The sequence below is a fragment of the Schistocerca nitens genome, chromosome 8 (assembly GCF_023898315.1).
Source record: "Schistocerca nitens isolate TAMUIC-IGC-003100 chromosome 8, iqSchNite1.1, whole genome shotgun sequence".
Taxonomy (NCBI): Eukaryota; Metazoa; Arthropoda; class Insecta; order Orthoptera; family Acrididae; genus Schistocerca; species Schistocerca nitens.
In genome coordinates this window covers 467944539-468088717 of record NC_064621.1, presented here as the reverse complement: position 1 = coordinate 468088717, position 144179 = coordinate 467944539, and positions in this window count along the sequence as shown.

The window sequence follows — 144179 nt, the reverse complement described above, 5'->3', positions numbered from 1 at the left end:
GCTCTTTGTGGGTGACTATGAAGTTGTCCGATGATGTTCCATATGTACTCGACTGTGGACAGTTCTGGTCATAGAGCTTGTAAGGTGCAATATTTTTGGTTTACTTATTCCAGGATTGAACAAAACTGTGTAAGTTGAAATGACATGTTTAATGTCGCAAAATTAGCACAAAATTACAGGCTTTTACAAAGTTTTAAATGTGACAACAAAAAACAGTTATCAAGATAACGTATCTTGTCAACATCAAAAAGTGAAACAATCCTTAAAACAACAATATTAAATATTAACTCTAGGAAGGTTAAATTTTCCTAAACACGACAATGTTAAAATTTAACCAGAAGTTTCTTTACAAAATTGTTCCTACACTTACGGTATGATGTTGGTCAGTACTACGAAAATCGTCCAATTCTTGTTCAAAGTTCGGTACTATTTTTAGGATGACAATCAAGTCTACTGTGGATGGTTAGTTATGTGACAAATTGAGCAAAAGCTTACCCAAGGTCGCTCGAGTTTACAGTGGATGCAAGCTGGTGATCCAACACAGACACCTCAGCATGCGGTATTTACCTTAAGCTGCGATGAGCTGACGTCTGCTAGACTGCTCTCTTCTACTGAAATTCCTATAATACGAATTACACCTTTGCTGAATTTTCCAGCAGAAACTTTCCCTATGTTTCTCGTTATTCGATAGAACATGTACTCATACCTAGTCATAGAATGTGGCAATAAAAGCATGCATGGTTGGAGCAGCATGCATATTTTAATGCCCTCTCGAACAATTAACTAATTGGCTGGTTCGTTTCTCCACAGTTGGAGCTACATGATGCTACAGCTAATTTCTAGCTGGATATCAGCCGCTGTAAACGCAGTGTTCACGCAAATTGCTCCTCTACGTCATACAGAGTGTTATGCGCTCCATTCTGCACTTGACGCCAGTTCAAAGAAGAGTCCCCCAAAATTTCAGTCTTGTCTTACTCATAGCCGAACTGTCTCCCCACCTGGGTTTTTTTGTTCACGTCACGGCTTTTTGCGACCAATAGGAGCATTCCTCTTATTTTGCGGGCACTCTCTCTACCAATCTCAAGGTCCATACCATTAAATTGAATCTAAACTTTGGCTCTTTTCTCCTTCCTAGCGCATTTCCACCAATCGGACGTTTTGTGCCCATTCCAGACGCCTAAATGCGTACATTGACTCTCTCACATGTGCACCACTCACTGGACATGTGATAGAAAATGTGTCACTGGTCTTGTTTCGTATCCATTTGGAATTCCGATACACAGTTTTCTAAGAGTTTTCTTTCCTGTCCTCCCTCAGATGGGCTGTTATACTCGCTCTCCCTGTCTGAGTCACCTGGTCAGTCACTGACTTTGAAGTGTTGGCAGAAGAGCCAACACCGTGTTGCTAGAGGAGGCCGAAATGCACGCTTTTAAGCTCACGTAGATTGGCGTAAGGTCTGGAACAATTAAAGGAGTTGAGTCTAATAAGAAAAGAACGTAGTTCTTGGAATACTTAACTTTAATCCATATTTGGAGTACATCGCTCTTGACTGTACATGCTTCACTATAAATATCAATTGAATACGGAGCCTTGCTAGGTCGTAGCAAATGACGTAGCTGAAGGCTATGCTAACTATCGTCTCGGCAAATGAGAGCGTGATTGTCAGTGAACCATTCCTATGAACGTCGGCTGTACAACTGGGGCGAGTGCTAGTATGTCTCTCTAGACCTGCCGTGTGGCGGCGCTCGGTCTGCGATCACTGACAGTGGCGACACGCGGGTCCGACGTATACTAATGGACCGCGGCCGATTTAAAGGCTGCCACCTAGCAAGTGTGGTGTCTGGCGGTGACACCACAGACTTTCTGCCTGGGACACCCCTTTCAGTGGTTTCCATGGTACCCCTGTAGCGCGGCCTTGCCTCTGCGTTGTCACTCTGAATTCCAAACTAAAACGCCTCTCTCTGCTTGTTTCACCTTCCACTCAAACATGCATTATAGGAACACTGTGTTAATTACTCTCGATTGAATGTCATCCCTTTTTGCATTACATATTGCTAGGCAAATTTGCTCACTACCGCCGAATTAAGTTAGGTGCCATATTCGCCTTCCTGTTGCGATGTATAAAGCTCTCATGTAAGGTGCGAATCTGACCTTCATTTATTCTGCCACCTTCCAAGCTGACCAAGACAGCATCTTGCCACACTATACAGCATTTTGGGTTGCAACAACGGTATGTGGGCGAGCGTTACCCTGCTAGAAAATACCCCCTGGAATGCTGTTCATGAATGGCAGCACAACAGTTCAAGACACCAGATATACAAACGTGGAGTGAGGGTGAGTGGGATAACCAGGAGAGTGCTTCTGCTGTCATACGAAATCGCATCCCAAACCATAACTCCAGGTGTAGGTCCAGTGTGTCTAGCACGCAGACAGGTTGATTGCAGGTCCTCAGTTGGCCTCCTCCTAGCCAACAGACGGCCATCACTGCCACCGAAGCTCAACCAGCATTCATCAGGAAACACAACAGACCTCCAACCTGCCTCCCAATGAGCTCTCGCTTGACACCACTGTAGTCACAAATGGCGGTAGTTTGGGATCAGTGGAATGCACGCTTCAGGGTGGTTGGCTAGGAGATGTCCTTGAAGTAATCGATTTGTAACAGTTACTTGTGTCACTGTGGTGCTAATTGCTACTCAGATTGCTGCTGCAGATGCAGTATGATGCGCCACAGCCTTGTGACAAACACTATGGTCCTCCCTCTCGGTAGTGCCACGTGGTTATTCGAAGCGTGGTCTTCCTGTAATCATACATTCTCGTGACTACCGCTGCCCGAAATCGTGTACAGTGGCTACGTTCCTGCCAAGTCTTTCTGCAGTATCGCAGAAGGAACATCCAGTTTCACTTAGCCCTACTACAAGACCTCGTTCAAATTCAGTGAGGTATTGATGATGGTGTCTTTGTCACCGTAGAGGCATTCTTGACTAACAGTAACTCACCACGTCCAATTTCAGAGGTGACTAACGCTCACGACCGTTACAACGTGTATGTAAACGAAACCTGATTTCCATCCATGTAGTGGCGCCGCTAGCGCCACTCTTAGGCGACTGGCGCGAAATCCAAATAGACATCATCTTCTTGATGATGTAGAAACGTACCTACAAACTTCCGTTTATGCCGAAAATCAATGGTGTTGCGATTTTTTTCTGTCAGTGTATATAAACGATCTTCCGTTCAATATACAACAAGCAGAATTAGTTTTTTTGCAGATGACACTAGTATTGTAATCAGTCAAAACACACACACAGAAACAGAAGAAATAGGAAAGAATATTTTTACCAGTATCATTGACAGGTTTTCTGTAAACGGTCTTACTCTTAATTTTAAAAAGACGCAGCATATAAAATGCAGACACCTAGCGGTACCAAACCAATAATAAGGGTTAAAATGGCGAGGAAATAATGAATAGAACGGAAACTAAAATTTTAAGGTGTCCGTAGTGATGGGAATTTAAACTGGAAAAAAGACATTTTGGAATTTGCATTTAGAATCATTGCAAATCTTGTCGACAGACAAATCAGTAAGTGAACATATTTTGCATGTTATATGTCGTATGGAATAATGTTCTGGGGTAACTCATCTTTAGGAAAGAAAGACTTCATAGATCAAAAACGTGCTCTAAGAATAATGTGTCGTGCTTTACCCACATTATCTCGCAGACATCCGTTTAACGAATAGGGCATTCTACCTACTGTTTCACAGTACATTTATTTTCTCATTAAGTTTATTGTAAGTAATCCACTGCTGTTCAAAAGGAACAATGATGTACATAATTACAATAGCGGACGAAAAATGTCATTCAGTACTCGACGTTAAGCTTGACTTTAGCACAAAAAAGTGTTCACAAGGCTGCACCTAAAACTTTTGATCATTTACCCACTTATATAAAATGTCTGATACACAGCCAAGTAAAATTTGGAAATAAACTGAAAAAGTTTCTCCTTGACAGCTACTTCTACTACGTAAAAGAATTTCTATTATTATAATGCGTAAAAGGTGGTGGGTAGGAATTACTAACTCTTATCTCCATATTCTTTTTTTTTTTTTTAAAAAGGCTATTTCCAGCATGTAGCCATATTCACAAGTTAATTCGTGGTGTGAATGTAAAATGATTAGTTCTACATCATTACGATTTACCGTACAAAGTCATCCATGGAACTTGAAACGAGCTAATTAACTATGTAATTTCAGGGCCGATTTAGTATGTTTTGTGGTTCAAAATACTTGAATATTCTTTTACAATGCTTTAAGAGTACAGAGAAACAGAAACTATACATGTAATTTTTCACTGTCACAATAATAACTAGAACTTCTGTGAAAGGTATCTTATTGTGCAACGAAAAATTCATACTGATCTAGTGAACCCAAGATGACACACAATGTATTTCTGTGAATCTCTGACGTAGTAGAAATCTGTTTTCGTTTTACACATCGACATACATAGAAGTCTCATTTAGATGATTTCCACGCTTACTAGAATCCGAACACAGAGTTTTTAAATGATGTTCTTTTCACAGAGGTTAGACATAAAGCGAGAATTGTGGTACAATTTTGTTGTATTCTTCGCTCATTTTGTCGGCTCAGGCTGTCTCGGCTTTGTTCGTTCCTTCTCGGAAACCACAGCGCGTCATTTCACTGAGTACTGCGGTGTGGAATTTTTCGGTCGGCACAGCTATCTTTAGTTCGGTAGAATCGTGGTGCAGGCGCTGTTTTTACCCTTCGCTATTTGTTCTTGGTATGGAGGACGCTCACAGGTTCGGTGGATGTTTTGTACAAAAAGAGGCAGTCTAGCGATCTACTGTCACAAAATTTTAAAAATGAGTGGGAATAACGGAAGAGATGGTGTAGCAATTACGCAATCACATAAGTGACGGATACTGCGAATTTGTTATGAAGCAATATTGGACTATCGTGCAGAAGGAATTTAAAGATTTAATTGACATTGAGAGAGCAAAATATTATAGCAATGGACAGACGCGATTCATTGTTCAGTACATCAAGAAGCACTTTGTGCTAAATTTTCAGGCATGCAGCCGTGAAGAGATTGGAGGTACGAATAGTAAAATTTCTTAAGTCGCACGTATTATTCCACTGTCAGTTACTACAGTTATCACTGAAAGTGGACGAAGACTTTGGAGAGTATATATATTAGTGCAAAGTACATGTCTGAAGCGATTTTTCGATGAAACAGGAGAGCAGAAATGAAAATTACAACATCCGGAATTGATTGCAGACCTCGCATTTTAAGTTGACTGCACACTACCCACAGCAACATAACGCAAGGTGACAAACAACTTCTTAATGATCTGATGAGGATGTGTTTAAAAAGATACCCGCATAGAAGGGACACATGCTGACAAACACAGCATATGCTCACTGCCACTAAAAAGAACGCAAGGTCTCAAGAATTCATTGTGGCCTTGAAACAATTACAATGATAGTTTCCTAAACGATCTGAGGACACTATCGATCTTACGTCTGGTTTCGGCCTGTTTTCTTGACCGTTTGCTCTTTCTGTTGAAAGCGCTCCCGTGCGCAAGCAGATGTAACTGATTGACTTACAAGGTATTTCACGTTTTAACGACAAACCACTTTATGTTAAAACTGGCCAGGACGTCTATATTCCTTTCCCCAGGTAGCGTTTCCACGTCTCCATAATCAGGGTGCAAAAGAACTACAACATTGCGATCGTCGTATTTGTGTGAAACGCCTTTTTTCGATTATAAAACTAAATGAGTCACGATTACTTAGCAAACTGAGTCTGAGAATTTGTGAAAATACCTGCGTCTGACCGTACGCCGACAGTTTGTAAAATATAAAAATTATATTATGGATTGTGCATGCCAAAAATGATTAATTAATACGGAGAATTTGTTTCGTTTGTGATCTATGCTATTGCGAAATGTGAGATGCTAAACGAAATCGTATGCAGTGATATTGCAGTGCCACTTAAATGCGACGCGTTCTCAGTTTCTCCCTTTGCCCCCTTCAAGCGCCCAGATAGCGTGGCGTGAAGGTGAGGGAAGTGTGCAGCAAGCCTGAGCGCTATGGCACGCGTACCAGTGCACGGACCACAAGCCGATATATTGACCGCCCCTACCTAAACCATTGCTTGCAATTGGTCTGTATCTAATAGTTTGCTTCAGACAAAAAGCTCTTTTACTGGTTCTGATGCATTGCGACGTACACATCAGCTTGTAACATAAAATAGCTTTATATATATATAAAATCTGCTTATATTTACACTAGTAGCTCTCATCACGTTAATCAGTTTTTTTTTTTTGCATTTGGTTTTCCACTTACAAATTGTCCTTACGACTACTAACATTCATTGGAAATCAGAATTGTCTCTAGTGACTTAACTGGTTCAAATGGTTCAAATGGCTCTGAGCACTATGGGACTTAACATCTGAGGTCATCAGTCCCCTAGAACTTAGAACTACTTCAACCTAACTAACCCAAGGACATCACACACATCCATGACCGACGCAGGATTCGAACCTGAGACCGTAGCGGTCGCGCGATTCCAGACTGAAGCGCCTAGAACCGCTCGGCCACTCCGGCCTGCATTTAACTGGTTGTGTGGGGAGAAAACCTTCCATGAAGTAATCCCAAGAAGCCTAGTGAGAGAGCACTGCTCGCAAGGGGACTGTAAACATCCCCTCACCGATTTGAACCTTTGTACGAGGAAATGAAACTTGCCTGGATAGAGAGGGTCTGGCAACGTGTAGTAATAAAGTAATTCCTCCAAAAAGTACTGCGCTGGTGGAGCCTTGCGACGTTTATTTTTACAGGTGGGTAAAGAACCATATAAAACGGCTACGAAACTGTGCATACATCACCGAGCAGGAAAGAGAAATAGCATTTAGAGAAGGCTACATAAGAATTCAATCAATTCTACACCATCAGATGTCTGCACCTATATTCCACGACACAATTTCGCTGCGTAAAACGCGTCTCAAAGCATGACTATGACCTAGAACCGTTTATGAACGTGCAGGCACGTCTCGATCCCTGAGTCAACAGATGGGGACGTTTGCTAAACAACCATCTGCACGAACAGTTCGACGACGTTTGCAGCAGCACGGACTATCAGCTCGGAGACCATGGCTGCGTATACCCTTGATGCTGCATCTGCGATGGTGTACTCAACGACGAACGTGGGTGCACGAATGGCAAAACGTCATTTTTTCGGATGAATCCAGGTTCTGTTTACAGCATCATGATGGTCGCATCCGTGTTTGGCGACATCGCGGTGAACGCACATTGGAAGCGTGTATTCGTCATCGCCATACTGGCGTTTCACCCGTCGTGATGGTGTGGTGTGCCATTGGTTACACGTCTCGGTCACCTCTTGTTCGCACTGACGGCACTTTGAACAGTGGACGTTACATTTCAGATGTGTTACGACCTGTGGCTCTACCCTTCATTCGATCCATGGGAAACCCTACATTTCAGCAGGTTAATGCACGACCGCATGTTGCAGGTCCTGTACAGCCCTTCCTGGATACAGAAAATGTTCGACTGCTGCCCTGGCCAGCACATTCTCCCGACCTCTCACCAATTGAAAACGTCTGGTCAATAGTGGCCGAGCAATTGGTTCGTCACAATACGCCAGTCACTACTCTTGATGAACTGTGGTATCGCGTTGAAGCTGCATGGGCAGCTGTACCTGTACACGCCATCCAAGCTCTGTTTGACTCAATGCCCAGGCGTATCAAGGCCGTTATTACGGCCAGAGGTGGTTGTTCTGGGTACTGATTTCTCAGGATCTACGCACCCAAATTGCGTGAAAATGTAATCACATGTCAGTTGTAGTATAATATATTTGTTCAATGAATACCCGTTTATCATCTGCATTTCTTCTTGGTGTAGCAATTTTAATGGCCAGTAGAGTAATTTCATTGAAAGTCGTCATGTAATCTTTCTAATTTCTAATCTCTTTCCGGAAAAAACTTTTTTTCCTTTTTTCACGATAAGTATTATGAAAATAATGAATGATTCATTAAATACTGATATATTTCGCAGTCATAATAAATCATTTGTTACAATTACGTGGGACTGAAGGAAAAGGAGTAACTGAAGGTCATGAAACTAAGCCATTACGCGCTCACCTGTGGACTTCATGACGTTTAGCGACCATATAAAATAAATACAAGCACGCCAAAAGCTCTCAAACTCGATTTTCACGTAAACAGTTGGCAGCTGCGTCTTACTGTTTACATATCTTTAAGTGCTAGTCGTACCCTACACCCTCTGAAAATGATTCATATTGGTGAGACGGAATTTATATGGCTCCATTGTCAGCATAGTTTTTCAAACTTTCTTTAAGAAACTTTCTGATGGTGGCAAACAGTGTGTTCTCCACGAGGTCTAGTACTCAGTACCACCAGTAGAGGACGCTGTCATCCATTTCCTGACATAAACCAAGATATTTAGGGATAATTGTGGCAAGATGACTCAACCTGCTCTGGGCTGCTGGGCAGAGTAAGGATAGACTGCACTCTATTTATTTTGAAACAACTTATTTAAGCCGGCCGCGGTGGTCTCGCGGTTCTAGGCGCTCAGTCCGGAGCCGCGCGACTGCTACGGTCGCAGGTTCGAATCCTGCCTCGGGCATGGTTGTGTGTGATGTCCTTAGGTTAGTTAGGTTTAAGTAGTTCTAAGTTCTAGGGGACTAATGACCACAGCTGATAAGTCCCATAGTGCTCAGAGCCATTTGAGCCAACTTGTTTAACGATAGACTATATCTATCACACTGATACAAAAGACCCACTCTGATGTGCCTGGGGCCATGTTACACAGCCCACAGACACGTAACCAACTCGTAATTTCAGTTCACAATAACAAACTGGTCCTAAATAATTCTTCACACTGATGTGTAGACACGCTCAGTACTCTTAAACTGTCCAAATTGTACATAGAACGGCCTACAGCGCCACTCGCGAAATAATGCAATCAACGCACGCAAGCACAGTCCACCGCCCCCTGTCCAGTAGAGTACACAGGAGGTAGCGATCAGTGACGCATCAGTCAGATGTCAAACCACGCGCAGCCACTGCTCGGCTACCAAAAGCATGAGGTGGTGGCACCCCCATTCATACGTAACACCTCAGAAATTCCTACCCGCTACACACAGATGGTAACGCGATCGCACGTACGGTCGACGTGGCCGTCGGCTGTCAAAGCACTCACAGAACTCCATTTAGCGCCGCTCACGCCACCACCCCCGCGAAGTGAGGCAACCGCAGCTCGGGTCCCGCGCGCTCCGTCACAGTCCCCGAGCTGGCGTCGTCGAACACCGGTGAAAGTTGCATACCTCTATACAGTCACTGTTATACTGTCATAGCATTCCAAAGCGCGCTCACGCCAGTCTCATATTCGAGGCATCCCCAGGCGCCACTTGTCTTTACCATTGAAGGCAGAATAGCATAGAATGTGTTGACACACGTGTTCAACAGCACGTACTCGCCCAGCATAGCTGACACATCGACATCTAAAACATTCTCAATGTTATATATATATAAGCGAAATCCAACTCTCTGTAATTTTATAGTGCCCCAGAAATAGTTAATGCTCGCTTTCTTGTTGCCTCAGCTTGTATGCGCCAAAATTCCTACCATAACAGAACCTATTTACCAAAATATTGTCGAATCCAGTGTTCCTCCCAGACATAACGTGATAGCCTCCCTGCTCTCAACATACGCAAATGTTCTCACCGCTCCTATATCCCACAACAATCAATCGAGCATTCTCATTGGCTCTTATCGAATTTAGCAGTCGAATTACTAACGCCGTCGGTATTGAAGCACCATCCACCTTTTCTTTCTGGGGCTTTCTGTTGTTATTTTGCAAAGATTGCTAAATTGCACCGCCAGTTCCCTCAATCTATACACCCCCAACCTGTTCTTTCTTTCTACAGACGCTACACTCAGTGGTAATAAAGTATTTTACACTGATCACCATTTTGCACCGACAACTAAACATCGGAAAGTTGTCTACAGGTCATCAAATACATACGATACTATCAAGAATATTGGAGCGTCAAACCGATCTCCAACCAGGGACTATATCACCGAGTACCGTCTCGATCTAGTAAACATGCAGTTCATATCCCCCACCATACCAAATCATCCGCTTTACATCAGCGAACCGAAGTCACTCTCAGAACTGGTTTCGAAAGACATGATCGCTAATGCAACATAATGCAAAAGATATAGACTGTAAATTATTTCTCCACAAACATCAAACTTTAGCGAGGTGCAGCGTGCTGTAAACCATTGACTAACTAGAAACAAGTAGAGTAAACTGATATTCGCACTCTCGAATACCGAAGTCGGTGATCTAACAGATTCCAGATGGTCAATATTCTTTACAAACCAACTAGGGTCTTTCCCACATCTAGAGAACAGGCAAACGTGTGTCCAACACACCACAATAGATCTTCCCTCAACTAAATAAAGGCACCAAATGTGCAGAAGCAGTCGACCGAACAATTTACATGTGAGGGAATAACGCTCCACCGCAAACGCACCATCTTCTCCAAGTTACACTTGATCACAAAAGCCGCCCAGCACATACTAAGTATTAGTTCGCTATTCGGTCGTCTAGAAGATGGTGGAGTTAACTCTGATACATTCCTACAATCAAGCAGACCTCTACATTCACATGGATGCAGCTGTTAACAGGAAATGTGAATCAGTGCCACCACAGACTTTGCATACACGGACACATTCTACAAAACCCCTCATGTATATCTTCTATATTATACTTACAATTAAATCTTATGATCGCGGTCTCAACTGAACCGTATTCGGCAATGACCGAAGTATCTGAAATACACCCTCTTGTCGGCAGTGGCTCTGGAAGTAGCTGTACCTTCCTTACAACTTGACATACTCCCCCCATTGCTATCACAGTACTCCAAGTCAAATCCCTACCCTCTCTACAACAGCACATAGACATTACCTTTACACAAACGCATATACTTTATAAACCTGATCTTCAAATGCGATCATATCACACAGCCAGCACTAATACCAGGTACAATATTACCTCGTCAATAACTGCATGCACACAATACCAAATAATATTGATCGAAAATCAACGATGAGTTTCCATGTCTCTTAAGTTCTTCTTTCGAGTCCTACCACCCTGTCGTAGACGTAATCGAGCAGATGTTAAAGAAAAAAATCCCGATCCCAACAACTACTGCTTCTTACTCTCACAAGCGCTCTTGGTTCTACAGCTGCACCCAAGTATCCACGTTAAAGCGTATAACCACTTTACGAATCGAGGTACGATACTACCTCTGAATGAGGTGATGTTTTCCGGACAAATACCGTGACGGTGATCGTAGAAGTGTGTGTATTAACAGTCAACGATGCAACCTCGGGATAAAATCACTGAATTTTGAAAGTGATTCGGCTAAGGAACGTGGTATATATTCGGTATTTGCGACTCCATCACACCGCACCCATCTGGGTAATTCATTAGTTTTTGCAGCGCATGCTGTCTCGAGACCATGTCCCAGGTTCCTCGATATATCCGCTGAGTTGTAGGCAACGACAGACAGTAGTAGTAGATGATGCGCTGCTTAAGTTCATAAGAAGGAAAATATATACTAACCACTCAGATCTATAGCGTTACGCTATATGTTAGAAATTATGTCCATTCAAACACATACTTGCACAGGCTCACACCCACAATTCAATCATATTTCATGCACTCTCATATCTCGAAATGAGTCACCTTTCCCGAACCTAGCTTCTACAGTAAAATTCTGATCCCATTTCTACAGCTTCGCGCATGTGATCGGTGCAGCTAAAGTCTGAACTGGACACAAGTCGGAGAAAGACACATCCACCTCATTCAGCAACCTCTGTAGAAACAGAACGACCTGAATTACTGCAACAGGACCGTGTTTTGACCATTAGGTGGAAATGCACGAAATTTCGTACGTTCCCCAAACTAGATACAAGTACGACAGATCCACGTCCATTCAAATCAATCAGCCCAACAGATAAAAATTACGAACTATAAAAGCTCATACGAAGTTGACGTCACCAAGGCACTGATGTGGACTCAATGACACATAGCTGCAGCTCGCCTCCAGCGTGGTGAAACACATTTCACAATACTTCCCACGATAGCGTAGCGTGCAGCCATCCAAGCATTCCTAGCGGTATAGCCCCTTCCCCACCGGCTCTCACCTCAAACTGCTTCTCCTACTGCTGCTGTACGTATGACATGATTCTATTAAATATACAGACACCGCTGAGGACACTTTAAAGTTTGATCACCTTTACTCTAGGCGAATTATCGTATGACGCGCTCCCTCTGATCCTGTTTCGTTGTCTCAAACACTGTTTTCTAACACGCTTTTGTACAAAGCCAAACATTTCATTTTTCTGCCACGAGTTCCATGCCTGTCTCATGTTCTAAACTAACAGTAAGACGCCCAGATACATGGCCTATCACAGAAAACTAGACATCACGCTTTGTAAATCATTTTGTTACTGCAACTACCATAACACACCACACATCTGCTTATTTTAAATAAAAACCTACTTACAACATAAGGAAATTAGGAGACTTTTACAGCGTTGGCGTAAGTCTCCAAACTGATGTCCGAAAGCGAATGACGACCTATACATTTAGAATCATCTCTCACACAGACGGAATAGCTGACGACTATGTGTCCCCTTTCGACTCATTCCTCATGTTGCACTCATGTACCCGATCACTGTTTCGCTGCTAGAAACCCCCACAAGTTGCCGTCCATCCAGGAAAACTTTTTCCCCAATTCAAAAAAACCATATCAGTCAATGATTATCTGCTAACCAATGCAGTGATGGCATGGAAAAGGCATCATCCATGTACTCTAATAATAAACATGAAACTTGATAGAGCGAACAATTTTACACTAACTTCAATACTGGCCAATCTTGTGACAGCATGTTTCCTCAATTTGAGTGTCATACCTAACCACCCCTTCCCTACATTGCGAGTATCATTGCTAACATGGATAGGTGACTACTCAGTACGCCCATTCACAGTTAATTCTCGAACACTTAAATCATCAAAGTATACCAGACAACACTCTACACATTTCTAAGACCTCGAGCATAGTACTTAATTTACGAATCATCTCTCTGCATATGGGAGTCACAGAGCATTCTCCCCATCTTAGGGTAAAAGACCAACCTCACACAGTCATTGACCAACCCACCCTGCAGCACCGTCAGGGAATTGATCTCCTACCGAACAGAGGAAGAGCGCTACACTCCACGCCTCGTGAATGATTGTAGCTTTCTAAGTCCCAACCCATCGAAGTGCACGAGATTTCTCGAGATGTGACCACGTCGAGGAGCTTAGCACTCCTTATCAATGTATAGCAACAGATTTCAAAGTGCCGTAATGTAATATCATACAGTTCAGAAGAACAAGAAAAGACTTGATTTTATTTGCGATGTAGTTCGAGACGAATTGAGTTGGACACATTTTTACCTAAATCAACGAAGCTATCAACTCTAAATTATTGTTCTAGATTCTAGGATCTGTACCTGAAAGGTATTGGTAAGACGGAGAACATAAACACACACGCTCCTAAGACTACAACGTTCTGCACTTAAAAAGGGGTATAACGTTAGATCGAATACCTTTCCGGCCTATCAGACATACATCCTTCTTCACAGTTTCTCTGCGCTGAACTATCTTATCGAATCATAAAACATTTGCTTTGCATGATACGAGCACAATATAGCTTTGCGGACACGAGTGGTGTCCATTGTTCACATCCGATCACGGTTCAGAAATTATACGATGCATGCATCAGGCCTATATAAAATGATAGTTAGTAGCAGGGGACACATCCTACAAGGAAACATATAAACACATAGCAGCAGCGTCCGACATGTGAAAATTACAAGTCATTCCGTCACTAACTCTGTAATCAGCACATCAGTCGAGCAAATGTGTACACAGGGCTTGCAGCGGATCACATGCTCTTACCGCTTAGTTAGTTATGAACCTGAAGTCTCGATTTTACACCCAGGATTCGACAGGGGCGATCGTATAACTCAAAGCTTCTTCAGAGGAGTGTGTCAAGTTTCTTCGTACATGAGATGGAAGGCCTCTGATAACCGACAAGTTTACCATTAACGATCGCAAGTAGACAGTGCTTTAACCCTGCTGTTCTGTTCACTTTTACTTGACATATATACTGTTCGGGTCAATATGACCCGACATATCAAAATGCTTTAGAAACATAAATTTTGGTACAGTTTTAGCTATCGACATTGTTGTTCTATTCCAGTACCTTGTTAGTAATAATAATAATAATAATAATAATAATAATAATGGTAATAATAATAATAATAACAATGCATACAACTTTATTGAGGGATATTTTTCATTTAAATATGCACATAAATTTGAAACAACAGACAGTTTCCATTACAGGCATTCAACTTAGAAAGCACTACAGTTTTTCCATACTTCTATTCTTATTGTTGACAGTTTAGACGTAAGTATTGACATTTTCTAACAACAGACAGTTGTCATTACAGATATTCATCTTAGAGCACACTACAGTACAGAACACACTACAGTTTTTTTATTACATTCCAACATAGAAAGCACTACAACTTTAGAATCCTCTCTTCTTACTGATTGTAGTTTAGGCACAAGTATTCACATAAATTTGAAACAACAGAATTTTCAATACAATCATCTTATAAAATACTACAGTTCTTTTCTTACTGCTTGCACTGTGGACACAAGTAGGTTACATGTTTCTTGCAAATATGTTTACTACATTTTCCACACACCATGTTTGTTTTATTGTCATTACTTGATGGACAGAACTTACAGCGTGCACGTTTTGTAGATTTTCTTGTTGTTACCGATTCTGACACACCACCCACATCATTCGGGTTTTGGATGCTTGTGACCATTCTCAAAGAATCTTCTGTTCTTGGGAAATGCGTTCTTGATGCAATATGTTCTTTTATCAGTGACTTTCCAAGTTCCTCCAAGAATATTCTCCTTCTAGTCAATTTGCTTGCATTCCAATTAGGGTCAACCGAAATCCACAAAACGTATGCATTATAAGCAGAAACATCAAGAATATTGTAGAAAACTATCATTGGCCACCTATTACTTTTTCGTTTGCATGTATATGTACCTAATAACTGATCAAGCGTGTCTACAGCACCTTTGGTTGAATTATAGTCCAAAATCATTTTTGGCTTCTTATCAGCCCTGTCACTGATTTCCGCATCATGGTGGAGAGTGCTCATAAGTACAACATTCTTGTGTCTCTTAGGAATATAATTAACCACAGTAGTGTCATTTGTGAAGTAAAATGAAGAGCTGTGTACCTCCTTGTTGGTCATTTTGTGTGGAAGCTCCGGCTTATTTTTCCGTATAGTTCCCAACATAGTCAATTTCCTTTTCAGAAGCAGCTGCCCCAAATTGTACGACGTAAAAAAGTTGTCACACGTGATATTCTGACCACGTAACTCAGAAGTGAGATCAGATACCACCCTCATTCCCTGATTTCTTTCTGGTGCCGCTCCACTCACCTTTCCTGTATAAATTTGGGCTTTCAGTACGTATGAAGTTTTGCTGTCACACATGGTCCATATTTTGATCCCATATTTTGCCGGTTTACTTGGGATATACTGCTTGAATGGACAGCGACCTCTAAATGCTACTAACTGCTCGTCAACAGTAACATTTTCTCCTGGATTATACAGTTTAGGAAGGACCTCTACCCACTTCTCCCAAATACTACGAATTGCGGCAAGTTTGTCAGTACGTCGTCTTTCCTCTCTAGTAGATTTCTTGTCAAATCGCAGGACACGTGATATCTTACAGAATGTTTCATGAGACATGGTTGCTCGAAATATGTTTCGCCCAGTATCTTTATCCCACAAACTTTTTGTAGACTCCCCATGAGATCGATATACACCCGCTAGGAGTAAGAGTCCTAAGTATGCATGGAAAACAGAACCATCAATATCTGTCCACTGTTCACCATAAACTCGCTGCCCTTCAATATTTGTCATCTCTATTATTTCATTTTGAAGCGCTGTGTGAAATACTGCTTCAAATGAACATTTTACATCAGATATTCTGCTGACTGCATACCTGGTAACTCCTGGGGTACTCTTGATGATGTTCGAAGCTGGTAGGCGACCATGTTGTGCTGGTGGATGCAACTGCCATTCTATATTCCCATTTTTAGAAAGAAAAGTCTCTACACTATTTTGTATGGGCTGTGGACTGTCGTAACTGTCATCGGAACACTCGCTTTCAGATGCATTGCTGATGTGATCTTCAAACTCAGAAAGTGATCCTTCATCTGGTGAGGCATTTACTATTTCTTCCAACTCACGATCATTCAATGGTCTCATCGCCATGGTGTCACAAGTCAAACTGGGCAGAAACAAAGCATTCCAATTATTGAGAACTGCCAATTATTATTTCCTGGGGAAAGCAACAAACAAGCCCATTGTTGTGAACGCATGGAGCTTTAGGTGATTGTTGAGAGTAAGTTGGAATGATGCAGTCACTATTCCCACACAACACAACAAAAATAATTTTCGCCATTTCCAGATTTTAGAAATAAATACGAGTTACACTAAACATATTTGTGTCGGGTCATTATGACCCGAACATTACATATGCAACTATTACAGTTGAAGCCCAAACTTCTTAAACTTTTTTAAAACCTTTTAAAACACATGCTGCTCATCCATTTTCAGACAAAGTCACAAAGTTTCATAAATATATATTGGTATTTACATAATGTAAAATAACGTTCATATTCGTTTCGGGTCATATAGACCCGAACAGAACAGCAGGGTTAAAACACATACGGACCACGTAGCTGTATACGAGTAGAAGGCAGGCTATGTCATGTGACTGATGCATCCGGAATCAATGGCACCTCAATAGACATACAGTATAATGCTGCCTCAATGGGAAAAATTTAACTGCTTCCCTTATTCCCTTCGTTTTGATGTCTACGTTTTCCCGGATTCCTCCTGTTGCAGCGTACTTGGTCCCATATACAAATTGTTTGGTACAAAGATGGTGCGTTTGCGGTGGAGCATTATTCCCTCACATGTATTTGTTCGGTCGACTGCTTATGCACATCTGGTGCCTTTATTTAGTTCAGGAAAGATCTATTGCGGTGTGTTGGACACACGTTTGCCTGTTGTCTAGATGTGGGAAACACCCTAGTTAGTTCGTAAAGAATATTGATCATCTGGAATCTGTTAGATCACCGACTTCAGGGATAACTGTACTTGTGTCATCAGCTGGTGTCACGGAGGCATCCTCTGGCGGTGACGAAATGTACTACAGCCGGCCGTGGTGGGCGAGCGGTTCTAGGCGCTACTATCTGGAACCGCGCGACCGCTACGGTCGCAGGTTCGAATCCTGCCTCGGGCATGGATGTGTGTGATGTCCTTAGGTTAGTTAGGTTTAAGTAGTTCTAAGTTCTAGGGGACTGATGACCTCAGAAGTTTAGTCCCATAGTGCTCAGAGCCATTTTTGAAATGTACTACGCCAGTTGGGGTCTGGAGCTCATGGTGAAGCCACTAGGTATCGCCATCTTAGATTACAGTACTTGCGTCATCACCTGACATCACTACAGCGCCCTCTAGTGGCATAGATATGAACGAAGTAAGTTGGGCCATGGACTCAGTGGCTAATACAGTTGGTGGTGGTGCTAGCTCTAACTATTTAAATAAAGAGTGATGTATGATTTAGACAGTTGACGATTGGGAAGCAGAGTGTTTTAGATGGATTATTATTTTGATAATTCAGGAGTTGTTTGGCTATCTGGACGTAAATGTTTTGCATTATTTACGAGTGGTTTTCACGTCTGTAGGCTGTGCAACGCCTTATTTTTGAAGGTTTAAAATTAGCAATTGTGTGTGTAGAGCCTTTATATATGAGTTATGTAGGAGTAGCTTTCAGCTCTGTATGCCGTGGGGCATGTGGGGCATGTCAGAGTGTGTGTTCTGTGATACATGTACTCCATCCCTAAATAAATTGCGCCCACATAAATAAAAAACATTCCTTCCTCTCTCCATCAGCCTAGTGTGGGCTGAGTCCTTTTACCAGCAACCCCTATGAAGAGGTTGCGACCTGAAGGCTTAGGTTAGTGGTGGTGAGCTTCGTTTTCAACAGTTTTCTTAGGTTGGTAGCAAAAGCCCAAGTGACCTTTCTTTACTGCCAGAATTCAAACTCCGTGTCGGTTCCTAGGAAGAGGTGGTGGTCTGGACCTTGAAAAGTAGTTGAAACTAGGTAGTTGAAAGTATAGTGAACACCTTTTCTTACCTATGCGAAGAGGAATAATATGGCTAATGCAGTCTAGGTCATGAATGAACACCGCGCTGATAGTGGGAAAGTGTGGAACGTCTCATTTGATCACTGAATATTGAAATTGCAAATTGAATTATTGAATATGATTAAAATTGAAATGGGATTAAGTACTTAGGTAACAGAAGACTATGTCCAGCGCATGTATGGATGTGGCGGCTGAGGGTGTGTGTTGTAAGTGGTCAGACACCCGTGGGCTGGTGGCACGGCATGTGTCCAGTTATAATGCATGCGCAAGAGAGAGAGAGAGCACACAATCTTGTGTCATCACGTGACTTCATGGTAGCACCCTCTGTTGGGCATGATACAAACTAAGTCAGCTGGGCTATGGAACTCGCAGTGAACACAACGGGTGCCGTCATCTTGAATACCGGTACTTGCGTCATGATCTGACGTCATGGTGGCGCTCTCTGGTGGCGAGGATATGAACTAAGTCAGTTGGGCTTTGGAACTCGTGGTGGACACATCTGCTTGAAATTGGTTAAATAATAATGACAAGTCCCTTTTTCACGCCATTATCGTGCTGGAATTTGTACTTCCCGCCATTTTCTGAGGGCAGGGGGGTTAGGTTAGTGGAGGTAGCCGAACTGACCTTCTTTCTGTCAAAATCAACCATCTTGAATGATGTACAGTGGCACTCTCTGGTGGCGACGATGTGAACTAAGCCAGTTTGAGTCCAGACTCAGTGGCGAAAACACACATGCTTGAAACTGGTTAAATAATAAAGACAAGTCCTTCTTTTCCGCCATTTTCTTTGCTTAGTAGAGATAACTAGGGTGTGATGCATTATCATGTTGGAATTTCAAATTTGTGCCATTTTTCTGGGCATTGGGTGGGTTGTACTTTCTCGCCAAAATTCAAATTTCCCACCAAAATCAGCCATCTTGATTGACGTCATCTCCGTCATCTTGGATAACGTCATCACCACCACTTTGGATAATGGTACTTCGCGCCAGAATTCACCTTGTCCCAATACTGTTGATTAATTTAAACATCGATGAAATTTACTGATATCTTTGGAGTTAATTTGTTTCCTCAGAGGAGCTGCATTGGTGATCTGGCCACTGGTTCATAATTTCCACACTACCGCCTGTGATTTCTTTCAAGAGCCAAAAATTTTACATCTAAGACATTGTGGTTTTAATGTCAATACTCTGGAGAATTAGATAAAGCAATATCAGAAATTACATTTATTTATCTATCTATGATAGTTTAACAGCAAATATTTTAACATTTGACATTCTGCTTGCTAAACTCACAACTCACCCTCTTCCTTCAAGTGTTGTACAATGGTTCCACTCATATCTTACATCTTGCCAACAGTTTTTAATGACTGAAGCAGAAAGGTCACTGTAGAAGGATACAGTATCGGGGCTTCCACAAGGACCAGTATTAGGCCCAATACTCTTCTCATTGTATGTTAATGATGTGTCAACTATTCTCTCCCTCTGCAAATGTCACCAATACGCCAACGATATTCAGTTGTATCTAAGTGGCAAGTCCAACAAATCTGTGCACGGCCATTCAGCACGTAAATGCTAACTTATCAGAATGGGTGCAGAGTATAGATTTGAATCTTAACCCATCTAAAACGCAAGCAACTTTATTCGTTCACAAAAGACTTATTACCTCTCAGTCCAAGGAATCTCTTCCATTGTTAATCCTAAACGGCACAGAAATAACATTTTCTTCTTCTGCAAAGAATTGAGGGATATTTCCAGAATGAGATTTTCACTCTGCAGCGGAGTGTGCGCTGATATGAAACTTCCTGGCAGATTAAAACTGTGTGCCCGACCGAGACTCGAACTCGGGACCTTTGCCTTTCGCAGGCAAGTGACCGCGAAAGGCAAAGGTCCCGAGTTCGAGTCTCGGTCGGGCACACAGTTTTAATCTGCCAGGAAGTTTCAATTGAGGGATAATTCTGGACCATTACTTAGACTGGGCTGAGTACACAACTGCAGTCTATAAGAAGCTCTCAGAGTCATTTCACTCACTACAGAAATATAAAAAAGTATTTCCTCTTGAGCTGAAGAAGAAGCTCGTTGAGATAGTAATATTCCTTGTACTTGACTACGGTGATTATGTTTTCCAAGGACTTTCGTATGTAAGCTTACGCAGGCTATGACTGACGATGAATGTTTCTGTACGATGCATTTGTGACGCACGCATTTTCGATCATATCATCCCACACTACGAATAATCATGGCGACGTGCCAATAAACGTGGAAACTATCACACTCTAAGTTTGCTTTTATCGCCTTCTAAATCACTGCACTCCTTCCTATTTGTCTTCAACTCTTACTTTACTGTCTGCACAGTACACCAGAAATACTCATTCTCAAGTAAGTAGAATTCTCTCTGTACTGCTATGCTCTCTGAATCATTTTCTGTATTAGGAACCCGTCTTTAGAACAATCTCTCTCATAATATCAGAGAAATTAAATTCCTTCCAAGTAGCAAAGGGCAGCTAATGGTCCAGCTTCTGTCAGCCACCTCCCCCACATTCTGTGCAGCTCATTCTCGCCAGTCCCCCACCCCCATCCCCACAACTTTTCCCTACCTCTTGCTGGTAAAGTTCTCTGTTTATAGTCTCATATTTCCTAACGGCCAAAATCACTGTTATTTTAATCTTCTCTTCTTCCTTTATGCATTGCACTTCTAATAACATTAAAGATGACTTCAAATGTGCTGAGCTAATCTATACTATTCTAAATGTCCTTTGCTATTATTATTAGTGTCAGTTATTATTATTACTGTTATTATTATTAATGTTTTGTAATACCTTTGGTATGTGCTGCACTTGGTCAGATGTAAGAGAGGGCCTTAAAGCTCTAATCTAACTATGCAAAATAATCAATAAATACACAAATATTACAATAATTTGTCCTCAAGGAGTCACACCTAGTGATACGTGGCTGGCGACCACAGGACCCCGAGCTGAGTCCTGGCATTGCTCCCACTCACTTATGCCAGGCTCCTCACTTTTATCTTTCCTATCTGGCCACCCTCGGCCAGCTCTTGTTCTTTTCCGACCCTGACGCTATTAGGTTTCGAGGGCTAGGTGTCTCTCATTTTCCAACCTATACTTCTCATGCAGCGTCTGACCCGGAGCGGGCGGCTGCAAAAGGCGTCTGTATCCCATGTTAGGGGCGCCCTCCAGAACTGCGGAAGGCAACGGAATACCACCGCAGATTATCTTCCCTGCATAATGCAGTCTCCATTTTATGCACAAAAAATGGCTTCCTCTCATGTTAAATCAGTGTCCGGAGGTAAAATAGTCCCCCATTCGGATCTCTGGGGGGGGGGGGGGGGGACAACTTGAAAGGAGGCAAAAAATCAAAACGAGAATTGGTACCTGGAATGTCAGAACTCTGCTACAACCAGGAAAACTAGAAAACCTTAAAAGAGAGATGGAAAAGAATCATATGGACCTCGTAGGAGTTGCTGAGGTAAGATGGAATGGACATGGAGAGTTGCAGTCAGATGAATATGTATTCTACTACTCAGGAGGAGAAGTAAAAGGAATTAATGGAGTAGGAATGATTATGACAAAGGAATTGGGTAAATGTGTGGAATATGTAGACTATGCAAATGACCGGGTTATTGGTGTAAGGCTGAAAGGAGCACAAAAATATTTACTGATTGTCCAAGTGTATATGCCAACTTCAGAACATGATGACCAAATTGTAGAGGAAACGTACAGTGTAATAGAGAGAATAATGGACGAAAATAAAAAATGCTGCAAAATAGTAATGGGAGACTGGAACGCCATTGTGGGAGAAGGGAAAGAGGGAAACATACACTGCTGGAAATTGAAATAAGAACACCGTGAATTCATTGTCCCAGGAAGGGGAAACTTTATTGACACATTCCTGGGGTCAGATACATCACATGATCACACTGACAGAACCACAGGTACATAGACACAGGCAACAGAGCATGCACAATGTCGGCACTAGTACAGTGTATATCCACCTTTCGCAGCAATGCAGGCTACTATTCTCCCATGGAGACGATCGTAGAGATGCTGGATGTAGTCCTGTGGAACGGCTTGCCATGCCATTTCCACCTGGCGCCTCAGTTGGACCAGCGTTCGTGCTGGACGTGCAGACCGCGTGAGACGACGCTTCATCCAGTCCCAAACATGCTCAATGGGGGACAGATCCGGAGATCTTGCTGGCCAGGGTAGTTGACTTACACCTTCTAGAGCACGTTGGGTGGCACGGGATACATGCGGACGTGCATTGTCCTGTTGGAACAGCAAGTTCCCTTGCCGGTCTAGGAATGGTAGAACGATGGGTTCGATGACGGTTTGGATGTACCGTGCACTATTCAGTGTCCCCTCGACGATCACCAGTGGTGTACGGCCAGTGTAGGAGATCGCTCCCCACACCATGATGCCGGGTGTTGGCCCTGTGTGCCTCGGTCGTATGCAGTCCTGATTGTGGCGCTCACCTGCACGGCGCCAAACACGCATACGACCATCATTGGCACCAAGGCAGAAGCGACTCTCATCGCTGAAGACGACACGTCTCCATTCGTCCCTCCATTCACGCCTGTCGCGACACCACTGGAGGCGGGCTGCACGATGTTGGGGCGTGAGCGGAAGACGGCCTAACGGTGTGCGGGACCATAGCCCAGCTTCATGGAGACGGTTGCGAATGGTCCTCGCCGATACCCTAGGAGCAACAGTGTCCCTAATTTGCTGGGAAGTGGCGGTGCGGTCCCCTACGGCACTGCGTAGGATCCTACGGTCTTGGCGTGCATCCGTGCGTCGCTGCGGTCCGGTCCCAGGTCGACGGGCACGTGCACCTTCCGCCGACCACTGGCGACAACATCGATGTACTGTGGAGACCTCACGCCCCACGTGTTGAGCAATTCGGCGGTACGTCCACCCGGCCTCCCGCATGCCCACTATACGCCCTCGCTCAAAGTCCGTCAACTGCACATACGGTTCACGTCCACGCTGTCGCGGCATGCTACCAGTGTTAAAGACTGCGATGGAGCTCCGTATGCCACGGCAAACTGGCTGACACTGACGGCGGCGGTGCACAAATGCTGCGCAGCTAGCGCCATTCGACGGCCAACACCGCGGTTCCTGGTGTGTCCGCTGTGCCGTGCGTGTGATCATTGCTTGTACAGCCCTCTCGCAGTGTCCGGAGCAAGTATGGTGGGTCTGACACACCGGTGTCAATGTGTTCTTTTTTCCATTTCCAGGAGTGTAGTAGGCAGTCATGGTCTTGGAAAGAGAAATGGCAGAGGTGAATGGTTAATTGACTTCTGCAGGGAAAGGCAGCTGATAGCGGCAAACACATGGTTCAAGAACCATAAGAGGAGGCTCTACACTTGGAAATCACCAGGGGATAAATACAGAAACCAAATCGATTTTATACTGGTAGAAATAAGGTACTGGAATGGAATCAAGAAGGTGCACACATTACCAGGTGCAGATATTAATAGTGACCACAACTTACTTATGGCAGAAATAGAAATAAGAATGAAAAAACGGAAAAAGGCGACAATGGTGAAGAAGTGGGATTTAGAGAAGATAAGGTCCAACAAAGAACAAATTACAGAAATGCTGTCTCGGGACTTCCTAAACACATTACGAGACAAAGAAGCACCAGATAATGCCAACGAGTACTGGAATATGCTGAAAGAAGGAATCATTAAAGCAGGACAGCAAAATATAGGATATGTAAAAGGGAAAAGGTCAAAAAAACCATGGGTCACACAAGGAATGATTTCCAAGATGGAGGAGAGAAGAAAATTGAAAAACAAGAACACTGAAGATGCAAGAAAGATATACCGAAGGTTAAATAACGAACTGCGAAGAGAAACAGAGCAGGCTAGGAAAAAATGGCTAAAAGAGGAATGTGATGAAACTGAAGAACTGGACAGGAAGGGAAGGTACGACTTACTACACAACAGAGTAAAGACTATGACATGGGAACAAAACAGAGCAGGAAGTGCTAGTAGGGAAATTTTGAGTAAAGACGAAGAGGTAGTGTACAAAGATCGTGACGATGTCCTCCAGAGATGGGAAGAATATATAAAAGAGCTATATGACACAAATAGCAAACCAGAAACTCTGGAACTTGAATCACACAACAGTGTAAGTGATGAAGAGAAAGGACCGACCATCATAATGGAAGAAGTAAAGTCTGCCATTGCTGCAATGAAAAATGGCAAAGCAGTAGGTACAGATACAATACCGGGAGAAATACTAAAATGCTTGAACCACAATGGAATAAGAGAAATATTGAGGTTATGTAATAAAATATATGACAGTGGTGAATGGCCTGAGGACTTTTTGACAACAGTAATGATTCCATTACCGAAAAAACAAGGAACCAAGAAATGCAGCGAGCACAGGACAATCAGCCTCATTTCACATGCAGCCAAAGTGATGTTAAGAATAATTAATAAAAGACTTGAAAAAGTAATAGAGGAGAATCTCGGCGAGGAGCAGTTTGGCTTTAGACGGAATACGGGCACCAGAGATGCAATAGGGCTCCTACGAATCTTGGGAGAAAGGTTTATTGAAAAAGGAAGAGACCTATACATGTGCTTCATCGATTTAGAAAAGGCATTTGACAATGTGGTTTGGGACAAGCTGGCGACTATTATGAGGGAAAAGAGAGTGGACTGGAAAACCAGAAGACTTATAAACACATTATACCTTAATCAAAAGTTTCAGTTAAAGTGAGAGGAGAAAGTACAAACTGGATCAGACTAGGGAAAGGAATAAGACAAGGATGCTGTTTATCACCTACTCTTTTCAACCTGTACTTGGAAAATATGATTGACCAATGCTGCCGGCCGGAGTGGCAAAGCGGTTATAGGCGCTACAGTCTGGAACCGCGCGACCGCTGCGGGCGCAGGTTCGAATCCTGCCTCGGGCATGGATGTGTTTGATGTCCTTAGGTTAGTTAGGTTTAAGTAGTTCTAAGTTCTAGGGGACTGATGACCTCAGAAGTTAAGTCCCATAGTGCTCAGAGCCATTTGAACCATTTTTTTGACCAATGCTCATTAGATGACAAAGGAGTAGAAATTGGAGGAAGAAGAGTAGGGTGCTTGAGATTTGCTGATGACATGGTCCTTCTAGCCACAGGGGAAAAAGAATTACAGGATTTGGTGGACACCATTGCAACTAACGGAAAAAATATGGAATGAAAATTAACACAAATAAAACAAAAGTATTGGCAATAGGAGGAAATAAGGAAATAAAAATTGTGCTGAATGGAGAAACACTAGAACAGGTGCAAAATTTTACGTATCTTGGAAGCAGGATAGACACAGTGCACCACAGAAATTAAAACAAGGATAGCAATGGCAAAAGAGGCGTTTTATAAGAAAAGGAGAATCTTCTGCAGCGGTCTGGACAGAGAACTCAGAAAGAGACTCATAAAATGTCTTGTATGGAGTGTTCTTCTATATGGCACTGAAACATGGACTATGAGGAAAAAAGACAGAGAAAGGCTGGAGGCTTTTGAGATCTGGACATGGCGGAAGATGGAAAGAATAAGTTGGATGGACAGAGTAAAAAATGAAGAGGTACTGAGAAGAGTGGGAGAGAAAAGACAGTTACTAGATGTAATAAAGAGAAGAAAAAGAAATTGGATTGGGCATATATTAAGAAAGAATGACGGACTGATAAAAACAGTTTTGGAAGGTTATGTAGAAGGGAAAAGGAAGCGAGGAAGGAAGAGATTCCAAATACTGGATGACATGAAGGACGGTACAACATACAGCAGCCTTAAGAAGGAAGCAATGGATCGCAGAAAATGGAGAGGCAAAGGACCTGCTAATATAGCAGATAACTGATGATGATGACAATAATTTGTCTACGAGATGAATCATTGGTGACGGGAGTCTCCGGTCGAGGTGCCTGCCTACCGAAGTGGAACAGCTGAAGTCAGTGGTGCAGAAACTGCAGCAGGAATGCAAGTGTAGCGGCACCTTCAGCGGTAAACGCAAGCAAGGAAACCTGAGCTAGGCAGCAGCTTCACGCCCTACAAAAGCAGACTCGACGTCTGCTTGCAACCACATCACAGCCTTAAGTTCCACGGCTATATCACACAAGCCAATCACACAGATTTTCATTCCGGAAATGAAAACGAAACGAAATAGCTGTAATAAAGCAATTAAGTTTCCAAGCGGAAATTATGTATCAGTTTTTAGAATTTTGCGTTATCTTTATTAGCGATTGTCATACATAAGTGGAGCTGATTCTAGGGCGGTTAAGATGCTGACAAGAGAACTGTAAAAACACGCCATATGGGGCAGCAAATTAAATTTAAGGAATAGCTAAAGTTTTCTACTTAAGTATGATTCTAAAGTAGCTATTAAAGCAGAGCCGTATTTAGGATCCATAATTGTGAGAACTAACCCACAAAAGCAGCAATTCCTTAATTAAAATCCTATAACGCTGAATTTACGTTTTATTAGTTAACTGTACAGAGTTCTACTATAAAATTTATAACTAGCCACTAGAACACCTGCAGGGGTCAAAACACGCCTTTCAACTTTTATTTCCGCAACAATGAACTCTCGTCACTCAATTCTTCTACTTCTGACAAACGAGTGCTACAGTTTGTTGGATTTCCTCGATTTCATGGAAATTTGATGAACTGTACGTATAACAAAGAGAAGGACACGGGCAAGCAAGTCAGCTGTAGGAAGATGTGGCTGTGGAACCGGGCAAATCAAAATAGCAGAAAAAGTGTCAAACTAAGATGTGCAAGGGAGATAACGCCAACGACATTTGTGAAAAATCCAAAAGCCGTCTACGAAAAATACGAATAATCACCTCAAGTTGAGATTTCAGTATTTAGTAACAAGTGAAATAAATGAAGAAACGTTAGGAGCTTATAGGTCAAATTTCTGGATAGAAATACAACATTTTGTATCTGAAGCCGTAGTCTTGAAAGTGTTAGGGCATCGAGCTAAGGTTTTTATTGAAATGTGTACATGACATACCAATGAATGAGAAAAAAATAAAAGCTATACTTTAACCATGTTGTGGATTTTTTACGCAAATCTCATGAGGAGTAGCCAAATCATCCCTTCCCGCTGTTCTAGGTGAATTATCTCCGTAGAAAATATAGTTAACTAACAGTTTAATGGGGCTATATTAAGTTTGGCTGTAGCTTGAAATACTGTGGAAGTTAGTCTTTTATGCAAAATATCTTTGTAATATGAACTATCTTTAACTTTTCTAAGAACACTGAAACGCTCTAGAGAGTATTATTGTTTTTACTGACGTACAGATTACCATAATAAATGTGACAATGTTGGATACAGGTGCTGATCTTGCTTACGTCAAACGTCTGACGACGTTGATGATAAAAGATAATGTTTAAATAATAAGACAAATCACAGTTAAAATCAAAGGACAATGCCATAAAAAGAAGGAGGCTCGACTTTAATAATGAAATAATTAACGAAGGAGTGGCATGGTATTCAATTGTTCGGCCATCAGATGAAGCACGATTCCGTTTCAGACAAAAAAACACCGTAAAATTCTTCAGATTGGTATTGGTAAGAGTGTGAACTGTAAATAAGAAACACCATTTTATTTCCGCTATCGTGGTAGCGCATTTATTACTTAAAACGAAGAGTTACAATGGCTTCTGTATGACTTGTCCCACATCCGCTAGATGCAAGAGATCGGAACGTTAAAGCGCGTCACATAATTTTGTTAGTTCATATTTAAAAAAAAAAAACTGAAAAATTACAGTGCCCGCAGAGCGTTGCTGGAATGCAATCAGTTAATCATACATTTAACAATGCGAATTTTTCAATGCAAATCTTGTAAGAGGTCAAATGACCCTTTCCCGCTGTTGTATGGATGTCACATTTCCGCTGTTCTAATGTTAATGACTAAGAGATTTTAAAAAATTGAAAGAATTTTATTTTCGCTACAGTCACAGACAACAGCCGTCACGCAGCCTAATGTACTGCGTTACAACAATGGTACAGCTGTCATAAAGATGTTGATAAATATTTGTAGTTGTTTCCAGTTAGTAATAGTGCAATTATCACGAACCACAGATATAGTTTTTACAACAATATATTCGTAATTAGTTTTAAACGCACTTGCTTATCTGATTTTTTAAATTTCCTGCTAAGACACTCACCACGATAACTTATTACTGTGACGCCACGAGTCAGTAAGCTATTTTATCAGACACTAAGGATCTTAAGACTTCATGTACTTCCCGACATACATCCCTAAAGAGTAAAATTACACGAAAATTGTTTTGCACAACTTCAAGAGCTCACAGACAAGAAGTGAAATAATTTGCGTGTTGTATTGCGCCACCCTTTAAACACTGACCACTCGTAGAAACATCTTCATCTACATGGATACTCTGCAATTCACATTTAAGTGCCTGACAAAGGGTTCATCGAACCACCTCCACAATTCTCTATTATTCCAATCTCGTATAGCACGCGGAAAATGCGAACACCTATATCTTTCCGTGCGAGCTCTGATTCCCCTAATTTTATTATGGTTATCGTTTCCCAATGTAGGCCGGCGTCAACAAAATATTTTCGCATTCGGAGGAGAAAGTTGGTGATCGAAATTTCGTGAGAAGATTCCGCCGCAACGAAAAACGCCTTTCTTTTAATGATGTCCGCCCCAAATGTCCGGAGAACCACAGGGAAGTGTGATAGGACCGTTGCTGTTTACAATGTATATAAATGATCTAGTAAAAAAGGGTCGGATGCTCTTTAAGGCTATTTACAGATGATGCAGTTGTATATACCAAAGTAGCAACGCTAGAAGACAGTAAGAATTTGCAGAACGACCTGCAGAGAATTGATGAATGATGCAGTCTGTCAGCTGAACCTGAACGTAAATAAATGCAACACATTGCGCATACACAGGAAAAGAAATCCACTACTGCACAGTTACACTATTGATGACAAACAGCTGGAGACAGCGTCTGCCGTAAAATATCTAGGCGTAACTATCCAGAGCGACCTTAAGTGGAATGACCACATAAAACAGGTAGTGGGAAAAATAGACACCAAACTCATATTCATCGGAAGAATCTTAAGGAAATATAACTCATCCACGAAAGAAGTGGCTTATAAGGCGCTTGTACACCCGATTCTTGAGTATCGTTTATCTATCTGGGATCCCTATCAGGGAGGACTGATAGAGGAGATAGAGAAGATCCAACGAAGAGCGGCGCGTTTGGTCACGGGATCGTTTAGCTGGCGAGGGGGCGCTATGGAGATGCTAAACAAACTCCACTGGCAGACATTACAAGAGAGGCGTTGTGCATCACAGAGAAATTTACTACAGAAATTTCAGGACAGAACTATTCAGGAGGAGTCGGACAACCTATTACTTCTCTTCACATACATCTCGCATATTGACCGCAAGGAAAAAATTCGAGAAATTAGAGTCAATACTGAGGCTTACGACAATTATTCTTCCTGCGCACTATTCGCGTGTGGAACAGAGTTGGAGGGATCAGGTAGTGGTACCGAAAGTATCCTGCGCCACACAACATTAGCTGGCTTGCCGAGTGTGATGTAGATGTAGATGTAGAAATCCTGTATCATTTCAGTGACACTCTGTCCCCTATTTCGCGGTAATACAAAACGTGCTGCCCTTCATTGAACTTTTTCGATGTACTCCCTCAATCCTATCTGGCAAGTATCCCAGACCGCGCAGCAGTATTCTAAAAGAGGACGGACCAGCGTAGTGTAAGCAGTCTCTTTAGTAGATCTGTCACATTTTCTAAGTGTCCTGCCAATAAAACGCAGTCTTTGGTTAACCTTTCCCACAACATTTCCTATGTGTTCTTTCCAAATTAAGTTGTTCGTAATTGCAATTCCTAGGTATGTAGTTGAATTTACAGCCTATAGATTTGACATATTTTTCGTATAACCGACGTTTAACGGATTCATTTTAGCACTCATGTGGATGACCTCCTACTTTTCGTTATCTAGGGTCAATTACCAATTTTCGCACCATACAGATATCTTTTCTAAATCGTTTTGCAATTGGTTTTGATCTTCTGATGACTCTACTAGTCGGTAAACGACAGCATTATCTGCAAACAACCTAAGACGGCTGCTCAGATTGGCTCCAAAGTCTTTTACATAGGTAAAGAACAGCAAAGGACCCAACATAGTACCTTAGGGAACGCCAGAAATCACTTTGTTTTACTCGATGACTTTCCGTCAGTTACTACGAACGTGACCTTTCTGAGAGGAAATCACGAATCCAGTCACATAACTGAGACGTTATTCCATAAGAACGCAATTTCACCACAAGCCGCTTGTGTGGTACTGTTGAAAAGCCTTTCGGAGATCCAGAAATACGGAATCAATTTGATATATCTTGCTAGTAGCACTCAACACTTCGTGTGTGTAAAAAGCTAATTTTGTATCATAAGAACGATGTTTTCTAAATCCGTGTTGACTGTATGTCAATAGGCACAAGTAACAAAGTATGAAAAGACGCTATCAACACTGCAAGACTTAGGAAGAAAGCAACGCCGAACAGTGTAGGCTCTCTGTGGAATACGTCAATTAACTGTGCAGATAAGACAGTGCCTAAGATCAAATACGTAATCTCTGTATTCAGAAATGATCATCTATCCAGACACAAGGACGACACGTAATCTTCAATGTTAATTTTCCCTCACTACAAATCACTCTATGTATCACTGCAATGAAACTATGTACTAAAGGATAGCCACAGTTACTACTTTCGTGGTACAGTAGGGCTAGTGCTAGCTACTGAATTATGTTGATATTGATCTTAATACCGCATCTGACTTACAGGGTATCTCCAGGTTCGTAATGTGAACTACTATCAAAGCTAATCTCAGTCAGTGAAAAATACTGTGCAGAAGGGTATACGACGGACAGAAATCAGATATTCCACTTTAACACTTGCAGCGACATACTAAGACCTCCAATACGACGACGCTCTTTGCTAAGCAACGGCGTAACCAAAATACGCCATCAACGAACAAAATTAATAGATACGGGCTCTCTGACCAACTGATTCCTCTTAAATGATTTTCCTACCGAAGCCTCAAAGTATCATGTAAACTTATCCAATCAATGCGGACTTTAACAACTTTTACGTAAACTTAGGTATAGGTTCAACTTCCAAAGATGTAATTTAAACTTTACCTATGAGTCGTCGTCAGTCAATGATAACGTCTATACGTAGCGTCTCGCTACGACAAGATCATTGGTTAAATGCGATTATAGCGTCGTAACGTATTCTGAAAAAGCTCAACCTATCTTAAATAAACGAAACTTCTTTCTTTTAAAAGTAATTACCTTTCATAAAGCATAAACTATCTTTCCCCCTCCTTAAATCATTAATATCTTTCCCTTCTTTCAAATTAATACATATAAACTAATAGTTCAGTTTCTTTGAGGGTTAATATCTCTGAACTTTACTTCGACACAATATCAACCTTCTTCTTTACGTATCTGTGTCTTCTTTTTAATATTTCGCTATATAGGCAAATCAATCGTCTCATTTAACGTCGAACTTCACTTTCAAATATCTTTCTAGTAATACAAGGAGTATTTTTTAAGTAAGTAATGTTTTGAAATTAAAAAAGACGTGCTAAGATATTCCAATAATTTTATTTTTACATGAAAGCCTGTACCTTAATCTACGCACTGACGCCATTACAGTCTGATTCTTCCTTGTTTACGTTGTGCATTGAGTGTTTAAGATGCCTCCGATAATCGTGAGTCTCGCCGTCTGTGAAGTACGGGCTGTTAAAAGATTTCTTAGCGCTAAACGCCTAAAAGAAATCGATATTCATCGTGAGATGAATAATGAATTAATTCGGGGTTGAATGGTACGCAGGGACTTGTTTTTGTACTTTAAAACTGAATATCTCTGTCTTTATTGCCTGTTATTGTTTCATGTACAAGTCAGTATATTTTGTTACATGTGCTGTATTACTACACAAAACCCCACTAATCGGAAAAGTAATAATAAAAAAAATCAAACAAAAAACATGAGTGTAGCCGGCACTTTTCAACTACGTGAACTTTAAATGGTACAAAAATCTGAACCACTTGAGGCGTTCGCTTTCCTCGAACCCACCAGTATTTTAAATACTGAATCACACAGCATTCGTTTACATCTCCCACAACTTCCCACTGGTTGTCAATACTACATTAACAACGTAGGACGTCCGCTCTCCTGACAGCAACAATTACGCTTGCTGCGTGATTTCCAATATTTATTACAATAAACGACGCTCACGCTGATGTCACAAAATACACCCAACACAAAATCTCAGAGACAGGATTCCTAAGTGCCTGCTTTCTATTCCACAACCACAATACAACAACGCACTGCTACTATTCTATCAGTACATGCTACAATCCCTGTCACAAAATCAAACAATGACCTCACGCGGTAACGTCTCTACTATAAACCAACGGAAAATCTCCAACTAAATGAGCCACTGCTTCTCACAAAATTAACAAACAGGAGAAACAAATCTCAAACTTCACTTAATCGTAGCCTTAACTACTACTACCCACAGAATTCTACGTTCGTCACAAATTTATTTTTTGATTTTCCCTCCACACGGTGAGCTTAAACGCCACCCAAATCGAAGAACAATTACTTTCCCCAACAAACCGATAATATTTTCAAAGTGTCTATCTAACTGACTTAAAAGCTGCTTTGAACTCTGCCGAGTCTAAATCCCGTAGCAGACTATAGTCCGATCCACGAACGATGGCGGTTCGCGCACTTCCAGGCACGGACGATGTAGTGTAACGACGTAAGTTTGTATAAATGATTTTCTTTTGACATATGACCATGTGCAGACTTCGTCACCTACGTCAGTTACAAAACACTTCAGAATTATTTAAATTCTTTTAAAGTTGTCTCTGAATGGTTCTTGAAAGCAACTGTAATTAAAACATCATCATTTGAGTCGTTTGCGTAGAATTACGTCACTTAGTCCAATTGGTTTGCGCAAACTTTTTTCAATTTAGATGTCGTTTGTTTCTTCTCAGAAATTATATTAATGCAAGTTATCTGCTTTAATAAATATTAAAACCACATTGAATAAACGTTTAAGACACAAACTCGCGATGGACGTTGTCAAAAATTAATAATCTTGTCAAATAAATCAGTACTACTTCTTCCTTAATATAATTCTTCATAAATAAATTCTCGGAACACGTATTTAAACTTTTTTAGTATACACTAGTTTATGATCTTCATATATACTACATGTAGACGTGAACATGAGCCTTAACAATGTAGGACTGAACATTTACAACATGATTAAACTTTATATGACGTCATTGTCGTAGAAACATTACAAATTCTTATATTTTTTTCAGTTTTTGGAAGCACGACGCAACAACTCGGTTTCAGAATCTTCTGTTGCTCTTTGGCTGTCGACCCGCGACGTATAGTGGCCAGCAATTTTCTCTCTGGTCCCGGCAGTGAAGATGCTGTCTCCGTTCGTTACGCCGCCCTCTCCGTACATGAAACATAAAAATAAATACAAAACTTTAGATAATTCACAAACATTACAAATATTACAAAATACATAAACAAAATACTAAATTAAACTTACATTCACCTGCAAACTGGGCTGACACTGGTGGATGGGTGACGCTTTAATTTCGCGTCCCACTACAACGATTCCAAGCAACACTTGCTGTAAGCGTATGCGCGTGCTTTCCTCTTGAAGGAAGAATATATCCCGAAAACTATATCTTCCGCTTGCTTATACATAATTTATCATTTGCCTCCAAAATCACCGATGACAGTTCGCAACACATGGAAAAGAAATTCGCTGCGACCACTTTTAATGCTCGCATTAGCTACGGCAGCAGGGCGCTCAGAACGCTACTGAACGCTCATTGGCTATCGGAGAACACGTGACGCAGGTGCGCAGAACAAACCTAAACTCGACTGCCATCCTTCGTGACTGCAACTGTAACTTATTGCGACCCTTTCATTGCAACTCGCTCATCGAGACTAACTCTTTGAGACCAACTCTTGAGACTAACTCTTGAGAGAGTAATTAAAATACTTAATGGAGAAGCCAAGAACCAATTACGGCGAATAAACATATCACGCTAACTCCCTCTTTAACAACAGGTGTTTCTTCTCAGCAGCCGCTGGCGTGATCTAGAGGCGAGCTACTCCGCAACCGTAATCTTTGCCGCACGCCGCGACTCTGCAATCGACTGGGCGTAGTAAACTCAGTGACTAGACTGGAGTGAGCTTTTCACGTACGTCAGGCGACAAAATCAACAACATTTTAACACACACACATATGAGAAAACTTTACAGACTCATAAATAAAGTCTCGATTTTTCCAACAAACAGTCATCTCTGACAATAAGATGAAGCGGTAACAACCGTTAATGTGCTTTGAATTTGGCGCATTACAGTCTCCTGTTTTGTACAAAAGGAGGTAAGGAATAAATTGATTTTCCCAATACCGAACGCATTTCAAACTTCCAAACTTCCGTTAGCCACGGTTTTAAAAGCCGTAGCGGTTTTGTCAACTCAAGTGTCAAGCGTTCAATCGGGCGCCACCGGAAATTCAATGTGAAGAACTGCAGGGTCTGAAAGGTGAATGCTGGCGTAATTCGTAACAGCCGTCCACTGAAAAATACAGCCGAAAGAGCTCGCAAAAAATTATGACGTCTGCGTCCATTCCGATCACAGGTGGACCTCCACAACAGTATTATAACAAAGATTTGTTTTAGTTCAAATTTTTGTGATGCGGTCCCCTTTGTAGTGCAGGGGGGCTGGGCCAGCGCTGAGACAGCCTGCGCATAAACGCGCCCCTGCCCCACCGTTCCGAATGTAGTTCACCGCTATAAACGGTGTCATCAGACGTTTACTTCTGCCTTGTCTGCCTCTCAATCTTACAGGTCAAACTGGAGTTACTCTTTTCTACATTTTCAATAGAGGTACACACATGTACTTGTTGAGGCAAACTCATCAAGAAGTTTAATCTCATCCATGTTGTTGACGTTGTGGTCTTCAGTCCAGAGACTGGTCTGATGCAGCTCTCCATGCTACTCTATCCTGTGCAAGCTTCTTCATCTCCCAGCACCTACTGCAACCTACATCCTTCTGAATCTGTTTAGTGTATTCATCTCTTGGTCTCCCTCTACGATTTTTACCCTCCACGCTGCCCTCCAATACTAAATTGGTGATCCCTTGATGCCTCACAATATGTCCTACCAAGCGATCCCTTCTTCTAGTCAAGTTGTGCCACAAATTTCTCTTCTCCCCAATTTTATTCAATACTTCGTCATTAGTTATGTGACCTACCCATCTAATCTTCAGCATTCTTCTGTATCACCACATTTCGAAAGGTTCTATGCTCTTCTTGTCTAAACTATTTATCGTCCACGTTTCACTTCCATACATGGCTACACTCCATACAAATACTTTCAGAAACGGCTTCCTGACACTTAAATCTATACTCGATGTTAACAAATTCCCTCGGCATCACCCGATTTAATTCGACTACATTCCATTATCCTCGTTTTACTTTTGTTGATGTTCATCTTACATCCTCCTTTCAACACACTGTCCACTTTCAGCTGCTCTTCCAGGTCCTTTGCTGTCTCTGACAGAATTACACTCCTGGAAATTGAAATAAGAACACCGTGAATTCATTGTCCCAGGAAGGGGAAACTTTATTGACACATTCCTGGGGTCAGATACATCACATGATCACACTGACAGAACCACAGGCACATAGACACAGGCAACAGAGCATGCACAATGTCGGCACTAGTACAGTGTATATCCACCTTTCGCAGCAATGCAGGCTGCTATTCTCCCATGGAGACGATCGTAGAGATGCTGGATGTAGTCCTGTGGAACGGCTTGCCATGCCATTTCCACCTGGCGCCTCAGTTGGACCAGCGTTCGTGCTGGACGTGCAGACCGCGTGAGACGACGCTTCATCCAGTCCCAAACATGCTCAGTGGGGGACAGATCCGGAGATCTTGCTGGCCAGGGTAGTTGACTTACAACTTCTAGAGCACGTTGGATGGCACGGGATACATGCGGACGTGCATTGTCCTGTTGGAACAGCAAGTTCCCTTGCCGGTCTAGGAATGGTAGAACGATGGGTTCGATGACGGTTTGGATGTACCGTGCACTATTCAGTGTCCCCTCGACGATCACCAGTGGTGTACGGCCAGTGTAGGAGATCGCTCCCCACACCATGATGCCGGGTGTTGGCCCTGTGTGCCTCGGTCGTATGCAGTCCTGATTGTGGCGCTCACCTGCACGGCGCCAAACACGCATACGACCATCATTGGCACCAAGGCAGAAGCGACTCTCATCGCTGAAGACGACACGTCTCCATTCGTCCCCCCATTCACGCCTGTCGCGACACCACTGGAGGCGGGCTGCACGATGTTGGGGCGTGAGCGGAAGACGGCCTAACGGTGTGCGGGACCGTAGCCCAGCTTCATGGAGACGGTTGCGAATGGTCCTCGCCGATACCCCAGGAGCAACAGTGTCCCTAATTTGTTGGGAAGTGGCGGTGCGGTCCCCTACGGCACTGCGTAGGATCCTACGGTCTTGGCGTGCATCCGTGCGTCGCTGCGGTCCGGTCCCAGATCGACGGGCACGTGCACCTTCCGCCGACCACTGGCGACAACATCGATGTACTGTGGAGACCTCATGCCCCACGTGTTGAGCAATTCGGCGGTACGTCCACCCGGCCTCCCGCATGCCCACTATACGCCCTCGCTCAAAGTCCGTTAACTGCACATACGGTTCACGTCCACGCTGTCGCGGCATGCTACCAGTGTTAAAGACTGCGATGGAGCTCCGTATGCCACGGCAAACTGGCTGACACTGACGGCGGCGGTGCACAAATGCTGCGCAGCTAGCGCCATTCGACGGCCAACACCGCGGGTCCTGGTGTGTCCGCTGTGCCGTGCGTGTGATCATTGCTTGTACAGCCCTCTCGCAGTGTCCGGAGCAAGTATGGTGGGTCTGTCACACCGGTGTCAATGTGTTCTTTTTTCCATTTCCAGGAGTGTACAATATCATCGGCGAACCTCAAAGTTTTTATTCCTTCTCCATGGATTTTAATTCCCACTCCGAAATTTTCTTTTGTTTCCTTTACTGCTTGCTCAATATACAGACTGAATAACATCAGGGGTAGCCTACAACCCTGTCTCACTCCCTTCCCAACCACTGCTTCCCTTTCACGCCCCTCGACTCTTATAACTGCCATCTGGTTTCTGTACAAATTGTAAACAGCCTTTCGCTCCCTGTATTTTACCCCTCCCACCTTCAGAATTTGAAAGAGAGTATTCCAGTCAGCATTGTCAAAAACTTTCTCTAAGTCTACAAATGCTTCAAACGTAGGTTTGCCTTTCCTTAATCTATTTTCTAAGATAAGTCGTAGGGTCAGTATTGCCTCGCGTATTACAACATTTCTACGGAATCCAAACTTATCTTCCCCGAGGTCGGCTTCTACCAGTTTTTCCATTCATCTGTAAAGAATTCGCGTTAGTATTTTGCAACCGTAGCTTATTAAACTGATAGTTCGGTAATTTTCACATCTGTCAACACCCGATTTCTTTGGGATTGGGATTATTATATTTTTCTTAAAGTCTGAGGGTATTTCGCCTGTCTCATACATCTTGCTCACCAGATGGTCGAGTTTTGTCAGGGCTGACTCTCCCAAGGTTGTCAGTAGTTCTAATGGAATGTTATCTACTCCTGGGGCCTTGTTTCGACTTAGGTCTTTCAGTGCTCTGTCAAACTCTTCACGCAGTATCATATCTCCCATTTCATCTTCATCTACATACTCTTCCATTTCCATAATATTGTCCTCAAGTACATCGCCCTTGTATAGACCCTCTATATACTCCTTCCACTTTTCTGCCTTCCCCTCTTTGCTTAGAACCGGGTTTCCATCTGAGATCTTGATATTCATACAAGTGGTTCTCTTTTCTCCAAAGGTCTCTTTAATTTTCCTGTAGGCAGTATCTATCTTACCCCTCAATGTGGAAACAGAAATTGGATAAAGGCAGTCTGAAAAGTTGGAACATTAAAGAAAAACTTCCTGCTGGATCACAATTGGAATGGAGAGTCTGGAAGAGCCTAAATAGACTTAGATATCAAATGGGAAGATCACAGGATAACCTGATCAAGTGGGGATACGCCGAAGAAGAGCCCTGCCAATGTGGAGGAAAACAAACCATGACACACCTGCTGACCTGTCCATCTTTGCTGGCCCCATGCACTCTCCAAGACCTGTGGTTGGCCAACGACGCTGAAGTGAAGTGTGCCGAACACTGGAAAGAGATATGAGCCTTGCTTTAGACAATAATGACGATTTACAATATGTGAAGATCATGAATGTATATTTGAATGAATAACTATCATTTACTTGTATTTGTAATCTAGTATATATAGCGTATTAATTAATTACAGATGTAGCTCAGACACGATTAAATAAAAAAAATAAAAATCTTACCCCTAGTGATACACGCCTCTACATCCTTACATTTGTCCTCTAGCCATCCCTGCTTAGTCATTTTCCACTTCCTGTCGATGTCATTTTGGAGACGTTTTTGCTGCTTTTTGCCTGTTTCATTTACTGCATTTTTGTATTTTCTCCTTTCATCAATTAAATTCTATATATCTCCTGTTACCCAACTATTTCTATTACCCCTCGTCTTTTTACCTACTTGATCCTCTGCTGCCTTCACTATTTCATTCCTCAAAGCTACCTATTCTTCTTCTACTGTATTTCTTTCCCCCATTCCTGTCAGTTGTTCCCTTATGCTCTCCCTGAAACTCTGTACAACCTCTGGTTCTGTCAGTTTATCCAGGTCCCATCTCCTTAAATTCCCACCTTTTTGCAATTTCCTCAGTTTTAATCTACAGTTCGTCACCAATAGATTGTGGTCAGAGTCCACATCTGTCCGTGGAAATGTCTTACAATTTAAAACCTGGTTCCTAAATCTCTGTCTTACCACTATATAATATATCTGAAACCTTCCAGTATCTCAGGCTTCTTCCATTTATAGAACCTTCTTTCATGATTCTTGAAACAAGTGTTAGCTATGATTAAGTTAAGCTCTGTGCAAAATTCTACCAGGCGGCTTCCTCTTTCATTCCTTACCCCCATTCCACATTCACCTACTACGTTTCCTTCTCTTCCTTTGCCTACTATCGAATTCCAGTCACCCATGACTATTAAATTTTCGTCTCCCTTCACTATCTGAATAATTTCTTTTATCTCATCATACATTTCATCAATCTCTTTGTCATCTGTGGAGCTAATTGGCATATAAACTTGTACTACTGTGGTAGGCGTGGGCTTCGTATCTATCTTGGCCACAATAATACGTTCACTATGCTGCTTGTAGTAGCTTACCCGCTATTACATTTTTTTTATTAAACCTTCTCCTGCATTACCCCTATTTGATTTTGTATTTATAACCCTGTATTCACCTGACCATAAGTCTTGTTCCTTCTGCCACCGAACTTCACTAATTCCCACTATATCTAACTTTAACCTATCCATTTCCCTTTCTAATTTTCTATCCTACCTGCCCAATAAAGGGAGCTGACATTCCATGCTCCGACCCGTAGAACGCGTTTTCTTTCTCCTGACAACAACGTCCTCCTGAGTAGTCCCCGCCCGGAGATCCGAATGGGGGACTATTTTACCTCCGGAATATTTTACCCAAGAGGACGCCATCATCATTTAACCAAACAGTAAAGCTGCATGCCTTCGGGAAAAATTACGGCTGTAGTTTCCCCTTGCTTTCAGCCGTTCGCAGTACCAGCACGGCAAGGCCGTTTTGGTTATTGTTACAAGGCCAGATCAGTCAATCACCCAGACTGTTGCCCCTGCAACTACTGAAAAGGCTGCTTCCCCTCATGAGGAACCACACGCTTGTCTGGCCTCTCAACAGATAGCCCTCCGTTGTGGTTGCACCTACGGTACGGCTATTTGTATCGCTGAGGCACGCAAGCCTCCCTGCCAACCTACCAACGGCAAGGTCCATGGGGGAGGGGGGGGGGGTCTCATGCATATAAAATAAAAAAAATTTGAAGTATCTCATCTATATAAGATAAAACATTGCTAATAAATCTTTTCATTTTTGTAGGAGTTTATTATTACCTCCATTAGAATTTTTTTTAGAGTTTAGTTTATTATTTAAGTCATTCTTTATCCTTTAGTTAAGGTGTACTGAAGCCGTGAATAATGATCTGCTTTTGATGAAGCCAACAGATACCAAAACTTCCTAGAAAACGCTGTGCTGTGTTCAGAAGATATCGTAGTTCAGCAGTGACTTCGCTAAAATTTCCTCGGTCGCCTATAATCTGAAAATATTCCTTACTTGTCATAATATAATCAGCAGAGTCTGTAGAGGTGCAAGTATAGTTCTGCGATGAGATTTGAATCATCTTTTCTGAAGTGTAGGATTTCGTAAGAGGGGAAACTGGACAATAATGTTTTCCAAGGAGTAAATGACCATGTGCGCAGATTTGGCAGTTGAAGCATCCAGGAAACATCGTTCCGGAAATGCTATGGGTGTAATCTATTGCCACGACAGTAAATAAGTCGCTATAAGAAATAAACTGTTTTACAACTTCTTCATTGAGATAATATATTCTTGAGTCCTTTACATTAATTTGAAGACGAAATATCAACTAACAATTTGCGTTGTTGAAACTGAATTAGCTTCCGACAGCCTTTATTACGTTAACATGGCAAGGAAATTTGCTCACCACGGAGAAGCACTAGAGGGCTAAGGGCGTCAATCTCGTTCGCAGACGAGTTTTTTCTTGCGCTACAACTAGTAAAAACGTACAGTACGCTAGACTTGCAATTTACGTACTGTATTTTACGGACTGGAGGACGCTAGCACTATAAAACGCACCTTAATTTTTAAGTAAGGTTTTTTAAGAAATCTTTTTTACTGTTAGATAGCAAAGCCAATTTAAATTTAAAAAATCTTAGATTATAAAACCGAGCTGACCTTTAAAGTCCCTGAAAATCGTAATCTGAACTTTCTTATGTCTTGCCTCACTCTAGACCACAACTGTTTTACCCACTGACACACATGTTTGATTGTAGGACGTAAAGTTCCCTTGGGATTAATTCATCTCGGGTTTCATTCATTTGTTTCATTCCTCGCTCTTTTTCATTGATTTACTTATCGAGACATCAAGAGTTTGCAACTGTGAAGCAAGTTCTTCCGTAATAACAGCAAGCCGTGTATTTCCGTCTGTTTCCCTTTCAAAGAATTTTTCGAATGATACTGAACATATCGAGCACAAGAAGAGAACTCGTCCTTCAGTAAATCGCCTTTCCTTCTCTCCCATACTCTGTTAATCCATAATTTCATACCAGCCTCGTCCATCCGACCCTTGTCATATACGTGAACAACAACTTGGTGGTATTTCGAAGGCTTTGCAACTGTTTTGCGCTTGAAAATGATCATTGGATTAAGTTTAGTATCTTCAGCACTGCATGAAAGGCCAACAGTGTAGTGCATGAAATGATGTCCTCTTGTTTTTACAGATACAATTTTAGCACCTTTCACGGCAAAAATTCTGTTACTAGGCACAACAACTGTCAGTAGAGTTTCGTCCATATTCGCTATTTGGCTTAGTTGCACACTGACTTTCTTTCGATGTTGAATAATAAAGCGTTGGAAAGATAACATTTTCTTTTCATACACTTGTGGAATTTCCTGAGATATTTTGGTTTTGGTTCGCATGCTAAGTCCATGACGCTTCATAAACCTGTAGCACCAACCAACTCCACCCTTAAAGTTTGTTAAATTTCACTGTAGCGCTACTTTACGGAGCACGTATTTGGATCATTTTTCTATTAATTCCATTGCCATTTAGGTGTTCCTGAATCCATTTCAACAGGTCATCTAGTGTTGGCCATTTTGCATTCAGTCCTCTATTTACGCACTTAATCTCCCTCATTTTTTTTCAGTTCTTCTTTACTGGCCCATCAATCGCGAATGGTTTTTTCTGTTGGTGAAGGCCGAAATGCCGCTCAGCTGCTCTGTTTCCGTGTTCTTCTGCGCATGCTATTACTTCCAGTTTATAACCCACATCATGTGAAAACCTTTAATTTTTTCCATTAGGAAACTAGCCACTTACAAAAATATTGTTCTGTTACCGACAACACAAATCACTTTCAGTCCAAGTTCACTGGCACCGTAGACTGCAATGACGCATCATAGGCTAGACAGTGTTCTGGGTTTGTGATGGCGGGGCGGGAGTGAGACAGTTTTAGCCAGCTTGTGAATCCCCGCAGGTCATGATCGTCTCATCGGTACACTGCTCCTGCCAGTTAAATCCAATGTTGCTAGATAGAGGCAGGTTTGGATCTGAGCACTATGGGACTTAACAGCTATGGTCATCAGTCCCCTAGAACTTAGAACTACTTAAACCTAAGTAACCTAAGGACATCACACAACACCCAGTCATCACGAGGCAGAGAAAATCCCTGGCCCTGCCGGGAAGCGAACCCGGGAACCCGGGCGTGGGAACGAGAACGCTACCGCACGACCACGAGCTGCGGACGAGAGGCAGGTTTCCCGCGGCATCGAATATATGGGCATTTTTAAGACTGGTGTGAATTTTAAATCGTACACTGGACATTTTTATGTTAATTTCGAGCATATGACGCACCTTAATTTTGGAGCCAATTTTTCGAAGAAAAAAAGTGCGTCTCATAGTCCGTAAAATACGGTAATGAAGTAAATCACGTCGACACAATTGATGATATCCTATTCATCGCATTTCACTTGTATTTATTTATTCATGTAACCGGATTGAGATGAGAGACGCTCTCTCGCATCGAACAAGATATTTACATATTTTATTTTACATTCAGTACGACACGCATGTTATAAGAAGTGTTACAACTTGTGTGGAATCCGACACTTACAACTAATAATGACTTAAATGATGCTGACAGTGACAGTTATTAACAGTTTTCTGTTGTGTTAGTAGGTGCTTCGTGTCAGCATTTCATGCTATCCATTGCTTCCTTCTTAACGTTGCTGCAAGTTCCTCCGTCTATTACATCATCCAGGAGCTTAAATGTCTTCCTCCCTCGCCTCCTCTTGGCTACCATATTCCTCTTTAAGAATGTTTTTATAAACCACTGCCGGCCGGAGTGGCCGTGCGGTTCTAGGCGCTACAGTCTGGAGCCGAGCGACCGCTACGGTCGCAGGTTCGAATCCTGCCTCGGGCATGGATGTGTGTGATGTCCTTAGGTTAGTTAGGTTTAATTAGTTCTAAGTTCTAGGCGACTGATGACCTCAGAAGTTAAGTCGCATAGTGCTCAGAGTCATTTGAACCATTTTTTTTTATAAACCGCTCTTTCTTTCTTAATATATGTCCGAGCCAGCTTCTTTCTTTCTTTTTACAATATTCAGTAACTATCTTCGCTCTCGAGCTCTTCTCAGTATCTCCTCATTTTTCACTCTGTCCATCCAACTTATTCTTTCGGCTCGCCGCTATGTCCACATCTCTAAAGCTACTAGCGTTTCTATGTATTCCTTCCTGATTGTCCACGTTACAGAGCACACTGAAGGACACTCAGTAAAAAATATTTTATTAGATTTCTCCAAATCTTTGTCTATATTGCTGCATTTTTTGCCATTGCCGTTTCGGTTTTGATTTCTGCGCTGTTCTTCCAGTCGCCTTCCTGTCCTGCTTCTCAACTATTTAATGCTTTGTACATGTTCTAATAGTCTTAGAGTAGAAAAAAAGTACATTGTTTGTATTCGTTCATAAAAAGTAACTCAATAAAGACAAATTCCATATGGTTCAAATGGCTCGGAGCACTATGGGACTCAACGTCTGAGGTCATAAGTCCCCTAGAACTTAGAACTACTTAAACCTAACTACTTAAACCTAAGGACATCACACACATCCATGCCCCACGCAGGATTCGAACCTGCGACCGTAGCGGTCACGCGGTTCCAGACTGAAGCGCCTAGAACCGCACGGCCACACCGGCCGGCACAAATTCCAGGGAGGTAGATTCAAATCAAGGGCAGTGCCAACAATGAACGTGACAGATGGTTTTGGAGAAGATAGACAGAGGAACGTGATAGAACATAAGTATAGGAGAGGGGGGGAAGGTAAGTGACTAAACTGACAGAGAAACGAAATCAAAAGTATGTGTAACTCGGAGAAGATGGAAATATTTGCTTTACAGAGAGAAACTAATCACACGTGTCTTCTTTTAGGGAAAAGTGATGATACTGAAGAAAGTGTTTCAGCTTTTTCTGAAATGTAACAGGGCACTGAACTGTTCCGCAGAATGCAGGATAGCTTGTTACAGAGGCAATGGCCACAACACGGGCACTGTGGGAAGGCGAGTAAAAAGTATTTGGTTTGTTCCGTAATTTTTGAACGTACTTATTTTATTGGTAGTCTTGTGCGACTTTATAATACCACAGCCTTTTACAAGGTAGAGACATTTCAATTTTTTCTAAAAAGCTGTTAAAATCTTCTAAAAAAATTTTGGTAGCCATATTATTTGTTAGTAGTTCCTTTATTACCGGGTCATACACAACCGGCTTCGGGATGATTCAAATACATCCTCAGGTATATACATCTGTGAAAAAAATATAACATAAAGTATAAGGTTTAATAATGGTAAAAATAAGGTAATTAACATTAGTTCGTTAAAAATACAAGGGCATAAAAGCTATTTTACAAACGGCCAGAAAGCGATGGAGAATATGCTGTCTCTGGTCTTCAGTCAACAAAATGAAATAAAACGTTCTAACTGACTAAGAACAGAGCAAAGGAGTGAGGAACTACGACGGTAAATAAAAGCCTACTGCCGTTTACTTGCTCGGTATAATGTGTCTAAATTTATAAATTTTGAAAATCATTAAAAGCTTTTCTTACCACACTCAGAACTCGACACAGTTCAAAGACGATTTCTATTCTTTGTTTCTAATTACGCATGGTTAATTGCTCGCCTTAAAATGAAGAATAGTCTCGGACACATACCACGCTGTTTTCTGTAATATAGCGGGCGGCACGCAAAACAGAACACGGAGAACGAAACACGGGCTTTCCAGGTAAATTCTTAATCCATATAAGTTCATTTCTACACAGTTTCACAAGATATAAGCGATGTGCAGACATTTCGTTCTTTGTATATACCCGGTGCGGACTGTGAACGAAGCACCCGCTCCAAAATCGTTTCCAGTTTTGGAAACAGTGTACGGTCAACATCCTTTACGACCACAAAGTTATTTATGTCGTTGTTAGCTGAAGACTGACAACGAACCCAATTTTTCTGTAAGTGAATCTGCACTTTATGTTCTACAGATTTCTTAGCCCGCCGACTCTTAAATTTTGAACTCTAGAATTTTTCAAACGGAAACTGAGGATATATGTAGGCCTCTGCACAGTCTCCACTTTAATTTCTGTACCGTTCTAAAATTGCGGTATTATAAGCTTTGTCAAAACTTGGTATAGTTTCATTATTACATAAATAAACATACAGGGTGTTCGGGAGCTCCTTTTGCAAACTTCTAGGACTTGTAGAGGGGAGTGAGTACATAATATTTTGAATAGGAACCCATGTCCGTAAACGTACCGTTTCCGTTCTAAGATGGTTTCATTTCAGATGTTTAACTGAACGACTTCTGCTTGAGGAATGGAATTAGGCGTGACGCAGTCCAATTATTAGGTAACATTTCAAAAGGAAACATAACAAAAGCTCCACTTATTACTTAAGCACATTTGTTTGTATTAACACACAAACATTACGTGTTTACATTACTCCATACTTTAGGTACAGAACAGTACTGATACTTCACAACAGCGGCCTGATGTGGCGACTACCAATGTTGTGACATACTTCACCATTTCGTCTCTTGAGATGTCTCCGAACCGCACGTGAGAAGTGAGATGGTGCACCGTTATGCTGAAACCACATTTCCTAATGGACATTCAGCTTCCAAGAACAGGTCCAATATGTTTTGTAGAAAGATCAAGTATGCAAGACCAGTTAGCTTGAGTGGAGGAGATCTGGCCCAGTCAAATGACGTCCAAAATACCGGACTACGCATTAATACCAAACCGGTGCTGAAGTCCCTGAACATGCGTGGAACGAGGTTTTTCGCCTGCTCAGATACGGCTGTTTCGCGAAAGCCCAACACGGTCCCCAGTGAACTTAATATTCTTCTGTGAACACAACTCGACGTGGAAACTAGGGTCTGTCGATCCACGTAAGTACGCAACAAGTTGTGAAAAATCGGCTGGCCGCGCGGGGTTGGCGCACGGTCTGGCCGTCTTGTCACGGTCCGCTCGGCTCCCCCCGCCGGAGGTTCGGATCGTCCCTCGGGCATGGGTGTCTGTGTTATACATGGCGTAAATTAGTTTAAGTTAGATTAAGTAGTGTGTAAGTTTAGGGACCGATCTTACCACAAATTTACAAATTTACAAAGAAATCGACTGGGCGCATAGCGTGTACCCTTTGGAAGTGGTACGGATGTAATTCTTGCTCACGCAGAAAGTCCCAGACTATAGTGGTAACTAATACTTATTGCACGCCTAATTGTTCGAATACTTGTTGACGGATTCTCTTCAACGCGACGCAGTACATTTTCAAATTCGGTCGTGCAGCGTTGGCGTGGAGCAGCACAGTCCTGTATACTAACGTTAAAGGGACATGTTTCTCGGAACCGCTGCATAACTCGAGCTAAAAGTTTGCGCGATGGCGTGCTGCACTGTGGAAAACGTTCGTGATAACACCGACTAGCACCTCTTCCGTTAGCTCTAGCTCCACCATACACAAGGTGCATGCCTGTGTATTCCGAAAACGTATATCGAAGCATGTTTACTGTATCGAAGACGCACATGCATTGAATAGGTCTTGCCGCAAGGCAGACGTGAAGTGACATCAGGTGACCATCTGATGTATTACACGTCATCCTGGCTAGCTACTGCATACCAGGACGAGCAACTCTGGAGACTTTTCTCTTTCCATCAGTAGAGGTGGGCACATCTGAATAGAAACCGTCGTAATGAAAATACTCTCTCCACTCTACAAGTCCTAGAAGTTTGTAACGGGAATTTCCGAGCATTCTGTAGTGTTGACCTCTTGGCTTTGTAGCTAAATAACAAAGATTAATTTATCTAAGTCGTTTTACAAAATTTAGATACGAAAATTGGTTTTTTCTTAATAATTTGAAAAATAGATGAGATAACTTCATTAAAACTTGTACCATATTTTTTATGATAAACTGAACTTAATTACAGAAATAGAACTTTCTAACTTTGCTTCACGGAAACTTTCACCATCTGTTTTTATGATCAGCTGCATCCAATTTCAAAACAAGAGCTTTTTATTTTTAATATTAAACATCTCTTAAAATTTTACAAAAGGTGGATTTTTGAAGAAACTAATCGGCGAACAATGTTGAGGTTCACAATATTTTGCAAAAATCCCCACAGTGTTTGCGTTTTTTTATGTGGTACTGAGGTGCATGAGCACTGAGGAGTTGATGAAGTAGACACTGAGTATGGTAGTATGTGTAGCCGCGAACATCTTTACTGGGCGAACGAAGCACTGACTTGATCAAATAGGCGAATGTAGCAGATTCAACGCACGCAAGAATTCATGGTTTATTTTATAACCATACAGAGTTTGTGCTACTTGTGGCATGTTGACCTGCACCTGCACTCTGTGGAAATACGTTGCTAAACTTCTGGAGAGCTTAGAGGCAAGTACGAGTCTTTTACTGGGATGATGTCGAGAAGAATATGAGGTAACTGTCTGTGTAATTTAGAACTAATTAATTCCGTCGCGTTTAGCTTAAGTTCAACTTTTCTGAACGTCAAGATGCTGGAGACAGATCATCATTTATCTGTTCAGTGGTAATACCTTTAACCTGAAGTCTTGCACTTCACTAAAGCAAGATGTCATCGGCATAGCAAAAATATTTACGAGATGAAACAACCGACAAGATATCATTTACATAGAAGAATAGCGAAGGGCTGACACCTGGGGCACTCCTGTGACTGCATGTTACCAATCCGTCAGTTTTTCATAAACAACACGTTACTGTCTGTTTCTCAAGTAACTTTCAAATCACATCAGCACACTATCTGAAAATATTATCTCAGGGATGGGTCGGATTATGCTACTTCTCCAGTGAGTGGGACACAACCCAAGCATCAGAAAAAATTTAAATATTCCTACAAGACTGATACTGAAGTTTTCGCAGGAGTCTTGTACATAGTTATGACGATATTGTGATTCCCTACCGCTTCTTAACCAATGGCAATGATGTTTTCGTCATTTAAACGAGTCTTTTATGTGAAAATGCCTCACAATAGCCGGCCTCTGTGGCCGAGCGGTTCTAGGCGCTTCAGTCTGGAACCGCGCGACCGCGAAGGTTCGAAGGTTCGAATCCTGCCTCGGGCATGGATGTGTGTGATGTCCTTAGGTTAGTTAGGTTTAAGTAGTTCTAAGTTCTAGGGCAGAGATGACCTCAGATGTTAAGTCCCATAGTGCTCAGAGCCATTTGTCTCACAATAACACCAACAATTCTGAGACTTGGCAAACGTGGCCAAGGTGTAGAGTTAGAAAAGGGGAGGGGAGGTGGGAAGCATTATTTTTGAACGAACTACGGTAGTAACATTGGCTGTTGTAGCTAATTGTAGACTGAAGTCTTTCAGCGTTAATTCAATTCATGCTTCCGTGGTGTCAAATATTGTGTGCCTCTATTCTTTGGAATCAATTTTAACTGCTAAAAATGATGCTTCCAATTATGTAAGTACATTTTCCTTTTATCATACGAGCGATTACATTTTATCCACGAAAACGTAAATACTTACGCAGATGTAACCAATACAGCCACAACTAAAGTTTTTCAAATGTTTGTCTCCTGACATCTCGCGAATAATTTTACTCTTTTCGTTTGTTACTTCGAAAGATAATTAATACGAATAATAAACACTGTTAGCCGCCTTTCACTAAGATTAAAGATGCCTACGAAATTATAAGCTAGTGTAGGAACGTCATATTCGCCGACGAGTGATATAAACTATTTTTGATATAATGTTTTTTTTTTACCACTTACGTGGTTACAAAACGCACTACAAAAATAGAAGATAATTCTGTGTTACGATAAATGTGGAGTGAACAGTAATAATCAGTATGTACCCGGATCATAATTGGAACTACTAACAGCTGATAACAATGCATAGCGCTCGACGAATACATGGTTCAATTGGCTCTGAGCACTATGGGACTTAACTTCTGAGGTCATTAGTCCCCTAGAACTTAGAACTACTTAAACATAACTAACCTAAGGACATCACACACATCCACGCCCGACGCAGGATTCGAACCTGCGACCGTATTTGTCACGCGGTTCCACACTGTAGCGCCTAGAACCGCTCGGCCACTCCGGCCGGCGCTCGACGAATAGTTAAGGAAGAATATGTAATGTTAGTTTTTAATGTTCGTACTTATTGATTAGACGTATTTCTTTGTTGCTCTTTATGCTATTCTATATATTCATCATTTAACATCCATGTTTTAAATATCGATGTTTCCAGGTCGATTATTATTGGTCATCGATTTTTGGACGTCGATAATAAAATATAAATCGGCATCGATGATTTGTCAGCATCGCACATCCCTCCACTGAAATACTGACTGATGTAGCACAGGGAGCGTAGCAGAACCGTTGTTCGTGTTATACATGATGATTTTGCTAAAGGGACAAAAACTGCAGGAAACGATCCCTTTGGGGATAAGGAGCAAGAACGTTCATATGGATGTAAGGCTGGAAATTAGTTCTAAGTGAGGCACACCCCCTTGAAGGTGGAGATAAAATATCGTTGACCATCTACTTTTCAATTATTGAAACCTACATTATATTGAATCAGCACATTGAAGGTAATAAGGTAATAACTCGCACACGTGACATGAGAACACACCAGGCAAGTAGGAATTATTTGTTCGTACTACCTTTTTAGCTCTGCACTCAAGAGGACGGTAATATTGTCTCTGACGACGGCGCGCTCACACATCGGTAATGTCGGTACTATAGGTGCCATCCGCATCCCTGCTGTTGCCGACACATTTGTATTTTGGACGTGTGTGTGCAGTGCAGCACTGAGTGACGATGGCCCGGTATACCAAACGAAACGGTCTCACGTGATCTGTATGTGCGGACAGACAAATGGCAATGGGCGGACGGCAGCGTGACTCAACCGTGTAAAGTATTCTCGGCCGACAGCAACTGTACCATAAACTGTTTGGAACTGTGTTTAGTCGTTTGTGTAAGACAGGTTCAGGAATGGGTACCCATGAAAGGTGGCTGTGACCGATATGTACGCAGGCTTTGGAGGAACAGGTGTTGAACTCTGTAGAACATGACTCTAGTATAAGTAAACAGTCAGGTGGCCCGCCAGCATGGGGTAAGCTACGAGAGTAATCCCAAAAGTAAGCTCTCCTATTTTTTCATAAGTAGAAAACTCTGTTCCGCCGCGCTGAGGCTCCCGTTGGATGTTACCGCCAAGTGCGAATTTCGCGCAGTTATTCGGTTTTTGAACGCAAAGGGCACTGCGCCGATTGAAATCCATCGCCAATTGACGAAAGTGTATGGTGAGTCATGCATGGATAACAAAAATGTTCGTAAGTGGTGTAGAGAGTTTGCAGCTGGTCGGACCGAAATTCACGACGAACAAAGAAGCGGGAGACCGCCAATTTCTGAGAAGACAGTGTTGAAGATTGAGCAAAGCATGCGTGAAGGTCGGCGAATCACCCTGGATGATCTCTGCACGTAGGTTCCTGAGGTTTCCCGCAGGACCGCTCACAGAAATTTAACGGAAACATTGAACAACTGGAAGGTGTGCGCAAGATGGGTGCCACGCATGCTGACTGAAGACCACATGCGGCAGCGAGTCGATGCTTCCCGCGCATTTCTTCACCGCCTTGCAGCCGAACAGGACAACCGTCTGGACTCAATTTTCACGGGTGACGAAGCCTGGGGATACCGCTTTACACCTAAGACGAAGCAACAATCACACCAGTTCATAACTTTCTGCACAGCATGACGGCGAGCTGGTGTGACAAGGGCATACAAAAACTGCCACAGCGTCTACAAAAATTCGTCGACAGAAATGGTGATTATGTCGAAAAATAGCTATATATTCAAGCTGTAAACTGATGTAAACCATTGCAGAAATAAACAGGTCTACGTACAGGGTGTTTCAAAAATGACCGGTATATTTGAAACGGCAATAAAAACTAAACGAGCAGCGATAGAAATACACCGTTTGTTGCAATATGCTTGGGACAACAGTACATTTTCAGGCAGACAAACTTTCGAAATTACAGTAGTTACAATTTTCAACAACAGATGGCGCTGCAAGTGATGTGAAAGATATAGAAGACAACGCCGTCTGTGGGTGCGCCATTCTGTACGTCGTCTTTCTGCTGTAAGCGTGTGCTGTTCACAACGTGCAAGTGTGCTGTAGACAACATGGTTTATTCCTTAGAACAGAGGATTTTTCTGGTGTTGGAATTCCACCGCCTAGAACACAGTGTTGTTGCAACAAGACGAAGTTTTCAACGGAGGTTTAATGTAACCAAAGGACCGGAAAGCGATACAATAAAGGATCTGCTTGAAAAATTTCAACGGACTGGGAACGTGACGGATGAACGTGCTGGAAAGGTAGGGCGACCGCGTACAACCACAGAGGGCAACGCGCAGCTAGTGCAGCAGGTGATCCAACAGCGGCCTCGGGTTTCCGTTCGCCGTGTTGCAGCTGCGGTCCAAATGACGCCAACGTCCACGTATCGTCTCATGCGCCAGAGTTTACACCTCTATCCATACAAAATTCAAACGCGGCAACCCCTCAGCGCCGCTACCATTGCTGCACGAGAGACATTCGCTAACGATATAGTGCACAGGATTGATGACGGCGATATGCATGTGGGCAGCATTTGGTTTACTGACGAAGCTTATTTTTACCTGGACGGCTTCGTCAATAAACAGAACTGGCGCATATGGGGAACCGAAAAGCCCCATGTTGCAGTCCCATCGTCCCTGCATCCTCAAAAAGTACTGGTCTGGGCCGCCATTTCTTTCAAAGGAATCATTGGCCCAATTTTCCGATCCGAAACGATTACTGCATCACGCTATCTGGACATTCTTCGTGAATTTGTGGTGGTACAAACTGCCTTAGACGACCCTGCGAACACCTCGTGGTTTCTGCAAGATGGTGCCCGGCCACATCGCACGGCCGACGTCTTTAATTTCCTGAATGAATATTTCGATGATCGTGTGATTGCTTTGGGCTATCCGAAACATACATGAGGCGGCGTGGATTGGCCTCCCTATTCGCCAGACATGAACCCCTGTGACTTCTTTCTGTGGGGACACTTGAAAGACCAGGTGTACCGCCAGAATCCAGAAACAATTGAACAGCTGAAGCAGTACATCTCATCTGCGTGTGAAGCCATTCCGCCAGACACGTTGTCAAAGGTTTCGGGTAATTTCATTCAGAGACTACGCCATATTATTGCTACGCATGGTGGATATGTGGAAAATATCGTACTATAGAGTTTCCCAGACCGCAGCGCCATCTGTTGTTGAAAATTGTAACTACTGTAATTTCGAAAGTTTGTCTGCCTGAAAATGTACTGTTGTCCCAAGCATATTGCAACAAACGGTGTATTTCTATCGCTGCTCGTTTAGTTTTTATTGCCGTTTCAAATATACCGGTCATTTTTGAAACACCCTGTACATATAAAAAAATAGGAGACCGTACTTTTGGGATTACCCTCGTAGAAGACTGTGTGGAACATTCTTCACAACTTCCACTATCCGTATCACTTAGAATGCCTGGAGGCCTTACTACCGATGGAGGGTTTTGTCGCTGGTTTCTTTAGACTTGTGGGTAGGGGGAATGGAGTGATACCCACATCCTGATCACTTGTGTTTATTTGCTCGTCAAATGTTAGTCAATTCAAAATTACTGCAAAATGAACCTTTAAATACTTCATGTTTCATACTTAATAATGGCAACCTGTGACAACTTCTTAATGAATGTTTCATATGTTTCATAATGGCAACTTATGCCAAAACAAATCTGATAAGTCTTTGATGAGGGCAGGGGGGGAGGGGGGGGGCGGGGGGAGGATTGCAGTAATCTTTTAAGTACATGATGATAGTCGTGAAAGTTGTTAGTATAGAATAGTATTAAGAAGGCAATACATAGCACTACTGAACGTAATATGTCACACCTGTTGTAGATTTTAAAGGCAAACGTTTCATGACTTCACAAGGCAAAACTTCAGAGTGAGGCTCTGAGACGGTAATATTGTAAAATGATTCAAAATTTGCTACATCTCACGTGAAGCGGCTTGCTCTCACCATAGTGTAGCTGACGGTGACTCAAGTATTGCGACATCAGCCACTGGAGGTACAAGCTGCCCACACCTGTAGCTAAGTGCTGGATGGCCCGAATGTTTTCAAAAACCGCAAAATGCATCAGATCAGCTGGTGGCGGAAGCTGACGAAGATGGCGGATTGTCAGTTGAAGCTGTGGAGACGAAGTTATGAGATGAAGTGATTTCCGTGCCACTGCATCCGACAAGGAAGCTTCCCTTTGCCGCATTTCTCTGTAGAGGCTTAGAGCTCTGAAACTTCCGAGCTCCGACCGGCCACAATTCTGCTCAGAAAGCTCGTGTCCCTTTCTCTGGGCTGTGTTTTACTTGTTTAACCAATGATCTCCATCTTACTATTCTCCTCTCAAAAAAACCGTTTGTCGCTGTTACTGTCTCCTTCCTTGCCCAACGAGGCAACTTGCCTCCGGCACTGTCGTTTTCTCTGTCTATCCGGAAATAGTTTGGATGAACCAATGTTGAGAGTTTTTATGTCCATACACAATGTTTTTGTGCGAGTTACACGTTCGGGGACGTCTCACGCTTTTCCAAGGCCTAGCTCGAGGTTTCCTTTCCACTTGTAAGATATGAATCTCCAGCATCCACCGCAAAAGTTGGTTTTCTACATTCGGTGGACAGTAGTGCCCCTCGCTAACAATTCTTTCTCACCCTGTCTTGTAAAACATTCTTGTGGATAGTCACTACAATACGTCGTAACTGTTCTCTATCAGCAGGGCGACGCTCTGGGGTGTTGCAGTGCGACGTCACTTCCCTCCATCTTCACTCACTGGGAAAAGGCGCGACTCGTAACGATGTTCGTCCCCGTCGGTATGACGTGCAACAGCACCCATAACTCTCGTAAGAACACAACTCCTCGCGTACTTTAGAAATATTGTGTTGTCTGTCCGCAACAGTCTTCTCAGTTTGTGCGAACTGGTAAACCGCAATTGTTTATTTTTATTTTTATGCCCAGTTAGTTCCGTGATGAAATGAAATCTTGATTCTTGATTTCATCATTACGGTCGTTTTTCACATCATACATAGCGAGGATAAAAATTTGCTGTCTACTATTCCGTTGCTACGTCTAGTTATTAAGAACCGTCCGACGTATCTAAAGAGATAACTTATGTTGGAGTAATTTTTTTTTCAATAATACTGGTTTAAACTAATCACTCTTCACTGTTCATTATTCGTGTACTCGCTCAGTCACTTAAAATGTTTAAAGAGTTAGGCGACACGTAAGATATACCTTTTGACTCAGATTTTATTGTTCTTTCTGAAATTAATTGTTTGTACCTACAACACACGCACACCGACATGTCATTCAAGATTAAATTTCTGCTCAGTTCAGTAATCGTGACGCTGACGACAACTTTTGAGTAATCGGCGTACTTGTCTTTCTTCATGTCTTCGTTTTATTGTGTCATACTCAAGACTACGAACTGTTTTTCTGTCGTTGATCCGTTGCTCTCAAGGTTTGTAATTATTCATCAATACGAAGGCTAAGTCCGACAAACCAATATCACTCAATCGAAGTCTAACACTCGTCTTACTAACCGTCGCGTTGAGAACGGTAAAGATTAACTTTCATCAGTCGAATGACTGAGCGATACTTCAGTCTCTACCTCACGAATTGTCAGACTTCCAAAACTGAAACCATCTAACAGCGTCTGCGTCCAGACAACTATCGCAAAAGTACTCTAGAGCGACTCAAGAGCAACTAACTAACTGAACATTTCCATATCCGAGTTGCATTGCAGTCGCACTGAATTTCCTTTTCGATGCGGCTACAACTCTCTTCCATGGTAACTGTTATCTTTGACTGAATTACTTTCTTGGATTTAACCTTCGTTCATATGATTTTTAATTTATTCTATAGATGTTTGATAAAGCATTATGATAATCCTTTCCTTTTATCTCCCCTTTTTGTATGCTATTCTCAGTATTTCAATAATATAGGTGTTAAGCAAAATATTGCCAGTGTAGATTTTATCGTCAATAGTTGCCGTCACTGTTAAGATGACTCACTTCCCTACTTTAAGTTTCCACGAAGTTTGTTAATTGGGGGTTTTCTGTCCTTGGAGCGTTACACCAGGGAAGCATGCGGGTTAGCTGCAGCAGTGATCCCTTTCCTTCGCCAGACTTCGCAGGAGGATGCAGCAGGGTAGCTGAATGTTTCACATGTGTCTCAGCATCTCCGTCGAACAGTGTATCTCCAAAACATTTCCCTTATTTCCTACTAGCATGCTAATTTGTTTTAGTTTATTATGAAAGCTGAAGATAACTTGTACATTTAATTTTCAAATCATTTCTCTGATTGCAATTAATTATTCACGTCGAATGCGGATCTAACATTAGTTTGTTTGAATTTTTGTATGTCTTGAGACAGTTCTGGAAAACTTGTAAGTAGGCTGTTTAGGTTTTTATGTTGGTAACGCCACGTAGCGCTCTGTATGAAAATCTCTGACTGCACTGTGTGCAGTCTGTGGCTAGTTGGACTTATTGTTGGAATATTCGCTTGTGTAGTGTTGGGCAGTTGCAGGTGAGCCGCCAGAAATGGTGGATGTGGGGAGAGAGATGCCAGAGTTTTGAGAGGTCAGTATAAGCGGACGACCTCGACGGGTGTCCGCCAGGAAAAGGAAATTTGTAAAGATGGATGTCATGAACTGATAGATACATATATGATGACTTTTGAACATTATTAAGGTAAATACATTGTTTGTTCTTTATCAAAATCTTTGATTTGCTAACTGTGCGTATCAGTAGTTAGTGCCTTCAGTAGTTAGAATCTTTTATTTAGCTGGCAGTATTGGCGCTAGCTGGATTGCAGTAGTTCGAGTAACGAAGATTTTTGTGAGGTAAGTGATTCATGAAAGGAATAGGTTATTGTTAGTCAGGGTCATCCTTTTGTAGGGATTATTGAATGTGAGATTGCGTTGCGCTAAAAATATTGTGTGTCAGTTTAGTGATGATCAGAATAAGTAAAGATAGAAATATCTGAGTACGTTGAGTTTTGCTCAGCTGTTTGAAAATCAAATAACGTAAGAAGTTTACCAGCACAGTCATTCATAATTTTTCTAAGGGAACGTTTCAAACTGCCCCGTAACAGTTCGTCCCAATGGCCACTATGGTGCTTGAACTTCTGTTACCCATCCTATTCACATTCAATCTTCACAACAGCCACTTGTGAACCATGGAGAATCTTCATGGTATGATGGTAGCGAACCATCAGCACTGATTCAGCTTCAGTGTGTGTGCGGTAATTATTGATGACCGCCTCATGGGGCCAGACATCCTTCCATAACGTCTCACAGGTGACGCATATCTGCACTTCCAGAGGATGACCACCCTGCTGTCTGCTGGAAGACGTGCCTGTGCTGGTTTGAAGAGTAATGTGGCTGCTGCTCCATCACAACTCTGCTCTTATCTGTGGAGGCACCTTGACAACATCCACCCCGGCTGATGGATCAGTCGCATGCCGTGATCAGTCGCCTGACCTCAACCCTTTAGATATCTACCTGTGGGGCCATGCCAGATGTGCAGACACTGGAACAATGCTTTCATACTGTCTGTGACGCCATTAGGCTGTAGGATGGCATATTTGAACGTGGATATCAATCGCGTCTGCATTTTATCCTAGCTTGTTTAGAGGCCCGTCGAGGCCACGTCGATCACCTTGTCAAACGTTAGTCTCATCGCAGCACATCGTGAATTGTATTGTACTCATTAGCATAAACACTATGCCTTCCCGCCATATGTAAACATGACTTTTTTTTGACATAAAAGTTTTCTGGGTATGGTACCGCCATAATGTAAAAACTACTGCTGCTGGAGAAAAACCAACGTTTTCAGCCACGGTTGCAGAGGCCTTCTTCTGGGTCTAATGGTGCGTTCTAGCTTTTTCTTTTCTTTATTGTTATTTTAAATCTGTACAACAGGCAGGCTGTCAGCAGCATTCTACGCCGCTCTTCAGCCAGAGGATACACAAAGAGAAGAAACACTGAGAAGACACATAAGTTACAGAATGGTGGGCAATAAAACAGTAGACACATAAAGACAAACACTGAGCCGTTCACACTCGACGATAATCCACACTGCAAACTGTTGATACGACGCACAAACACTGAAGAAGACGATGGCACTGGTGAACGATGGAGTGTGACGGTGAACATTGAACACATGATGGCACACACGAAACACTGGTGGCGGTGATCTCCGGCGCGCGAATGTCCACTTAGCGTGTGCGAGTCCGGGGACCTGCCAAGAGGGGAACAGGGGTGAGGTGGGGGAGAGGGGAGAAAAAGGATGCCAATGGCTGAGGAGACGGGGGCAGGAGGAGAGGGACAGGGGAGGGGAAGCCCGGGGGAGGAGGGGGGAGAAATGGAGGAGGGAGGGAAAAGGGAGAGAAGGGAGGGAGGGTGCCCAGAGGAGCAAGCAAAGGAGGAGGGCGGGAGGATCAAAGTTGGTAGGAGGGGTAGATGGAGGGGAGGAGGGCATCATCAGCGAGGGGGAGCTGGCGGAAGCCACCTTGGGAGAGGGTAAGGAGGGTGGAGAGATGGAGACCGGGTGAGACGTGCGAATACAGGCGCGGCAGCGGGCGGGGGTGGGAGAGGATCGGGGAGACGAGCGGGTGAGGAGGATCGAGTTTGCGGGAGGTGTACAGGATCCGTATCTTTTCAAGGAAAAGGAGGAGGTGGGGGAAGGGGATGAGATCGTACAGGATCCGCGTGGGGGAGGGGAGACGGATGCGATAGGCGAGGCGGAGAGCATGACGTTCAAGGATTTGGAGGGATTTATAAAAGGTAGGGGGGGCAGAGATCCAAGCCGGATGGGCATAACAAAGGATAGGGCGGATGAGGCATTTATAGGTGTGGAGGATGGTGGAGGGGTCCAGACCCCACGTACGGCCGGAGAGGAGCTTGAGGAGACTGAGTCGGGACGTTGTCTTGGCTTGGATTGTCCGTAGATGGGGAGTCCAGGAGAGGCGACGGTCGGGGGTGACGCCAAGGTACTTAAGGGTGGGAGTGAGGGCGATAGGACGGCCATAGATGGTGATGTAGAATGCGTTCTAGCTTTGTAGTGTCCTTTATATTTTGTTGTTACTGTTCACTGCACATAACATTACGTCATAATTTTAAAGGTAGTTAGTTTCATTGGTCAGTTAAGGAAGAAGGAGAGGGAACTTTATTTTAATAGGTTATTGCGGTGGAGGGAGAACGTACCCTCTTGTCTATTGGCTCTTGTGTTATGTGCCATGACTGGTGGTCACTGTCGAATGAGAAGTTTGCTGCTGTTTACCAGCTGCTGGACGTCGGCCGCGCGGCGTCAGTTACTCGCCGGTAGTGCTCGTGCCTCGTGTTGACAGTGCGGTCTGTTGGGCTCTGATTGCTGGCAGCCAGGATGGGGCAAGCCTGAGTCCATCCTCCCTGTTCACGTTATTAGGGTGTTTCAGTATTTCGATGACCTCTCTGATTTTGCGTTTCGTCATAACTGGCTGCTTGGCCAACACACAGACTTCCCTGAATTTCATTTCTTTTCCGCAGTCTTGCTGATGTTCTTCCACTGCAGATTTGTTGTTTCGCCCTAGACGAATATAGCGCTCGTGTTCCCGAATGCGCGTTGCTATTGGCCTACCAGTCTCGCCAATGTATGCCTCTCCATATTCGCATTCCACCTTGTAAACGCCTGCAGTGTGTAATGCATCCACCTTGTCCTTAGTGGAGCCTAGCACGTCCTGGATCCTACGACCACTATAGAAGACAGGCTGCATCCCAACGCGGCGAAGGTGTTTAACTATTCGGTCAGTAACATTTTTCACATAAGGTAAGCGCACTGTTGACTGCAGTTTGTCTATTTCTTGCATATCTTTCTTACTTGTATTCGTCGAGAAGGCTGTGTGGGTAGACTTATGTCTGTAGCCATTGGCTAGAAACGTTGTGCGTAAGCATTTAAGCTCAGGTGTTATGTTTTGAGCATCACTTAGACGCTGCGCACGGATTGTCAAAGAACGGATGACAGAGTTCTTCCGCTCTGACTAGTGGTAGGATTGGGCGTGCAGATACCTGTCTGTATGTTTAGGCTTGCGACTGACTCTGTCTGTTATGTCGACTGACTCTGCCCTCGGAAGCCTACACAGTTATATGACTTTTTTTATTCCCTATTCTCTCAGGAATCTTTCCTGCACTTTGCCCCCAGTTAGGAAAGTCATCATGTAGACTGAGGACTCAGTGGATAGCTTTAGTTGCCAACTGTGCCTTTTCGTAGATGATTCAGGTATCTGTCAGGAAATTCTGTAGGTAAGAATTCCGGTACATACATGTTTTCATCTCTAACGACCTCTACTATTCCTTTTATACAGGTTGTTTCAGTTGCCCCTACCGTGGGCCTTATGCAACCCAGAACGTCTTCATAAATCATGTGCGAGATTATCGTATTCTCTCGCTTGCTACATGCAATCCCTAATCACTACAGAAAAAATGAACAGGACGTTTTTGTATCAAATGTAACGTAATCAAATTTTGTCCTGGGCTATATATTCGTTAGACGCCATAGTTTTCGAACTATTGAAGAATACCATACAAAAGTGACCTTCAAATACGATGTTCTTCAAAGCGATTCCCAGTACAAAATTTAACTACATTAAATTTCCTACGAGAAGGTCCTGTTCGTTATTTTATGTAGGACTAACAGGTTGCGAGTAACGAGCGAGAAAACATTGAAATCTCATCGGTGGTTTTTGAAGGTATTGCGGGTTGCATAAATCCCAGTGGTAGGGGCAGCTGAATTACGCTATGTACAGTTAACTTCTGTCTCGACGAAATATGACTAAGACACAGAGGTCGGTAAATAGCTCTTTACCTTAAAAACTCGAAAACGTAAAAGTGTGGTATCGGTGAACGGACACGATTAGTGAGTCACACATAGAGTCAGTTACGTCAAACAAATACTTGTAACAATGTATAGAAGATTGAACTGGTATGACCACAATTGCTCAGTTGCATAAGTAGATAAAGCAAATGACAAGCTACAATTGAGGTAGGGTACTGAGAAGCTGCAGTTCGTCTACGTTTACTAACGTGTAATCCGGTTTGTGATACTGAATCCTGTGAGGTAACGGGGAGTCGTCGCGCCCTGAAAATACTCTTTAAGTTCGGAGGAAGCAATGGCATCACGGGCCGCTAGGTGAGGAGAGCTCTACGTCATAGTGACGTTGGCACGCGTCATCATGAGTTTCACGAGTTGTCCTATCGACTGTTGTGTGCATTCTGTATATATCGACTGTTGTGTGCGTGTTGAATCTGCATTGTTATTTGTTTATGTGCTTTCATTGTCCTATTGTCCGGTGTTGCTAGCGTGTACGTCGTTCTGAACATGGGCTCTAACGGAGATCAGAGAACTTTCGAGCAGATACATGAAGATATTCTGAAAGATTTCACTATCTTTCTTAGTTGATTTACAACACGAAGGCAAAATTAAATGGAACTAGATGGTTTAATGTTTCTAGCAACATTCGGAATTATCTTCAGAACCACTTCGATTTCTCAGTTTAACGTTTCTGCCCGCATGAATTGTGTACAATTCATTGGATTTTATAAAAATACGAAACACTTTAATTTCTTCCTATTTCACGTTTTTATGCACATGATTTATTCAATATGAATCGGATTGAAAACATGACTAGACACTTTTTTAACTTTCGTTATGGTTATGATTCCTTCATTCAGATATTCGTTACGTTCACGAAACACACAATAACACCCCACATTCTTTGGATTGCAGCGTAATAATTAATTACTTCACTTTTCTGTCCACACGATTTATGCACGATTCATCGGATTTAAAAAGAGTGACAAGCTTTTTTTGATTTCGATATGGCTCCTTCGCTCAGACATTAATTATGTTCATGAAATACACAATAACACCGCAAATTGTTTGGATTACATTTAACAATTCATTCAGCTGGGATGAGCGTATCACACAACTCCTGCCACTTCGTTTGTACACATGTATTTACATTTAGCTTTGACGTTATCGGTACAACTGCAAAGATCGATATACGTACTCATTTAGTCGATTTATGTTATTTACGTCACGATGACGAAGCGTTACGTCATTATGGCGTAGGGTTCTCCTCACCTAGAGTGAGATGAATGCTACCCGCTTAAGGGGGGGGGGGGGGGGCGGACCGCTCGGCAGGCCGACCACGTGGTGTCAGGCGCTGACCGAAGCAAGAGGGGTCCAGCCGCGTGGCTAGGAACTCCATTGTGACGCTATGTTGATGAATGAGACACGCCGGGAGTGCCAAGATGGCGGACTTTGTCAAACCTTAATGGCAGACATTTCACAGTTCGTATAGAAATTAATAGTTGCCAGATGAATCGTAATACCTCAAAAAGAAACATGTACACTACTATTATTTGCACGACGATTCTGATGGTGTAATCAGATTTTCAGTATCTATTAGTTTAAAGTTTAGTATCTGACGGTAAATTATACAAGTAACACAAAGCAACGAATTTTCAAAATTTAAACGCTTCATCCGATTTCGTCGATCGACGTGTCTTTGGAAAGCTATTACTGTAAACCTAAATTGGTATAAATTACAGGCACGTAACCTGAATAGTACATGAGTTATTGGAGATCAAACTGGCCGATTACTATCGATCGCGTCAGGCCATAAGTATTCCACAGTTACAGCATGCTTGTAAATATATTTATTCGTCTATGTCTTTGTTCATATCCGATATATACTATTCATGAAGAATTTGGTTAAATATTTACTGTGTTTTAGAAAGCACAGAGACATTAGACTACTGGCCTACCTTTTGTTCTATTCCTTTGATATGTGTTTATTTCATTTGTTTATGTATCTAACAATGTGTGTTAGAGCGTGTTTATGGTCCATCCGTAGGAATATTTATTTAATTTAAAGTTATTTAAATGTAACTCCAGTATTTCGAATATGTGTCATTATGTTTGTGAGTGTACGTTGGCATGGAGACATGGAGGAAGCGCTCTAGCCAATCACAGTGCTCGTTACTAAGAGAGACGTATGGAGGTTGGGAAGGAACATCTCGTTTCCGGAGAGGACACGGGTGCAGTTCTGGAGAGTCGCACGGGACACGGGAAGTGCTGGACGCGAAGGCACGACGGACGGGAGTCGCGGCAGAGACTTGGAGAGTGTGGAGCGGTTTGCTCGTGGTCGCGGCAGATAGAAATACTTCGGAGAGCCGACTTGTGCTCTTGTGTGATTTCTGTGGCTTCTACAGTCAAGACGTAGTATGCGTTTAGAAGTGAATATCTCGCGAGCTATGTTGTTGTTCATAACTAATTACGTGCAGTAGGAATCTATTGTTTCCCTGTTATTCAACTTATATTTTATTTAATTGCTGGACCATCGACACCAGTAAGTGTTTTGCAGAAATATACCGCTTTCTCAAAAGTACTTCTACTATCGTACTCATCATTTCAAGTCGTTAAGACAATACCTGCAGATTTTATTTAATTGCAATCTTTCATTTATAAATTTATAAGTTACATTCATAATTCGCAATTGCCGAGTGACAGAAACCTTCGACCATTCGAGTCATGTGTGTATTCTTACCGTATACTGTAGACTCAGCAGTATTTGGCCTGTAATGCGGCAACTACGTATCCCAGCCCCTAGACAAAGAAACCAGCCAAAACTTAATAATTTATCAGCGTTGAGTCCGACGGGATGTAGTTGAGGGCCCACATCCTTTGATCATTTTATTACCTGAAAATATACTATGCATTGTTTGCTACCAGGATGGCAGAGTGTAATATCTCATTTGACCTCCTAATTGTTTTACCAGTGTAGTCAAATACTCAGTTCACCATCTCAATTTGGATGACAAAGCATGAAAAATCAGTTCTACTTAAATTTTACAAATAAAGTATCGACGATGGCTCCCACAACTGATTACTGCATATGAGATGTTCTACTTTTTCTCCATACACGTCAGAGCTGTCTTAGGTATGAATTATAAACAGGTTGTTCTTCCTAAGAATCGTCAGGAGTAATTTCTCTAGTGTCCTGGCAGATATTTTCAATTTCATTTGTGCTGTGTGTAGCTGACACTAGCCGGAACAGATACTATTTATTCATCACGTCTCTCATGTCAGCGGACGTGGCCAGTTTTCTTCCCGTTACAAACAAAGTGATTTTTAACGTAAAATTTGAGTGACTATTCGACAGACAACTTTGAAACACATTTTTCTTGTAACGAGAAACAAACCAACGCTTTCCGTCGAAGTGGACGTCGCGCGAGAGTCGAGATGAGCGATGTTCCTTGGCGATAATCTCGAGAGACTGACGAGTGGAGAGGATTCAGAACCCACTTCCTGGTCCCAGAGGATCCGAAGCCCACCGCATTTCATTTTTCTTTCTCCTTTTTTTTCACTCTGAAAACCAACAGTAGCAAACAGTGAAGGAAACTAAGACTTTTATTTTAAGTGACCACGCTGTGAAGTGGGCTGTAAGCGGAGAAACACGATACGGCCGTGGAGATAGCGCATCAGTATGCGAGTCCCGTAGCGGGGCCCGGAATAATTTGTGGGCCAATCAAATGCAAAGGAGCGGCCCACTGTTCCCTGTCTATCCTCGCGCTTCCGCCTTGTGACGAATACTCCGCCAGTCCCTCCACTAGATATACCCAAGCATAAGGCACCCCGCTTTTGACGTTCGGGATAAATGAACCACACACTAGGATCATATAAATGGAGAACGGTCACCGGGGAATATCTGTGTCTCAGCGTAGAGGCAACGCGATGCAGGCTGTGTGAATGAAATAAAGCCGCTACGGGCAAGTAATAGCGGAAGATGAGTGAATTCTCGCAAAAATAGGGCACTGACGCACTTGAGCGTCCTTCAACGCTTGCAGCAGTAAATGTAGTGTTTACAGTTACACCGTTGAACACCTGGTCATCTTCCGTCCTAGCAAATTAAAATAATTTCATATTGTTCCTCCTACTTTAAAGGAACTGAGAACACGTTTATTATAGGGAGTCTCCATGCAAAAATTTAACTTTCCTTCTACATTTCCGATTTCAAACGAATTTTAAAATCATATTTGTCACATAAAGATGTAGGAATATCCAAGCTTTGAAGTCCAGATCTTCACTTGTTTTGGAGTTTTGAATTTTTAATACGACTGTAATAGTATTTTTCAAAACCAGCTATTGGTATACCATCTCAGTTTTCAGATTCCAGGTCTTTTAGGTACATTCACAACACTTTGTTTAAGAGTTCATTTGATAAGAAATATTAATTCACTTTCAGTGGTTTTTTTTCAAGTTTTTAACTTACGTTTTCTTTAATTATTGGTACATTAATGTGATTATAACACAGACAAATTCCATTTTGATAATATCAACTCATAGAACTATGTAAATACCTCAAGAATGCTTCGAGCAAAAATTCCATTGGGATTGTTTTCTAAGGAACCGTTCGGAAAGCTGCCGTAATTGATTTAGTGAAATAATGAAAAACCTAAATGGGGATAGTGGGACGAGGAACTATACCCTAGTTCGAATACGAGTAAAGTGTTTTAACTAATGCGCCATCTTGCTCGGTACCAACCATGAAGGATTTTAATAATACACTTGAAGGGGAGACTCCACTATACATCTTTGGAGTGTTTACTCTTAAACCCCAAAACGATTTGGCTGTATTAGAATTATAAGTACGTCTAAGAAATATTTGGAGTATGGACCGTGCGAGGAGCTGTGGCACACTGACAGCTGCCAGTGTGGTCAAGAGAGAACCTGTTTATGAGAGCTTTGCATCTGATGCCCCACTGGCAAGATGCACTGATGGAATGACACAAAATGAAAATGGAATTTGGCCCAGTGTCATTTGGTCTAAGTGACCAAAGAAAAGCAAGATATTTCTGGATCTTAGAAGCTGTTTCTCAGTTCAGTATGAGATGTTTGAATACCGAAGAAAGCAGGAGACCCAGCAATCCTTTATCACCCTCTCAGAAGAAGATCTGCTAATCTAGAGATGAAGTAGTCCAGGATATGGTGGCTGAGGAAGGAAAATTCAAGAAAAAGGCTTCCCTGTTCGTGGCATAAGAATTTTAATGGGCACGTGTCTCGTACTAGCATTCATTTTTAATAAAATTTTAAAATCCATTTCCATAAGTTTGTTTTTCTAAGTTTAATGCCACCTTTTTTATCCTAAATAATTTATTTGCACAATTATATTCCAGACTTCAAGATTATATTACGTAAACGAGATATAGATGTGCAAATATATATATAAAATCATCACGTCTCTCATGTCAGCGGACGTGGCCAGTTTTCTTCCCGTTACAAACAAAGTGATTTTTAACGTAGAATTTGTGTGACTATTCGACAGACAACTTTGAAACACATTTTTCTTGTAACGAGAAACAAACCAACAGAATAACGAATCTAGCACAATCGAACCAAATTCGATTTTTATAAATTTTGAAGTGAATTGTCTTTCAGTCTTAATTTACAAATTTTGTAAATTTTAAGTCAGTATTAGCGTGAACTTACGTCGATTTTGCTTTCTTTACGCCGTTGAGATTTACGGAATTTAGATATATGCTTCTTCTTCCGCCATAAGTACTTCTCATTTTTGACCGTGAATACAATACTGATTTTTATCGGACTTCCTCTTCAGATGCAGGCAGCTACAGTAACGTGACGTTAGCATAATGCGCGGAAGAAAAGAAAACTGTCGTGGTTTTGCACTAAAAAGAACTCTCACACTTCATTCTTCCATAAAAGTTATTATTCAGACAACACAATCTACACTACACACTTCTCACAAAAAAATACGTGTTCTCCCTACGAGAACTAAAGACAGTCTATGTAATAACTGCCAAAAAAAATGAACCATGTTTTTATCATTTGTCATTCGCCTTCCGGCGTAGCAAAACACATCATTTCCGGCGTTTACAGAGGTCGCGCTAGTGTTTATTATCATTGCTTTTTAGCTTTTGTCGTAACTTGTTGGGGCTTTTCCTTACGTTCTTACACACAGACTCCGTCCACAGGGCCTGACGTAGCCAGTCGGCAGCGACCGACCGCCATGTCATACTCCGCCAGTGACGTTAATGGATGCTGTATGGAGGTGCGTGGGATCACCACATCACTCTCCTGGCCGTTGTCAGTCTTCGTGAGCTACTACTTGGTCAAGTAGCTCCTCAAATAGAATCACAAGGCTGAGTGCACCTTGCTGCAATCCTCCTACGAAGTAAAATTCCCTGGCGTATCAGGAGTCGAATCCAGGTTATCCACACGGCAGTTAGCCGCGTTGACCACTCAGCTACGGATGTGGACCGCCGTTTGTGTCAAGTTTGTGTAATACATTCTTGTAGTTTGGAGTATAATTGAGGAAGGGTAGCGAAAACTAAACGTCATTCAAAATTCACCTCGTAGTCAGATTGTTGCAGTAATTAAACTATCATAGATAATTAAGTATCACTTCCACTACTGCATTACCTAATGCTATGTTAGGAATATTAATTTGTTGTTATTTCTTCAGTTATATTCCAAACTACATGATACGACATACATTTCTATAGATGTTGTAATGTAATAAAATAAAAATAGTTGTGACTCTTTTTCTTTACTATCAGTGTAATGTAATATAATGAATATGAGCCGTGATTTCTATAGAAAAGAAACACATATCTATGCAATGGCTTAGCATAAAACAGAAATAACTAATGTAGGATTAATATTAACCGTGTAATATGTTGTTTAATTTAGCCCGACGCGTATAAGCACTCAGTAAACTAGCTGAGTTCTCAGGGGTTACGGAATTGTAAATACTCATTTGTTTAACTATTAAAACACCACAGATATTACTCAGTATATGCCTAGTCGACGTCAAGTTAGAAGTCGTGTGCTTATAGCACAAGACAATATTTCACCAGTCCGTTCACTGTACAACAATAAATTCCGTAACTCAAAATCGTGGTTTCGTCTTGATTCCCAGTATAAGGTAACAAATAAAACCTTATACCAGAACTAGAATCCTGTGACCAGGCCTTCCTGCCTGGGATCTTATCTCGCAACTGTGAGAAAATCTGAAAGTGAATCTTATTAAATTATTTGCAGCGACCGCCAGGCTCGTAGAATCTGAAAGAAAGGTTTAGTTTTCTAACCGGTGGCACGTCTCTACATTGAGCTAAAAGAAAGTTCTTAATTACTTTTTAAGATGGCGCCTAACATTGAAGAATTTCTGTTAAGGCCCATGTCTACACTAGACAAGCAAGATTTACAAAAATGGCTCTGAGCACTATGCGACTTAACTTCTGAGATCATCAGTCGCCTAGAACTTAGAACTAATTAAACCTAACTAACCTAAGGACATCACACACATCCATACCCGAGGCAGGATTCGAACCTGCGACCGTAGCGGTCGCTCGGTTCCAGACTGTAGCGCCTAGAACCGCACGGCCACTCCGGCCGGCAGCAAGATTTAGGATTACAAATGATTTGAACACAGAGACAATTTTTAAGTCACACACACAACTCTATTTTCAAAAATGGTTCAAATGGCTTTGAGCACTATGGGACTTAACTTCTGAGGTCATCAGTCCCCTAGAACTTAGAACTACTTAAACCTAACTAACCTAAGGACATCACACACATCCATGCCCGAGGCCGCGGTTCCAGACTGTAGCGCCTAGTACCTCTCGGCCACTCCGGCCGGGCTCTGTTTTCAATTTTGTTAATAACTTACATTGGCTGATACAGCAAGATGAATCTTCGTTAAACGCTCATTACGGTTCGCGTCCGGATCATAAGCCAAGAAGAAGAACAGTAATGACAAAAGGGGTCAGAGTTAAAACACAGAATCTCAATTCCATGGAATAGGCATACGTTGTAGCATAATATACTCGCAAGTTACTCAAACAATACTTATCGTAAAAACATGTAATCTATACATTTCACGTTCATGTCCACCTAGGAGAAACAGTACAATGTACAGAAGTCTGCCACAGAGTGATGTTATGTAACGTGACAAGGCTGGAGAGAAAGCCTCAGACTGCCGTTAAAAGTTATTTGTTGAAGCTGTGGAAATCAGGAAAGATTCCACTGCTGCGGTAAGGCCCACAAGCGTAAACAATAGTCGACAACCCATAACGAGTGTTGTTGGAAGACCAGAGCGGTGAAGGAGCATAACCGTTATTTTAAGCTGCTGAAGAGCGCCATGGAATCCCCCTTTCGGGGGAATCACTATAGAAAACTGTTCACTGTGTTGTGTGTATGTGAACGGAGGCTGGGCAGACGGTAACGGCTTCCGCCGAGATCAGCGTGACCAAGGCCTACGGACAAAGAAGGGATTAGCAGGAGTAAGCCTCTGGCCTTAAGTGGTAGCCACCTACAGGTAAACGCCGAGAGGGCTGCTAACAGCTGCAGAGGTCCGAGGCTGTGTTGTTTGGCAGTACGAAGACTGAGCAGAACACCTTGATAACTTACAATCAGACTACGAATGTTGATGCATTAAGCTTAATTATTATGAGTCCAAGAAATGCAATCCTATGTAGACAAGCATCGACTGTAATTACTGGCATAACTAGACTCTACACTGTAAATGCTTTACACACGATAAAAAACAAACAAGCCGTAATATCGCATAATGGCATTGCACTGTAGCAGTGCAAGTTCCATTATTATTAAATATGCTATAATGATAAGTGTTTCCATTAAGTGTGAAACGTCCCTTTATAAAAATTAATGAATGCCTATGCTGATAAAACCCTTACGTTATTTGATTTTCAAACAGCTGAGGAGAACTGAACGTACTCAAGACATTTCTCTCTTTACCTATTCTGATCAACACTGAACTGACATACAATATTTTTAGCGCAACGCAATCTGACTTTCAATAATCCCTACAAAAGAACGCCCCTGACTCACAATAACCTATACCTTTCATGAATCACTTACCTCACAAAAATCTTCATTACTCGAACTGCTGCAATACAGCGAGCGCCAATACTGCCAGCTAAATAAGAGATTCTAACTACTGAAGTCACTAACTACTGATAGGCATAGTTAGCAAATGAAATATTTTGATAAAGAACAAACAATGTATTTACCTTAATATTGTTCAAAAGTCATAATATATACATATCAGTTCATGACATCCAGTCTTACAAATTTACTGTCTCTGATGGACACACGTCCAGATCATCCGCTCTCAAAACTCCGCCATATCTCTCCCCACATCCACCACTGCTGGCGGCTCACCTCCAGCTGCGCAACGCTACGCGCTGTTAACAGCCAACTGCCCAACACTACAATAGCGAATATTCCAACAATGCCAACCAGCCACAGACTGCACACAGCACAGCCAGTGATTTTCATACAGAGCATCCAGAGCATACATGGCGTTACCAACATAAAAACCTAAACAGCCTACTTACAAGTGATTCATACCAGAAAGTACTCCATACATACACTTACAAATGAAGTGGTATGTCGTTAGTAGTAGCCCAAATTAATTAAACATATTGACCTTGTCTACAGTTGTTGTTGTTGTGGTATTCAGTCCTGAGACTGGTTTGATGCAGCTCTCCATGCTACTCTATCCTGTGCAAGCTTCTTCATCTCCCAGTACCTACTGCAACCTACATCCTTCTGAATCTGCTTAGTGTATTCATCTCTTGGTCTCCCTCTACGATTTTTACCCTCCACGCTGCCCTCCAATACTAAATTGTTGATCCCTTGATGCCTCAGAACATGTCCTACCAACCGATCCCTTCTTATAGTCAAGTTGTGCCACCAACTCCTCTTCTCCCTAATTCTATTCAATTCCTCCTCATTGGTTATGTGATCTGCCCATCTAATCTTCAGCACTCTTCTGTAGCACCACATTTCGAAAGATTCTATTCTCTTCTTGTCTAACTACACTCCTGGAAATTGAAATAAGAACACCGTGAATTCATTGTCCCAGGAAGGGGAAACTTTATTGACACATTCCTGGGGTCAGATACATCACATGATCACACTGACAGAACCACAGGCACATAGACACAGGCAACAGAGCATGCACAATGTCGGCACTAGTACAGTGTATATCCACCTTTCGCAGCAATGCAGGCTGCTATTCTCCCATGGAGACGATCGTAGAGATGCTGGATGTAGTCCTGTGGAACGGCTTGCCATGCCATTTCCACCTGGCGCCTCAGTTGGACCAGCGTTCGTGCTGGACGTGCAGACCGCGTGAGACGACGCTTCATCCAGTCCCAAACATGCTCAATGGGGGACAGATCCGGAGATCTTGCTGGCCAGGGTAGTTGACTTACACCTTCTAGAGCACGTTGGGTGGCACGGGATACATGCGGACGTGCATTGTCCTGTTGGAACAGCAAGTTCCCTTGCCGGTCTAGGAATGGTAGAACGATGGGTTCGATGACGGTTTGGATGTACCGTGCACTATTCAGTGTCCCCTCGACGATCACCAGTGGTGTACGGCCAGTGTAGGAGATCGCTCCCCACACCATGATGCCGGGTGTTGGCCCTGTGTGCCTCGGTCGTATGCAGTCCTGATTGTGGCGCTCACCTGCACGGCGCCAAACACGCATACGACCATCATTGGCACCAAGGCAGAAGCGACTCTCATCGCTGAAGACGACACGTCTCCATTCGTCCCTCCATTCACGCCTGTCGCGACACCACTGGAGGCGGGCTGCACGATGTTGGGGCGTGAGCGGAAGACGGCCTAACGGTGTGCGGGACCGTAGCCCAGCTTCATGGAGACGGTTGCGAATGGTCCTCGCCGATACCCCAGGAGAAACAGTGTCCCTAATTTGCTGGGAAGTGGCGGTGCGGTCCCCTACGGCACTGCGTTGGATCCTACGGTCTTGGCGTGCATCCGTGCGTCGCTGCGGTCCGGTCCCAGGTCGACGGGCACGTGCACCTTCCGCCGACCACTGGCGACAACATCGATGCACTGTGGAGACCTCACACCCCACGTGTTGAGCAATTCGGCGGAACGTCCACCCGGCCTCCCGCATGCCCACTATACGCCCTCGCTCAAAGTCCGTCAACTGCACATACGGTTCACGTCCACGCTGTCGCGGCATGCTACCAGTGTTAAAGACTGCGATGGAGCTCCGTATGCCACGGCAAACTGGCTGACACTGACGGCGGCGGTGCACAAATGCTGCGCAGCTAGCGCCATTCGACGGCCAACACCGCGGTTCCTGGTGTGTCCGCTGTGCCGTGCGTGTGATCATTGCTTGTACAGCCCTCTCGCAGTGTCCGGAGCAAGTATGGTGGGTCTGACACACCGGTGTCAATGTGTTCTTTTTTCCATTTCCAGGAGTGTATTTATCGTCCATGTTTCACTTCATACATGGCTACACTCCATACAAATACTTACAGAAACGACTTCCTGACACTTAAATCTATACTCGATGTTAACAAATTTCTCTTCTTCAGAAACGCTTTCCTTGCCATTGCCAGTCTACATTTTATATCCTCTCTACTTCGACCATCATCAGTTATTTTACTCCCTAAATAGCAAAACTCCTTTACTACTTTAAGTGTCTCAATTCCTAATCTAATTCCCTCAGCATCACCCGATTTAATTTGACTACATCCCATTATCCTCGTTTTGCTTTTGTTGATGTTCATCTCATATCCTCCTTTCAAGAGATTGTCCATTCCGTTCAACTGCTCTTCCAAGTCCTTTGCTGTCTCTGACAGAATTACAATGTCATCGGCGAACCTCCAAGTTTTTACTTCTTCTCCATGAATTTTAATACCTACTCCGAATTTTTCTTTTGTTTCCTTTACTGCTTGCTCAATATACAGATTGAATAACTTCGGGGAGAGGCTACAACCCTGTCTCACTCCTTTCCCAACCACTGCTTCCCTTTCATGCCCCTCGACTCTTATAACTGCCATCTGCTTTCTGTACAAATTGTAAATAGCCTTTCGCTCCCTGTATTTTACCCCTGCCACCTTTAGAATGTGAAAGAGAGTATTCCAGTCAACATTGTCAAAAGCTTTCTCTAAGTCTACAAATGCTAGAAACGTAGGTTTGCCTTTTCTTAATCTTTCTTCTAAGATAAGTCGTAAGGTTAGTATTGCCTCACGTGTTCCAACTTTTCTACGGAATCCAAACTGATCTTCCCCGAGGTCCGCTTCTATCAGTTTTTCCATTCGTCTGTAAAGAATTCCCGTTAGCATTTTGCAGCTGTGACTTATTAAACTGATAGTTCGGTAATTTTCACATCTGTCAACACCTGCTTTCTTTGGGATTGGAATTATTATATTCTTCTTGAAGTCTGAGGGTATTTCACCTGTCTCATACATCTTGCTCACCAGATGGTAGAGTTTTCTCAGGACTGGCTCTCCCAAGGCCGTCAGTAGTTCTAATGGAATGTTGTCTACTCCCGGGGCCTTGTTTCGACTCAGGTCTTTCAGTGCTCTATCAAACTCTTCACGCAGTATCGTATCTCCCATTTCATCTTCATCTACATCCTCTTCCATTTCCATAATATTGTCCTCAAGTACATCGCCCTTGTATAAACCCTCTATATACACCTTCCACCTTTCTGCCTTCCCTTCTTTGCTTAGAACTGGGTTGCCATCTGAGCTCTTGATATTCATACAAGTGGTTCTCTTCTCTCCAAAGGTCTCTTTAATTTTCCTGTAGGCAGTATCTATCTTACCCCTAGTGAGACAAGCCTCTATATCCTTACATTTGTCCTCTAGCCATCCCTGCTTAGCCATTTTGCACTTCCTGTCGATCTCATTTTTGAGACGTTTGTATTCCTTTTAGCCTGTTTCATTTACTGCATTTTTATATTTTCTCCTTTCATCAATTAAATTCAATATTTCTTCTGTTACCCAAGGATTTCTATTAGCCCTCGTCTTTTTACCTACTTGATCGTCTGCTGCTTTCACTACTTCATCCCTCAGAGCTACCCATTCATCTTCTACTGTATTTCTTTCCCCTATTCCTGTCAATTGTTCCCTTATGCTCTCCCTGAAACTCTCTACAACCTCTGGTTCTTTCAGTTTATCCAGGTCCCATCTCCTTAAATTCCCACCTTTTTGCAGTTTCTTCAGTTTCAATCTGCAGTTCATAACCAAGAGATTGTGGTCAGAATCCATATCTGCCCCTGGAAATGTCTTACAATTTAAATCCTGGTTCCTAAATCTCTGTCTTACCATTATATAATCTATCTGATACCTTTTAGTATCTCCAGGATTCTTCCAGGTATACAACCTTCTTTTATGATTCTTGAACCAAGTGTTAGCTATGATTATGTTATGCTCTGTGCAAAATTCTACAAGGCGGCTTCCTCTTTCATTTCTTCCTCCCAATCCATATTCACCTACTATGTTTCCTTCTCTCCCTTTTCCTACTGACGAATTCCAGTCACCCATGACTAGACTATTAAATTTTCGTCTCCCTTCACTACCTGAATAATTTCTTTTATCTTCGGTCTACGGTATTTGATTGAAAATGATATGAACGCGCATCCTTGTCAATGTAAAACACATACTTATGTTTAAAGGAATAGCAATTACGAGGGTTACTCCAAAAGAAATGCACACTATTTTTGTAAAAATACAGTTTTCATTCTGCATGTGTGAAAGTTTTACACTGTGTAGATACATCCTTCCCGCTTGTTTTCAAACTTAAAAATGGTTCAAATGGCTCTGAGCACCATGGGACTTAACTTCTGAGGTCATCAGTCCCTAGAACTTAGAACTACTTAAACCTAACTACCTAAGGACATCACACACATCCATGCCCGAGGCAGAATTCGAACCTGCGACCGCAGCGGTCGCGCGGTTCCAAACTGTAGCGCCAGAACCTTTCGGCCACCCCGGCCGGCTTTCAAACTTAGTTCAACCTGTTCCCGTGAGTGGCGCCGTCACAGCATGTCTTCAAGATGGCTGATGCACTTGCGTTCGTCAGAAGCAACAGGACGTCATAGAATTCCTGTGCTTTGAAAACAAGACAGTGGGAAACGTCCACAAGAGGTTGAAAAAGGTGTATGGAGATGCTGCTGTCGATCGCGGTACAGTTAGTCGGTGGGCAAGCAGGTTACATGATGACAGTGGGCACGGCAATATTGAGGATTGTCCTCGCAGTGGCAGGCCTCGTACTGCACACACTCCAGACAGTGTGCAGAGAGTTAACGAATTGGTGACTGCTGAGAGACGCATCACAGTGAACGAATTGTCACACTACGTTGGGATAGGGGAAGGAAGTGTTTGCAGAATACTGAAAGTGTTGGGGTTAAAAAAGGTTTGTGCATGTGGGTTCCCAGGATGGCTCGAAAAGAAACAAAAAAAAAAAAAAAGAACGGTATGCAGCGAACTTTTGGAACAGTTCGACAATGGTGGAGATGAATTTCTTGGAAGAATTGTGACAGGTGATGAAACATGGCTTCATCATTTTTCACCAGAGACCAAGAGGCAATCAATGGAGTGGCATCATGCAGATTCATCCAAGTAAAAAAAAAAAAATCAAAACCAAAGCTTCTGCTGGAAAAGTTATGGCTACGGTGTTTTTCGATTCCGAAGGACTCTTGCTTGTGGACATCATGCCAAGTGGAACCACTATAAATTCTGATGCATATGTGACGACACTGGAGAAACTTCAAGCTCGACTGAGTCGTATTCAACCACATCGGAAAAAGCAGGATGGTTTTCTGTTGCACGACAATGCACGGCCACATGTCAGTCAAAAAACCATGGAAGCGATCACAAAACTCGGGTGGACAACACTGAAACACCCGCCTTACAGTCCTGACCTGGCTCCGTGTGACTATCATCTCTTTAAAGACTCTCTTCGTGGAACAAGGTTTGAAGATGATGACTCCCTTGTGCACGCTGCCAAACAGTGGCTCCAACAGGTTGGTTCAGAATTTTACTGTGCGGGTATACAGGAGCTGGTTCCAAGATACGCAAGGCAGTTGAGAGGGTTGGAAATTATGTGGAGAAATTAAAATATTGTTCCTAAAGGATGCATCTACACACTGCAAAACTTTCAAACTTGTAGAATAAAAGATGGATTTTAAAGAAAATAGTGTGCATTTCTTTTGGAGTGACCCTTGTAGTATCAGTACACATTGTATCAAATAATTTTTCATGCAGAGTGTTGTATCGGATTGTTTAGGAATCGGCACCAGCATAAGCAAGGAACGAGAGAAGTTGCGATGGCCGATGGCAGGAATCCAAAATCATCTGTACAAAACACTTTCTAATTAATGAGACACTTTATTTCTAAAAAAGGAAAGAACCTACATACATACATAAATACTTGTTCCTTAGATCATGGCTCTCTGAGCACTACGGGACTTAACATCCGAGGTCATCAGTCCCCTAGAACTTAGAACTACTTAAACCTAACTAACCTAAGGACATCACATACATCCATGCCCGAGGCAGGATTCGAATCTGCGATCGTACCGGTCGAACGGTCCCAGACTGAAGCGCCTAGAACCGCTCGGCAGCAACGGCCGGCTCTAACATAGTAGCCATATACAAATTTTCATGCATTTAGCTTAAAATGTTTGTGTTATGAAATACTCCCATAAGAACATTCATCCCCACAGAGGTCGAATTTCCAAAAACAGAAACACCTGATTTTAATTTCTAGCCGAGGCAACAAATTGTCGTAGATTTAGCTTGAAAACTACTTTCATAGCGAAATAGTTTCGTAGACTACTTCGTGCCCTGTTTCACCCCCTTAGGAATTGAATTTCCAACAAAATGCCTTTTTCTTGTATATATATATATATATATATATATATATATATATATATATATATATATATATATATATATATATTACTTGTAGCTGAGAAGTCAAATGCCAATTTTCTTAGATGTAGCTTTAAAAATACTTAAGCAGACCTTATGAAAGATGAATCGTGGTGACAGATTGACAATCCTCGTTCCGCTAGTGTCCGCTCCACGGCGATGACAAACAGCTAATGCCCGATGTCGCCTTTAATCAGACCTCTAGAACGGGACCGCGACTAATCGGCAAGCTCTGTAATCATCAAACGCTACTGCTCTGATGTGAAAGCGGCTGCGAGACCGGAGAATACAGCAGCCAACTGCGGCACTCTCTCCGAGATGAACACGCGCCGTGTATTCTTTGCCGCGCAATGCGATCGGCCACGTTGGCCCGACGCGAGACTCGATTTGCGACGCATATAGGCGAGCAGTGACTGCCGGCAGGTTAACAAGCCCGTTATTAACGCACGGGCTGCGAATGCGGCAGAGGGCGTTCATCGAGTTACGCGTTCATTTTCGGCCGTAATTGAACGCTAAACATGTAACAAGGTGGACACCTCGGATTAGCCAGCTCATCATCGAATCACGCGGCTGCCCGCCCAGTCTGTTGCCTTTCACTTTCCATATTTACTGCGACTGTTAAAAGCACCGTTCTACACAGCCAGAGGCTTCCTTTATACTGTGTTTTAACAAAATTCTGTTCACAGTGATTGCGTTCTTTAACAATGGGGGGTATTTAAATCGGCAGTGACAGAGAAATGAGGTTCCACAGAAAACTATATACGTTGAGTGGCATTTCAAGTTACGGCACTTTTCAGAAGAGCATTTAGGGCTGGTAATTCATGTAGTGGTAATTACGGCTATTGATTCTATACGGGGTGATTTTTACCAAATGGCGAAAAACTGCAAGAACGAACCCTCCGAGGATAACGCGCAAAACAGCCGTACGGATATGTGGGTGGAAATGCGTTTCAATGGGGGTACACCCTCTCGAAGGTGGAAATAAAAGATCTTTGACAGTGTAGGTATCAAAAATTTGAAGCTCACGGGAGAACACACTAGTGAAACGTGTCAGGCTGCAGCCAGTCTCCTGTTCCAATCTTTTTCACTCAGCACATTTAATTCCTCGATATATTAGATCGAATTAATCGATAAATTCCGATGTATACACAAAAATTACAGACCAACATCTTACCATCGATTTGCTGCAAATTTTTGAACATATTCTGAATTCGAATATAATAAATGTCCTAAGGACCGAATCAGCAAGGTTTTAGAAAGCACTTCTAGTGTGAAACTCAGCTTGCCCTTTTCTCACAACACTGCGAACTGTGGATGAACGGCAACAGGCAGATTCCATATTCCTAGATTTTCGAAATGCATTTGACACAGTGCCCCACTCCAGACTATTAACGAAGGTACGGGCATATGGATCAGGTTACCAGATATGTGAGTGGCTCGAAGACTTCTTAAGTGATAGAACCCAGTATGTTGTCCTCGACAGCTAGTGTATATCAGAGACAAAGTTATCGTTAGAAGTGCCGGAGGGAACTGTGGACGGACCACTATTATTTTCTATACTCATGCTCATAAATTAAGGATAATCGTGACATATGGTGAAAAAATGCTCTGGTGGACGGTTTGCGGGTTTAAATCACCTCGGGGTATGACCATGCGGTGCATTTTACCTGCGGTTGTCGCACAGTGGTGCTGGCAGCAGTCCACATACGCAGAGGTGTGTTGGTGCATGTCAGAGTACGGTGCAGCGAGTAAGTGTGCAGACGTTTTCAGGCGTGATAATGGTGACTGTGTGTTGAAAATGGCTCAAAGAACAAATATTGATGACGTTATGAGGGTAGAATACTAGGGCGACTGGAGGCTGGCCAAACACAGTGGATTGTAGCACGTGCCCTCCGTGTGCCACAAAGTGTGATCTCAGAACTATGGCAACGATTCCAGTAGACAGGAAACGTGTCCAGGCGCTACATTACGGGACGTCCACAGTGTACAACACCACAAGAAGACCGATATCTCACCATCAGTGCCTGCAGACGGCCACGGAGTACTCCAGATAGCCTTGCTCGGGACCTTTCCGCAGCCACTGGAACAGTTGTCTCCAGACACTCAGTCTACAGACGACTGAAAAGACATGGTTTATTCGCCTGGAGACGTGCAAGGTGCATTCCACTGACCCCTGGTCACAGAACAGCCCGTAAAGCCTGGTGTTAAGAACACAGTATATGGTCATTGGAAAAGTGGTCCCAGTTTATGTTCACGGACGGGCCCAGGTATAGTATGAACAGTGATTCTCGTCGGGTTTTCATCTGGCGTGAACCAGGAAGCAGATACCAACCCCTTAATGTCCTTGAAAGGGACCTGTATGGAGGCCGTGGTTTGATGGTGTAGGATTGGATTACGATTGGTGCACGTACACCCCTGCATGACAGAGGAACTGTAACAGGTCGGGTGTATCGGGAAGTAATTTTGCACCAGTATGTCCGCCTTTTCAGGAGTGCAGAGGGTCCCACCTTCCTCCTGATGGATGATAACGCACGGTCCCACTGGACTGCCATCGTGGAGGAGTACCTTGAAACAGAAGATATCATGCGCATGGAGTGGCCTGCCTGTTCTCCAGACCTAAACCCCATCGAGCACGTCTGGGATGCTCTCGGTCGACGTATCACTGCACGTCTTCAAATCCCTACGACACTTCAGGAGCTCCGACAGGCACTGGTGCAAGAACGGGAGGCTATACCCCAGCAGCTGCTCGACCACCTGATCCAGAGTATGCCAACCCGTTGCGCGGCCTGTGTACATGTGCATGGTGATCATATCCCATATTGATGTCTGGGTACATGCGCAGGAAAGATTGTCGTTTTGTAGCACATGTTTTTCGGGACGGTTTTCTCAACTTATCACCAATACCGTGGACTTACAGATCTGCGTCGTGTGTGTTCCCTATGGGCCTATGCTATTAGCGCCAGTTCTGTGTAGTGCAAAGGAACCGGAGAGCAAAGTATCAGCGACACTCCTTTGTGGTGTGTCACAGATAGAGGGCAGTTTTTCATTGGGAGGGATAGGGGGAATACTTCTTCGACGCAAGAAGTAGGGTGTCGAAGTCCGGACTTCGAGAGGAGCAGTCGATTTACGAGCAAATGGTTCGTGCCTTGCCAGCGTCTGTTTCCGCCTGCGACCTCGACAGACTTCGTCTCCCGCAATTGATGTTAAGTTTCGCAGCACAACGGCGTACGAGATTCGTACAGATTCTAGCTGGTTTACCAACAAATTGTGTGCTACCAACCCCTACAGAAAAAAGTCGCAACACACTCTCCCTGTTAAATATTTATATTGATGAGGCAGTTCACAGACAGAATTCTAGATTACTGGGCTACAATCAAGCAATTCGGTAAAACTAAAATCACCTGTACAAGTTGATGACCTGATTGTGAGTTTTTCAAAATATGGCGACTTACAAAAAGTAATTTGAGAACTACATAAAATACATACAGAATATAATATGACACTATCATTTAATACATGTAGGTCAATGAAATTTTATGGAAAATATTAAGTGATAACTAAAAGAGCAGTTGATGGAAAACAATAGAACAACTAAAATATTTTAGCTATCTTGGATGTAAAATACCGTATGACTAAGAATAAGTTGCAAAAATTGATATAAATAGATTTGGAAGCATCCGTGGAATAATTAACGGAATTTTGGAGCATAAAATACAGAAAGAAACGCCACAGAGAGATGAAGAAAGTCAGAAAGATCCTGGCAGATCGAGAAAAAGACGGGAATCGTAATTGGTCTAATACAGAGAGTGCAGAAGAAGAAAAGAAAATGTACTTGGAGGAAGTGCAGGGGAAAAGGGAGATTGGAACATACGCAACAAGCAGGCGAGGATGTAGAGTGGAGGTGCTACTCTGAGATGACGAGATTGAGACAAGAAACTAATCAATGGCGGGCCGCTTCAAACCAGTCACAAGACTAATGACTAAAAAAAAATTAATGTAAATCTTAGGGTCACTGTCTTGGGTGTTAATTAATCCTTTACGACAAACATTTTCCATATGGACGTTAATTGGAATCCTGTAGGCCATGTGGTTGCCAAGATGTATGGAACTGATGAGTTGGCAGTGACGAAAGGCTCATGTTCCCACGAGGCGTCATCATTCTGCACAATGGGCATTTTTTAAATTCAGTTCGTGACCAGACTTGGCCACACCAGACATTTAGCACCATTGACTATGAGTGATCATCGTGACTTACTTTGCATACACAAAGACGAAGACCGTCTGTTCAATCGTCGAAACACACTCGTTACAACAACCATAAATCACAATTCTTGGGCAATGGGTCACACCTCGTAGAAATAAGAAAGCAAGGTATACGGACCGGACGAGTAAAGACAATCGAAGAACAAGGAACTTAGGACGCTCTCAATTATACCTCATCGATCAATGAAACGGCTCACTACGGCATTTCGTGGACAGGGAAAGTGAGGAGGCAACTAAACGTAAGTAAGGCATGTTCTATAAAAACACGGGAGAACTGCCGGATATCAGTAACTTCCTGCCACGATATTTCGGCGCAGAGTCTTCTGGCCATCTTCAGGTGAATGCCACTGTAGTAGTACTGGCGAGTACGCGCTGAGCTCCGCTATTTAAAGCCTTCTGAGGTGACATTGCGCATGCGCTGCTCAGCGCGCGCGTTCATAACGGCTCCGTGCGCTGCGCCTCGCGCCCTCCACTGTGAAAGCCTGGCGTATCGGTGTCAGGGCGATTTCCATCTTTATGCAGATAACTACGTCGACTACGAAGTTTGTCTATAACAGGATTCCAAGCAGAGTTTAGCTGATATCCGCTATCTCGATTGATGAGAGTCTCGTTGTCAGACAATCTTATTTCCACAGATTCATTGATAATCGAGCTCCAAAAGTTTGATGTATGGGCCAAAATTTTTGTGTCGTTGTAATTCATGGAATGGTCTGTGGAAATACAACGTTCGGCGATTGCGGACTTGGTGGGTTGGAGAAGGCGAGTATGCCGTTGGTGTTCCACAATGCGTTCCAGCACAGTTCGTGTTGTTTGCCCTATATATGATTTGCCGCATTCACACGGAATTTTGTAAACACCTGGTTTACGCAGGCCCAGGTCGTCTTTAACGGAGCCCACCAGTGATGGAACGCATTGTGGAACACCAGCGGCATACTCGCCTTCTCCAACCCACCAAGTCCGCAATCGCCGAACGTTGTATTTCCACAGACCATTCCATGAATTACAACGACACAAAAATTTTGGCCCATACATCAAACTTTTGGAGCTCGATTATCAATGAATCTGTGGAAATAAGATTGTCTGACAACGAGACTCTCATCAATCGAGATAGCGGATATCAGCTAAACTCTGCTTGGAATCCTGTTATAGACAAACTTCGTAGTCGACGTAGTTATCTGCATAAAGATGGAAATCGACCTGACACCGATACGCCAGGCTTTCACAGTGGAGGGCGCGAGGCGCAGCGCACGGAGCCGTTATGAACGCGCGCGCTGAGCAGCGCATGCGCAATGTCACCTCAGAAGGCTTTAAATAGCGGAGCTCAGCGCGTACTCGCCAGTACTACTACAGTGGCATTCACCTGAAGATGGCCAGAAGACTCTGCGCCGAAATATCGTGGCAGGAAGTTACTGAAATCCGGCAGTTCTCCCGTGTTTTTATGGAACAATCAGTACGCCGGGAAAGCTTTAAACATCACATAAGTAAGGCATAGTATACGTGGGTTCTCAGGTAAAGAAACACCCACAATCCAACAAATTGGCTTGAAAATAGGGAATGCATGTATTGAAATATGCAAAACGTGTCATTCCTTCGATCGAAGCGTTAAACATTTATGGTACATGTGAGAATGCTACAAATTAAGTTATGAAATGTGTCGGTACATTGATAGCCGACGCATAGAGAACTTAATGGGCGAACCTGCTTTTGCTGTATTAAACCTTTATATTTGACGTAATTATAAGTAACTAGGACTACGATGACTTATCTTATTAAGTAAACACACTCTAAGACAAAGAAATAACGCTCCACAACGAAATTATGCGGACGGAACGGAAACTGGTACATGTGATGTACCTGTACAAACAAATAAATGATTACAATTTCAGAAAAAATTGATGATTTATCCAAGAGCAGGAGCTTTACAAATTGAACAAGTCACTAACGCGTTGTTCCACCTCTGGCCCTTATGCAAACAGTTACTGAGGTTGGTACTGATGTATAGAGTTGTTGGATGCCCTCACGAGGGAAAATCGTGCCAAATTCTGTGCAATGGCGCGTTAGATCGTCAAAATCTCGAAATGGTTGGAGGGCCTGCCCATAAAGCTGGCGACGTACTCAATTGTGCAGAGATCCGGCGACCTTGCTGGCCAAGGTAGGGTTTGTCAAGCAAGAATACAAGCAGTGGAAAGTCTGTCCTTGCGCGCGAGGGTATTATCTTGCTTAAATGTACGCTCAGGATGGCTTACCACGAAGGACATCAAAATGGGGCTTAGAATACCGCTGTGCTGTGCGTGTGCCGCAGATGACAGCCAAAGGGGTCCTGCTATGAATAGAAATGACACCTCAGACCATCATTCTTGCTTGTCGGGACGTATGGAAGACGACAGTCGGATTAATATTCCACTGCTATTCGGGGCGTCTCCAGAAAATTCTTCGGTCAGGAATCTCGTTGACTGGAGTAGAATTGTGTACAGTGATGAGTCCCGAATCGAGCCGAGCTCCGATGACCAGAGAAGACAAATCTGGAGACGCCGCGACAGCGGTGGAATATCAACTTACCTGTCGCCCACCTTACAGCCCGAGAAGCAGAAGTGATGGACTGGTGTACCATTTCTTTTCATAGCGAGATCCCTTTGGTTGTTATCCGCAGCATCCTCGCAGCACCGCGACACCTCAACGATATTCTACGCCTCGTTTAGTTATCCTTCATACAGCAAGCAATCCTGGGCTACCATTTCAGCAAGACAATGCCCACCCCGCACACGGCGAGACTTTCTCCTGCTGGTCTTCGTGCCTGCCAAAACCTACCTCGGCCAGCAAGGTCGCCGCATTTCTCCCCAATTGAGAACGTTTGGAGCATTACGGGCAGCAGCCTCCTACCATCTGGTGATTTTGACGATCTAACACGGCAATTGGACAGAATGTGGCACGACATCCCTAAGAAGCACATCCGACGACTCTGTCAATCAAAACCATGCATAAGGGCCAGAGTTGAACCAACATGTTATTGACTTGCTCAATATGTGAATTTCTATCTCTTAAGCAAACCATCCAATGTTTCTCAAGTTGTAGTCATTTGTTTGTCTGTACATGCACATCAAAACTATAGATTTCCGTCTGAATCGGATAGTTTTTTCGTTGTACGTCGTTTTTTTATTATTTTTTATTAGAGTTTGTTACACTGAATTTTTGCAATAACATGAATCACGTAAGGGATTAATTTATTAAAGGAAAAGTAGCACTAATGAGAAAGCTTCTCTGTGGGGAACTGTCGCTGCTGAAGGCGTCTTCATGAGAAGGCCGAAGGCAGCTGCAATAGGCGGAATGCAGCACGGCGATCGCAGCACGGCAGGCGAGAAAGGGTATTGGTTGAAATCGCTTGGTAAGTTTCTCGTCCCTGGCGAGATCGATGAAAGTGACCGATAGAAAACGTTGGTCCCGAGATATATCGCTTGTGCTTGAAGCGATTATTGAATTTGTAGCCAACGGGACTACTTGATGTGTCAGAACGGGGGTACACAGAAATTATGTGCAAATGATACTTCTACAAATTATGCGTCACTGAAATGTAACACAGCATTAATCAATGACAGCTATAGTGTCAGATCTGTTGCGCACAGTACCATTTGATCGCCAAAGTCGGCAACGAGAAGAATCAGTTATTAGGAGTTCTAATACCAGTGACGACCTCTACCGAGTCACTACTAGAAATACGAGAAACCAAGAAAATATGGGCACGCTATACTGGGACTGAGGACTCAAAGAGCACTGGCACAAAGACGTACAGCTGACTAGATGTTACTAACGATCTTCCGCGACTACCGTATAAGTAATAAATTGTATACAAAAAACTTTCCTCGTGCATCAGTTGACATATTAGTGAAGACTATCAAAATCCCCACAGTACTTCCTGAGATTAGCATTCCCTTCCAGATAGTAAAACGTGGTGACGGGCTTCATTGTAGTTCAACCAACATGCACCAAATATTTACAAATTATATACACAAACCTCCCTCGTGAATTAATCTAACTGTTAGCATCACGGTGCTGGCTCATAGGTAGCTGCCATTGCCTGTGGAGTGCCTAAAATATCCGGTTTTCTTCAAGTTATAATTCATTTGTGAAAATATGTAGTTGGAATTTCAACACATTTTTGCGTTTATTAGAATTTCTACTTTAAATATTCGTGTTTTGGTACTGTTTGTTTCAAATGTTGCATTCGCACATGGAACTTAGTTTAACACCAACCATCACGAAAAATTGAAAAGGAATGCTAACATTCAAATGTGTGAGCAAACACATGACTCTTCTGTTTATATTTCTTTTACAGGAAATTTACATTTAAAGAAACACACAAAAGCTCAAAACAAAAGCTCAGTACAAAATCATCAGAGAAGCACACAAAAAGCACAAAACAGGGAGAACTGTAGCATTACCTAATGCCTACAAAACAAGAGACAATAACAAAAGTTTCAAAAACGACGAATTGTTAAAATGATTCCGTTACTGTCAAAGAAGCATGCAGGCCTTATAGATGATGATAGGAGCCGTAAAAATACGTTCGAAACAGCGGAAAATCATCGTATCTGGGGTGAGGCAATATTAGCTGCACGTTCTCATTTTCCACGAGAGCCGCACTATTACATCAACTGCACGCTAATAGTTAGCGAAAACAGTATCAAAATCCCTACAGTAGTTTCCGAGTTAAATCTTCACATACAGACAGAGAAACGCACCGGGGACTTAAATCTAAAAATATTTATAGATATATAAGCAGGAATAATAATTTCTGATCGCATTTTTTTCGTTAATAAGAAGCTTATAATTTAAAACACAGATTATTTTTCTCATAAAAATTCATCTGAATGCACGAAATCCGTCTATAATGCGTTAGAAATTCTTATAATATGCATAATCTTTTATTATATGTACACGTAAAACCTGTGGCCAGACAGTGTGAACATAATTTATACGCGCGAATAACGACAGCACATGACACGGAAACTTCGAAAGAAAATGTATAATCTGCAGTATCCATATTTTCTTGTAATTACAAAATTTATAAAATACAAGCTTCCCCAACTGAAACTTCTTCAGACCATCCGTGATAAACAGTCTGACTGGATTGAAAAAGCAAATTACCTTGATATAACTCACGTGTCACGGATTTCCGTATTTATAAAACGTATATTTCTCTGAGAAATGTTGTGTGTCCACAGAAAAGTGCAGTCGATTCGTCACGGATCGGCACAATTCAAATGTTTATCGATGGCTTACCTTCCGACTCCTACCGCCTCGCTGTGCTCTTACTGCATTTTGTTGACAGGGAACGGGAACACCATGCTGTTCGTCAAGCATATCGTCTCAGACTGATGCCTAGCAACGGCCTGGACCATTGAACGAACACCTGTATTGTTGATAACAGCGTCACGTCGCAATCTTTTGTATACCCTAAGAGGATATTCGGGAAGGAAAACTGAAAAGATTAGTAAAATTAATCAATCAATAAAAATATTTCTGTATCTTAAAATAATCAAAGCTTGGTTTGGAAATCGTTCTGTGGTAAATATATGCGAATTATTTGCTTCATTTATACACGTCAAAATTGTGGCTCGAACATCAGTTGCGTGAATCTGTAGAATGAAGGGGATTAGATGTGAGCAATTGTTTCTGCCAAGGCTGCGAATGAGTATCCTACATGAGTATGGAATATTACAGTGTGCAATAATAGATCAAGCGACCATTTACATTTAGTCCTTAAAGACATCGTAGAGGCTACGTGGCCGATAAAGAAAAAGCTATGTATTTCTAAACAGTTGAGAACATTTATAAATTTTTGGCCACAGCATGTTGCGATAGTAGGATTTAAAAACTTGTCGCGTGAGTACTTCCGACGTAACGCTGAAGACACTGAATCCAACGCATTGGGCTGGCGGATAAGGCACTATCTATACACTAAAAGATTCATTGACGTTATTAAGGCTTTGACAAACATAATTCGTGCCACTGAGAAATATAATGAACGAAGTTTAGCAATAGTTCTTAAAAACGTAACTTAATCCCGCAGCTTTGTTGCGCTTTTAAGATTCATTGTAAATGACCGAAAAAAATCAATAAACACTTGAGACCTTACAATCCGAGAGTACGGACTTTGCAGCTGATGCAGTTTGCATTGTTTCGCAGAATATGGATGAAAATGTAGATGTATGGGTTATACAGAACATGAAAATGCGCGATATATTGAATTTTCAAAAATTATGGATTTTTTGCACATTCTACAACGAGAGAAAAACTCGTTTAAATAAGACAAGAATATAGGTCACTAAACACAACATTTCACTACCAGTTTACGTTTTTACGCTGATATTCAACCTTATGTACTTTATTAATTTTATGTTGGCCGGCCGAAGTGGCCGTGCGGTTAAAGGCGCTGCAGTCTGGAACCGCAAGACCGCTACGGTCGCAGGTTCGAATCCTGCCTCGGGCATGGATGTTTGTGATGTCCTTAGGTTAGTTAGGTTTAACTAGTTCTAAGTTCTAGGGGACTAATGACCTCAGCAGTTGAGTCCCATAGTGCTCAGAGCCATTTGAACCATTTTTTTATGTTGAAACTTTTCCATTGGTCCGTGTTTGCATAAAAACAACAATATGGATTGTGGATTCGCCTTGATGCCAAACACTTTCGTTACTTATGTATTTATTCCTAGACTAGTTTCAGAAAAAAATATCGCCATCATCAGTGGGTTGTTTCATTCTAAAACATGCAAAGTAGCATACTTATAAACATCGTAAAACATTGTTACTCGTGTAGTGTTTGGTTCCAAATATTGCTTTCTATGAATAATTTCATAATACATTATTTACTACACGTTACAGCATGGGTTTTACGATTGTTGCTGCTGTTTGTCGCTTTTTTTTCCCGGCATGCATAATGTAATCTACAACAGCATGAGTGGCTGTTTCACACAAGTACTCTACAGGGTAAACAGAACACCTCTTAAACCAGAAAATTACAAACTGAGCTACCCAAGCACGACTCACGACCCGTCCTCACAGCTTTAATTCCGGCAGTATGTCGTCTCCTACCTTCCAAACTTCACAGAAGCTCTTCTGCATACCTTGCAGAACTAGCACTCCTGGAAGAAAGGATATTGCGGAGACATGGCTTAGCCACAGCCTGGGGGATGTTTCCAGAATGATTTTCACTCTGCAGCGGAGTGTGCGCTGATACAAAACTTCCTGGCAGATTAAAACTGTATGCCTGGCCGAGACTCGAACTCGGGACCTTTTCCTTCCGCGAACCGTCCTCCGCTGCAGAGTGAAAATCTCATTGCAGAAAATTACACACAGGAATTAAATATGAACAAACAAATTGCTATTGATAACGACTACACAACATACATCATACAGAAGCTCAACAACAAGGTAAAAATGAAACACAACAATAGTGGCCAACCAAAGGATCTGTAAATCCAGAAGGAGATCACACAGGTAACACAACAGACCGCACCAAATCACAAAAAAGAAACAGATGGTACAAGCTAATATACAATAGTAAAGTAGCAAATAGAATTGGAAACATATTGAATAAGCAAGGGATCCCAGTAACGTTCAGAACAAACAACACAGTTCAACAAAGGCTAAGACCAGACAAAAGAACCTCCGATAAATTCAGCTATGCTGGAATATAGCAGCTCACATATAATTCCTGTCAGGTCCAATACATAGGATAAACAAGCAAAAATTTCCGAACAAGGTACACAGAGCACTTGAGAGCTCCAAAGAGTGACAGCACACATATAACTTTCGTTAAACACCTAATGAACAAAAACCGCAACCCCACTAATATCGAAAGTGATCAACACATTTTGAAACACGGTAACAGTTTATACTAACAACTAACAATGGAAGAAAATTATTAGATACAAAATGCTATTGTGAAAGGGGAAAACTTAACAAACGGAAAACAACACTTTGCAACAACACACTCTTCAGAGAACTGACAAGGACACAGAACAGGAAAAAAAAAACACACACACACAGACCGCTATCCCATCATACACAGAGACATAAAAAAGGAACAGAAGTCGTCAGAACCTCGCTACAATTTTCATAACCTACTCACTATATGCGAAACATTTCTCACAACACACGGAAACAGCAAGATGGCATAATATTTTGGATTAGGAACAAGGTGTGAAAGTTATATTTTTCTGTGTTTCAAAGTATCTGCAAGCCGTCCAACGAACGTGAGTACATGACAAACTACTTAACAACCTAGTACACACCAAAACTGTATCCACGACACTACCGCAATCCCATTTTTACAACTCTGACATACATAATTTCAGGTTTTTGTACTTGTTTAGTAGCAGCAACTCATACAGTTGCAGAAGATATGATTCACGCCGAGAAAAAAGGCAACAAAAGAAACACAGAAAATATGACGGAAACAGAGGTAACAGTGACGTATAGTAAATAAGGTATTCTGAAATTATTCACAGAAAACAGTATTTGGAGCCAAACACTACACATACAACAATGTTTTACAATGTTTATAAGTATGCTATTTTGCATGTTTTAGAATCAAACAACCCACAGTTGATGGTATTATTGTCACTAAAACTAGTCTGGGAATAAATAAACAAATAATAAAAGTGTTTGCATCAATCCCATGGTAATTCCTTGAAATTATCTCCTCGTCCCTTATTCCTGTTGCAATATTACTTCCTATTTTGTGATATTATTTACTGTTGTAATTAATTAATTGTAATGCTTTTATTCTGAAAGTAAGGCGATTGTGTTACCCTTTAAATGCGGATTCTCATAAGTAACACTCTGGTATTGTATTTAATTAAAATGGGTCGTGGGTAGTGTGTAATGTTTTTAATGTGCAAATGATGTAGAAATGAATGGAGGTTTCATGTATGAATAAATCTGGATACCATTGTTACGATTATTTCTCGCTTTACCCAAATATTTAAAATAAAGTAGACTTTCTTACGTTTTTAGTACATTCTTACCCACTGCTTCGGACATGTACGAGTACGTCACATATACTTCACACACACACACACACACACACACACACACACACACACACACACAGTGTGTGTTGTGTGAAATATGTATGACATATACTGCGTGTCTCTTCTATGGGTCCTCAGGTGAAATTTCCTTGGTGTTCTGGAAATATTGTCAATTTCGAAACTTCCAGGCAGATTAAAACTGCGTGCCCGACCGAGACTCGAACTCGGGACCTTTGCCTTTCGCGGGCAAGTGCTCTACCAACTGAGCTAGCGAAGCACGACTCACGCCCGGTACCCACAGCTTTACTTCTGCCAGTACCTCGTCTCCTACCTTCCAAACTTTACAGAAGCTCTCCTGCGAACCTTGCAGAACTAGCACTCCTGAAAGAAAGGATATTGCGGAGACATGGCTTAGCCACAGCCTGGGGGATTTTTCCAGAATGAGATTTTCACCCTGCAGCGGAGTGTGCGCTGATATGAAACTTCCTGGCAGATTAAAACTGCGTGCCCGACCGAGACTCGAACTCGGGACCTTTGCCTTTCGCGGGCAAGTGCTCTACCAACTGAGCTACCGAAGCACGACTCACGCCCGGTACCCACAGCTTTACTTCTGCCAGTACCTCGTCTCCTACCTTCCAAACTTTACAGAAGCTCTCCTGCGAACCTTGCAGAACTAGCACTCCTGAAAGAAAGGATATTGCGGAGACATGGCTTAGCCACAGCTTGGGGGATGTTTCCAGAATGAGATTTTCACTCTGCAGCGGAGTGTGCGCTGATATGAAACTTCGTGGCAGATTAAAACTGCGTGCCCGACCGAGACTCGAACTCGGGACCTTTGCCTTTCGCGGGCAAGTGCTCTACCAACTGAGCTACCGAAGCACGACTCACGCCCGGTACCCACAGCTTTACTTCTGCCAGTACCTCGTCTCCTACCTTCCAAACTTTACAGAAGCTCTCCTGCGAACCTTGCAGAACTAGCACTCCTGAAAGAAAGGATATTGCGGAGACATGGCTTAGCCACAGCTTGGGGGATGTTTCCAGATGAGATTTTCACTCTGCAGCGGAGTGTGCGCTGATATGAAACTTCGTGGCAGATTAAAACTGCGTGCCCGACCGACACTCGAACTCGGGACCTTTGCCTTTCGCGGGCAAGTGCTCTACCAACTGAGCTACCGAAGCACGACTCACGCCCGGTACCCACAGCTTTACTTCTGCCAGTACCTCGTCTCGTACCTTCCAAACTTTACAGAAGCTCTCCTGCGAACCTTGCAGAACTAGCACTCCTGAAAGAAAGGATATTGCGGAGACATGGCTTAGCCACAGCTTGGGGGATGTTTCCAGAATGAGATTTTCACTCTGCAGCGGAGTGTGCGCTGATATGAAACTTCGTGGCAGATTAAAACTGCGTGCCCGACCGAGACTCGAACTCGGGACCTTTGCCTTTCGCGGGCAAGTGCTCTACCAACTGAGCTACCGAAGCACGACTCACGCCCGGTACCCACAGCTTTACTTCTGCCAGTACCTCGTCTCCTACCTTCCAAACTTTACAGAAGCTCTCCTGCGAACCTTGCAGAACTAGCACTCCTGAAAGAAAGGATATTGCGGAGACATGGCTTAGCCACAGCTTGGGGGATGTTTCCAGAATGAGATTTTCACTCTGCAGCGGAGTGTGCGCTGATATGAAACTTCGTGGCAGATTAAAACTGCGTGCCCGACCGAGACTCGAACTCGGGACCTTTGCCTTTCGCGGGCAAGTGCTCTACCAACTGAGCTACCGAAGCACGACTCACGCCCGGTACCCACAGCTTTACTTCTGCCAGTACCTCGTCTCCTACCTTCCAAACTTTACAGAAGCTCTCCTGCGAACCTTGCAGAACTAGCACTCCTGAAAGAAAGGATATTGCGGAGACATGGCTTAGCCACAGCTTGGGGGATGTTTCCAGATGAGATTTTCACTCTGCAGCGGAGTGTGCGCTGATATGAAACTTCGTGGCAGATTAAAACTGCGTGCCCGACCGACACTCGAACTCGGGACCTTTGCCTTTCGCGGGCAAGTGCTCTACCAACTGAGCTACCGAAGCACGACTCACGCCCGGTACCCACAGCTTTACTTCTGCCAGTACCTCGTCTCCTACCTTCCAAACTTTACAGAAGCTCTCCTGCGAACCTTGCAGAACTAGCACTCCTGGAAGAAAGGATATTGCGGAGACATGGCTTAGCCACAGCCTGGGGGATGTTTCCAGAATGAGATTTTCACCCTGCAGCGGAGTGTGCGCTGATATGAAACTTCCCGGCAGATTAAAACTGCGTGCCCGACCGAGACTCGAACTCGGGACCTTTGCCTTTCGCGGGCAAGTGCTCTACCAACTGAGCTACCGAAGCACGACTCACGCCCGGTACCCACAGCTTTACTTCTGCCAGTACCTCGTCTCCTACCTTCCAAACTTTACAGAAGCTCTCCTGCGAACCTTGCAGAACTAGCACTCCTGAAAGAAAGGATATTGCGGAGACATGGCTTAGCCACAGCTTGGGGGATGTTTCCAGAATGAGATTTTCACTCTGCAGCGGAGTGTGCGCTGATATGAAACTTCGTGGCAGATTAAAACTGCGTGCCCGACCGAGACTCGAACTCGGGACCTTTGCCTTTCGCGGGCAAGTGCTCTACCAACTGAGCTACCGAAGCACGACTCACGCCCGGTACCCACAGCTTTACTTCTGCCAGTACCTCGTCTCCTACCTTCCAAACTTTACAGAAGCTCTCCTGCGAACCTTGCAGAACTAGCACTCCTGAAAGAAAGGATATTGCGGAGACATGGCTTAGCCACAGCCTGGGGGATGTTTCCAGAATGAGATTTTCACCCTGCAGCGGAGTGTGCGCTGATATGAAACTTCCTGGCAGATTAAAACTGCGTGCCCGACCGAGACTCGAACTCGGGACCTTTGCCTTTCGCGGGCAAGTGCTCTACCAACTGAGCTACCGAAGCACGACTCACGCCCGGTACCCACAGCTTTACTTCTGCCAGTACCTCGTCTCCTACCTTCCAAACTTTACAGAAGCTCTCCTGCGAACCTTGCAGAACTAGCACTCCTGAAAGAAAGGATATTGCGGAGACATGGCTTAGCCACAGCCTGGGGGATGTTTCCAGAATGAGATTTTCACCCTGCAGCGGAGTGTGCGCTGATATGAAACTTCCTGGCAGATTAAAACTGCGTGCCCGACCGAGACTCGAACTCGGGACCTTTGCCTTTCGCGGGCAAGTGCTCTACCAACTGAGCTACCGAAGCACGACTCACGCCCGGTACCCACAGCTTTACTTCTGCCAGTACCTCGTCTCCTACCTTCCAAACTTTACAGAAGCTCTCCTGCGAACCTTGCAGAACTAGCACTCCTGAAAGAAAGGATATTGCGGAGACATGGCTTAGCCACAGCTTGGGGGATGTTTCCAGAATGAGATTTTCACTCTGCAGCGGAGTGTGCGCTGATATGAAACTTCGTGGCAGATTAAAACTGCGTGCCCGACCGAGACTCGAACTCGGGACCTTTGCCTTTCGCGGGCAAGTGCTCTACCAACTGAGCTACCGAAGCACGACTCACGCCCGGTACCCACAGCTTTACTTCTGCCAGTACCTCGTCTCCTACCTTCCAAACTTTACAGAAGCTCTCCTGCGAACCTTGCAGAACTAGCACTCCTGAAAGAAAGGATATTGCGGAGACATGGCTTAGCCACAGCCTGGGGGATGTTTCCAGAATGAGATTTTCACCCTGCAGCGGAGTGTGCGCTGATATGAAACTTCCTGGCAGATTAAAACTGCGTGCCCGACCGAGACTCGAACTCGGGACCTTTGCCTTTCGCGGGCAAGTGCTCTACCAACTGAGCTACCGAAGCACGACTCACGCCCGGTACCCACAGCTTTACTTCTCCCAGTACCTCGTCTCCTACCTTCCAAACTTTACAGAAGCTCTCCTGCGAACCTTGCAGAACTAGCACTCCTGAAAGAAAGGATATTGCGGAGACATGGCTTAGCCACAGCCTGGGGGATGTTTCCAGAATGAGATTTTCACCCTGCAGCGGAGTGTGCGCTGATATGAAACTTCCTGGCAGATTAAAACTGCGTGCCCGACCGAGACTCGAACTCGGGACCTTTGCCTTTCGCGGGCAAGTGCTCTACCAACTGAGCTACCGAAGCACGACTCACGCCCGGTACCCACAGCTTTACTTCTGCCAGTACCTCGTCTCCTACCTTCCAAACTTTACAGAAGCTCTCCTGCGAACCTTGCAGAACTAGCACTCCTGAAAGAAAGGATATTGCGGAGACATGGCTTAGCCACAGCCTGGGGGATGTTTCCAGAATGAGATTTTCACCCTGCAGCGGAGTGTGCGCTGATATGAAACTTCCTGGCAGATTAAAACTGCGTGCCCGACCGAGACTCGAACTCGGGACCTTTGCCTTTCGCGGGCAAGTGCTCTACCAACTGAGCTACCGAAGCACGACTCACGCCCGGTACCCACAGCTTTACTTCTGCCAGTACCTCGTCTCCTACCTTCCAAACTTTACAGAAGCTCTCCTGCGAACCTTGCAGAACTAGCACTCCTGAAAGAAAGGATATTGCGGAGACATGGCTTAGCCACAGCTTGGGGGATGTTTCCAGAATGAGATTTTCACTCTGCAGCGGAGTGTGCGCTGATATGAAACTTCGTGGCAGATTAAAACTGCGTACCCGACCGAGACTCGAACTCGGGACCTTTGCCTTTCGCGGGCAAGTGCTCTACCAACTGAGCTACCGAAGCACGACTCACGCCCGGTACCCACAGCTTTACTTCTGCCAATACCTCGTCTCCTACCTTCCAAACTTTACAGAAGCTCTCCTGCGAACCTTGCAGAACTAGCACTCCTGAAAGAAAGGATATTGCGGAGACATGGCTTAGCCACAGCCTGGGTGATGTTTCCAGAATGAGATTTTCACCCTGCAGCGGAGTGTGCGCTGATATGAAACTTCCTGGCAGATTAAAACTGCGTGCCCGACCGAGACTCGAACTCGGGACCTTTGCCTTTCGCGGGCAAGTGCTCTACCAACTGAGCTACCGAAGCACGACTCACGCCCGGTACCCACAGCTTTACTTCTGCCAGTACCTCGTCTCCTACCTTCCAAACTTTACAGAAGCTCTCCTGCGAACCTTGCAGAACTAGCACTCCTGAAAGAAAGGATATTGCGGAGACATGGCTTAGCCACAGCCTGGGGGATGTTTCCAGAATGAGATTTTCACCCTGCAGCGGAGTGTGCGCTGATATGAAACTTCCTGGCAGATTAAAACTGCGTGCCCGACTGAGACTCGAACTCGGGACCTTTGCCTTTCGCGGGCAAGTGCTCTACCAACTGAGCTACCGAAGCACGACTCACGCCCGGTACCCACAGCTTTACTTCTGCCAGTACCTCGTCTCCTACCTTCCAAACTTTACAGAAGCTCTCCTGCGAACCTTGCAGAACTAGCACTCCTGAAAGAAAGGATATTGCGGAGACATGGCTTAGCCACAGCTTGGGGGATGTTTCCAGATGAGATTTTCACTCTGCAGCGGAGTGTGCGCTGATATGAAACTTCGTGGCAGATTAAAACTGCGTGCCCGACCGACACTCGAACTCGGGACCTTTGCCTTTCGCGGGCAAGTGCTCTACCAACTGAGCTACCGAAGCACGACTCACGCCCGGTACCCACAGCTTTACTTCTGCCAGTACCTCGTCTCCTACCTTCCAAACTTTACAGAAGCTCTCCTGCGAACCTTGCAGAACTAGCACTCCTGAAAGAAAGGATATTGCGGAGACATGGCTTAGCCACAGCCTGGGGGATGTTTCCAGAATGAGATTTTCACCCTGCAGCGGAGTGTGCGCTGATATGAAACTTCCTGGCAGATTAAAACTGCGTGCCCGACCGAGACTCGAACTCGGGACCTTTGCCTTTCGCGGGCAAGTGCTCTACCAACTGAGCTACCGAAGCACGACTCACGCCCGGTACCCACAGCTTTACTTCTGCCAGTACCTCGTCTCCTACCTTCCAAACTTTACAGAAGCTCTCCTGCGAACCTTGCAGAACTAGCACTCCTGAAAGAAAGGATATTGCGGAGACATGGCTTAGCCACAGCCTGGGGGATGTTTCCAGAATGAGATTTTCACCCTGCAGCGGAGTGTGCGCTGATATGAAACTTCGTGGCAGATTAAAACTGCGTGCCCGACCGAGACTCGAACTCGGGTCCTTTGCCTTTCGCGGGCAAGTGCTCTACCAACTGAGCTACCGAAGCACGACTCACGCCCGGTACCCACAGCTTTACTTCTGCCAGTACCTCGTCTCCTACCTTCCAAACTTTACAGAAGCTCTCCTGCGAACCTTGCAGAACTAGCACTCCTGAAAGAAAGGATATTGCGGAGACATGGCTTAGCCACAGCTTGGGGGATGTTTCCAGAATGAGATTTTCACTCTGCAGCGGAGTGTGCGCTGATATGAAACTTCGTGGCAGATTAAAACTGCGTGCCCGACCGACACTCGAACTCGGGACCTTTGCCTTTCGCGGGCAAGTGCTCTACCAACTGAGCTACCGAAACACGACTCACGCCCGGTACATACAGCTTTACTTCTGCCAATACCTCGTCTCCTACCTTCCAAACTTTACAGAAGCTCTCCTGCGAACCTTGCAGAACTAGCACTCCTGAAAGAAAGGATATTGCGGAGACATGGCTTAGCCACAGCCTGGGGGATGTTTCCAGAATGAGATTTTCACCCTGCAGCGGAGTGTGCGCTGATATGAAACTTCCTGGCAGATTAAAACTGCGTGCCCGACCGACACTCGAACTCGGGACCTTTGCCTTTCGCGGGCAAGTGCTCTACCAACTGAGCTACCGAAGCACGACTCACGCCCGGTACCCACAGCTTTACTTCTGCCAGTACCTCGTCTCCTACCTTCCAAACTTTACAGAAGCTCTCCTGCGAACCTTGCAGAACTAGCACTCCTGAAAGAAAGGATATTGCGGAGACATGGCTTAGCCACAGCCTGGGGGATGTTTCCAGAATGAGATTTTCACCCTGCAGCGGAGTGTGCGCTGATATGAAACTTCCTGGCAGATTAAAACTGCGTGCCCGACTGAGACTCGAACTCGGGACCTTTGCCTTTCGCGGGCAAGTGCTCTACCAACTGAGCTACCGAAGCACGACTCACGCCCGGTACCCACAGCTTTACTTCTGCCAGTACCTCGTCTCCTACCTTCCAAACTTTACAGAAGCTCTCCTGCGAACCTTGCAGAACTAGCACTCCTGAAAGAAAGGATATTGCGGAGACATGGCTTAGCCACAGCCTGGGGGATGTTTCCAGAATGAGATTTTCACCCTGCAGCGGAGTGTGCGCTGATATGAAACTTCCTGGCAGATTAAAACTGCGTGCCCGACCGACACTCGAACTCGGGACCTTTGCCTTTCGCGGGCAAGTGCTCTACCAACTGAGCTACCGAAGCACGACTCACGCCCGGTACCCACAGCTTTACTTCTGCCAGTACCTCGTCTCCTACCTTCCAAACTTTACAGAAGCTCTCCTGCGAACCTTGCAGAACTAGCACTCCTGAAAGAAAGGATATTGCGGAGACATGGCTTAGCCACAGCCTGGGGGATGTTTCCAGAATGAGATTTTCACCCTGCAGCGGAGTGTGCGCTGATATGAAACTTCCTGGCAGATTAAAACTGCGTGCCCGACCGACACTCGAACTCGGGACCTTTGCCTTTCGCGGGCAAGTGCTCTACCAACTGAGCTACCGAAGCACGACTCACGCCCGGTACCCACAGCTTTACTTCTGCCAGTACCTCGTCTCCTACCTTCCAAACTTTACAGAAGCTCTCCTGCGAACCTTGCAGAACTAGCACTCCTGAAAGAAAGGATATTGCGGAGACATGGCTTAGCCACAGCCTGGGGGATGTTTCCAGAATGAGATTTTCACCCTGCAGCGGAGTGTGCGCTGATATGAAACTTCCTGGCAGATTAAAACTGCGTGCCCGACCGAGACTCGAACTCGGGACCTTTGCCTTTCGCGGGCAAGTGCTCTACCAACTGAGCTACCGAAGCACGACTCACGCCCGGTACCCACAGCTTTACTTCTGCCAGTACCTCGTCTCCTACCTTCCAAACTTTACAGAAGCTCTCCTGCGAACCTTGCAGAACTAGCACTCCTGAAAGAAAGGATATTGCGGAGACATGGCTTAGCCACAGCCTGGGGGATGTTTCCAGAATGAGATTTTCACCCTGCAGCGGAGTGTGCGCTGATATGAAACTTCGTGGCAGATTAAAACTGCGTGCCCGACCGAGACTCGAACTCGGGACCTTTGCCTTTCGCGGGCAAGTGCTCTACCAACTGAGCTACCGAAGCACGACTCACGCCCGGTACCCACAGCGTTACTTCTGCCAGTACCTCGTCTCCTACCTTCCAAACTTTACAGAAGCTCTCCTGCGAACCTTGCAGAACTAGCACTCCTGAAAGAAAGGATATTGCGGAGACATGGCTTAGCCACAGCTTGGGGGATGTTTCCAGAATGAGATTTTCACTCTGCAGCGGAGTGTGCGCTGATATGAAACTTCGTGGCAGATTAAAACTGCGTGCCCGACCGACACTCGAACTCGGGACCTTTGCCTTTCGCGGGCAAGTGCTCTACCAACTGAGCTACCGAAACACGACTCACGCCCGGTACATACAGCTTTACTTCTGCCAATACCTCGTCTCCTACCTTCCAAACTTTACAGAAGCTCTCCTGCGAACCTTGCAGAACTAGCACTCCTGAAAGAAAGGATATTGCGGAGACATGGCTTAGCCACAGCCTGGGGGATGTTTCCAGAATGAGATTTTCACCCTGCAGCGGAGTGTGCGCTGATATGAAACTTCCTGGCAGATTAAAACTGCGTGCCCGACCGACACTCGAACTCGGGACCTTTGCCTTTCGCGGGCAAGTGCTCTACCAACTGAGCTACCGAAGCACGACTCACGCCCGGTACCCACAGCTTTACTTCTGCCAGTACCTCGTCTCCTACCTTCCAAACTTTACAGAAGCTCTCCTGCGAACCTTGCAGAACTAGCACTCCTGAAAGAAAGGATATTGCGGAGACATGGCTTAGCCACAGCCTGGGGGATGTTTCCAGAATGAGATTTTCACCCTGCAGCGGAGTGTGCGCTGATATGAAACTTCCTGGCAGATTAAAACTGCGTGCCCGACTGAGACTCGAACTCGGGACCTTTGCCTTTCGCGGGCAAGTGCTCTACCAACTGAGCTACCGAAGCACGACTCACGCCCGGTACCCACAGCTTTACTTCTGCCAGTACCTCGTCTCCTACCTTCCAAACTTTACAGAAGCTCTCCTGCGAACCTTGCAGAACTAGCACTCCTGAAAGAAAGGATATTGCGGAGACATGGCTTAGCCACAGCTTGGGGGATGTTTCCAGAATGAGATTTTCACTCTGCAGCGGAGTGTGCGCTGATATGAAACTTCGTGGCAGATTAAAACTGCGTGCCCGACCGAGACTCGAACTCGGGACCTTTGCCTTTCGCGGGCAAGTGCTCTACCAACTGAGCTACCGAAGCACGACTCACGCCCGGTACCCACAGCTTTACTTCTGCCAGTACCTCGTCTCCTACCTTCCAAACTTTACAGAAGCTCTCCTGCGAACCTTGCAGAACTAGCACTCCTGAAAGAAAGGATATTGCGGAGACATGGCTTAGCCACAGCCTGGGGGATGTTTCCAGAATGAGATTTTCACCCTGCAGCGGAGTGTGCGCTGATATGAAACTTCCTGGCAGATTAAAACTGCGTGCCCGACCGAGACTCGAACTCGGGACCTTTGCCTTTCGCGGGCAAGTGCTCTACCAACTGAGCTACCGAAGCACGACTCACGCCCGGTACCCACAGCTTTACTTCTGCCAGTACCTCGTCTCCTACCTTCCAAACTTTACAGAAGCTCTTCTGCGAACCTTGCAGAACTAGCACTCCTGAAAGAAAGGATATTGCGGAGACATGGCTTAGCCACAGCGGGGGGATGTTTCCAGAATGAGATTTTCACTCTGCAGCGGAGTGTGCGCTGATATGAAACTTCGTGGCAGATTAAAACTGCGTGCCCGACCGAGACTCGAACTCGGGACCTTTGCCTTTCGCGGGCAAGTGCTCTACCAACTGAGCTACCGAAGCACGACTCACGCCCGGTACCCACAGCTTTACTTCTGCCAGTACCTCGTCTCCTACCTTCCAAACTTTACAGAAGCTCTTCTGCGAACCTTGCAGAACTAGCACTCCTGAAAGAAAGGATATTGCGGAGACATGGCTTAGCCACTGCCTGGGGGATGTTTCCAGAATGAGATTTTCACTCTGCAGCGGAGTGTGCGCTGATATGAGTAGAGCACTTGCCCGCGAAAGGCAAAGTTCCCGAGTTAGAGTCTCGGTCGGGCACTCAGTTTTAATCTGCCCGGAAGTTTCATATCAGCGCACACTCCGCTGCAGAGTGAAAATCTCATTCTATTGTCAATTTCGTTTTTTCAGCGTGTAGCTAGTGTCAGACGAAACAAATCTCGCTCATCACATATTTCATATGTAATCCATTGTGTTTCTTTTCATTGTCACTATTTTCCGTTACAAAAAGAAATATTTCAAAATCGGAATTTCGCATACTCATTCAACAGAGTGTTACCGAATTAGCCTAGTGCGTTACTTTATCGATATCTATTAACAGGGACCGTAAAACACGAAGAATAACCGTTACTCCAGCAGCAGCTGAGCAGCGGTTCTGCATGGCTGAGGCAGTCAGTGCGGACCAGTACTGTCCCATCGCCGCTCGAGTACTCAACATTATTCGTGCTTTACTGTTTCCGTTAATACATATAGATAAAAGGATTATCGCACTAGACAAATTTCGGGCCACTCTGTCTACTGGGCACTTAAAATTCCGCTTTAAAAATCATTTAGTTTGTAACGGAAAACAAACCGATGCTCCCATGACGCTGTGCGTCGCGTCAAAGACATGAAAAGTAGCATTTGTTTGGGCTGACTCCGGCTGAACGTTGCAAAAACAAAATTGCAAATATCTGCCAAAACACTAGTGGAAATCCGTCTGACAACTATTAGGACCGCCACTCTGCGTATACGAGGGGCGTTCGATAAGTAATGCAACCCTTTTTTTTCTGAAAACGGGTTTGGTTCTATTCAGCATTCCAATACACCATATTTGAAACCAGATAGTCGAGGGACGGCAGGATTCTGTTACGATTGCGGACGGGACCGTAATCGGTTACTATTGGTTGCCTTTTACAGTTACACACAATTTATTTTAAACCAGTAATTCCAGACTCAACAATAAATAAAAATACCACATGTTATTAATGAAGGAATAAACAACTGTGTAAATAATAGTGTTTTCAGTGAGTTACAATTTAGCGAACCACCATTAAATACAGATACAGCAGATAATGTTTTCAGAGCAAGCCACTGTGATCTGCACAGAAGGCCTTACACGCCAGGAATGGCAATAAATTAAGAATTGTTTAAAACTCGCTGCAGTTTACAACTTAAAGGTATTGAAATATTAAAGGTAAGTCGCCACAAAAACAGCAGAGGGCACCAGACGCCAAGAACGGCAGTAAATAAGGTTTTAAGGCTTACTGCTAAAATACAAATACCAAATTAAAATTTTAAGGCAAATGACCACAATCACGGCTGAAGTCCTCACACGCCAGGAACGGCAATAATATAAAACAGCAAATACAGTAGCAAAGGTTAAATAAAAAACAAGCAACTGATCACCAAACGGGTGAAATAAGATGACGGTAAACTTCGTAACACAACCCTTAACATCCACGGAACACTACACTGCTAGATTTATTCCAAAAGGTGACCAGAACTATTAACTAGACATATATAACCTTTAATGTAGGCGTTACAAGGTATTGTAATAAGTAATGCAATATTAAAACACAAGGACGAGTACATAAGTTCCTTAAAGGGTACTGAGGCAGATTATACCTGCAGAAGGCGTGGGCTGAAGGAGCGTTACACTGAACTACTGGCCATCACACCCCCTTTTAGAACACATATGTCTTACAAGAATCAAGGGGCCAAAGACGGTGCTCCAGGAATCGACCTCTGAGAAGGTCCGGCAACAAACACTTTCGCGAGTGATGAGATAGGCAGCCAAGAGTTGTATTCACTTCACACGATGGTAACTCATACAAGTGGCAGTCTAACGAATGACTAATGATAATCTTGCTGAAGCTACCTGACGTCCGATAAACCAAACGCAACGATGGAGCAATACGCCAAAGCCGGAACCGGCGGTCTGCACTACGTCCCCAGAATTCTGTGTTTAGAGCGCCCGGAACGAGAAAGGAACCACTACCACCAGAGTAGAAGAATCACCTTCTTGCACTGCGCGGACCTGGCTCCTCCTGAGTCCCCAACCGAACTGGCCCACTCACACGACCCGGAAAAACAAGAACGTCGCCCCAAAGATAGGGCAACAGTTACTACATATCGATAACCGCCGCTGCTGCCACTAGCGGACTGGCAACGCTTGCGAAACCGAGTGGCGCCAGTCAGTACGAGAAGAAGACAGACAACCGCAACCGTGCCAACTAAACGATGGCGTCTGGCGTCCAACAGAGGGCGGAAACCTACAAACAGCACCAATATTTTTCAACATAATTTCTATGCAATCGACGACCTTACACCACCTTACGGGGAAGGCCTGTATGCCCGTATGGTTTGACTGAGCTGGTCGATGTCGGAACTAAGGTGTTGCTGCATCAATAATACCCCATCACCCAAGTACTGCTTCCTGTGAAGTGCATACTTCATTGGGCCAAACAGATGGAAGTCGGAAAATGCGAGAACCGGGCTGTGGTGTTCATGAAGAAGAACGGTCCAGTGAAGTATTGTGAGCTCCTCTCGGGTTCGCAGACTTGTGTGAGCCTTGGGTTATCATGGAGAAGGAGAAGTCCGGTTTCTTTTCCGTGGCGACGAACACGTTGAGGCCATTTCAGCAGTTTTCTGAGGGTAGCATAACATACTCCAGAGTCGATCGCTGCACCACGAGGGAGCATCAAACATCATAATCACTTCAGGGCCCCAGAAGATAGTCTCCATGACCTTAACGGCTGAGGGTACGGCTTTCAGCTTTTTCTTCGGAGGAGAGGACGTGTAGCGCCACTCTATGGATTAGCGTTTTGTTTCCGGTTCGAAGTGATGAACCTATGTTTCATCGTCTGTGACGATGTTCGACAAAAGACTGTCACGACCACCCTCGTAACGCGCAAATAATTGCGTACGGATGGTCCTTCGTTGCTCTTTATGGTCTCCTGTTTGGCAGCGAGAAATCCGGTGCGCACACACCTTAGAATACCCCATCTGTTGGACGAGTGTGTCAGCACTAAAAACAGAGTGTCCGCATGTTCCAAAATTGCAGGAGTCAAAGCTTTGTGTGGTGGGCCGGCACGCGGGCGATGGAACAGGTATGCGCGACCTTGTTGCGGGAGTGACAGACACCTCGCCCAACGACTCATCATGCTTTTGTTCACTGCCAGGTGTCCGTAGACATTCCGCAAGCGCCTCTGAATGTCTGCGATGCTCTCGTTTTCCGCCAAAAGAATCTCAATGATTGCTCTGTGCTTGGAACGCACTTCCAACCGGACCTTTATGAAGCTATAGGGGAACATCCCACGATGTCCCATAAAAAATCCCACATTTTTTCGACCGAAATTGGTCGAGAAAAAATGTGTTGCATTACTTATTTATTGCGACTCTTATACTGTATGTAGACAGATTTCATCACTACCACTAGCAATTTCGTCTCAAGTTTCATTTGAATTACGAGTAAACTAACGATTCATCCACTAACTGACTGTCACTTGGAAAAAAAGGACTGTCGCTGGCAACTCTCTCGGCTCCAGAGACGACGTTAAATGTACCTGTGGCCGAAACACGTTGACAAAATTATTGACTAGCCGTAATGCTCATTATCAAGATGTGGTTGATTTCTTACAAAAAAATGGGTGTGAAATCTTATGGGACTTAACTGCTAAGGTCATCAGACCCTAAGCTTACACCCTACTTAACCTAAATTATCCTAAGGACAAACACACACACACCCATGACCGAGGAGGTCTCGAACCTCCGCCGGTACCAGCCGCACAGTCCATGACTGCAGCGCCCAAGACCGCATGGCTAATCCCGCGCGGCGATTTCTTACACAAAGCAAATAAGAGACAGATGGCGCTTTTTACTTTTAAAGGGGTCCAAGTCAACTAACTACAGGAGAGAAACACCAACAGGTTTCTTGCCGTTTCCGTATCTCACCCCTTCTCACCCTCGACTCGACCCCTTTCGGTGGTTGGTATATCCTACCCTCATAGTATTTTTATACAAATAATGAGTCATGTACGTACCAAATGTGATCGACACTCGTCCAGGCACTGTTGAGTTACGGTTTTCTGTCACCCTTTTTGACTGCAAACCCTCAGCCACGGGAATGCTAGAGCTTTCCCACTGTCAGTGTAAATCTTTCCCGTTAGCAAATTAGTGAGAATTTTTGTAGAAATGCCTTCAGGCGTTTCACAGATACAGTGACATGTCGCTGTTTTTGCAGCCGCAACCAACCACACCCCAACTCTGGAGATGAAAGTTCGCTGTGTCACAAGTAAGACTAGCGAAACCAAAACTTTGGATTTGATACTAATAGTAGTTGTTACCGAATATATTTACATGTCACGTCTTCTCACCCCCACCCGTAAGAGTGGTTGAGGTATGCACTGTCCAGTCACACTGCAACTACATCTACATCTACATCTACATCTACATCTACATGGTTACTCTGCAATTCACACTTAAGTGCCTGGCAGAGGGTTCATCGAACCATTTTCATACTACTTCTCTACCACTCCACTCTCGAATTGCGCGTGGGAGAAAGGAACACCTACATCTTTCCGTTCGACCTCTGATTTCTTTTATTTTATTATGATGATCATTTCTCCCTACGTAGGTGGGTGGCAACAAAATGTTTTCGCATTCGGAAGAGAAAGTTGGTGATTTACATTTCGTAAATAGATCTCGCCGCAAAGAAAACCGCCTTTGTTTCGGTGACTGCCACCACAACTCGCGTATCATATCAGTGACACTCTCATCCCTATTGCGTGATAACGCGAAACGAGCTGCCCTTCTTTGCACTCTTTCGATGTCCTCCGTCAATCCTACCTGGTAAGGATCCCACGCCGCGCAGCAATATTCCAGCAGAAGACGAACAAGTGTAGTGCAGGCTGTCTCTTTAGTGGGTTTGTCGCATCTTCTAAGTGTTCTGCCAACAAAGCGCAGTCTTTGCTTCGCCTTCCCCACAATATTATCTGTGGTCTCTCCCGTTTAAGTTGCTCGTAATTGTAATTCGTAGGTATTTAGTCGAATTGACAGCCCTTAGATTTGTGCGGTTCATCGTACACCCAAAATTTATCGGATTTCTTTTAGCACCCATGTGGATAACCTCGCACTTTTATTTGTTTAGTGCCAATTGCCACTTTTCACACCATACAGAAATTCTCTCTAGATCATTTTGTAATTGGAATTGATCGTCTGATGATTTTATTAGACGGTAAATTACAGCGTCATCTACAAATAATATAAGGGGGCTGCTCAGATTATCACCTAGATCATTTATGTAAATCAGGAACAGCAGAGGGCCTATGACACTACCTTGCGGAACGCCAGGTATCACTTCTGTTCTACTCGATGATTTACAGTCTATCACTACGAAATGTGACCTCTCTGAGAGGAAATCACGAATCCAGTCACACAACTGAAACGATACTCCATACGCACACAATTTGATTATTAGTCGCTTGTGAGGAACGGTATCAAAGCCTTCTGGAAATCTAGGAATATGGAATCGATCTGAGATCTCTTGTCGACAGCACTCATTACTTTATGGAAACAAAGAGCTAGCTGCGTTGCACAAGAACGATATTTTCTGAATCCGTGTTGGCTATGTATCAATAAGACATTTTCTTCAAGTTGATCACTGCGGGGCAAGACGTGCAGAAAGGGAGTCAATGAGGTTCTGAATCGTAGTGACAGGGATGTGCAGCCATGCCAACTCCAGTGCTGTGGCCAGCTGCACTGGGTTTCTCGGCTGATGATCCAAAAGGGCGAATAACCCACGGATTCTCGAATATCTTTAAATCCCGGGGGTTTGGTAGTAAGGGGAGTACGGTAAATTCATCCGGGTACTCTTCGAGCTGCGCACGTACACTGCGATCTGTGTGCCACGTTGATTGCCCTGCTGATAGATGTCATCGTCCCGAGAAAAAAAAAATTCATGTGGGGGTGAACGTGGTCCCCAAAAATAGATGCTTGCTTGTGTTGAGCCACTGTGTGTTCTAGGAAGACGAGATCACCCAGAGAGTGCCAAGGAAACATTTCCCAGACCATAACGATCCCTGCTGGATGACGTGTGTTTACATGCAGATGTTCTCGCTGTGTACCCCAACGACCATCTGTCCGATGGAGCATAAAGCCTGATCCATTTGGAAAGGAAGTGGACGTACAGTTGCGATACTGGCGTCCAGATTCCAGCATTCGTCGTCGATAAACAGCAGTCAGCTTGAGTGCACAAACCAGGCGTCTGCTACGGAGGCCATTACGCATCAACGTTCGCGGGACGGTCTTTGAGGAGACACTTTTGGTAGCCGCTTCGTTCACCTGGGTGGTCAGTCGCTCAACGACTGCAAGCATCATCGCTCGTACACATCTCAGCAGCCGACGTTCGTCCCTGTTATCTATGGCCCGTGGTGTGCCACAGCAGCCTCGGCGGCCTCATTTAGCCTTGCACGGTATACTTTGCCCACGGTGACACGCGAACAGTTTGCAAACTTTCCCGTTTCGGACATGTCTTTACCCTTGGCTCTAAAGCCAATGATCAAGCTCATTTAGATGTCAGATGAATCGATTAATTTCCGGATTATGACAACGACTGCATTGTTTTCCACGTCCCTCCCATTCATTGCACGCCCTCCACTGCTAGTGCTGCCACCTGCTATTTGTGAGTGGTTATTGCATGCTGGCGTCGAGCATAGGTGGTGGTCACATTACTGTGACTGGTCCGTGTCTTATCCTCACAACATTTCTACATATTTAATAAGTCATGTGTATAGAACATTTAATTGAAATTGCCCCAGATATTCCTGAGTTAAGCTTGTATTTCACTCCCATTTCACCCGTCCCTATGGTTAGTAGTTGGTTCTAACCCACACAAAAAAGTTCGCGGGCGTGCATACAACAGTTCACCAAAGTTTCTTCGTAATGGAATGAATAGTATAGAAACGCATAGAATGTGAACAAACAAATATTTTCATTTTTTGAATCAGGTGGATGAAGAGTGGTTAAAGTACTTAAGTAATGTAGTGTGGTTGCATGTTTTTGGGGGGGGGGGTGGGGGAGGGGGAGTGATGGCTAACTGTGAGAAACGATTTGAGGGAGACGTTAGGTTGAGCTGAAAATAGAGTGGGGTGGGGCGGCGGAAGGCATGCATAAGGAGGATTTGGAGGGGCCCCCAGTTTGAGTACTTGCTCTGGGGACTCCATGACTGCAGTTACGTCACTGCATAGATTGCACTTCCTTCGCAATTTCCGCTTAAAACTTATTTGGAACACTTGCACAGCAGGCATGGAAGTCATATCTTACAGATGTTTCACTAAACTTATCACCAAGAAGACGTCGAAGGTATGTGGATATAAAAACAATGCGGAAGGTGACTAGCAAAGTCAGTGAAAGAACCAGATAGTTTACTACCAGCTGGCCTATTTTCCTCTTATTTAACTTATCTTTGCACTTTAAGTGTGTGTAGTTCTGTGGACCACAGTTCAGCATGCGCATCTTTTTTGGGGGGTAAATATTCTGTTTGACGCGCCGAAGGTAGCAGGTACCTAAGGGAGAGAAAGGCTTGGTTTAAGAATCGGAGAATAAGGTCGTGTACATGGAAGAGACCTGGGAGACACCGGGAGGCTTCAGACTGATTATATAATGGTAAGACAGATTTCGGAACAAGATTTTAAATTATAAGACAATTCCAGGGGCAGATGTGGACTCTGACCACATTTTATTGCTTATGGACTGTAGATTGAAAATGAAGAAACTGAAAAAATGTAGGAATTTAAGGAGGTGAGACCTGGATAAAGTGAGAGAACCTGCGGTTGTAGAAAGTTTCAGAGCTTTGAGAGAAGAAATAGTGAAGGCAGCATAGGATCAAGCAGGTAGAAAGAGAAGGGCTAGTATAAATCCTTGGGTAATACAAGAGATATTGGATTTAACTGATGAAAGGAGAAAATATGAGAATGACGTAGATGAAGTAGGCGAAAGGGAATACAAAAACGTCCAAAAATGAGATTGACAGGAAGTGCAAAATGGCTGAGCGAGAATGGCTAGAGGATAAATGTAAAGATTTAGAAGCACATATCACTGGAGGATATATAGATGCCGCCTATAGGAAAATTAGAGAGACCTTCGGAAGAAAGAGAACCACTTGTATGAATATCAAGAGCTCAGATAGAAAACAAGGCCTAAGCAAAGAAGGGATTGCAGAGAGGCGGAAGGAGTATATAAAGGGTCTATACAAGGGAAATTTACTCGAGGGCAATATTGTGGGAATGGAAGAGTACGTAGATGAAGATGGGATGGGAGATATGATACTGCGTAAAGAATCTGACAGAGCACTGAAAGACCTACGCCAAAACAAGGCACCGGGAGTAGAAAACATTCCGTTAGAACTACTGATAGACTTGGGAGCGCCAGCCATGACAAAACTCTTCCATCTGGTGAGCAAGATGTATGTACGAGACAGGTGGAATACCCTCAGACCTCAAGAATATAATAATTCCAATACAAAGAAAGCAGGTGCTCACAGGTGTGACAATTACCGAACTCTCAGCTGAATAAGTCATCGCTGCAAAATACGAACACGAATTCTTTACGAAAGAATGGAAAAACTGGTAGAAGCCGACCTCGGGAAAGACAGTTTGGATTCCGGAAAAATGTTGGAACACGCGAGGCAGTACTGACCTTACGACTTCTCATGGCAGTTATGCTAAGGAAAGACAAACCTACGTTTATAGCATTTGAAGACTTAGAGAAAGCTTTTGACAATGTTGACTAGAATACTCTTCTATCAGATTTTTAAGGTAGCGAGGGTAAAATACAGGAAGCAAAAGCCTATTTACAACTTGTACAGAAACCAGAAAGCAATAAGGTAAGAGTCGAGGGGCATGAAAAGAAAGCTGTGGTTGAGAAGCGAATGAGACGGAGTTGTTGCCTGCCTCTGATGTTATGCGAGCTGTATAATGAGCAACCAGCAAAGGATACTAAAGAAAAATTTGAAGTAGGAATTATAGTTCAGGGAGGAGAAATAAACACCTTGAGCTTTGCCGATGACATTGTAATTCTGCCAGAGACAGCAGAGGACTTAGAAGAGCAGTTGAACGGAAAGGGTAGGTTCTTGAAAGGAGGATATAAGAGGAACGTGAACAAAAGCACAAAAGGATAATGGGATTTCGGACAGGGCGATTATCTGACCTTTTCTCACTCTGTTCTGGTCGCAAAATTCATTTCTACGCAAATTTAACTGGACGCAGTTTGATTAGTACTTGTTCCATGGATCATGAATACGACACTTCGTAATGATGTGGAATGTGACAGTTTAATAAAAGGTGTCTATACAAGATATTACGAGTACATTACACAAAATATTACATGAAACTTTTTTTGGGGGTGGGGGTGGGGAAATTACCCACTTACTATATCCAAAAAATTCATCTAATCAGTAGAAGGAGTTGCCATTCAGGAATTCTTTTAATTACCGTTTAAATGCTATATGGATATCTGTCAGACTTTTGATACTATTACGTAAGTGACCAAAGACTTTTGTGGCAGCACAATTTACCCCCTTCTAAGCCAAAGTTAGATTTAACCTTCAGTAGTGAAGATCATCCTTTCTCCTAGTGTTGTAGCCATGTACACTGCTATTACTTTTTAATTCGTTCAGATTGTTAATAACAAATTTCATATGGGAAGCTACAGTGAAGATCCTTAGCTCTTTAAATAAGTGTCTGCAGGATGATCGTGGATGAGCTACAGCAATTATTCTGATTACACGTATTTGTGCAATGAACACTCTTTTACTCAATGATGAGTTATCCCAGAATATGATGCCATACGAAAGCAGAGAATGAAAATAGGCCTGGTAACCTAATTTACTGAAATGTATATCGCCAAAAATTTACAATGACCCTAATAGCATAAGTAGCTAAACTCAAACGTTTCAACAGATCTTCAGTGTGTTTTTTCCAGTTCAACCCCTCATCAATGCATACCCCTAGAAATTTTGAATATTCTACCTTAGCTACCGATTTCTGATTGAAGTCTATATTTATTAATGGTGTCATTCCATTTACTGTGTGGAACGGTATATACTGTGTTTTGTCAAAGTTTAATGAGAGCCCATTTACAGACAACCACTTAATGATTTTCTGAAAAACATCGTTTACAATTTCATCAGTTAATTCTTGTCTGTTGTATCATCGGCAAAAAGTACCAGCTTTGCATCTTCGTGAATACAGAATGGCAAGTCATTAATATATATTAAGAACAGCAGAGGACCTAAGACCGAACCTTGTGGCACCCCATTCTTGATTTTCCCCAGCTTGAGAAATCACCAGTTTTTTGCATATTATGTGAACTGCTTATTTGAACTTTCTGCACGCTTCCAGTTAGGAATGATTTAAACCATTTGAGCGCTGTCCCATTCATACCATAGTACTTGAGCTTACCTAGAAGTATTCCATGATTTACACAATCAAAAGCCTTTGAGAGATCACAAAAAATCCCAATGGGTGATTTACGGTTACTCAGAGCATTTAATATTTCATTAGTGAAAGTATATATAGCATTTTCCGTTGAAAAACCATTCTGGAAACCAAACTGACATTTTGTTAAAACTTTATTTTTACAAAGGTGTGAAGCTACTGTACAATACATTACTTTTTCAAGAACTTTGGATAAGGCAGTCAGAAGAGAGATTGGTCGGTAGTTGTTGACATCAGACGTATCCCCTTTTTTGCAGTGGTTTAACAATGGCATACTTCAGTCTATCTGGGAAAATACCCTGCTTCAGAGAGCTATTACATATGTGGCTAAGAATCCCACTTATCTCTTGAGAACAAGCTTTTATTATCCTGCTGGAAACGCCATCAATTCCATGTGAGCTTTTATTCTTGAGAGAGTTTATTATCTTCCTAATTTCAGAAGGAGAGGTGGGTGGAATTTCAGTTGTATCAAATTGTGTGGGTAAGGTCTTTTCCATTAACTGCCTTGCTTCTTCTAATGAACATTTCGATCCTATTTTCCCTTCAACATTTAAAAAATGATTATTCGAAATGTTTTCGACTTCCGGCTTGTTGTTTGTCAAGTTTCCATTCGCTTTGATGGTAATGGCGTCATCCTGTACTCTTGGTTTCCCTGTCTCCCTTGTAATAATATTCCAAAATGTTTTGATTTTGTTATCAGAGGTATTAATCTCAGACATGATGCACATGCTTCTGGACTTTTTAATAACCTTTCATAATGTAGCACAGTAGTTTCTATAATATTTGGCTGTTTCTGGGTCATTACTCTTTCTTGTTGTTAGATACAGTTTCCTTTTGTGGTTACAAGATATTTTTATTCCTTTAGTAAGCCAAGGTTTTTTTTTACATGATTTCTTATAATTAGTTTTAACTACTTTCTTGGGGAAACAGTTTTCAAATTCTCTTACAAGTGTATCATGAAATAAGTTATATTTTAAATTAGCATCGGGTTCCTTGTACACCTCATCCCAGTCTAACTGCTGAAGATGTTCCCTGAAATTTCTAATTGTTGAGTAATTAATTGAACGCTCAACTTTGGAGGGTAGTTTTGAATTACTGAATGGAGCTAAGTCATATACTGTAACTAGATGATCACCATGATCAGAAACGCCATTCTCAACAGAACAAGAACTTATGTTTCTAAACTTATTTTGGTCTATAAAAGTGTTATCTATCAATGTGCTGCTGTCCTTTACTACCCGAGTAGGAAAATTAATGACAGATGTCAAATTGAAAGAACCGAGCAAGACATCCAGGACATTCTTCCTATTACACTCTTTCAGTGAATCAACATTGAATTCCGCACAAATAATAATTTGCTTTCCCCTATCTGACAGATACCACAACAAGGCATCCAAGTTTTCTAGGAATAAATGAAAGTTTCCTGAAGGGAACCTATATACTGTTACAATTATAAAAGAGCCCTCCTTCAGTTTAAGTTGACAGGCACATGCTTCTATATGTTGCTCCAGACAAAGCTTTTTTGTATCCAAGCTTTTTACACAGTGATAAATTTTGACATATATGGCAACTCCTCCTCTCACCTTATTTTCTCTACTCATATGTGCAGCTAGTTTATAATCACTGATATTTATCTTGTCCATATCAGATACAATGTGATGCTCAGACAGGCATTGTACATCTATTACATTATCAGATTCAATGTCATCTAAACAAACCAGGAGCTCATCTACTTTATTCTTCAATCCCGGAATGTTTTGGTGAAAAATGGTAACATTATTGTTTACTTTACTTTTGTGAGAATCTACTTTTTTCTTTAATCCAACAATATTTGGGTTAAATATGGTAACATCATTATTTACTTTACTGTTGTGAGAATCTTGTGAATTTTGGACCTCTTTAGCACCTGCCTGCCTGCTTGTAGGTCATAAATAGCTCAGTCGGCAAACAACTTGTTCGAGAAAGGCAAAGGTCCTATGTTCGCATCCCGGTCTCGCACACAGTTATAATCTGCCAGCAAGTTTCAAATCGTCCCACACTCCGCTACAGAGCGAACTTTCATTCCGCATTACTAAATCTTGTTCTGAAGTCGACTAAGCTCATTTTTTCATTGAAGCAGAGATTCGTCTTAGAGCGTTGTTTTTGAAAGTGTCGGCCTCAGTGCTCTAATCAGCATCGAGTAATGGAGTAATGGTAGTAATGTTGCAAGTTTTACTTTTGTGACGAGTCAGCGTTATACGCCAACGCTAAAGGAGAGGGCTTAAGTGCGACGCATCCCGCAAGAAGCGGAAGTCTTGAGGGTTGCAGCCCGGTGTGGCCAGGGGCGGAGCGTTTTTTGTGTGAGTGAAAACTTGGCGACCTGTGGCAGTAGCAGCAACTCGAAAGCACAGCTGATTATGGAGAATGCCAGTGTCTCTCGTCGATAACGGTTTAGTTAATACCGTGGATGCGTTACTGAATCTGTCACAACATCAACACCGAAACTGCTGTGACAAACAGTAACATCAATGTAGCAAGGTCAGACTCTCTTCATTCGCCACTGACAGAATCATGTGTACGAATGAAGAGTGGAACCGATAACGTTCCAAGTGCCATTTTTCTTCCAGAAACATGTTTTCAGTGCTATTATATTCTCGGTACTGTGTTACATGTCTCTGGACTTAATCCAAGTGACGAATCACTCATTCATTACTAATTACTAGAAGGTTCATAGTGTTAGTTGCAAGCAGTGATACCGTCTCCCGTCTGTCTCTACGAGGGTTGATCCAGAAGTAAAGTTCCCTTCATTTTTTACAAATAGACAGCATTATTTATTCTCACAGAAATTTGCATCGTTGGAAAAAAGAAACTTACCTATATTTTTCTATATAATCGCCATATTTTTCTATACATTTTTGTAGGCCGTGATCCATTTTCTGTGTACCCACGTCGTAGAACGCCGCCGTCAACCCACTGAGAAAACGTCTCACCTCTTCTTTGACTTCATCGTCGCTGCGGAAGCCTGGCCACCCAGTGTTCCTTTAACTTGGGGGACAAGTGATAATCACTAGGCGCGAGGTCTAGACTTTGCGGTGGGTGGAGCATAACAGTCCTACCACAGTTTGCCAAAAGTTCCTGGGTTTGGCGGGAGACGTGAAGTCGGGCGTTATCGTGAAGCAGTGTTACACCTTCTGCAAGCGGCCCTCTCCAACTCGTAGTGTTTCACAATAACTTCCTGAGTTGACTGTTGTCCCAGATTCCATGAAATCGATAACCAGTATCTCCTTACGATCCCAAAACACAGTGACCATGTCTTTGACAGCAGAAGAAGTTTGTTTGAATTTCTTAGCGACCGGAGACCATGAGCGACACCATTGTTTGGCTTTTTCTTTCATTTCGCGAGTGAAATGTAACACCCACGCTTCGTCTCTCGTAACAATCTTTCCTTCCCTTCTTGACACTTTTGAACTTTGAAGAAACTGGCGAGCACAGTGAAGGCGTTTCTCCTTGTGTTCTGCCGTCAGTATACGCGGTACCCATCGAGCGTAACACTTGTACGAGGGCAGTTCAATAAGTAATGCAACACATTTTTTTTTTCTGAAACAGGGGTTGTTTTATTCAGCATTGAAATACACCAGGTTATTCCTCAATCTTTTAGCTACACAACACTGTTTTTCAACGTAATCTCCATTCAATGCTACGGCCTTACGCCACCTTGAAATGAGGGCCTGTATGCCTGCACGGTACCATTCCACTGGTCGATGTCGGAGCCAACGTCGTACTGCATCAATAACTTCTTCGTCATCCGCGTAGTGCGTCCCACGGATTGCGTCCTTCATTGGGCCAAACATATGGAAATCCGACGTTGCGAGATCGGGGCTGTAGGGTGCATGAGGAAGAACAGTCCACTGAAGTTTTGTGAGCTCCTCTCGGGTGCGAAGACTTGTGTGAGGTCTTGCGTTGTCATGAAGAAGGAGAAGTTCGTTCAGATTTTTGTGCCTATGAACACGCTGAAGTCGTTTCTTCAATTTCTGAAGAGTAGCGCAATACACTTCAGAGTTGATCGTTTGACCATGGGGAAGGACATCGAACAGAATAACCCCTTCAGCGTCCCAGAAGACTGTAACCATGACTTTACCGGCTGAGGGTATGGCTTTAAACTTTTTCTTGGTAGGGGAGTGGGTGTGGCGCCACTCTATTGATTGCCGTTTTGTTTCAGGTTCGAAGTGATGAACCCATGTTTCATCGCCTGTAACAATCTTTGACAAGAAATTGTCACCCTCAGCCACATGACGAGCAAGCAATTCCGCACAGATGGTTCTCCTTTGCTCTTTATGGTGTTCGGTTAGACAACGAGGGACTCAGCGGGAACAAACCTTTGAATATCCCAACTGGTGAACAATTGTGACAGCACTACCAACAGAGATGTCAAGTTGAGCACTGAGTTGTTTGATGGTGATCCGTCGATCATCTCGAACGAGTGTGTTCGCACGCTCCGCCATTGCAGGAGTCACAGCTGTGCACGGCCAGCCCGCACGCGGGAGATCAGACAGTCTTGCTTGACCTTGCGGCGATGATGACACAAGCTTTGCCCAACGACTCACCGTGCTTTTGTCCACTGCCAGATCACCGTAGACATTCTGCAAGCGCCTATGAATATCTGAGATGCCCTGGTTTTCCGCCAAAAGAAACTCGATCACTGCCCATTGTTTGAAACGCACATCCGTTACAGACGCCATTTTAACAGCTGCGTACAGCACTGCCACCTGTCGGAAGTCAATGAAACTATACGAGACGAAGCGGGAATGTTTGAAAATATTCCACAAGAAATTTCCGGTTTTTTCAACCAAAATTGGCTGAGAAAAAAAATGTGTTGCATTACTTATTGAACTGCCCTCGTAATACCCCAATTTTTCTGTCAAAGCTCTTTCAGCTGTACCGTCAGAACTCCCACGAATCCGAGCAAAAAGTTGACGCACGGTGATCCTCCTGTTTTGAAGCACTTCGCGTTGGACCATCTCGATGAGCGTCTCCGAAAGTGAACGTCTTGCACTTCGTTCTTCATCTTGGGCCTCCTTCCGACTGGCACTGAACTCCCTGCACCATTTTTGGACGTTGTGAACGGACATACACTTGTCGCCATACACTTGTGTCAACTGATGGTGAATATCGACGGGTGGAGTACCTTTTGCGTGCAAAAACCAAATTACGGAACGAATTTAGCATTTGGCGAGATCAACAATGGGCATGTCTATCGCGGACGGCTGCTGAGCCAATGCTGAGCGGCGTAGCGAATCGGTGCCGGGTGGAATCGTGAGTGGGGGAACAGCTGCGCACAGCGGTGTTGACGGACTTCACCTAGCACCTTCCTGTGCGCCTGGACCGCTTTGGGAACCTTACTTCTGGATCAACCCTCGTATAACAGCTCCCTCTAATACCATGGAAGTTATTCCCTGATGTACTAACAGATGTCCTATCCTCTTATCGCTTCTTCTTGTCCAATGTTTTCCAGATATTCCTTTCCACGCCTGTACTGCGGAGAACGCCTTCATTTCTTATCTATTAGTCCAACTTACTATCATCATTTTTCTGTAGTATCACGCCTCAAATGCTTCGATTCTCTTCTTTTCTGGTTTTCTCACAGTCCTTGTTTCACGACCATACAATGCTGTGCTCCAAACATACTTTCTCAGAACTTTTTTCCTTAAATTGAGGCCTATGTTTCATACCAGAACACTTCTTTTGAACAGGAACGCCATTTTGCCAGTGACAATCTGCTTTTTGTGTCCTTGTTCTGTCTGTCATGGGTTATTTTGCTGCTTAGGTATCAGAATTCCTTAGCTTCGTCTATTTCGTGTTCACCAGTTCTGGTCTTAGCTTTCTCGCTGTTCTCATTTCTGCCACTTCTCATTACTTTCGCCTTTCTTCGATTTACTCTGTCCATATTCTGTACTCGTTAAACTATTCGTTCCATTCAGCAGATCCTGTAATTCTCCATTTTCACTCAGGATGGCAATGTCGACAGCGAATCTTATCATTGATATCCTTTCACCTTAAATTTTAATTCCACAGTAGGGACGCAAGAATAAGTCCCTGTCTTAGACCCTTTTTAAATCCTAGCAGTCCGTCCTTGGCCTTCCACTCTTATTATTCCCTCATGGCTCTTGTACATGTTGTATATTTGCCGTCGATCTCAATAGCTTACCCCAATGCCCTCAGGATTTCGAACGTCTTGCACGATTTGACATTGTCCTACGCTTTTTCCGGGTCAACAAATCCTATGGACGTGTCCTGAATTTACTTCAGTCTTGCTTCCAATACCAACCGCAACGTTAGAACTGCCTCTGCAGTGTTTTTACCTTTCCTACAGCGAAACTGATTGTCATCAAACAGATTCTAATATTTCTTTTCCTGCTTACGTCAGGAGTTCTAACTGCCATTCCAAACCATACCACGAGACTTCTTTAATTTAAAGAAGCCGCTGAAATGTTATTGCCAATGGCAACATTAGCATCTCAAAATGCAGTTTGATCAAAGTGTCTCATACTCATCTCAAATAGTTAATAAAAATTTTTATTTTGAAACATAATAATGGAAAAATGTCATTGTGTTCGAAGGAGAAAAGTCCGCGGCTGATGTATGCCACTCCGCACTTCATCTGAAGTACCAGGCATGTTTATCAGTCTCGAAACAGAAAGACCGATTGACGCTGTTGCCGTTTCTTCCTCAGCGGCACATGGAGTTTTTACAGTTAGCTTTGCAGAATCTGATGCTAGGAATGGAACTGTATAAGCAACAGAAGACAATAACGAGAATTTTTTTACGAACTTAATTTTGTTGTTCTCTCGTAAAAAAAAGTAAAAGAAATGTGAAATGCTTATTGTTTACTGCAGTCCTACTAGTTAAAACTATCACAAATAAAACGTAGTGCCTCTATATTAATGGCACTTGGAACAAAAACTTTCTTATTGTCGCTTACAATCGGTCATTTTTCTAGTATGGTACTTAGAATGCTCTTCGTAAATTATGTATTTTCTAATTTGTGTCACTATTTTTGCAGTGATGGGGTGGTCAGCATAATTCTGTGGTATTAGAAAATCTTCTTAATTTTTTGGATACACATAAGTTACGTGCAGAACTAAAAACATTGTTTTTCTTTATTTTGTTGAAAAATGTGAGATTTGGTACTTACAACGTTTCTGTCTTCCTGTTTTCAAATGAAGATCGCATTGCACGAAAACGTCGAGGAGAGCCCTTTATTCGACAGTGAATCTCGAGTTATGACCTTGGTCCAACAAATATTAGTCTAACGAAACAGTGATAAGAGACACTGACTTCTAGAAATAATTTAGAATTGTCACTAAACCACAATTAAAATTTTTGTTCTTAAACTTCAGAAACTAAATTTTTCTCTTCAGGTGATAGTTGCGCCTAGGTTGGGAACCAATGTATTCAAGCATGCAGCTTAATTTCCTGTGGTGATACAACATTCAGTTATTGTAAAGATAGAATGGTTAATCTAATACGGTATATGAATCTGTACATGTATTTCTAGACTGAAGTTTCTCTCTCAGGTATGATCGCTGGCGTTTGGGCTAAGCCTGTAACGGGATGGGCCTGTAAATGATAGTGAAATCTGCTAAATACTATCTGAACGTAGACTACAATAGACAGTCCACGTCACAATACGCGTTGTATCCATAGGCTGCAGTCTGGCTACAGAAAGTTGACCTAATCGTATTAATATATGATATCGGAGAGACAGAAAAACTAATCATCTGCAAGATTATATAGCCAGGGGCACGTTCAATCTACGTAGCAGGCGTCATGGCAGAGCAATAATTTAAAAAAAAAAGGATAGGTCGTTGGACAAACAATAAATAATACGAAGAATCTGGAAAACATGAGAGCACCGTAAGTAATTTTCTGCACAATTATTATCTTGTTAGACACACTTTATGATATACAACAGAAAAAAACAACAAAAAAGAACGCCGTTTTAAGATATACACCGCCGTCTCCAAGTAGACGGATAATATGAAAACTGTTTGAAAGAAATTAAATATTAACTCGCTTCTATTCCTACCATTATTTTCATATGACATATCAGGCACATACACACACTCATATTATAAATAAACAGTAAGGGTTCGGTGGTGCAGTGAGCAATACTCTGAAATAACGGCGATTGGAAATTGACATGATTCATAACTCTTAATTAAAAGCGATATAATATTAAAGGCAGTACCAAATTTGACTATGCTGCTCAGTGCCTTGAACTGTCTATTACTTCATACTAATAATGGTTCACTGAATGAAAATAGTGACAATCAGATTATATAAAGCTGTCAACAACAGAACTGTTATCAATAATAATCTGGATGGCTACGGAAATGCAACTACGGCTCTATTCTTAATGTGCTGAAGTATCAAATGGAGCACAACTGAAATACAGTAATATGTGTTAAGAATAATCGTCGTCCAAGTTGTAGACATGAGAAAGTGGAGCCTGTGGGAAGCCAAATCTACTGTTGCAAGATGGAAAGTGGTTTCCTCGTTTGGACATCGATGGAAATCAGTGTCGGCGGTGTTGGCTTATTAGTTCATCCCATCAAAACTCACATCGTCGTAGTTTGGCACGTCGGCAGTTTATGAGCATACAGCCACTCTCATTTCAACATTTGTGTCTGTCATCGGAGGAAGGCATTTTATCCACATTTCATACAGAAGCATGTTCACAGTTGCGAAGTCAAACCCAGAGAGCAGTCAATATTTTAACGCCTCACGCGGCAATAACTTTAATAATGCAATGACGTCGAGCCCTAACAACAGGAAGTCTGAATCTTTCAACTCATTAGACAATATAGTAGTCTGAGGTAACAGTTTAGATTGCATAATTCAGTTCATAAATTATTGACGTAACAGAAAACTTCGCTACACAAAGCAGCATAGTCAGATTGAAACGTCCTCTTTGGAAAATTTATGAATTACTGTGCTGATAAACCTCTTACGTTATTTTATTTTCAAACAGCTGAGCAGAACTGAACATACTCAGACATTTCTCTCTTTACTTATTCTGATCAACACTAAACTGACACAATATTTTTAGCGCAACGCAGTCTGACTTTTAATAATCCCTACAAAACAATAGCCCTGGCTAACAATAACCTGTACCCTCTATGAATCATTTACCTCACAAAAATTTTCGTTACTCGAACTATTGCAATACAGCGAGCGCCAGTACTGCCAGCTAAATAAAAAATTCTAACTACTGAAGGTACTAACTACTGATAGGCATAGTTAGTAAATGAAAGATTTTGATGGAGAACAAACGATGTATTTACCTTAATAGTGGTCAAAAGTCATCATATATATATATATATATATATATATATATATATATATATATATATATATATATATATATCAGTTCATGATATCCGGTATTACAAATTTACTCTTTCTGACGGACACACGTCCAGATCGTCCGCTCTCAAAATTTTGCCATCTCTCTCCCCACATCCACCACTGTTGGCGGCTCACCTCCAACTGCGCAACGCTACGCGCTGTTCACGTCCAACTACCCAAACAAAACACTACAATAGCGAATATTCCAACAATGCCAAACAGCCACTAACTGCACACAGCACAGCCAGTGATTTTCATACAGAGCGCTACGTCACGTTACCAACATAAAAACCTAAACAGCCTACTTACAAGATTTGTTCCTAGCTTTAATATTTTATTATTTATTATTAACGGTGACGACTCATGACTTTTCCAGGTAATTACATTAGAGGGCTATTTGTTGCACTACTTATCCGTTATTGCTTATTTATACGCTGGATGTCTGTATGAAATGTGTTACTGCATGTGTGAAACTGCTGAGACAAATGGGACAGACTGAAAGATAAATTTACTTTCTATATTTTCTGTTTACACGAGATTAATTACAGTGACCTGTATCGTGAAATGGCTTTGCTGTTTGCTGCTTTTTCACTTCTGCTTGATGGAATGTTATATGGAAGTATGTGGGGAGATTGTACACAATTCTGACATGTTTATTTTTGCATTACCAGTGCAGTTTCGCAGCTGACTGTTTCTGTTTGTCACGATGTTATATTTTAACATGGTTAAGCCTAATTTATACTATTAGTCTGCGACTTATGCGCGTTGTTAAAGCACATATTTTGTGAAAACAATCTGTAGTATGTAGTGAGTAGTCAATTTTAGTGCGCCTTGTTTTGACAGCATTTAGGATAGTTCGATTTAAATTACTAGTTAATTAGTAATGTATTCACGGTTGAAACTAGCGGAGGACTCCACTTGTTATATTATATCCCGGGGAGTCTTGCAGCTGTGTGTGTTCTTGGAGTCACGAAGTAGCCTGCTTCCCTTTACGTTTTTGAAGAAATTTTGGTCTGTGAAGTTCCATTCGATCCCTCATTTTACACGACAACCTCCATGGATTTATCCCCTTCTCCAGCAGTCCTCTGCGTGTTTTATTTCAGTTATAATGCCTTTGTTGCACTACTCTGTAACTAAAATCTTCAACCCAGTAGACATGCACCCTTATTCTACGGAGAAGGCTAGTTCATTGGCTGTCTGAATGAGTAATCCTTAATTCTGTTTTCTCTGTTTAGATGATCGTGGATTAAATATTAAATGTTAGATTGATTTATTATTTGCCCTAAAGCTATTCTGTGTTGATTTGGATTTGATTGAGGACCTACTGCTTTCTTATTTTTCTTGGAAGGAGTCTCTGTTTAACCTTTAAGAAGTTATTGTTTGAATTCATTTTCTCAATATCTTTACGTTCTGCATTTCACTTGCAGGTTTTCTCGTTAGAGCCATGACATGATCTTTCTGAAGGTTATGGACCATATTATCCAGCCAAGCATTCTGCACAGTACCATCAACCTCTCTGTGTGTGGCAGTTAGTCCTCTTGGGTTACCCACTACGGTTCAGCTCTTTCTGTTTCTTCCCAACTGAGCATTGAAGTCTCTTAGCAGCAGGATCTCATGAGCGTCTGGTATTCTAGAGCAATCTTCAGGTACTAACAGAATTCATCAGATGTTTCTAGGCCGGCCGCGGTGGTCTCGCGGTTCTAGGCGCGCAGTCCGAAACCGTGCGACTGCTACGGTCGCAGGTTCGAATCCTGCCTCGGGCATGGATGTGTGTGATGTCCTTAGGTTAATTAGGTTTAAGTAGTTCTAAGTTCTAGGGGACTTATGACCACAGCAGTTGAGTCCCATAGTGCTCAGAGCCATTTGAACCATTTTTAGATGTTTCTAAGTCCCTTCTCCACAGGAGTAACTACAAGTCCTTTTCCGAAGTGGCGAGCGTTCTTCATTGTCTGCCGCTACACTTTTTCCGTTGAAGTCATATTCACACTTGGAATTTCAGGGCGTGACCGCCAGTAAATGCTGTTGTCTGGAACGTGGATCTTAATATTTCGTACTGGGTGGGCCACACGTTTGAGTTTAAGAACTATGTGCAGTCTCTGTTTTGCGTTTAGGGCTCATCACTATAGCCTATTGATGCACGCTCTCTAGAATCGAATGTTCCTCTGACGTTAACAGGTATCACTGATTACCGAATGTGATAGTGGGTTTTGGGAGAACGTTCTTCATGCTTACTTTAATATAGTAATTAGGAGTCAATGACTAGTGACTTTCAACGACAGAATTCATTTTGTTAGGCCAAAAGCATTTATTAATCTGGTGTGTTTCTCAGATAATGGCTGACTTTTGCGTACCCACTTTCGCTAATATCCGGTTTCAAGTGTTTATTCTCGCCTTCAGATGGTTAGGTACTTTTCTTATATGACAGTTCCATTCTTTGAGCGTTATCCACTTTTTTGTTACTAGAAGGGGATATTTATGAGCAATATCGTTGTTACTGACAAGGGAACCTCCCCATCGCACCCCCCTCACATTTAGTTATAAATTGACACAGTGGATAGGGCTTGAAAAACTGAACACAGATCAATCGAGAAAACAGGTAGAAGTTGTGTGGAACTATGAAAAAAAATAGCAAAATATACAAACTGAGTGGTCCATGTGCATGATAGGCAACATCAAGGACAACGTTATATGAGGAGCGCCGTGGTCCCGTGGTTAGCGTGAACAACTGCGGAATGAGAGGTCCTTGGTTCGAGTCCACCCTCGAGTGAAAATTTTACTTATTTTCGCAAAGCTACGATCTGACCGTTCATTCATTGACGTCTCTGTTCACTGTAATAAGTTTAGTGTCTGTGTTTTGCGACCGCACCGCAAAACCGTGCGTTTAGTAGACGAAAGGACGTGCCTCTCCAGTAGGAACCGAAAACATTTGATCGCAAGTTCATAGGTCAACCGATTCCTCCACAGGAAAACACGTCTGATATATTCTATACGACACTGGTGACGGCATGTGCGTCACATGACAGGAATATGTTGTCGACCCACCTACCTTGCACACTTGGCGAATGGGTAAAATGATTCTTCTACCTTGCCCGATTTAGGTTTTCTTGTGGATGTGATAATCACTCCCAAAAAAGTGATGAAAACATAAGAGTTTGCCACATAAACTGCAACAAATGAATGCAACAGTTTCACAGTCGCACAGTTTTCCCTGTGCTCTATCAAAACATATGTTTTTTACGTTTTCAAATGTTTCCGTGTGTAGACCGTCAAATCCTGAATAAGTCCTAGCAAATCTGAACATGTCCTGGAATTTTGGAGAGCGCCCGTAAGCTGACATTCTCCTTGATGTTGCCTAGGTTGCGCATGGTCTACTCAGTTTGTATATTTTGCTTATTATTTTCATAGTTCCACACAACTTCTTCCTGTTTTCTCGATTGATATGTGTTCAGTTTTTCGAGGCCTATCCTCTGTGTCAACTTATAACTAAATCTGAGGGGGGTGCGATGGGGAGGTTCCCCTGTGAGAAACGAACTCGCTGTCATACTAATTATATGATAGACGGACCCATCTTCATATCTAACTAATAGTGAATTAAAAAAAATAATCTTGCGCTGATCCATCTGAGTGTGGACAGTAATACTTAACGTCAGTTTTGCTTTAGTGAGGCAGTACTTGAACTGTAACGCGTCAGTTTCGACCTGCATGTTGCATATGTCCACGAAAGAAGGCTACCGAACGGGTGGTAATCGTTTACGTTAAATATTAATGATGGTTCTTTTAATCTTTATTTTTCATGTACCGATGGCTGGTAATGGTTGCACAAGAGCCTAATCTACGGGTCACAGAAAGATCAGCTGTCGCCATCGGTTGAATGTGGCCAAAGAGACTCCGGCGGGAGAACATAGCTTTGGTGTTCACCCAGCAACGGAAGGGAAAACCTGTGGATGTGTTGTGACGACGACGTATTGTGCAATAAGAGTCATTTCCCTTCAGTCTTCTTTTTGAAAGAGTCTTCACGTGTTGACAAACGTTAGTTCTGTTTACATACACAAGTGTTAATAAACACGTGTTATTTCATTCAGTGTAAGTGAGCCTGTTGTCTTATTAACTGAAAAAGCCGAATATAGAATAAAACGAAACAGGACATACAAAGGGATATTTAGTTTTTTAACACAACTGAACCAAACTAAATTTTTAAACACGAATGTAAGCTAAATTATTGGAATTTTGATGTGTAAAAACCTGGAATTCTATAGTGACAAAGACAATAACGTATCTGTTTATTTCTGTTTTGTTGCCAAGCACCATTATCTTGGGTACATTAACTGAACGAAATTTACGAGACGATTGTATAAGAGAAAAGCACCTGCAATTACGAATTTTAGTTCAAATGGTTAAAATGGTTCTAAGCACTATTGCACTTAACATCGGAGGTCATCAGTCCCCTAAATTTTAGCCAATGAACAAATATGCTAATACGCTGAAAATAACTGAACTCGAACCTCAGAAAATGTATTCCAAAGTTGTGCCACTGATTGCAGCGTTTCTACCGACAAATAAACAGAAAAAACTGAGAAATTTGAACAAAGGAAACAGGTATTTTTTGCGAGCCACAGTGCTGGCGAGAGCTGACAGGACCACGAGATGAAAACGGTTTATTGTTTCTGTCCCTGAGTCTTCTCGGATTGTATCGACAACACTACCGTTTGGCACACATCTTTCGTTATTTTTCGTAGACGAAAGCGTCCTCCACATTTTGGCTAGTTGTATGATGTCGCTCGATGTGCATTTCGTGTTGATTTCATGGTAGTCACAAAAACCGACACACTCCTCGAAGGTGCCACTCCACTAATGGCGAAAGTGAAGTTGGGCAAAACACGTACGCGTAGAAGCTTGACAGCGGAAACTCACAGCTCGCGTTTCGCTTCAGCCGTTCGGCTCGGGAGTGTCTTGCAATGGCCGCGAGAAAAAGAAAGGAAAAAAAACTTGGGAGCTTTCTCTTCCTCTCGACGAGATTCGCCGAGCGAGTCAGTGTCCTTCCCTCGACTGAGTACTATGGAGGGCGTAGCACAGCCGCTCCAATACTGGAGTCACACACGGGAGGAACTGAGTTCGTACCCCCACCTGTCAAACATTTGCACGGCGGCTTGGTGATTTTTATACTTTAAAACAGTTCTGGTCGTCTTGCCTTTCTATTTTGCCACATTTCTCAGACACTTTTCAGCGATAACATCAACAAGCGTTGTGTCACTTGTAGTGCTTACGACAAGTCGTGGCAAACGCTGATATGTTCCACCGAGCGACGCCAGGCAAGTATAAATATGTGTTATAATTTTGTAGTATAGATGTTACATGAACTGGTGTGCTAAAGGCGTTTGTTATTTATTTCTTGATCTACGATCGACTCGAGACAAGGCGTGCCAGAGCTGTTCAGACGACGCGGCAGTCAAACAGGGCGCTATTGGAGTCAAGCCTACGGCTAGAGAGTGGAAGACGACCTGGAAGACACTGTAAAGACTAAATTTTGATTATTAAATGCCTTGCCAAAATGTAATGAGGAATTGTACTCACTATTGTATCTTATGTCCGATTGCGAACATTATAATTTGTGTTCTACCAGATATGAGTCTGTTGGTGATTCATCGCACGTAAAAAGTACTCAGAAGAAATATTAAGATATCTCAACTGGAAGAAATACTTAACAGGAAGGTATTTAATTTTGACGGTTTCGAGTAGGAGGAAGATGTACTAAGGAACTTTAATGGAAATTCTCATAGCTCAGAGAAAATTTAATGGAAGCATAAATCTAGGATTAATGGACAGAAAAGTTCCCATGCATTGTATATATCAACATCTCTGATGTAGAATAGTGAAAGTATTTTGACTGATTATTTTGCACTTCTGTATCCAGGCACGTCCTGAACTTCGATGAAGTTTTACGAACTGTTGGTGCTCCTTTAACCAGCATAAATAGTTATTTGATAGTTACTTGGAAATCAACGATCTGTATAACGAAAGTTGCGAATTCAGTGATGTGGATTAGGTAAAGTGAGCTAAATAGATCTATTAACATCAAGTAGGCTTTTTTAAATAACTTATGTGATCCAGCTGTGACTTATTTATTTGCTAGTGTCTTAGAAGCCAATTATAAGGAATATGGCAATGATATTTATTCCGATTCTTGGTGAGAGTATTATCTCTGAGTGCGATTTATAGCTGACGTGAACAATATCATTTAAACTATATTAACGAACTGCAGCTTATGATATCAATTGAAGGCAATTATTCAAACGCTTATGTACTCAAAAAGCTTTATCGTAAAATGTTTTTATTATAAATGTGTATGAAAGAAGACACTGATATCAGAGGTTATCGAATTGTTGGAACATCAACTTCGTTTGGTCCACAAAACCGCAAACTTTTTCCCACGAACGTAATTCAACTCTCTACGTTCAAATTGTCAATGGCTCTATTCCTCCTTAGGTAAAAGGGCCTGCTACTGAAGAACTGTTATTAATAAAAGGGATTTTACTTGTATGAAGATTAATGCGGGTTTGTCTGAATCCTGGTTAGTCTACGATTTGCACCTGCAGCGTGACGACGCACGGTCACAACATCAACTATAAGAGAAATAAAAGCTCTTATCCATTAAGTAATTCTTTGCAGGCATCCTGCAGTTGACGTCACGAGAGGAGGGACAGCGCACACAACTTTTCAAAAAATGGTTCAAATGGCTCTGAGCACTAGGGGACTTAACATCTGAGGTCATCAATCCCCTAGACGTAGAACTACTTAAACCTAACTAACCTAAGAACATCACACACATCCATGCCCGAGGCAGGATTCGAACCTGCGACCATAGCAGCAGCGAGGTTCCGGACTGAAGCGCCTAGAACCGCTCTACCACAGGGGCCGCCACATCTTTTCAGTTTACCTTTCCTTTTAGTAAAAACACACTTCTTTCAGTACCTCATACGAGGGTTAATAATACTCGTACGTATAGTGTTTGGTGGCCGAAGCAAATTTGTATGTTTCGTAATGTGGAAATAACTGCTCATCCGCCGCGCGGGGTAGCCACGCGGTGTGGGGCGTATTGCCACGGTTCGCGCGGCTCCCCCCGTCGGAAGTTCGAGTCCTCCCTCGGACATGGGTGTGTGTGTTGTCCTTAGCGTAAGACAGTTTAAGTAGTGTGTAAGCCTACGGACCAATGACCTAAGCAGTTTGGTCCCATAGGAACTTAACACAAAATTCCAAACACGCTGCTCATCTATGAGTACGTTATACGTCGGCACCGCAAATACACTATTTGATTAGAAGTATCTAGGCACCTCTATGTAATGCAGAATTGACCACCTGATGTAACGAGAGTATAAAAGTACTTGGGGAGTATTCTGTTGCCACTACAAAAAAAAAAAAAAATAACAGCAGAATGGGTAGGCCAGAAGAGCTTAGTGACTTCGAAAGTGGACTAGTCATTGGGTACCATCTGGAAATAAACAAAAAATCCATCAGAGACATTTCAACCTTTCTAAAGCTGCCCAAGTCAACTGCTAGTGATATGACTGGAAAGAGTAAACACGAAGGAACGTCCACAGATAAACCAAGACCAGGCAGAGCCCATGTACTGACGGACAGACATCGTCGATCATTGCGGAAGGTTGTTGCAAAAAATCGCATGATATCCGCGGGAGCGATCAATCGTGAGTTCGACAGTGCTATCAGCAGTTCGGTTAGCGTAGTGGCTGCTGGAATGGCGTTAAACAGAATGTGCTAGACTGATCACAGTGGGTACTGGAAACGACTGATTTGGTGTTATGAATCACCGTGTACGCTGTGGCATTCGGATGGAAGGGTTTGGGTTTGATGAATGTCTGAAGAACGTTACCTGCCATCATGTATTTCATGTGTAGTGCCAACTGGGAAGTGCAGGTGGTCTAAATTATGCGAGCGGATTTCGTCGTTAGGGTTAAAAAACGCTAATTACGGAAAGATATGAAGACATTTTACAGCATCGTGTACTCTGTACAGTAGAGGAACAGTTCGGGGACTATGACTGGCAGCATGAAAATATACCCGTGTCAGAAAGCGGCATCTGTGAGCCAATTGTTACGGCTAATAACGTTCCCAAAATAGATTGGCTTGCCCGGGGTCCCGACCTGAATCCAGAGAAACGCCGTTGAGAAGAGTTATATCGTTGACTTCGCTCCAGACCTCAGCGCCCACCATCACTAACTACTTTGGTTTGGGATTTTGGGAAGAACAGACTGCCATTGCTCCACAAGCTTTCGGGCACCTAACTGAAAGTTTCCTCAGCAGAGTTGAAGTCGTCAACGTCCACTAATAGGTGTCTCAATACGTTTGATCAGATAATGTATTTGCGAGGAGCTGGCAGTTCAGTACCACACATATAACAACAGTTTTACGCCATGCATCCATAGGAGAGCAGTCACAAAGTTTTAATCATCACCTTCAAAAAGTGAATCTGCTTAGCTGGAACGCTGTTACGGCATTCGTCACGCTTCAACGTGACAATTTTTTGTCAATGATTGATCACTTGACAGAGACATTGCTTGTAGAAGTCTGCAATTTGACTCTTCAGGAAACGCTTCACATTGAGAATCAACTCTTCATCATTTTGAAAATACTTGCCACTCAATGGTTTCTTCATCCGATGAAAGAGGGAGAAGTGGGCGCCCTGTCATTACAGTATGGGGGAGGGGGAAAGGGGCGGTGGGAGGGAGTTGGGGAAGGGGAAGGCGAGGGGGGGGGGGGGAGGGAATTGCGAGGGTGTTGAACAAAGTCTGTGTGACAGTGTCCTGTAGAGAATGAGGTGGCACGTTGCCGAAGAACGAAAACAGCCCCTTGGACACCGTCCCGCGGGACTTCGTCATAACTGCCTGCCATGACCTCGTCAGCAGATTTCAGTGGTATGCTGCTGTTATGACTCGCCCCTTACGAGTGTAACGTGTTATTGCCACATGACCGTCCCAAAAACACTCTGCGCCACACAGCCCTGTTTTCGCCTTGGGGCACTGGTGAATACATATGTTTCCGCTCCTTCCTACAGTCGTTTCTCTTGGAGTCATAATGGTACACCCAAAACTCGTCTACGTCTACCTATATCTGCATGCCTAATCTGCAGTTCAAAATGAAGTGCCTGGCAGAGTGTTCATCGAACGACTTTCAGACTATTTCTCTATCCGAAATGTATTAGCAGTTGCGAATATGGACAACTGTCAGCTGAAACAACGATATGGGATGCAAAACACTTTTATTATTTATTTATTTACTCCCCACAAAGTAGCAGATGACATAATGTATGTCGAGAAAAAACGGCAACAGATAAACACAGAGAATATCCCTCAAACAGCGACAACAATCTTAAAACCATGCTGTAACGTATAACAAGTAAGATATTATGAAAGTAATATTTAAAAAACAAACATTTAGCGGGTAATAATGTTTTACAGAGTTTTACAAAAAATGACTCTGAGCACTATGGGACTCAACTGCTGTGGTCATAAGTCCCCTAGAACTTAGAACTACTTAAACCTAACTAACCTAAGGACAGCACGCAACACCCAGCCATCACGAGGCAGAGAAAATCCCTGACCCCGCCGGGAATCGAACCCGGGAACCCGGGCGTGGGAAGCGAGAACGCTACCGCACGACCACGAGATGCGGGCAGAGTTTTACAACTATGCTATTTTCTACATGTTTTAGAGTTCAGGATCCCACTGATGACGGCGATATTTGTCGCTGAGACTAGTTTGGGGAATAAATAAATACTAGATAACAAAAGTGTTTGCATCAAGGGGGACTCACAGTTCCCATATCGTTGTTTTTGTGTGCAAACATAGACCAAATGGAAGAGTTCCAAGATAAAATTAACCGTCAGCTTTATAATGAAATGACGACAATGAAAACTTCAGCCAGACCGGGACTCGAACCCGGATTTCCCGCTTATCGCGAGCAGTTGCCTTATCATTAGGCTATCTGAGCATGCCGCACGGCCAGACCCAAACTTCCATACATCGTCACCCGCGTGTCGACAACCTACACTCGTACATCCGTTATGTATGTTCCCGTACAGGGAGACATTTTAATTGAAAGTCGCTTGTTCGGTATCGGTGGATAAATACGATATTTTAGTGTATGTGTTGTTTAGAAGTACGACGTGATTTTCCCTCGAGCATGCATGCATGCCCGAAGGAAAACATATGTTCGAAGGGACACAGCATAATACTTCTGAAGAACACAGGCCGCATTATCGTAAATTTCTCAACCATTCTACTCTCGAACAGCGCGCTGAAAAAACGAACACTTAAACCTTTCCCTGAAAGCTCTGATTTTTTTATTTTATTATATACATAATTTCTTTCTATATGGGAGGGCATCAAAAAATATTTTCGCATTCGGAGGGAAAAAAATGGTTCAAATGGCTTTGAGCACTATGGGACTTAACATCGGAAGTCATTCGTCACCTACAACTTAGAACTACTTAAACCTAACTAACCTAAGGACATCACACACATCCATGTCCGAGGCAGGACTCGAATCTGCGACCGTAGCGGTCGTGCGGTTCCAGACTGAAGCGCCTAGAACTGCTCGGCCACACCGGCCGGCTCGGAGAAAAAAAGTGGTGACTGAAAAGGTTCCGTCGCAACCAAAAAAGAAACAACGCTTTTGTTTAATAATTGCCTCCACAACTAGCGTATCTTATCCGTGACATTCTCTCCTTTGCTTCGTGACAACACAAAACGAGCTTCCCTTCTTTCATCTTTCCAATGTCTTCCGGCAATCCTATCTGATAGGGACCCCACACAGAGCAGCAGTACTCCAGAAGAGGATGGACAAGCTAATGTGGGCAGTCTCTTTGGTAGACTTGTTCTGACAATAAAACGCAGTCTTTACTGCGCGTTCCCAACTCCGTTTTTGTGTTACTGTTCCAATTTAAATTGTTCGTAAATGTAATCCCTAGGTTTCTTGAAATAATCACCAACCAGTTGCACAAAAGAAGTTTCACTTCTTTAGCGGTTTCAGGCACCTACTGCCGTTCATCAGAAGACTGAATAAGTACAAAAATTGTGTAAGGAAACCAAACAACAAGTGCAGACATCGTCCCAGAACTGGAGGTAATCAGCTAATGGCATGCATATCTTGAGATTGGTCTCAGAGTGGGGGTCAAAGCAGGATAAAATAACAAAACAAAAACTTACGCAACTGTTGTTGCTATAAGATATAAACAAAAACATAAGTGCACGTAACCAGCGTATTAAGAAATGTATAAAATCTAACAATAAATAAAATAAGTTAACACAAACGGCATGTGGCTTTATGTGTAAGAAGTACGGTATTTACTACATGAATCGTAATGGGTTAGTTGGGATGTTTTGGGGGAGGAGACCAGACAGCGAGGTCATAGGTCTCATCGGATTAGGAAAGGGCGGGGAAGGAAGTCGGAAGGAACCATACCGGCATTTGCCTGGAGCGATTGAGGGAAATCACGGAAAACCTAAATCAGGATGGCCGGACGCGGGATTGAACTGTTGTCCTTCCGAATGCGAGTCCAGTGTGCTAGCCACTGCGCCACCTCGCTTGCTAATCGTAAAAGGGACTTTGTATGATTTCTTAACAAGATATTTCACTGTAACAGAAATATACAGTGATGCCCAAGTTTCCTCTCTACTATACCTGCTTTTTGACCCGTCAGTTTGTCCAGAAACCAGGAACTGTTTCTCCACTTACTTCAGTTATTGCTTGTCGACTCTTAGAGCATCTTGGGCGCTGTTTGCGAGGTCATATTTCCTGCGAGCACGCTATTGACCTCTGTACACTAGTTCAGCTATATCTTCTAAAACATATTGTGCTACACAACTGACATGAATGTTTCTAGTTTCTTTTCTTTCACGAATCGTATCTGCGACTTGCATGTGTTCTAGTACATGTTGTTTCACCATAATAGAAGTGCACAGTTGTGCCAATACTCCCTTATCGCTACAGTTACTGTCTGACACTTTATATCAGCTACTGACTGAGAATTGCTGCACCACTTACTCCACTTACAGTTCCATCCCCACGATACGCCTCGTCCTTTGTTGTCGCCGACAGGCTCCTGCAAAAACGCTACTGATCACACCGCAGCTGTTTCGGAAATTAGTTCCTAAGTTTCCCACGTCTTTTGCTACATCTCTTTTGTGTTAATTTATTTGTCATTAGGTTTTCATGTATTACTAAATACGCTGGTTATGAGCGCTTGCATGGTAACAACAATTGGGTAGGTTTTTGTGTTATTATTTCATCGTATTTTACCCCCACTCCGAGAACAACCTCAAGATACTCATGCCATTAGCCGATTAACTCCGTTTCCAGGATGACGTCTGTACTTATTGTTTAGTTCGCTTACATCATGTACAGGGTGTTTCAATAATGACCGGTACATTTGAAACGGCAATAAAAACTAAACGAGCAGCGATAGAAATACACCGTTTGTTGCAATATGCTTGGGACAACAGTACATTTTCAGGCAGACAAACTTTCGAAATTACAGTAGTTACAATTTTCAACAACAGATGGCGCTGCGGTCTGGGAAACTCTATAGTACGATGTTTTCCACATATCCACCATGCGTAGCAATAATATGGCGTAGTCTCTGAATGAAATTACCCGAAACCTTTGACAACGTGTCTGGCGGAATGGCTTCACATGCAGATGAGATGTACTGCTTCAGCTGTTCAATTGTTTCTGGATTCTGGTGGTACACCTGGTCTTTCAAGTGTCCCCACAGAAAGAAGTCACAGGGGTTCATGTCTGGCGAATAGGGAGGCCAATCCACGCCGCCTTCTGTATGTTTCGGATAGCCCAAAGCAATCACACGATCATCGAAATATTCATTCAGGAAATTAAAGACGTCGGCCGTGCGATGTGGCCGGGCACCATCTTGCATAAACCACGAGGTGTTCGCAGTGTCGTCTAAGGCAGTTTGTACCGCCACAAATTCACGAAGAATGTCCAGATAGCGTGATGCAGTAATCGTTTCGGATCTGAAAAATGGGCCAATGATTGCTTTGGAAGAAATGGCGGCCCAGACCAGTACTTTTTGAGGATGCAGAGACGATGGGACTGCAACATGGGGATTTTCGGTTCCCCATATGCGCCAGTTCTGTTTATTGACGAAGCCGTCCAGGTAAAAATAAGTTTCGTCAGTAAACCAAATGCTGCCCACATGCATATCGCCGTCGTCAATCCTGTGCACTGTATCGTTAGCGAATGTCTCTCGTGCAGCAATGGTAGCGGCGCTGAGGGGTTGCCGCGTTTGAATTTTGTATGGATAGAGGTGTAAACTCTGCCGCATGAGACGATACGTGGACGTTGGCGTCATTTGGACCGCAGCTGCAACACGGCGAACGGAAACCCGAGGCCGCTGTTGGATCACCTGCTGCACTAGCTGCGCGTTGCCCTCTGTGGTTGCCGTACGCGGTCGCCCTACCTTTCTAGCACGTTCATCTGTCACGTTCCCAGTCCGTTGAAATTTTTCAAACAGATCCTTTATTGTATCGCTTTTCGGTCCTTTGGTTACATTAAACCTCCGTTGAAAACTTCGTCTTGTTGCAACAACACTGTGTTCTAGGCGGTGGAATTCCAACACCAGAAAAATCCTCTGTTCTAAGGAATAAACCATGTTGTCTACAGCACATTTGCACGTTGTGAACAGCACACGCTTACAGCAGAAAGACGACGTACAGAATGGCGCACCCACAGACTGCGTTGTCTTCTATATCTTTCACATCACTTGCAGCGCCATCTGTTGTTGAAAATTGTAACTACTGTAATTTCGAAAGTTTGTCCGCCTGAAAATGTACTGTTGTCCCAAGCATATTGCAACAAACGGTGTATTTCTATCGCTGCTCGTTTAGTTTTTATTGCCGTTTCAAATACACCGGTTCATTTTTGAAACACCCTGTATGTACAGACATTTGAGCAATATTGGTGGTCCAAGTATTAGGTGATTCATCCTGCGTAGATTAAGAACAGCAGAGGGCTTATAACACATCGCTGGGAAACGTCTGACATCACTTCTGTTTTGCCTAATTTCTTTCTGTCATTTACTACAAATTGTGACCTTTCTGAAAGGAGATCGCGTATTACAAACTGAGACGATACTCCATTGGCACGCAATTTGGTTAGAAGACTTCTGGAGATCTAGGAATACGGAATCAATTTGAGATCCCCTGTCGATAGCACTTTTTTATTCATGCTATCCGTGGTGATTAGGCTACTAAAAATAAATATGGGCTCGCATGACATAGCTGCAACATCTCTGATGTTGACTCCATTCGACTGGATTTTTGAATGGGTGATGATGTTTGGTTTGTGGGGCGCTCAACTGCGCAATCATCAGCGCCCATACAAAGTCCCAATTTGTACACAATCCAATTTTTTCACAATCAAGTCTAGCCACTTGTCACGAATGATAGTGATGAAAAGATAAGGACAACACCAACACCCAGTCCCTGGGCAGAGAAAATCCCTAAGACGACCGGGAATCGAACCACGGACCCCGTGATCCAACGCCGGTCTTAGTTTTTCAAAATTGAGGAAATAATTTTTTCAGTGTCTGGCCATCTCGTACTCTTGCTGTAGTCTCTTTAGCAGCACGCGCAACCAGACGGTCGATGGAGAAACGCTAAGTGTTATCGAGTGTTGTCATCTGTTGCATCCTTGAGCCCCCGGTTCTCGATGTATGTTTAGCGACCATTATAGTTTATTGATCAACATCACATGGCGATTAATTTCATGCTTTTTTCATCATCATATGCGCATTTTGAACTCTCAAGGTCAGTCATTGACCCTTGAGACGTATCACAACAAAACTAAAAATGCAGATATTATGCTGATTTTTCAACACCCAGAAGAATTGCTTCTCTGCTTTTTTTTTTTTTTTAATTAACTGGTGGAATGATGGGCTGAAGTTTGGGTTTAAGAAAGTCTTATACCTATATGGTTGTCCAGGCGTAGGTAAGACCGCTCTAGTTGAGATGATTACTTATTATGATGTTATTAGTGAATATATTTTTTTCCCTACGCCTGGTGACTTTGCCTTTGAAGGCTTGCATGATTTTCATGAGGTTATATTATTTGAAGAATTCTCTTGGGATCGACGGAAGGTGTATTCGCCTGAAATGAAGAGAGTGTTTGAGAGAAAATTACTTGTCATAAATGTTAAATTTTAATCACATCGCATGATAAAGTTTAATGGTCCCGTAATATGTGTATCCAATTCCTATGACATGGCAGACAATGCATTTGATAGACGTCTGTTGGTCGTTGGCGCCGATGACTCTTTTTGGAATTACCCAACGCTACCCACTAGACCACGAGCTGCGGACATTGAATGGGTGAGATCGGTGGCGGAACCCAGTGTGCTGCGGCGTTCGTCCTGTTCAGAATGTAGTGCAAGAAGTTGAAAACCAAATCCTGTCTCATACTTACTGTTTTATTACATCCTCTATTGTAGGATTCCATTTCTTGTTAAAAAAAGGGCATTGTAAGAAGTTTAGCAGAAAACCTAGGACAATTAAGGAAAAAAAGGGACACCAATTGTACAGTCAAAATTTAATGGACATAGAAGTTCAGCTTTGTACTGTATCATGTACACATCTCATCCCGATGACTTTACGATTATTCTGCTGCACTGTCACCGGTCTGTGCACTTTTGCGTACATTTTAAGAGAAACAAAATGACGTACTACGAAGGAATTATCCGCATGGAGAACAAATCGGTATATGTGATGTACATGTACAGACAAACAAATGATACCAATTTCACAAAAATCTGACGATTTATTCCAAAGAAAGAGCTTCGCAAATTGAGCAAGTCAATGACGTGTTGTTCCACATTTGGCTCTTATGCAAGCAGCTATTCGGCTTGGCATTGACTGACGTAGTTGTCCGATGTCCTGAGGGGTATCGAGCCAAATTCTATCCTTAAATATTTTCAACGTTCCTCGGCCCTGTCAGCAACTGTATAAACATTAATTTTAATTTTAAAAACCAACAGCCTCAGTTGCAAAGTTTATCTACATTTACCTAGGTTTCGGTCGGAATAACCCAACCTTCTTCAGAATAAAAGTAACTACCGTTTGTCCATAGTGGACATCGACAAGCTAAAACTACAAATCCATAAATTATTGTCTGGAACTGCCTCGGCCCCAGTTCGCGACCGCGATGCGGCAGCCACGAGTGCTGTACTGGAACTCCAGTACAGCACTGATAATTTATGTCTGACGATAATTTATGGATTTGTAGTTTTAGCTTGACGATGTCCACTATGGACAAACGGTAGTTACTTTTATTCTGAAGAAGGGTGGGTTATCCCGAATGAAACCTAGGTAAATCTGGGTAAACTTTGCAACTGCGGCTGTTGGTTTTTAAAATTAAAATTAACAAATTCTGTCCAACGAGCGCATTAGATGGTCAAAATCCCAAAATGGTTGGAGTGCCTGTCCGTAACGGCCCAAACTTTCTCAACTGCGAGGCACCCGGCGACCTTGGTGGCCAAAGTAGGATTTGGCGAGCACGAAGGCAAGCAGTATAAACTCTAGCCATGTATGGGCGGGCATTTTATTCTTGAAATGTAAGCCCCTAGGGCTTGCAATGAACGGCAACGAAACGGGGCGTAGAATAACGTCGACGTACCGGTGTGCTGCAAGGTGCCGCCTATGAAAAGAAATGGCGCCCCAGACCATCACTACTGACTGTGTGGCCGTATAGCGGGCGACACTCCAATTGGTATCCCATCGCTATCCGGGGCGTCCCCAGACGCGTCTTCGGCCCGAAAACACATTGACTGGAGTAGAATTGTCTTCAGTGACGAGCCCTGCTTCGAACTCAGCCCCTATGACCAGCGAAGAACTGTTTGGAGACGCTCTCGAGCAGCAGCAGGATAGCAACCTGACGCCACCATACGGCCCGTCATCTAGGAGTGGTGGTCTTTTCATACCAGGACGCCTTCGGTTGTCATCCGCAGCACACTTACAGCTCAGCCGAACGATATTCTATCCCACATTTGTTTCCCTTCAAGGCAAGCCATCTTGGGACCAAATTTTAGCAAGGTAATGCCCGTCCGCACGCGGCTAGAGTTTCTACAGCTTGTCCTCATGCTTGACAAACTCTATCTTGGTCAGCAAGGTCGGCGGATCTCTCCTCGCTGAGAACGTTCAAATGGTTCAAATGGCTCTGAGCACTATGGGACTTAACATCTGAGGTCATCAGTCCCCTAGACTTTGTTGTTGTGGTCTTCAGTGTAGAGACTGGTTTGATGCAGCTCTCCATGCTACTCTATCCTGTGCAAGCTTCTTCATCTCCCAGTACCTACTGCAACCTACATCCTTCTGAATCTGTTTAGTGTATTCATCTCTTGGTCTCCCTCTACAATTTTTACCCTCCACGCTGCCCTCCAATACTAAATTGGTGATCCCTTGATGCCTCAGAATATGCACTACCAACCGATCCCTTCTTCTAGTCAAGTTGTGCCACAAATTTCTCTTCTCTCCAATTCTGTTCAATACCTCCTCATTAGTTATGTGGTCAGCAGCTCGTGGTCGTGCGGTAGCGTTCTCGCTTCCCGCGCCCGGGTTCCCGAGTTCGATTCCCGGCGGGGTCAGGAATTTTCTCTGCCTCGTGATGACTGGGTGTTGTGTGCTGTCCTTAGATTAGTTAGGTTTAAGTAGTTCTAAGTTCTCGGGGACTGATGACCATAGATGTAAAGTCCCATAGTGCTCGGAGCCATTAGTTATGTGATCTATCCATCTAATCTTAAGCATTCATCTGTAGCACCACATTTCGAAAGCTTCTATTCTCTTCTTGTCTAAAGTATTTATCGTCCACGTTTCACTACCATACATGGCTACACTCCATACAAATACTTTCAGAAACGACTTCCTGACACTTAAATCTATACTCGATGTTAACAAATTTCTCTTCTTCAGAAACGCTTTCCTTTCCCTAGACTTAGAACTACCTAAACCTAACTAACCTAAGGACATCACACACATCCATGCCCGAGGCAGGATTAGAACCTGTGACCGTAGCAGCAGCGCGGTTCCGCAAAGAAGAACCTGGAACCGCTCGGTCACAGCGGCCGGCCACTGAGAACGTCTGGAGCACTACGGGTTCTCCTGCCAGTTCGGAATTTTGACGATCTAACACGTCAATTGGACAGAATTTGGCACGATACCCCTCAGAGGACATCCAACAGTTCTGTCAATTAATCCCAAGCCGAATAACTGCTTGGGTAAGGGCCAGAGCTGGACCAAAGCGCTGTTCACATCCTCAATTTGTGAAGCTCTTTCTTTTGAATAAAAGATCCAATTTTTCTGAAATTGTAATCATTTTTTAGCCTGTACATATACGTCACATCTATCGATTTCCGTCTCATTCAGACAATTCCTTCGCGGTACGACTGTTTTTATTTCTGAGTGTATTTCATCAAGAAGAGTTTTTTTTTGGCAGTTTATCATAGAAGTGAGCTCATGATGTCTGATTAAAGTGTTTTGTCAATGAGCAAGCGCATCACTGTTTCAACTTTCATTCTGCTTTTTTCATCTGAACACAAAGAGTACACTAAGGAAAACACGCGTATATTCTTCAGTTTCTCTGCTATTAGTGATAAAAGAAAACTCCCTTTTTGTATTGCTGTTAAAATTAAACTTTCGTTTTGGTATTATGAAATAGTGAGTGCATAGATTTAGGATTGTCATATATCCGCTACAACGTCTCCAGACAGCTTACCACAACGGCAACAGAAACCCTTACTATCTTAAGCAATCGAAAATACATCTTAACGCAAATCGGTAACACTGACAGCGCAAAGAATTAACAGCAAGCAATCAAAGATTGTGGAGCTAGTCGTACAAGTGGCGCTTTCTAGCGTATGGACTTCTGCTGTAAACTGTTAGTGTAAAACGTTTTATCCAAGTGGAATCACAAAAATGTGGGACGTTTGAGTGTACCCAAAAAACTTCGGGAGTGCGTGACATTTGAACAAAAAATGACAGGAATAGACGCCTGACTATATTCCGAAAAGCCGACCTTTGAGCATAAGACCCCCCCTTTTCTTGCGAATCCCGGTTCTTCACAGAGAGATGGTCAGCCACTTCGTTCTTTGTCATAAGACTGATAGGGGGCTACAGATAATTTCATGGGCATTTCTCAAGCATTTGGATGTCTTGAACGCGCAAGCGCCTTTCTACTGTTTGAAATTATAAGTGCGCAGTGTCATCGGAGACGGTGAGTCGTCTCGAAGCTTGCTTGGATCATCTCTGCTTTGCAAAATGCGCGGAAGATGACGCGCACTGTCAGTAGAGAGTTGAGGAAAGACAGCATGTACCACTACTGCCCCTGTCCGGACATCCTCTCAAGTATACTTACGGTGTACACAACGAATGTGATGAAAACAGTGTAAGAAGATCTTACCGCCGAACTTTACTGATATTTACGCCCGTCAAGAGCGTGAATAGAGCACTTGCCTGACGGAGCGGACACAACAAAGAATCATGATAATATCGGGGACCGGAATCTATACTTTCGTAAAATAGTTCTCTAAGCTTTGATTATTTAACAGCACGCGACTCACCGCCTTGTTAATATAGAATTGCGAGAGGCGCTTTAAGAATTTGTTAAAACTAAAGTCTACGTGCAGCATTCATACTGACAAAAAAAACTCTTACATAATCTCAGGGCTTGTATTCTTGTTATCACATTAAAATATTGCTGCAGGATATCTTTACTGTAGTGAAATTTAATTGAAATAAATCTTTTAATGAAAGAAAGTATTTCCCTTTCTGTTAAACGTAATAATTTTAGTTTTGCAGAGAAGCGGCCAATATTTGGACTTAACCGAATGTTCTTAGTTGTTACCTTAATAAGACACAAATTAATATATTCACTTTCTTTTCCTTAATAATTATGGTGCGAGTCTTTTACGGTGTCCGTTAATGACGGAACGCAATGAAATTATAATGAAATTATTCCTACGCAAGATATCTGCCAAAAATGATCGACTGTTCGATCGTTGTTTATCCCGCGTGCTGAAAACCTTACAAATAATATTTTTACTTCTGCGTGAAGATCACTATGCACATGAAAGAGTAATACACAACCAGCATAAATTACCATATATTATTTAAAATTTACAACTTAAAATGCGAAATGGCCGCCGTAGAGTGCGTCAACTTCGAGACTGTGAGTGAGTAATAACGCTGGTCTTTTTAGTTTCTTTCGCCAGCGATTAAAAGAACAATTAATTATCACAAAGGTCCTATACAGTTATCTTAGAGAGTCTGTTTGTACCTTTATTATTTCATTTCATTATAAATTACCATTATAACAGCTAATTGCACGCGCATTTCCAGAGGTTCTTGGTTTTACAATTTTCATTTTACTTTGTTTTGTGTCTGACTTGTCGTCGCACGATTTAATATTTTGTACCATGTATCGGCTCAAGCAGTCGGCAGTGGTGTGTCATGAGTAATAGTACGCCGTAGTCCGAGTGGTACGGTTGCAGTTATTTTCTGAAGAAGTGCAATACGTTGATTTTCTGATAAATTATTTGAGACAAGAGGAAAGGTTGAAGCATTTTGAGAAGAACATTTTATTATGAATATTTTGATAAGTGATGAAGTGGATTTAATTTAAGGTGACTGATTTCAGATTTTTTACTTTATTACGGCAGCTTGTAGTTACGCATTGTTGGTTCAGACATCCAGAGACTTCAGTATAGGGGAAGATTAACGGCCATGCATAATTTTCAATTTGAATTTAAGGGTAGGAATAAAAGTTGAATATTTAATGTCATTTTTACGAGTTGCATTTTTGAAAAGATCTCATTTGGTGTTAAAAATACCTACGTTTGTCCACTCAAGAACAATAACTCTTTTGTTTATTGATGTTTGTGAAGCAGCGACAGAGATAATTTTTCAATGTAGAACTTTTCTAATCAGAAAACTAGTTACATTAGATGTTACAATTCATCCCAAGTTATTGTCCGCATACGAAGTCCACACCAAAATAAGAGTTAGCAATTTTACTTATAGCTAAGCAAATACGACTCGCTTTCAATACAAGAGCAGTGTCACGATGTCTCCATTGTGCAACGTGTAAGCCAAAATTAAATAACAAAAAAGTGGGAACATTGAGTTTTTCCACGGTCAGTTTATCAGTTTAAAAGTTTAATGATTCACAGTGCTGAATTCAGACAGTACGGTATTCTTGCCATTACGAATGTTTGAACATACAGGGACCCAGATAGCCACTTTCAAGTTTCCGGAATGAGATTTTCACTCTGCAGTGGCGTGTGCGCTGATATGAAACTTCCTGGCAGATTAAAACTGTATGCCGGACCGAGACTCGAACTCGGGACCTTTGTCTTTCGCGGGCAAGTGCTCTACTAACTGAGCTACCCGAGCACGACTCCCGGCTCCTCCTCACAGCTTTGTTTATGCCATTACCTCGTCTCCTACCTTCCAGACTTCTTGGCCACAGCCTGAGGGATGTTTCCAGAATGAGATTTTCACTCTGCAGCGGAGTGTGCGCTGATATGAAACTTCCTGGCAGATTAAAACTGTGTGCCGGACCGAGACTCGATCTCGGAACCTTTGCCTTTCGCGGGCAAGTGCTCTACTAATCTGCCAGAAAGTTTCATATCAGTGCACACTCCGCTGCAGAGTGAAAATCTCATTCTGGAAACATCCCCCAGGCTGAGGCTAAGCCATGTCTCCGCAATTCGATTCCCAGCGGGGTCAGGGATTTTCTCTGCCTCGTGATGACTGGGTGTTGTGTGGTGTCCTTAGGTTAGTTAGGTTTAAGTAGTTCCACGTTCTAGGGGACTAATGACCATATATGTTAAGTCCCATAGTGCTCAGAGCCATTTTTTTCTCCGCAATATCCTTTCTTTCAGGAGTGCTAGTTCTGCAAGGTTCGCAGGAGAGCTTCTGTAAAGTCTGGAAGGTAGGAGATGAGGTACTGGCAGAAGTAAAGCTGTGAGGACGGGGCATGAGGCGTGCTCGGGTGGCTCCGTTAGTAGAGCACTTGCCCGCGAAAGGCAAAGGTCCCGAGTTCGAGTCTCGGTCCGGCACACAGTATTAATCTGTCAGGAAGTTTCATTTTAAAGTTACTTTCTCGCAGTGAATTTACTACACATTCTGTCAGTCGAATTATAATGTTCAGCGTTCACGAATTCCTGTGTTGAAAGTTTACTTAAGCTTACACACAGCTTACACTTGACAGCAAGCAAAACTTTAAATGAATAACAACAGTCATGTTATTTTTACTAATATAACCTTCAAGATTTGTCTGACGACAGTGGAAGCGTTTGCATCACCCAACTACCGTGTCATTTCATGCTGCATTGTTGTTGTGCACTTTCACCAACTCAAAACGGATTGTTGTAGCGTTGTTCCCCTTAAAATCTGCAAACGAATTAACGGACGATTCTCCACTATATCACCAGGCTGTACAATTTCAATTTTCTTTTGACTCCTCCAGTGGCGTGCTACAGTATAGGGGCGTGGAGATTTCAGTGTCATCGAGGAATGCAGCCACGCGCAAACAATCAAAAAATTAATTAACTAACTCTATTTTTTCGAGGTGACAATGAAAATCTAGAAGCCGTCTGTTAGAAGCGTCTTTCACGCATTTGTATCACTCCGCGAGTTGCAGTCACTTGCGTCATGTAAACACCATGCCGCCGATTCTTTCATCTACTAACAGAGTCTTTGGTTACGCAGAATATCTGCAAGCCCTTACTTTGAGGGCAGAGCGTGAACTACCAATCAGGTCTTTAGACGGCTAGATACGAGTTCGCTTGGCTCTCTCATATGCAGATAAAGCACTCTTATTTCTTCCTTCTTCACTGGACTCGGCGCTGAGGACGCTGGTTTCATCGCTCTGCACGCCGACGACATAGTAAAAGTTCAGACATGTTGTGTTGTGAATGATTTGAGATGGGCGTTAATCAACTGCAGCTTCCAAGACGTTTGGTGAGAAAGTTGCATGGCTGCGCTGCGTTGGGGTGTCTTTTGGTTATGAACTATTTATATGCACAAACAGTTTTTAGCTACGTCATTCTTTTCTGCAGAACAAATGCACTAAATATGAACATAGGCCGCGCAGGGTAGCCACGCGATCTAGGGCGTCTTGTCACGGTCCGCGCGGTTCCCCCCGTCGGAGGTTCGAGTCCTCCCTAGGGCATGGGTGTGTGTGTTGTCCTTAATTTAAGTTAGTTTAAGGTAGACTAAGAAGTGTGTAAGCTTAGGGACTGATGACTTCAGCAGTTTAGTCCCATACGATCTTACCACAAATTTACAAAGTTTTATTTTATGAACATAATTTTCAAACTGCAGGATAGTGCCGTAAGAATAATAACAAAGAATAATATTCGAGCTCGTTGTAAAGCTCTGTTAAAAAAAACTGGGAATCCTAGCTGCACCGAGTGAGTATATTTATCAGTCAGGTGCGCATATCATAAATAACATTGATAATTACTGCACAATCAGCTCTGGCCATGACCATGGGCAGAGCTATATTGAACTTCCATTTACCAAGAAACAATAAACACAAAACTCAAATCAGCATTTTCTACCAAGGAATAAAACTGTACAATAAACTGCCAAAGGATATTAAAGAATTTACTAAAAGAAACCTACATAAAGAGCCAGTTAAAAAGAACATGTTAAGCAATACATTCTATAGATTGAAGGGTTATTTAGATAACACAGAGTAGGGGTTTGGTGAAAAATTTGGCGGAAATAAATAATAATAACCATAATAAAACATCTATCATAACACTTTCACACTATATTTTGTCCTTC